Source organism: Panicum virgatum, chromosome 1K (assembly GCF_016808335.1).
Source record: "Panicum virgatum strain AP13 chromosome 1K, P.virgatum_v5, whole genome shotgun sequence".
NCBI classification, from domain to species: domain Eukaryota; kingdom Viridiplantae; phylum Streptophyta; class Magnoliopsida; order Poales; family Poaceae; genus Panicum; species Panicum virgatum.
This window is the reverse complement of record NC_053136.1, coordinates 2592538-2731104: the sequence shown is the minus strand read 5'-3', so window position 1 is coordinate 2731104 and position 138567 is coordinate 2592538. Positions and strand designations below refer to the sequence as shown.

Genomic DNA, 138567 nt, shown 5'->3' with positions numbered 1-138567 from the left:
CGACCGCGCCTGTCGCAATGGCGCGCCACCCATCATCGCCTCTCTAGCTCCTTCTGCCTTCCCTCCTCCCAACCCATCTCCCATCGGGGCGAGGCTGAGTCGGGCGAAACCCTAGCCCCTCTCACCTTGCCAGGGCGCGCGGGGAGGGGGGGATAAGGGCGCCGTGGAGGCGGTGGAGGGATTCGGTGGAGAAGGGGGCAGTTGGGCGCACGAGGGGCTCCTGGACTAGGCACAGCGACGTACTAGCTTCTCCAGGACACTTGCCGCGCAGGGGAGCTCCGGTGAAGGGGAGAGGGTTATCGGGCTTGCCCAATAAGAGATAGACTATTGGAGATGCAAGATTAAAGCGGTTATATTAGCTGGGTTTATGTACGCTACCTTTGTGGCCATGTCAAGAACCTATCCCGGCTGTAGAGATGCCTGTCGAGGCTGCCTTGGGCCACCAGCTCGTAGACCAGCATGAGACCGTGGCGACTGTCGCACCAGCCCAACAGCTGCACAAGGTTGCGGTGCTTCAGCCGGCTTATGATCCTCACCTCAGCCTCGAACTCCCTCCTCCCCTGCGCTGACGACTCCGACGAGAACATCTTTATCGCCACGCCACGTTCTTGCCCGGCAACGGCGAGCCGGCCCAGGTAGACGCTCCCGAAGCCGCCACGACCGAGCTTCTTCTCCTCGGCGAAATTGTCGGTGGTGCTGGCCAGCTCGCCGTACGTGTATCGCCTGGGGCCACCAGCGGCCACCCCTCTTTCGAGCTCCGCTCTGTCAAACTGTTCTTCCGAGTCGCTGCTACCACCTTCTTCTTGGCGTCGCCGCCGCACAAGGAAGTAGGTCCCGGCGGCGGCGCACAGCGACAGGAATAGGATCGGCACGAGAACGGACAAAAGTATTCGCAATTTCTTGGGAAGCTGCTTGGAGGTTGCTGTCGTCGTCGTTGCCGTGCTCTCCTTCGGTGCGAGCGTTGAACTGAACGACCAGGTCAGCACCCGGTGCAGCTCGGCGGACAGGCCTGTGGACGCCGAGAAGCCCACGGCGACTTCCTCTGGCAGGTAGCTGCTCAGATCGATGGTCGCGTTGACATGGTACCAACTGCCGTTGATCTGTAGATCCGCAGCTAACAGTTTGGACCCGTTGTGGTAACTGACCGTGGCGGTCATGTCGATATTGGACGTCAGGTTCCCCGCCGGAGATGACGTGCTGGTGGACGCCATGGAGACGATGGAGGAGTTGTCGATGCCCATATGGTCGCCGTTGATGTCAGCAGGCAGACCGTTGGACCAGGTGTCGAACTCGACGGCGACGAACACGAACCGGCTGTCCCCGGTCCAGTTGCTGCCCGCGAGAAGGCCGAGGTTCCCGCCGCCGCTCCCCGGCGGGATCTCGGTTGCCGACGCGTAGGGCGTGAGGAAGAAGGCCATCCCGTCTCCGGTGTTGGGCTGCCTCGGGTCCGGCGTGATCCTGAAAGTGAAGGACGTGGTAAAGCTTGCCAGCAGCATGGCACCGCCACCGCCGGCACGCCAGAGTGGCACCGGCTTGGCGTACGTGGCCCGGCCGATGTTGTCGATGGTGCCCCGATCGATGTCGTTCCCTGTCAGCTCAAGCATGCCATTTGCGATGTACGCTTTCGTGCAGTTGATCTGGACGCCGCAGGCAGACGTCGGCTCCGAGAAGTTGAGGTGGAAGGAGAGCGATGAAGCGCGAGGTACGTGGGTGGAGAAGAAGAAGAAGAAGCAGATCACGAGGAGTGATGGACTCATGAGAGGGATCTTTGTAATTCCTATTCGCGATGGCCACTTTGGCACGCCTGCAGGTTAGCTCGGGAGATTATATACAAGCATAGTTGGAATCGAGGAAGATTGGGGATTTATTACAAGCCGATACCAAAGCACCAGGTAGCTTCCACACGGTGAATCGGAGAAAGAAGAAGCTGATGGATGATGATGCCTCTGCACATGATTGACTCAGCCCTGAGGGCAGGTGATGACGATGGGACGACTGGAGAACGAAACTAACTTACCGGCGAAGGTTCAGTAAAGTGGTTCACATTTTCCCACCTTGACTTGATCAAAACACTTTTTCTTTGCCTATCAGTGTCTCCAATGTGGTTTTCGGCAGCGCCCAGTGCACCAAGATATCAATAGCTCAATAGTGCAGTCCTTAGGCTGACCGCACCGCTGCCACGCTAACCCAATCGGTAAAGGGATGGGGCCCACCGGTGCCAACAAATAATGGATACAGGTCGGCGGTGGACAACTGCTGCCGTGCGGAGACCTCTATCTGTATCTTGAAACCATAGATGAGCAAACGGGCCGCCCGGCCCGGCCCGGCCCGGGCTCGGGCCAGGCCCGGCTCGATCGTGCCGGGCCAAGTTTGGCCCGTCGTGCCACCGTGCCGGGCTGCCCCGGGCTTCGTGCTTGGCCGACGGCCCAGGCCCGACCCATGGGCCTATTTTCGTGCCGGCCCGGCCCAAATGGCTCGACCAAAATGGCGTGCCGGGCTGGCCCAAATAGCCCATAAACATATGAAGATATCAATTTCACAAATGTTTAAAGAATCGTATAAGCTAAATATTATTTCTCAAATATTATTAAGTTCATAAATATTAAAAAAACACATAAGTTACACCTATAAGTTAACTTATTGACAAATGACAAATTATAAGTTCATATATAAATATATAATTATAGTTATATATAAGCTAACGGGCCTCTACCGTGCCTTCCACTAATTGCGGGCCGTGCCGTGCCACCCGACGGGCCTGCCTAGCGGCCCAAGCCCGGCCCGGGACCCGTGCCGTGCCTAGCCCGAGCCCGGTGTCTTCGGGCCCGTGCCGTGCTTGGGCCGTGCCGGGTCGCCCGTGCTTGGGCCGGGCTACCGGGCCTCGGGCCTTCTGCTCATCTATGCTTGAAACCAACCACCGCCGGGTACGCCAGCGCCTTCCTCGCTGTCCTCTTCGTCGGCCTCCTCGCCGTCCTCCTTGCACTGGGGCAATCAGCGCGGCAGGGCGGGGTCCACAGCGGAGGCGGTGGTGCAGCGGAGCGGGCAATGGAGGAGGAGGCGGGCGCGGGAGAGAGCGGAGGCGGAGGCGCCACCGAGAGTGAAGGCGGCCGGGGACGTGGAGGTCGAGGCGGAGCGCGAATAGCGGGGTCGCCGAGGTTGCCGAGGTCGGCGGGGATGGCGGATCGGAGGCGCCGGGTGGGTGTGAAGGCGTCGAGGTGGAGCTGTGGAGGCGGATAGCGTTGGTCCATGCAGCCTGTGCCTGTGGAGGTTCCCTGTAGGGACCTGAAGTCCTGAACGGTAGAAGTGGTCATACAGATGTGCGGTGCGGGTGGTTTCCCTAGGTGCGCGGTGCAGTCAGCCTTAGCTTGTACAAAGACGTACACACAACAGATAGGATCACAATCACAAGTGAATTTAACTGCTATCAAAACAAATAAACTGAAAATTGATGTTTCATACATTACTACAGATATGGCTATCCATGCCAGCTCATCACTGCCGGTTATCTAATTCTGATAGTGATGAAGGTATCACTGCCGGTTATTAACAAGAACCGGCAGTGAATAACCGATAGTGATAGTTAATGTTTTTATCACCGGGCAGTGATGCATCATCACTGCCAGTTCTTAACAATAACTAGCAGTGATCTATCACTGCCGGTTATTAACATAAACCGACAGTGATAGATGACTATTCATTGCCGGTTATTGTTAGTAACCGGCAGTGATGTGTTGAATGAGACATTTCAAACCCACAAATTTTTTGAATCTTTAAAATGATCTTGGATGAAAAAAATAGTCTATATAGAAGTTGTAGATCTCGACCAGATCTACAACTTTGTAGTTGGCAAGATTTTCGTTTGAGATCATTTTGGTAATGATATTTGCATTTCAAATTTCAAAACTTTGAAATGACATCTGATGAAAAAAATAAGCTATACAAAAGTTGTAGATCTCAACCAGATCTACAACTTTGTAGTTGAAAAGTTTTTAATTTATGGTTGTTATGGCTATGAAATGGGTCATATATGATATTTGAAAGTTATGTTAAAAGGAACCTATCTCACCTCTAGTCATAAGTGAAGTTGCAGCCTGGTGGCGGGGAGGGGTCATGCGAGACCTCAGGTCATGGGTTCTTTACGCAAGTGCTAGTCATATATGATATTTGAAAGTGCGGTGGGGGTCTCCAAAGTAATTCCAAATCTTTTTTTTTCTTTTTTTTTATTTCTATTGACACTGTTTTTTGACACGTGTCAAGAAGGGTGATTTTAATGAAGAGAAGGTGGCTGATTTGGAAGAAGCCGAAAGATGCACAGTACTAGAATCAGCTGATGGAGTCCGTCCGATGGACCAGGAGAATATACTTGGAAGATGCTGATCCGCTAGCCCTAGTGCTCGGCCGATGGAGAGTTGCCGATGAAGTCAGGAAAGGAGAAGAGGACCCGAACTCTACGAAAATCTTGATGATTCAGTTGTAATATTTAAAGTAGTTTATCTTTAGAGAGTCCTTTCATTTTAGTCAAGTAATGTTTACCGTGACCGGCTAGGACTCGATAGCGCTAGGCTATATATATCAGTTGTAAGGGACCGGAAAAACTTGATACACATCCAAACAACAATAATTTACAATTCCTTAGCACTTTTTCGGTGACTTAGCCTTTTTTTTCTTTTTTTGACGAGTTCTTTCAAGTTGACCAAGGACGTATCACATTCGAGTGGCTTGGTTTGCTGGTGAGTTTTTGTTTTACCGAGTATATTTGAGCTTTAGCTACCGGACGCATCGCTATGGTTTCGTTCAAATCTATTCAAAAGTTATCGAGTTTATCTAGGCTTTGACTTCCGGGCGTATCGCTGTCGTCTCGTCTAGATTTATTTATCAATTATCGATATCGGCTAGATTTGTATGTTTTCCTATGCTTTTTGGCCATTATCAGATCGGCTTTAGGTTTTGCAGTAACAACTTTGTTATCTCAAGAGCCGGTTTAGATTTGTTCTTAGTTTATATCATCTGAGTTACACATTCGTAGCTTAGATCTTGTTGTAAACGCGTAATCGGCTATCTCAAGCCGGTTTTGTCGTTTAGTGCATCGGCTGATTCTGCTGACGCGCTTGTTCACTATGCGCTTGCATTTATAATCTTTTCGCCGTCTTCTGTATTGGCAAAGACTGCCGATACACCAGTGTGAGAGACATTCGGAATCCCAGCCGATACGCCCTCGAATTTGACTATATTTTCTCCCTTGTCAATTTCAGATCAAATTGTCTGGCACGCTTGGTTGACTTTCCGGAACTTGGCGAACACTTGCCCTCTGATTCCAGTGTGTTGATTTTTGCGTCAACACATCTTTTGGCACGCCCAGTGGGACCGGAAGCTTCAACATGGTGGACATTACTGATAAATCTGTGGTCAGTGAAGAAAACCAGATTCCTGTTCCTGAAGACAAGCTCAAAGAAGAACAAAAGAAGGAATATGAAGAGCTGGTGGAGAAGTTTAAACGTGAATACTTCAAGTCATACAGCGTCACCAGATCTGGCGAGGTGATCAAGAAATTTGATCTTCCATCTTTCCAGCCATTGACAGAGACTCAACATGAAAACAAGATGATAGATGCAGTTGGCCAAGCTGTAGGACAGGCTTTCATCAAAAGTGCAACAGTCATGGGCAACACGGTGCACAACGCAGTGGTCAAGACTTTTGCTGAAGGCACGTTTTCCGGGTGTATGGGTCCTTGCTATATACAGCCAGATCAGATGCAATATGTCCCCTTGGAAGTGTCTATGGCAGCAGCTCTGTCGGCTCAAAATAGCCAGGCAGGAACGAGCAACAGTCAGGTGCCACCACAGACTACTGCTATAGCATCTGCGGCTACAACAGTCCCTGTCTACACGACCACTTCGCCTATTCCTACAACTATACAGGGTGGATCTGCATCTGGATTCCTCAAAAGATGGGATCCAACGACTGGGTATGGTATGCATCCATATTTCTTTACCACACCAGTCAAAGGACAGTTTACTGCATCGGCTTCTCAGCCGATGATTTCTCAGCCTGATCCATCGGCCACCCAGCTGATGGGTACTCAGCAGGATGCATCAGCACCACCGCCGATGGTCCCACAGTAGCGTCTTGCTATCCTGCTTCAGCCCCAGTCTCCTTCAGAAGTATTGATTTCACAATCTCCTCACCAGAAGGGAGTTTATTGGGTTTTCCACAATCAGGCAACTGGATAGATACGTTGTGCCAGTATACCGTACATGAAATCTACTGATCAACAGTCGGCTAGTCCATCAGTTTCACAGCCGATGATGACTCAACAGACACTCAATCGGGTGCCCTAGCAAGCACAACAGATGCAATCGGCTGGTCAGCCGATGCTGCATACGCCACAATAGCTTGCAATGATGGCCAACGTAGCGAACATGGCTTCTCCTCAGCAGATGCTAGCAGTTGATCAGCAAGTTGATTGGAGTTCAAAAATAACTGAAGTGATGAGGGAGCAGTTTGGCTTTAGACCAAAGCAACAGTCTGTTATGTACAAGACTCCCTATCCTCCGGCTTCTAATCAGATTCCTCTCGCACACAAGTACAAGATGCCTGATTTCACAAAGTTCTCAGGGCAGGGGGAAGTTTCTACAATGGAACATGTGAACAGGTTCCTTCTACAATTGAGAGAAGCGGGCAACCATGATGCACTCAGAGTCTGGTTGTTCTCCTATGCGCTTGCATTTAATATCTTTTCACCGTATTCTGTATCAGCAAATTCTGCCGATACGCCAGTGTGAGAGACATTCGGAATCCCAGCCGATACGCTCTCGAATTTGACTATATTTTCTCCCTTGTCAATTTTAGGTCAAATTGACTGGCACGTTTAGTTGACTTTTTAGAGCTTGGCGAACACTTACCCTCAGATTACAGTGTGTTGATTTTTGCGTCAACAATTTCAATTAGTGTCGTCGAAAGTTTTGAAATGGCAATGATAAGATATCACTGCCGGTTTCCTAACTGGCAGTGATAGGACCTCCTATCACTGTCTAAAACCCTGTGCCGGGTCAAGAACCGGCAGTGATGGGGGTTATGACCCGGCAGTGATGAGTGAATCTGGTGTAGTGATATGTTTTCCTTTGAATGTCCATCCCTGTACTACCCAATTGAATAGCAACGCACACTCCAAATCATCCGCGTAATAATCTTGTTCATAGAAGTATATCACCACCTTGTAACACTTTGTGGTGAATGAAGCGGCATAGGTGACGTATGACATTACAGACATACGTTTCTTGCAATATTTCACTTTGGTGTTGGACTTTCTTAAGGTGTCAAAAAATGTGCATGTGTATTTGTGAGAATTATCTATAAAGTCTTGGACCGTTGTATAATTTCTTCTATTTCGCTGTGTTAAAGATGGAAGTTACTTATATATATGGGCTGCATGAAATATGTTAATCCATTACGCACCATTGTATAATTTCTTCTGTTTCGATGTAACCCTTCATATCCATGTTGGCCGAGTCGTGGATTACCACTCTACTGTCCTTCAGGAAAATTACAAAGCAAAGAAAGTGGTCGCTACATTGGTACAAAATATCTTTGAGGATTAGAACATAAGTGTGTTTTAGAATGTTGCAATAAGGCACCACCTCTCGCTGCTCCTCCACCTTCTCCTCTCCACACCTGCAACCCCTCCACGATATCCACCCTACCTCCTGCCACTCCTCCTCCTCCCGCCGCCAGGGGCGGAGCCACCACTAGGGCGAGCAAGGGCGGCCGCCCTAGGTCCCTGTGGGCGAACTCCACATCATACAGGTAGTCCGCAGCTCCGGCGAGGTCCCATGGCGGAGCGGCGGCGCCCTCCGACGGAGAAGAACGGCTTTCGTCCGTCAGCCTGAGATTGGGGGCGACCTGGCGAGCGTGGGCCGCTGGCCTGGTGCCTGGTGGGCTGCAGCTTGCGCCCTACGGCCCAAAAAAACGCGGGCGTCCTCTTCCAACACCCACCCGCATCGAGCCGCCGCCGCTCAGCGCCTGAACCCCGCGCCCTCCGCTCCTCCCGGCTCCCCCCCTCCACCGCTCGGCGCTCGCGCCCCCGTGCCCCGGTCGCCGCCCCCGGGCCCCGGCCGCAGCCCCCGGTCGCCCGCCGCCGCGGGGATCTGCCTGCAGGGGCGCAGCCGCGCAGGGCAGCAGGGCCAGGCCGCGCCCTCCGCTCCTCCCCGGCTCCCCCCTCCACCGCTCGGCGCTCGCGCCCCCGGGCCCCGGCCGCCGCCCCCGGTCGCCCGCCGCCGCGGCCCGCGGGGATCTGCCTGCAGGGGCGCAGCCGCGCAGGGCAGCAGGGCCAGGCCGCGCCCTCCGCTCCTCCCCGGCTCCCCCCTCCACCGCTCGGCGCTCGCGCCCCCGGGCCCCGGCCGCAGCCCCCGGTCGCCCGCCGCCGCGGGGATCTGCCTGCAGGGGCGCAGGGCAGCAGGGCTAGGGCAGCAGCCCGCCTCCGGCCGGCCTTTCCCCGCCCGCGCAGAGCAGCCGACAGCAGATTCAGGAAGGAGCAGCGGCAAGCCGGCAACGCAGGTGAGCAATCCTTGATTCACTTCAAATTGATTGGTTGTTAGATTGCATAGTTGATTGAGCTTGAGATTGCTTTAGCAATTTTAATTGCAAGGGAAAATACTGGATCAAGTCATGTTTTATGCCTTTTTCAAGCTGATGATAGAGGACTGCTTGCTGCTGTTCGTTAAATCTTCATTTTTTAGTTTACAATATCATGTGACATGTGTAGGCTAACAGTAGAGAAAATATGTGTCTAATCACAGTTTCTAGCATGGTTATATTGATGACGTGAATATCATGTGACTCCATTTGTCTATTGAAACATCTATTATTGATACTTCCATTATTAAAAGGTAACATCTTGATTCTTGTTGGTTGTTCTACCATTTTTGCTCAAAACATGCAAGCTATCGTTAGTAGCAAAAATTTTAGAGTATGAGTCCGCCCTAGGTGAATTCTCGGGCTGGCTTCGCCACTGCCCGCCGCTGCCCATCCTCATCGGCACAGTGGCCTTGTGGGCGTGCGGCAAGTCACAGTGGCCCAATGTGGTTGGTGTTCGCGTCTCAGCGTAGCCAGTGCGAGCGGCTCAGCACGGCTGAAAGCAGCCCCGCGCGGCGGCTAGTGCTGGCAGGTGGGCGCAGGTGGTGGCGCAGCAGCCAGCGCTAGTACACAAGCAGTGGCTACATATATTTTTTATTTTTTATTCAACAATAGAACCAGTTTTCAAACAGGTAGTGGTAGCTTTGGACCTCTAGAACCACATGCGTTCTACAGGTAGTAGTGTTGGGTCGACGATGGGCTGCTATCCTCGGTCGTGTAGATCCTTACCTTTTGGTGGAATCTGTCTAGCTCACTGAAGTCTTACACTTCACATGTTCCTATTTTCAGTAAGCTAACTAGAACATTGCGTGGCATTGCCGCGCAGAAATATGCCCTCCAGTTCAGGTTTATTTTAAAAAATTGAACTGCAAAAAGTCCGGGGGAATTTTCGTAAAATTGGTAGACTGCGTGGGTTATTTGGTAAATTTGGCGTCGACGGAGTACCGGTCGATTACTGAAAAGTTCAAGGGGTTTTTCATAAAATTGATGGACTTCAGAATCATTTTAACAAAGTCCAGGGTTTTTTTTTATAAAATTCACGGAGTACTACATGATTACTAAAAGTTCAGGGTTTTTTTGTAAAGTAAGGCTCCACAAAGTCCGAGGAGTTTTCCATTAAATTGATGGACTCCGTGTTCATTTTAATAAAGCTCGGGGGTTTTGTTTTTTTTTTGTAAAATTTACGTCCCTATCTATTTTTGGCCGTCGGATCGCGATCCGACGGCCGATGTTTTCCGGCCTACGTGGCCCATCTCCCTGGCCAGGACCACGACGCGGTTTCAGTATTGAAAGATATTACTTTCAATCAATTGTAAGGTGCCCTTGATAGTGAGACGTTTGTGGTGGTAAGTCTATATATATTAGTAACACATACCAGTTCACAAATAATGACTCATGTATTCTTAAAAAATATCACTATGTAAAAAACACCCTAAGGTGACGCGTCACCTTTGTGCATTGTTGCTGCGCGTCACCACTATTGCACGGGTGACACGCGAAGATGATGCACGTCACTTTTGACCCCTTGAAGGTCTCCCTAAAACGTTGCCCATCACCTTTGCTATGACATAGGTGACGGGCAACATCAAATCCCCATATAGGTGACGGGCTTTGATGTTACCCGTCAGCTTTGACTTGACGGGCAACATCAAGGCACATCATCTTTGTGACTTTTTATAATAATTGAACACACAATTTTTGAAAAAATTAAATGGTCTTTATTAAAAAATAGTCTATACAAAAGTCTTATATCTCAACTAGATGTACAACTTTGTAGTTAAAACTGTTTTCAGTTGAGGTTGTTTTGGCACCAAATACATAGTTTAAGTTTTGAATTTCAAAATTTCAAAATGTTCAAATGACCTCAGATGGGAAAAAGGTATATATAAAAGTTGTAGTTCCTAGTCAGATCTATAACTTTGTAGTTGAAAAAGATTCTATAACTTTGTAGATGAAAATATTTTCATTTGAGATCATTATAGCAGTAAAATGAGTTACATAAGACATTTGAAAATGATGATAAAGGGAAAATATCTTATTACTAGTCACATGTGATGGTGTAGCCTAGTAGTGGCTGGGGGGGTTACACCCGAGGCTAAGGTTGTGGGTTCGAATCCTGGAAATGGTGTGAAAAATCGCACGCACGCATATACACGCGACTTGCGACACGATTGAGGTGGGAAAAAAGAAAAAATTTAAAAAATTTATTCACACTGAAAATATTTTTTAACACACAAATGAATGATGCCGTCGCTTTTGAGTAGTCATTAGTAATGCTGTATAAGTGACGGACGCGATGGCGCGATGCCTGTCGCCTTAGCGTAATGATGCCCGTTTCTATAGAGCGTTTTTTTTTTGCAATGTGTATAATGGTAATTTGAAATGAGTTTTGTTCGTTTCATATACACATGCAAACAGATAAGTATATATCAACTATATAAACAAAGGTGTTTTGAAGTTAACAACAAATGAAACACAGTTAATTATAAGAATGATCCAAGCAAAGAGATGACGTGCCACAAATGGATAGGGATCATGGCTGGACCAGCTCTTAGCAATGCCATTGTACCTAAACAAGGATTAATCAACACTCTTTGGCACACGAACTGAACTAATTTAATTTCTACCCAATTTTACAATTTTATAATATCATAATTTGTACCTAATTTCATAATAACACCATATCATTAAGGTACTGAGCAACTGACTGACATTGCACGTATGACTCTCATAACTTTCACATTTATAGTTGAAATCAGATGCAAGCCCTTTGCATCATCATCATCATCATCATCATTATTATGTGCAACACATCCAAGAAGCAGAATAACACATATATCGCCAATAATAATTAAATAGACCTTCCAAGATATAGTAATATCACAAAATGCGCAGGCGGACTGGTTATTAATTACAGGACATCCAACATGTGCAGCTATAGATACTACTACATGATTAGTAATAGATAAATCTTTCCATGATATATCTGTAACATAGAGGATTGGTGTCCCTTCATGCTCTTGTTGAATTGCACTTAGACTAATCTCAATGAAGGTTTCATTTTCATCAAATCAGATGGCACTTAAGGAAATTCGATAATCTGGTAATAGATTTATGGAGAGAGATAGATGAGAGATGTTTTATCTAGACAAAAATACAAAATTAGGTGCCAATTGTTTCCAAAACATGGAAATTGTTCCGGAGTACTAGTATTGGTCACAAAAATTTCATTTCATCTAGCTAGCGATTCCCCCAATCACGTGTCATGCGCAAATGCAATCAACCTATGAAACAATAAAATAACACTATTTATTGCAATGGACTGTTTAATGATATGTGAAAGCAAAAAAAATATAACTCATACTAGGATACACATTTGTCTATTTGTGTAATCTATTAATGCACAACTGCTAACACGCACCTATGGACAGTGATGCAACTACTATTAATTAGTGGGAATCCTAAACAATGCATCAACATATCTAGGTAAACATGCATGCTAGAATTAATAATCCTCCAATTCAATATTCCATGACATGCATGCAGCACTATACTTTGAAGCAGTTTATTGAACAAAAGTATGTCGATGAGTTGATCGATCATTATAAATAGATTGCTATAGTAGTCCGATCCCTAACTCTAATATAGAATCCATATAGCTAATCCTAATGGAAAAACAATGGCAGCACAGCCGATGGCCTCCATCATCCCTGTAGTCATGCTCTTCTTTGTTGCTGTTGCCACCATCCATGTAGATGGTGGCAATAGCAGCGAGAATGATGGTACTGGCAAGGGAAACATCATTCTCAAGTCCGAGGTCAAGGGAGACCTAGTGATGGATGCCTGCAAGAACCTGTCGAGAGACATGTTCCTCCGCAACTCCAAAATACACTTTGATGAGGAGACCTGCATATCGGTGCTACGTTCAGACAACCGGAGCAAAGTAGCGAAGGACCATGGTGATCTGGTCCTTGTGGCCTTAGATCTTCTTGACCGACGAAGCAACGAGGTGGCATTGAAAGTGGACAGCATCCTTGGTGGTCTCAAGGTTCGCAACTGGACGGAGCGTGTATTACGCTTCAGCTCCGCTGATTATGGTCCGCACGCTCCCTGTGTGCCGTGACATTTTTGCAGAGTTGAAGCCATTGGGAAAGCACGTTGGGTATTTTAGCAAGCTGAATACAACGGATTGCGTTGATAGTTCGGGCCAGGCAGCCAACCACTGCTACCAGTGGCTGGTGAAGAAGAATTACAATCAGATGGAGGAATTTCAAAACATTGTCATGCACAACAATCTCACCTGGGGCCTCATGGAGATAGCATTAGATTATCAGGATAATTTGAAGTGGTAGATCGATTGATTTGTTCATCATCAATTCGTAATCAGCCACTAACTAGTGGAATGCATCAACAATTTTATATAATAACAAGATTTAATATATCCACACATCACTGATATCCACACATCACTGTTGTCTACTAGGTTGCTGATGCTATTGATGCTGTAGTATTACCCGGTATGATGGCTCTCTACTGAGACTTGTCACTGATGAGTCCCTATCAACAATGCATACTAGGCCGAATTTAATCTGCCATACTTTCGCTATTGTGTGATGATAATGAAAGATATATGGTTCAATTAATCAAGATTATTAATTACCATCTCAACCTTCCCACCGATAGCAGGCTAAGTAAAACCAACCCAACTAAGGAATACATGGGAATAATCTAGTCAACTCCTATATATATATATATATGGATTCAAATTGACACAAACATGCAATTTTGTAAAACATTCAAATAAATAAAAATAAATTAGGAGCAATATGTCCAAGGACACTTGCCATCAACAGCATCAGCTTCAGGAAACTCACATTCTTCTTCCTAGAGAGCCATGAATTGATCCTTGACTACTGGTGGCAACCAACCAAACAACACATACATGACGCACAATTAGACACATAAAAAATAAACAAACAAGTAAAAAACCATACTGAAGAACTAAATAGAACCTCCGTGGAGCTAGGACTCCTCAAGACGATCGCGTGGATATAAAATTTACCGAAAACGGAGCTATGATTCAAAAGATATGGATGAAACAAGATAGAAGACCTAATACAGAAATAACTGATGCTTCCACGGGCTAGCTTGCAAGATCTCCGATACTCAAAGAATAGTAGTAAAAAAACATATAACTTCAGGGGCTAAAATGTAAAACATCTTTGCAAGAATTATAACTAAAAAATAAAAAATATTATGACATCATGCTGACATCAGCACTGCTAGAGCTCTCAGCTCCCTGGAGACTGCGAGCAATGGCGGTAGCGACGACTGGCTTCGCTCGAGGCAGCAGGGCTTTGTGTGCAGCTACGGTCAGTGGTGCGGCCGCTCAGCGGCTGGCATGTTGTCGCATCATGCGGAGGCGCGATGCGCGGGCCCGGATGTGCTGCCAGGACATGGACACAACGATTTTCAAATGCATTGTCAAATGCATTTTCCAAACAAGAACACCTAATGCACTCTAATCCGCATGAACGCAACATTCATTTTTTGGTTTAGAAAATATATTTTTTTGGAACAAGGAGTTTGAACTTTGAATTTTAAACTACAAGTCGGTATATCTGCGCAACACACATGCGGAGCGTATCTTCAGTTTGGTTTGTTCTCGTACTTTCGTTACCCGTAGCTTGTTCTTTTGTTCTGCAAAAAGCAGAATTGTGCAGAATAGTGCGCATTTAAATGTCACCATCTTGTTGAGCTATTAATTGTTCCAGCACTTAGGTATGTAGTAGACCTCACATTCACCTGGAAATTGGCCATGCTGCACAAATCCTCATGTAGACATGTTTTTCAACATTTTTTTAGCAGCATCTGAAACACAATACATTGCAAATGGGCCCACCTGTCAGTGGGAGAGGAGTGGGCTTCGGTGATATCTCTAATCCTAGCCAGCCTGCTTTGATGGTCAGATTGATAATTTCGACCTATAAGAGGCTGACTCAGATTAAGGTGTGGTCTCTATGAAATTGCTAGCATTGCTCCTACACCGGGCACTACTAATGTGCCGGTTGCCATACCGGCAGTGGCCAAACGTAGTGATGCCTCAAGGCATTGCTACCGGGCACTAATGAGCTTAAATTAAATCATTATGAACACCCGAAATCGAATAATTCTAAACGAACTAAACCAAAAGTGAAAAAAAAAGAATGGTCATTCTGCTAACCTCGAAGCACTTTAGAGTAAGAAATTGAAAGATTTGTGAATAAAATTGGCAAGCTGGAAACTTTGTTTGTAATTACGCTTCGTATCTTTTTTTCTTTGGGCATGTGGCCTTGTAATTAAGTACTCTTATAAAAAATTGAAAATTGCAGTAGGGGCGTTCCCTACTGTCGAAGTCAAACAGCCCCCCCCCCCCCCCCCCCCCCCCCCCCCGAAATTGCCTAGAACAAAGCTGGCAGTGAAGAGGACAAGAATTTAGCAGACAATAGAAACAAATTAAAACAGTACACCAATCATTGAAAACAGATATAAAAGACTTAAAAACTAGTTCTACATGTTACAATGATCAAAACGGTGCTAAAAACGCCTACGACAGACTTAAAACGGTGAACATACGCTAAAAACGGTTGTGTAGGGACTTATTTGCGAGAAAAACTACTAAAACGCGTTAAACAGAAAGAAAATAGGGGCTAAGACGTAATTTTATATAAAACACGAGAGCTAATGCGCAAAAGCACCAGCCATGAACGGCAGGTTCTATAAAGGTAAAGCTTAGGGTGTTTTCTACAAAAACAAGGACTAAATAAAAATACTTTCGGACGGTGTTTTCTGTTAAATGGTCAAGGTTGACCAGCAGCTTGGGTCCTGACTGGGGCTAAATTGGTTCTGTGTTGTTGGATGACAATCGGACGGTGCTCAGACATCGGGGCGAGCGTTGGAGCGGTGGCGGATCGCCGGCAAGCGGCGGAGGGACGCCGAAGCAGTGCCGAATCGGCGATCCCATGCACTAAAAATTGCACGGGTGGGTGCTATAGCACCAGCGCGCAGTGGGGAAACCGATTAGGCACCTTTGGGTGCCGAAGGGAGGCCGAAGGCGGTGGTCGATAACGACCGGCGGCGGCGCTCCGATGAGCATGGGGAAGCTCATCCCGGCACGGAATCGGGGCAAAACGGAGGGGATTCGGACCGTGGGTCAACAGGGAAGTTAAGACAGTGGTTCGGGAGATCGACGGTGATGGTTCGGGAGATCGACGGCGGCACAGGGAGCTCGAGTGGCGGCGGCGGCGCAGAGAGCTCGAGCGGTGGCGGTGGAGCACTTGCGTGTGCAGCGCGGGGCTAGGGCGAAAAAGCAAAAGGCAGCAGCTAGCGTGCGGGGCTTCACGGGAAGAGAAAAAACAGGCACGGGACCGAGACAGCCACGCCTCGGCGTGCGAGCCGTGGGCCCTGGCAATAGCCGAGTCCGAGCTACGCTCGGCTTGGAGCGGGAGGAGGGGGATGACGGGTGGGTCCTGCCCGTCAGTGAAAGAAAGGGGAAAGAAAAAGAAAAGGGCGTCGGCTAGGTTGGTCTCAGCCAGAAAGAGAAGAAAGGAGAGAGAAATGAGATCGGGCCGGCGGGGACGAAATGGCCAGCGGCCCAAGTAGAAAAGAAAAGGTTGAAAAAGGGGAAGAAAAAGGAAAAGAAAAGAAAAAGGTATTTCCATTGCCTAGAAAATAAGATAAAATCGTAGAAATTAGAAATAAAACTCAAAAAAATTCAGAAAATTTCTGAGAGCTTTATTAGAAACTTGAGCACAATGATACAAAAATAAAATATACACTAGCATGAATGCAACAAATCAAATTAGATCCTATTGTGAGTTTTAAATATTGCAAAACTAATCCTTTTTGAGCCCTGATAGGTATGAAAATAAACTAGACTCTTTTAAAGCAAATTTTAGGGTGTTACAGAACACAAGCAAATACCAACAAAAACAAGTAAAGAGCACAAGAGGAGACATCAATTTGTTTCTCGAAGTTCACACCCAAAGGTGCTACGTCTCCATCGAGGAAGAGTTAAAGAGATGGCGCTCAAGAACCCCTATGCTCCTCACCCAAGAGCGAGACCAACACTCAAGCTCGAGGTCACTTACTGTGAGTTCCTCCGAGAGGAATGACGATTACAAACTTCTTGTGGTGCTCACAATCACAGCCAAGCACTCACAAGCACACCTAGCCATCTAGGAGCTCAAAGCTCCAAGAGTAACAAACTTGAATCCACCGGCTTGACGAAATCCTAGTGCTCAACGGATGGAATGGATGCTCACTAGGATGAATCTTTGCTCTTGCACTACTCTCACTTGAATCCCTCAAGGGAATCACTCAAGAATGAAAGAGAGGGAGTGAGAGAGCTCTTTCTTGGCTTGTGGGAGTGTTCAGCTCTAAATGGCAAGAGAGAGAGAGAGAGAGAGAGAGAGACTGAAGGGGTATTAGGGGTATTTATACCCACACACACAGAGAAACTAGCCGTTGGCTAGGGTTACCCGGATACTCCGGTTACAAACCCGGATACTTCGGACTACAAAGTCCGAACATTCCAGGCTGCAACCCGGACAATCCGAGATATGCAGGATATCACTCACAACTTCAGCTAGAGATGGTATTTGTAGCTCACAAGTATTTGTTTAGGTTATCTTGAGCACTAGTACCATGTCAACACCTGCAGATCAAGTCTCTCTTGATAGTACGGCGTTCCTATACTCAAATTTAAAATAAAATTCTAATCCTTGAGTAAAATCTAAACACTGTTTTTCATTTCCTTTTTGAGGGGACATGCTTCACCATATGTTTCATTTTTCAACTTAAGAACCTGCACACAAGCTAGATCACAAGATTAAATGTATACATGTTTTGTCATTAAATACCAAAACCCACTTAGTGGCCTAGATATCTTTCAATGTCGATCCTGAAGCATTGACATCGTTTGTAGTGTTGTACATTGGCTGTTAAAATAGCAATGTATACTTGTGAGAAAATTAGAGAGTATGCATAAATCATGGATGCCATGCTTCATGGTGAAATATAGAATACTCTAAAAACTAGATATTTGTATGATTAGATAAGTACGAGGAAAATTCTAGGGTTGGATATTTTAATAAGAAGTATGTAAAAGATAGATACATGGCGACACCATATGAGCCAATGAGTCCTACATATATATGGTCACTCCCCTCCCCCAAGCCATGCCAAGTAGAAATCATTTGGAGATGGCATAGGTAGCCACCATGAAGAGTTGAGTGACATGCCATTGGATGCATGAATGTAGTGTGGTAGGGTAGCCACATACAAAGTGTAAGAGCTGTTGTGTTGTATCAAGTTTTGTTGTGAGTTGAGAAGCTGAGTTCCTTGTAGAGAGTTGGTCTCCCGTGATGATGTCAGTGTAAAGGTTCTTGAAGTAGTGTGGGTATATAAGATCCACAGAAGAAATGGTAGCACACTACTTGCATACTTGTGATAAGATTCTATAATTAGAGAGTATGCATAAACCATGATTGTCATGCTTTATGGTAAAATGTGGAATACTCCAGATGTTTGTATGGTTAGATAAGTATGAGGAAAATTTTAGTGTTAGATATTTTGTTAAAAAGTGTGTAGAAGATGCACACATGGCATAACTGTCAAAGTGACCGATGATTACGTTCTGTATCGGATAGCGTTAGTTAGCTTGTTTGAGTTAGTTAGCCTCTAACTCTTTCTTTGTTGCACTCTCATTCCACGATTCGTTTTGTCGGAAATCATTGTTACACGGATGAGATGCCCCGAATTGTATATATGGACACTGAATGTGATCAATACAACTGAGCATTGCATCCCAAACTCCTTCAATAACGACTATATATACAAGACAACTACTATAGAGCTTTGTGATACATCCTTATCTTCTCTGGGGTTGCTAAAACAAAGTTGTCATGTTTACTATAAAACTATGTCAAACATAATAGAGATTGAACTATCTATTATCTGAATAATGACTATATCAACCAAACAACTACAATAGAGCTTTGTGGTGCATCCTTATTTCTGCGGGGTTGCTAAAGCAAAGCTCCCATGAGCATATTTACTCCACCAGATATCCCAACATGTGTCATACATGTCCTCAAACACAACCTAGATCATATAAACCAAGAAAAATATAGAAAAGTCACACTTGTTCTTATTGCATGTTAGCAAAATTTTCTTGACATACAGTAAAACATAGAATAAATAAAGAATACTAACCTCTCCTTTCTTGACATTCACAATCAAAATCTTCCTATTATTTGTGCGTTCTAGCACAACATCTTCATCAAACGGAGATCATGAAAGTGCAACAATCCTTTGGTATCTTTTTAAATTTGTTCCATGAGCCTGTCTATGCTGTTACGCATATCCCACACCCACTGTTCGCGTATACGGCCGTTTAGCTCAAGTACACTACAGTGGCTTACCGTATCCGTTTAATCAGCCATTTGTCCCATTTAATCAGTGTTTGGTCCATTTAAATGGCTCTTTAGCCCAACATAAATATCTAAACAGTAGGTGACCATTTAGTCAGTGTAGGCCACACTTGAGAACAAAGTTTAATAAGAAAATGGACCTTGATAAGAATAAGAAATGGGTTAACAACTCATAGGAAATAGGGATACAAGTTCAGCTCTAGGGCCAGTTGGGTTTCCAGCAGGGTTTTATAAAGAATTTCATAATCAAATTGACGATACAATGTTATAGATGTTCAACAAAATGCAGAGGAGAGCTCAATTTTAACAAAATGTAGTGCTTACTTGGGAGCTGCTATTCGCTAGGGGTGGTTCTGAACCAGGATAATTATGCAGCTGAAGCATGGTGGTGAGATCCTCAAAATATTTTGCCAGCTTTTAGTAGTTAATCTCAATCAGAAACTATGAAAACCAGTTCCAGCCAGCAAAAAATGGTTGTCCAGAATAATGGAATGAATAAATCATTTCAAACATCGATGCTAACATCTTCTTCTACCTCTAGAACTCCTCGTTTCACCAAAACTGAGTACCGTTACTACAAGGATGCAAACAGAGATAGTGAGAACTTACTGGGCACGAGTTGCAGAAAAGCAAGTTAACCATGGAGGAAGAGCTATTGGTGTTGGGTTGTAGAGGCTCCTCCTGGTAGAAATAATTGTCAATGGCGAGAGCAGCAAATCACCATCACTGTCACCATCCTTCGATCTGTAGTTTAGCTTGTTGCTACAAGACAACAGTGGTGAGAACGGGGGGAAGGTTTGCACAACAAGAAGGAAGAAGTGAAGCTGTTGGGTAACGGAAACGCTACGCTAGCACGAATTGATAATTTTACCACATTCACCAAGGATCTCATGTAAGCAGATGATCATAGATCATTACTCATCGACGAGCAGTGCAGCGTAAGTAGAGTTGGAGTAGCTCGCCCCAACTTTGTCGTGCGTTGGTGAAGAGGAAGCATATCACAGCCTATGGTTCCTCCTTCTTGTCCTGCCGATCAGCACTGCGGCAATGCAGTAGCGCCTCCTCAAGAGTCCAGACTGCGCGCTCGGCTAGGGTTTCCTGGTGAGATGGAGAGGCTGCGACGGCTTAGTGTTTATGGCGCGAGAGCTCTCTTTTGCCCTTAGCCCTGGCCCTCATTATATAGACCCTACTAATAGGCCGTCACGCCAGAAGCCCATTAGGGTTCTAATCTTTCTCGATTATCACGCCAGAAGCCCACCGGCCTTCAGGTTGCACATTATCACGCCCACCAATCATGCACGTGCACCACATATTCAGCCTTTCCACATCTCTAAAATAATATGCCTTTGATTGAACGTGTACAAAACTCAATTTGCATGCAGATCCTTCTCCTGGTCGCGCACACAAGCTTCTTCCCTTTAGATTATCTTTCTTTATTCTGATCAGCTCTGCCTCCACGTGACCAGCTGTTAGATATATAGAGTTTGTATTGTGCTTGTATTGTGTTTCTAGTAACCCAAGCCTATATGGCCTATATAATAAAAGGTCACCTCTCTTCCCAAGGTGTGTGGTGTTTGCCAATTCTCGACATGGTATGACGAGTCCAGGCCCTCTCCCTGCCCTGCCGTGCGCCCCCCCCCCCCCTCCCATCTGCTGCCCTAGCCATCGTCCAGGGGCCTCCTCCCCATCGGCGCCACACCTCCCCTGTGCCCTAACCCTAGGGCGCCTTCATCCTCTTACTGCGCCCTCTCTTGGGCACCCACCACACCAGCCGCCGCCCTTGCTGCATGCTTCAGATTGCATCTGCAATCTTGTCAACCACCTCTGCGACATCAGTAGCCTCTTCTCCCTCCTCTGGCGCCCCAGACATGCCCTCCTCTATAGATGCAATGGCCGGTGCCCTCTTCCTCCACCCCTACGCCACAATCTCTGTCACGTCCCATGTCCCCATCAAGCTGGAACTGCATAGCTCCAGCTACGGGAAGTGGTCGGCTTTCTTCAAGGCAATGTGCGGCAAGTTCGGGCTCCTTCACCACATCAACGGCTCCATTCCTCATCGCCGCACTGATGCTGCTTGGGAGCAGATTGATTGTTGCGTCCGCACGTGGCTCTAGGGCTCCGTATCTCAAGATGTCATTGACTTCGCCATGGCTGAAGATCAGACGGCGTGGGAGCTTTGGGTTGCCATCTCCAACAAGTTTCAGGCCAACCAGGCTCCCCACGCCATCTTCCTGAGTGAGGACTTCCACTCCATAACTCAGGGCGATCTGTCTGTCATGGAGTTTGGCAAGAAGATGGAGCTGGCCACCGACGCCCTACGTGAGGTTGGTAATCCTGTGGCCAAACCCACATTGGTGCCGAACTTGCTGCGTGGCATCCACCCCAAATTCAGCAACACCAAGGACATCGTCGCTGGCACCAAGAACATCACCTTTGATGAAGCCCTAAATCAGTTTGCCCTCAAGGAGCTGCGCTTGGCCAATGAGGCCAAGGTTCTGTCTTCCTCCACCTTGGTCGCCTCCAGCACAGGCTGCGGATCCTCCTGTCGCTCCTCTTCCACCGCTGGCCAGCAGCAAAGCAGCAGCAACAGCAGCGCTGGCGCAAGAAAAAGGGCGTGAAGGGCGGCTCCAACTCTGGCGGTGCCCAACAGCAGCAGTAGCAGCAGACCCGCGGCCACACTCCTAATGGCATGTGGTTCTGCTTCTCACCATGGGGTGCTCCCAGTGGCCAGTAGGGTGGCTCCTCTATAGGCGGCATGGGCATGGGCTGGCGCGGTCAAGGCTTGCTGGGATCAGCCCCGCAGCAAGCCTACATTTGGTTCGCCCCCCTGCATCACTCCATGATGTACCAGCAGCCGTACCAGCAGCAACCCGCACAATCATGGGACCAGGCGGGTTTGATTGTGGCTTTGCAGCAGCTACAGCTGCAGGGATCTTCTCCATGGGTGATGGACTCTGGCACCTCCACCCACATGCACTCCTTGGATGGTATACTTCTCTCTCGATTACCTGCTTCTCATGTTTCTATTTCGGTAGGCACTGGTTCACATATTCCCGTAACATCTAGTGGTCATTTTGTCCTACCCACCGCTGCATCAAATTTTGCCCTTAATAATGTTCTCATTGTTCCTTCTATCGTTCGCAATCTCCTATCTGTTCGTCAATTCACCCGTGACAACAGCTGCTCGGTAGAATTTGATGCCTTTGATTTTTCTGTGAAGGACCTCAGGACGCAGCGCGTGATTCTTCGCTGCAATAGCGATGGTGACCTATACACCATATCCTCTGCTACACCTAGCACCGCCCAAGCCCTTCTTGCTTTATCGTCGTCGCTATGGCATCAGCATCTTGGTCACCCGGGGTATTGTGCATTTTCCTACTAACCATGCGACAGGTTCGACGCATCTGAGTTCTAAACCTACAGCGGTAGCTCCATCCTCAATGGATGTTGAGCGTCCGCCCTCAGCTCCAGCGGCAGCTCCATCCTCCATGGATGTTGAGCACCCGCTCCCTGCTACTAGATCGGGCGGGCATGGTCTCGTGCCCCCGTCCGGACCTGCTTCGACTACGGGCGGGCTTCCACCTGTTGGCGCCCCTGTGCAGGTTGCACACGAGCCTGCAGGACCTTCGGCTGCAGCTCCTGCTGCAGCACCAGCGCCTGCAAGGCCTGCTGATGCACCAGCGCCTGCAGGGCCTGCTACTCGGGCTGGTCATTTCGGCACTGTCTACAGCCATCGTCTTGTCAACGGTCCCCTTCTGTTCGACGGCACGGTGTTACAGCAACTGGACTTCAGCCGCCTGCGCCTTCTCCTCGGCCGATGCGCGGCCCTTCACCACCACCTACTCTACGACAGTTGACTCGGCTTCAGTCTAGTACCATACAGCCTGTCAATTATCAGAACTTGTCTGCTGATCATGTCGTTGCCTCCCCTGTTCTGAGCAATTACCGTTGTGCGCTTGCTGATCCTAATTGGCGAGCTGCTATGGCAGATGAGTTTCAGGCCTTGATTTACAATGGTACTTGGCATCTTGTTTCTCGGTCTCCTGGTGCTAATGTCGTGATAGGAAAGTGGATTTTCAAACATAAGTATCATTCTGATGGTTCTCTTGCTCGTCACAAAGCTCGTTGGGTGGTTCGAGGATTTTCTCAGCATCATGGCATTGACTATGATGAAACTTTCAGTCCGGTTGTTAAACCAGGAATAATCCGTACAATTTTGAGTATTGCAGCCTCTCATCATTGGCCGATTCATCAGCTGGATGTCAAGAATGCTTTTCTTCATGGTCATCTTGATGAGACAGACTACTGCCAGCAGCCTCCAAGTTTTGTTAATCCAACCCTTCCTGATCATGTTTGCCTTCTGCAGAAGTCACTTTATGGCCTGAAGCAGGCTCCTCGTGCTTGGTACCAACAGTTTGCCACATACATCAAACAGATTGGATTTGTTGCCTCGGTTTCTGACATGTCGTAGTTCGTCTACAAGGATGGCGCCCACATTGCCTATTTGTTACTGTACATGGATGATATTGTGTTGACTGCCTCGTCCACCCGTCTGCTTCACGACATTATTGGTTGTCTTCATACTGAGTTTGCTATGACATATCTTGGGGCTCTTCTGTTGGGGATCGCCCCCTTGCGAAGGTGGCGAGACCCGAAGGTCTGCCGAAGGTTTTGATGCTCACTAACGATTAGAATCACCTTTTCCCTTTTCCTTTGGTGAAGAACAGGGACGCAGACCAATCCCAGAATCCGAAGATTCTGAGGACTGATCGGAGCCGTCCTCCCGAAGGATATAACAAGAATCTTCGAGACACGGCGGATGGCTCGGAAGCGAACACTGAGGGCGACGCCACACGAAGCCTACCGAAGGTGCTTACCGAAGGTTGCCAAGAGTCACGAAACATGTGATCCGGGTAGGAGTGTACAAGTTGAACTGTCTTACCTAGTGGAATTACCAAATACCCCTGATGTAATCTCTTAACCTCCGGGAAAACCGGAGGGGCATTCTTGGAATGTTGTAATAAGGTTGGGGGTATAAATACCCCCTCCCACCCAACATTGTACGGGGTTGAACACTTTAAGAATTACTGTGAAGTTTCGATTGTGCAAACTATTCCATTGTGTTCCTCATTGCTTTGAACCTTCGTTCTACTTTTTCTGTCTGGTGATCAAGCTCTAGATCCCAACAGACGCCCACCCGTGTTCTTAGCTCGAAAACTACCCTACGATGGCTCCACCAAAGAGGAAAACCACCAACCCAGGCGCCTCAAACGCCCAAGATCTCAACCTTCATGAAGTCCCCATTGGACAATCCCCACTAACCGAACCAACAGTCGCACAGTTGGCTAAGCAGGAGAAGCACGCACAAGCACAGCATGCTCTCCAAGCAAAAAAAACAGCAGTAGCAAACAAAAAGGCAGCAGCTGCGTCACAATCACAAAAAGAAGCAGCAGCAGCAGCAACAACAACAACAACCGAAGTTGAAGCACAGAACAACCTCTCCCAGCACGAAGATGACCAGCTTGAGCAAAACATGCACGATGAACTCAATCTTGAGCTTCGAGCACTAGAAATGAAGAAAGCTCACCTGGCCAATCAACTTGCAACCTAGAAAAGAGCAGCGGAACAAGCCCAAAAACTAGCCATAGCCAAACATAGAGTCACAGAAATACAAGCAGAAATCCAGAAAACGCAGGAAGAAGTCGAGCAACTGCAAGAGTCACAAAGCACACACGCAGCAGCTGAAACATCCAAACACCACGAAGGTCAAGACCTTCGCTAGACAAACCACATCCATCAAGATCAACAATTCCAACCAAACCCTTCATTCGACCCAACATCGTTGCTGTCAATCGCCTTGCCACTCACATCCTGGCCATACGGCTACAAACCAATCCAACTGCCAAAGTACGACGGATCAGTCGACCCCTCACAGTTCATAATGACTCACGAAGCTACAATTGCCTCAGCTGGCGGAGATGATCCTATCATGGCAAAGTCCTTCGTCATGGCGTGCGAAGGCCCAGTTGCAAACTGGTACTCGTACATCCAACCTCTCTCAATTCAAAGCTGGGTGCAACTCAAAGAAAGACTCAAACAAGACTTTCAAGTTTTCAAAAGGTTAACCATCAACACCTTGCAGCAATTTAGTTGCATACAAATGGACAGAGAACCACTACCCGAGTACCTTCGGAGATTTGTGCAGAAAAAAACACAAACTCCAAACTTCTCTGAAAAAGATGCAATAGCAAAATTCATCGAAGGTCTCCTCCCAAGACAATTGGCATCTCACCTCGACAGAGAACCACCAACAAGTCTGTCAGAATTATATGCAGAGGTAGAAAAATACGCATAGTCCGAAGCGGACCACAAACGCAGAGTGGAACAAAGAAAGCTGATGAGGCAGCAGCAGAATTGGTAGCAAAGCAACCAAGCCAACCCAAATCAACATCAATACATACTTCTTGTGGAACCTTCGCAAGACACGGATCAGCAAGAAGAGTTCGATCCACCCACACAACCTTCGAAGGAGCAAGATAACAACTCCAAAGAACACAACCAAAGAAGCAGGTCCAATAGGGGCCGGGGAAAGGGGAGAGGTCGAGGTCGTGGACCTCCGGAAGGTCCGCAAAAACTATACTGCCACTTCCATGGGGTAGATGCTGGCCATAGGACCAATTAGTGTCCTGAGAAGAAAACGACGCTTGAGAGAATGGAGGCTGAAAAGAAAGCCAAACTTGTGGGGCACACTAGCTGGCCTATTCAGCAAACACAACAATTACAAACTCCACAACCAACTTTTAACCCCCCCCCCATTTCCAGCCTTTGCCAACCTTCAGCTACAACCCTTACCCAATCAACTGGCAACCTCCGCAGCAAAGCCACACAAGGCTGCCTCCCACGCCCACAACCCAAGCAACCCAAGAAGAGCTGCCACCACCTCCGCCAGGTCCCCCACTCAAACAAGACAACCAAACCACACAAAATACCCAACCTGCATCACTCCCAACCTTTGGCATGATAATGCCAATATAAGGGGATCATCTCTAGAATTTGAGAACAAAAGGCAAAGAAGAGACTATTTTCGACAGGTCCACACCATCTTGGTGGACGGACCCGTCAAGGAAATACAATGGTCTCACTTGCCTATAGTTTTCTCCGAAGAAGATGTAGACCTGCTCAGCTTTCCCCACACAGATGCATTAGTCATCGATGCCAACATACAAGGCTGGACCATCGGAAAAATAATGGTCGATACGGGAAGCTCCGCAGACATCATCTTCTCAAGCACCTTCGATCGCATGAATATAGACCGTAACCTCCTACAACCAGCAGATGTCCCGCTCATCGGCTTCGGAGGCAAATGGGTCAACGCCTTAGGAAAGATAACTCTCCCTGTATCCTTCGGGGACCTCTCAAACCCAAGGACAGAGCACGTCACTTTCGACGTTGTAGAAATGAACTACCCCTACAATGCAATCTTCGGTCGTGGCCTCATTAACAAATTCGAGGCAATCGCCCATTAGCTCTACTTGTGCATGAAGATGCCTGCAAGTAAAGGAGTAATCACTGTTCGAGGCAACCAACAATTGGCTAGAGATATCGAATGTGGTGTCACTCCCGGACAAAGGAATGTCCATTTGGTCGAAACTGACAAAAAACCCCCACCACTCAAAAAGCCAAAGAGAGACAAAGAGGACACATTCCAGCAAGAGTGTCAAGTGAAGAAAGTAATACTCGACAAGCACCTTCCAGATAGGCAAGTAACAATCAATGCAGCTCTCGAACCAGAGAAAGAACATGAACTACTGGAGTTCTTAAACAAAAAACAAAGATGTCTTCGCTTGGTCAGCAAGTGACCTTCGCGGCATAAGCCGAGACATCATAGAACACAGGTTGGATATTGATCCGAAGATAAAGCCTAAAAAGCAGAGACTTCGCAAGATGTCTGATGAAAAAGTCGCAGCAGTAAAAGCAGAAGTCCAGAGGCTTCTCGATGCGAAAGTCATAAGAGAAGTAAAATATCCTACTTGGCTGGCCAACACTGTGCCAGTAAAAAGGAAAAATGGCAAATGGAGAATGTGCATAGACTTCACCGACCTGAACAAGGCCTGTCCGAAGGATGACTTCCCCCTACCAAGAATCGACAAAGTCGTTGATGATGCAGTCAATAGCTAACTGATGTTACTCCTAGACTGCTTCTTCGGATATCATCAAATCTGGATGAAGAGAGAAGACGAAGAAAAAACGAGCTTCATAACCCCTTTCGGAACATATTGTTTCGTTAGGATGCCCGAAGGTTTAAAAAAATGCCGGACAGTCATTCTCGAGAATGTCCTCAACTGTTTTAGGCCCTCAACTAAGAAGAAACGTGTTGGCCTATGTCGATGACATAGTGGTAACAAGTGCTGAAAGAAAAAACCATGTGGCAGACTTGGCAGAAACCTTCGCCAACCTTCTGAAGGCGAACCTAAGTCTAAATTCGGAAAAATGTGTCTCTGGAGTAGACAAAGGCAAAGTTCTTGGATGCCTTGTATCAACAAAAGGCATAGAGGCGAACCCAAATAAAGTTAAAGCACTCCGAAACATGAAAGAGCCACAGTCCGTAAGGGACGTGCAAAAGCTAACTGGTAGAATAGCAGCATTGAATAGATTCATCCCTCGTTCAGCAGACCGAAGCTTACCGTTCTTCAAAACTCTCCGAAGCTCCAGCAAGTTTGAGTGGGGAGAAGAACAGAAGAAAGCATTTAGGGAATTGAAAAAACTACTTGGAAAACTTGACCAAGATGACCTCACCCAACCCCGAAGAAACTCTCTTACTGGACACATCCGCCTCTCAAACAGATGTCAGCGCAGCCCTAGTGGTGGGAAGAATAGTCGAAGGTCGGCAAAAGCAGTTGCCTGTATACTTCGCCTCAGAGGCATTGTCTTGCTCCAAATTATTCTACTCCAAGTTAGAGAAAATTGGTTATGCCGTTGTCATGGCATCAAGAAAGCTGAGACATTACTTCGAAGCTTACAAGATTGTGGCAATCACTGACCAACTGTTGCATGACCTTTTCCACAACAGAAAAGGGTCAGCAGGTCAGCAGGAATAAGCAAATGGGCTTCAAACCAGCAACACGGACCTTCGAAAAAGGTCCTGACAACCACCCCCTGGTCAATGGCCAAACCTTCGCGGCCAAATATTCTTCAATCAGGTCGCGGCCGCTCACCACCCGCACCGCAGAAGCAAACGCAGAGCAGCACTCCTTGTAGCCAGGCGTGGTCCTACGGAAGTCAGCCTTGGTCACATGTTTAAACTCTTCAATCCTCAATCCAAGAGGATAAAAAATCTCTCCCGAAGAATCTTCACTTGGAAAGCCTATCTTCGCATAAAACCAATACTGCTCCCAATCATCCTCCCATTTGTTCTTTTGGCAGTAGGATAATTCCATCTTCTCAATCCCCTGAGTCTTGTTTGTCCGCCTCGGATGAAAAGAGCAACAAGCACTTTGGGCAGAATACACTTGCGGATCTTCATCAAAAGAAACCCTCCGACCTTGTGGATGCATCTCATAAAGCCTGCAGAAAGCATCCACGCTCACTGGGCCCTCGAAGGTCTTAACCGCCCAAAAGAACTTCGACAATTGCACGATCGCGTTGGGTGTCATGTGGTGCATCCGAAGACCAAAGCGAGCTAGGATCTTCGAAAAAGCAGGATCCAGCGGGAGTCGCAATCCAGTAGCAAAGAAATCTCGAAAAACAACACACTCTCCGTCATGCGGATCCGGTGTTATTTCATCCTCGGGAGCACGGTAGACCCCGGGACCAAAATATCCCTTCTGCTCATAACTTTCAACCAAGTCTTGGGTCGCCCATGACTGACCAAAAATGAGAGTAGGAGGAGGCTTCTCGCGGGAACCCATCAACTCCGAGGGGTCAGCGTCCATGTTCCACAAATCTTCCTCCCCCTTGCTCAACAACCTCCTTTCCTCCTCCGAAGGTTCAATATCTTCAGATCCAATAGGCCTGGCAGTAACCTTCAATCGGGCCATTCCTGAACAGACCAACCAGTCAGTATCGCCCAAAAAAAACTTACAAAGAGTCAGCAGAGCACTCCACAAATGCCTTTCTTTAGCTCACTTCAGTGCCTCAAAGGATGGGACGAAAGAAGTCGCTTTCACGCCTCGAAGGATGGAGCGAATCGAAAAGTGCCGCATGTCGAAATAGACAAGCTGGCGAAGGTTTGCAAAATTGTGAGCGTGAAAGTGACTTCCTCCCTCGCCCCTTTTTATAGGGGGGTAACTTCGCACTGTTCACCCAACGGTAAAATCGAGGAGAAGTCAGAACGACGACGAATCAAGCCACGACGCGTGTCACGAAACACCTTTGGTTCACGCCCACCTCCGACCTTCGGGGAGACCCTTTCGCATGAGTGTCTTGTCTGATCTTCTTTCTTCGAGGGTTCAGCCAGTTGAAGTCGGGCCTCGCCCACGAGGGGCTACTGTTGGGGATGCTCACTAATGATCAGAATCACCTTTTCCCTTTTCCTTTGGTGAAAAACAGGGACGCATACCAATCCCAGAATTCGAAGATTCCGGGGACTGATCGGAGCCGCCCTCCCGAAGGATATAACAAGAACCTTCGGGATGCAGCGGACGGCTCGGTAGCGAACACTGAGGGTGACGCCACACGTAGCCTACCGAAGGTGCTTACCGAAGGTTGCCACGAGTCACGAAACATGTGATCTAGGTAGGAGTGTACAAGTTGAACTGTCTTACCTAGTGGCATTACCAAATACCCCTGAAATAATCTCTTAACCTCCGGGAAAACCGGAGGGGCATTCTTGGAATGTTGTAATAAGGTTGGGGGTATAAATACCCCCTCCCACCCAACATTATACGGGGTTAAACACTTTAAGAATTACTGTGCAGTTTCGATTGTGCAAACTATTCCATTGTGTTCCTCGTTGCTTTGAACCTTCGTTCTACTTTTTCTGTCTGGTGATCAAGCCCTAGATCCAAACATCTTCATCACTTCTTGGGGATATCAGTTACCCGTTCTTCAGATGGCATGTTCCTATCTCAGCGTCAGTGTGCTTTGGATCTCCTTCAGCAAGCTGGTATGAGTGAGTGTCACTCTACGACGACGCCAATGGACACCAAGGCAATACTCTCGGCTACAGATGGTGCACCAGTTGCTGATCCCTCTGAGTACAGGAGTTTGGCTGGAGCCTTACGGTATCTCACTCTTACTCGTCCTGATCTTGCATATGTTGTTCAGCAAGTTTGTCTATTTATGCATGATCCTCGCGAACCTCATCTAGCGCTTGTGAAGCGTATCCTACGGTATGTGAAGGGCACGCTGTCTTCTGGCCTTCACATCGGCACTGGACCGGTCGATTCGCTTACAGCCTACACAGATGCAGATTGGGCTGGCTGTCCTAACTCCAGGCGATCTACTTCAGGATACTCTATTTTTCTTGGTGACACTCTGGTTTAATGGTCATCCAAGAGACAGACTAAAGTATCTCGTTCTAGTGCTGAGGCTGAGTACATGGCTGTTGCACATGCTGTGGCTGAGTGTTGCTGGCTGCGACAGTTACTTCAGGAGCTTCATATACCCCTCTCGAAGGCTACGCTCGTCTATTGTGACAATGTCAATGCTGTTTATATGACAGCGAACCTTGTTCATCATTGATGAACAAAGCACATTGAGATTGACATTCACTTTGTCCACGAGAAGGTGGCTCTGGGACAAGTTTGGGTTCTTCATGTGCTATCTTCACATCAGTTTGCTGACATCATGATTAAGGGTCTTCCTTTACAGTTGTTTACTGATTTTAGGTCTAGTCTTGGAGTCCGTCAGGCTACCCCTGCGACTGTGGGCGGATGTTAGATATATAGAGTTTGTATTGTGCTTGTATTGTGTTTCTTGTAACCCAAGCCTATACGTCCTATATAATGAAAGGTCAACCCCCCCCCCCCCCCTCCCAGAGTGTGTGGTGTTTGCCAATTCTCAACACCAGCCATGTGCTGCCCTTTAATACTGTTGGGATCTGCACCGACACTAAGGTGATCGAGTTGCGGTACCCCGCTTGTGGGTAAAGTTGCACACCTCTGTAGAGTTAAAATCTATTCGAATAGTTGTGCCCACGGTACTGGGCGAGTTACGGTGTGGTCACATAACTACTGTTTATTGTGGGATGGGTTGGCGTGAGTTGTTTTGGAAATGTATCCGGCAGTTGTGCCGTGTGCTACGGCGGATGAGGAGTCCGGTAGCAGCTTAAAACTTGGATCCTGTGTGGATCAACCCCTCATGTTACTCGGTACATGAAAACTGGTTTTGGAAAATGCTTTCATTCAAATGAACCACTGCATAAAATATTGCTTTCCGCAAAACAAACCCTAGCCTTATCCTTGATTTACCTTGTGCATTATATTCTGTTTATACCCCCTCTGTGGGTGTGGTTGGACTTGCTGAGTACGTTTGTACTCACCCCATTCTAAATTTTTACAGAGGAAGACCCAGACTTCGTTCCCGAGGACGTCGAGTAGGGTACCGTCCTGCACCCAGCCTTGCCTGTGGATTAGGGTCACCCGCAGGAGATACCGCATGGCGCAAGACTCTGATGACCCCTTTTTTTATAATTAATATCGTTGTGTGGGTGTGGGTTGTAATCCTCGCGATAGTGGCGCTTCTCTGCTCACTACCGCGTAGAGTTGTACGGTGATGAACCATCTGATGTAATAAATGTGTCATCAGCCTCCTGGGACTGATGTTTGTATCACATTTAGATCTTCTCTTATGAGGGGACGCTTCAAATACCAGGTGGAATCCATACCAGGCAATAACTCTCCACACGTGTGCATGCTTCTGGCTCTATCGGCAGCTGCCAATGCATATCGGCTTCCACGTTGATACTTTATCTAAATACGCTAACAGCCGATTGCTTCAAAATTCAGAGTATATCAAATTTACCAAAATTTGGTGTCAACAGGACAATATCCTTTCCACGCATAATTGCCTCTTGGGCATATCACCAACAGAATTATCGCAAGCTTTACTCACACTGTATGCCCACTTCCCATGCATAATTGCCTCTTGGGCATGTCACCAACAGAATTGTCGCAAGCTTTACTCACACTGCATGCCCACGGTGTCTAGATTGTCAGTGGTGTTGAAGTATGGAAGCTTATCCTTGTTGTTGAAGTAATCCTGGATGATGTTGAGGCTAGAGGTCGAGGAGGGCTCCCAATTGTTGTAGGAATGGAAAACGGTGGTGATGAGATTTCCCGGTATCCATCGCAGAAGCATTGTGCTTCTTCCCCGGCGAGCTCCGGCGGCCGGACTTTGGGTTGCCGACGGGGTTGCGAGTTAGGGGAGGGGGAGAGGGTGGCTGGTGGGCGGAGCAGCCATCGGCAAGGTCACCAGCGGCCGGGGTGGCAGTACTAAAAAACATTAACAGTAACCTTTAAAATTTGTCTCGAAGGTGGACACAATTTTTAACCGTATCGGTGAACCGAGACGGTCATTTTTTATTAATTGAAACGGTTGCAATAAACCACCTCGCAAAATTGATTAACCGAGGCGGGCACTTTTAAAATAATCACCACGGTTAATGTCTATTCACCGAGGCAGGCAATGGAACTCAACCGGCTTAATAGATTAGGCTCAGTCCGTTAGCCCGAAAAGCAAAATTTTGCAGAAACCCTAACTTTATCTTCTTTTTTTTCAACACTCCCACTCCTCCATATAGCAACCAGGCGGCGGCCACCTCCTCCTCCTTCACTCCCTCCGAGCGGAGGTCGGCGGCGGCGGCCCCGAGCGGTGGTGGTGGCGGGCGGCGGCGGCCCCGAGCGGTGGTGGTGGCGGGCGGCGGCGGCCCGAACACGACCTGAACTTCGGCACTGTGTACACATGATACTACAGACACCGCACCAGCCCTGGACTCAACACAGCCGCCGCCGCGTAACAACACGCACACGCAGACACACCCGGCGCGACGCGATGCAGCACGACACACACGCCAGGAACAAACCATGGCGTGTTTATTCCTAACAAGGAACACGTGGCCTCTACAGGTCGGGACCTGGACAGGAGACAAAATGGAGCCAGTGACGGGACCCTGCTGACCGACTCGAGCACCACGATGACGGCACCGCGTGCGGCGGTGCGAAAGACGGTGTGAAAGGGGTCGTCACAAGACCCGGGCACCGAGCCCGCAGCCAGGAAGGGAAGGTCGGCGGAGGAGCCGAACGCGAGCGCCAACACCGCCATGGATGCTGATGACACCACCTCCGCCATGCCCCTCGCTTCCTGAAGCGGTGGCCTGCGCCGCCTTCCTCTCCGGTGGGGGTGGGGGGTTGTTCAAATCGAGATGGGGGAAACGAAACGAGGTCGGCGGCTGTTGCCAGCTGGTTCGTTCGTGGCGCCGTCACACGAGTGGTTCGTGGGTTTGGGTTGGTCCTCTTTCGAGGGATGGTAGAATGGGCAGGACTTCTCTCTCGCTCGCAAAAATGGGCCTGCCCCGTAGTTCCACCGGTACTCCTAGGAATGGATCATCATCCAAAATCCATCTAACAATATCCAATTAACATCCAGTTGATATCACATTAACATCCAATCCAATCCTAGTATGTAGTCCCCACCATCCAATCCTATCCAATCCAAACTCATGAACATCCACATACATCCAACCACATCCAAATCCCTAATTCCCTACCTCTGCCCAGTCGGAGGGGCGAGCCGCCTGCGGCCTGGCGGCGCGGAAGGGCGAGCGCCGGCGCGGAACACTAGCAGCGGCGACGGCGTGAGGCGCAGGCACGTGGCGCGCGCAGGTGCAAGGCGCGGCGCGGGCGCGTCGCAGCGTGGCCTGCCTCCTTGGCCTTTTGTAGCGCTGCCACCAGCCTCGCGAGGCACGAGCCGGCATCGTCGCCGACGCTCTTCCGCGTCAGGTGCTCGCCGACGTCGACGGGCACCATGTTCACCTCCTCGAGCAATGCCCTGGCGACACCGAACAGCTCGTGGCCATCGGCGTCCTCGCCGTCAAGGTGCATCCTGGCAAGGAACCGGAACGCGACGTCGAGATGACGCGCACGGTCAAGGGCGCCTTCTCCGACCCCACCAAGCTCAATACTAACGGCGGTGTCGCGCTGCCGAGGGTGAAGGCCAAGATCCGCTCGTCGGAGCGGGCGCGCAGCCGGAGCTGGCGGTGGGAGCAGGAAGCCGAGGGTAGCGCTGGCCTGCGCTGCTGCGGGGCTGGGGGCTAGCCGGCGGTCGGTGAAGGCCTGCGGCCTGCAGGCTGCCGTGTGGAGCAGGATGGGGAGCTGGTAGGCGAGCGGTGGCGCGGGGACATGAGAGGGCAGGCAAGCGGTGCGCAGGAACAGGGGCGGCGGCGGCTGCAACGGGGAGTGCGCCGCGCAGAGCAGGACGGGGAGCGGGCAGGCGAGCGGTGGCGCGGGGACGTGGGCGGCGGCGATGGTGGCTGGGATGGGGAAGGCGCCGCGCAGGCACGACGGGGAGCGTGCAGCCGGATTTGCGCCGGCTGCCGTGGCGCCGGCGGCCATGGCATCGCCGCTACCGAGCTGGCGGTCCAGTGCCCACGCTGGTGCGTGGAGGCAAGCTGCCGTGGCCATTGCGTACAGTTCGCCTGTTCTCTTCGTCTAATAATCCAATAAAATTTGGATTACCCCCTATTTTTTATCCAACAGAATCTAATCCTATTAGATCTTAAGCAAATGGATATCCATATCCAACTACATCCAAATCCAGCAAAATCCAAATGCCAAAGTCCAATTGAATTTGGATTTAGTCCAATCCATTCCCAGGAGTAGGACCACCGGCCCGCATGTGCTTTTTTTTTTTGACTCGCCCGCAGGCTCTTGGTCAGGGAGGAACTCGATGATGCTCATCCGGTGCAGCGCGAGCCTCACAGCTACAACAGCGTCGCGAGCCACACTTCTTATATATCTTCCGATAGATTTTTTGTTAGCTATCTTTCAATGTTTGAGATCAATGCAGAAGTAAACAAACGGACGAGATGAAAGCGCTTGGGGCAGCTGGTTCCGCGCAAGGCTGGTTTGCGAAGGGGAGCAGGACAGGTGTCCACGTTTGGTTGGCTGCTGTGGAGGGTGGTTGGAAGGATTTCATTTGGACGTGAAACTATGATTTTATTTTTCTTCCAAACTATAAGTGCGTTTTGGATTTTGTTTGAACCATGATGTTACTTAAATTTTATACAACGAAACAAGATTCAATATGAATATATTTTATTTTAATAAAAGTTAAAACATTCAAAATGCATTAATTCAACATTTTGGTATACATGTTGAACTTTTTTTAGATACTATCGCAACATTTCCCATAAAATGTTGAAGTAGTTTATTAAAATTGTTGAACTACATTTGAATAAATGTTGAGTATAGAGTACACCTATTATCTCCTTTTTTTGCGAGTAAAGAGAGCCTTTATTGATTTTCAGTTATAGCAGCATTACAATCTTTAAGCACCAGGTGCTTGATACAATCTGGGACATCTGCTAACCACACCGCGGACGAATTAACTCGCCGAGCGTGGTGACTCAACTCGTGTGCTACTGTATTTTGGCAGCTCTTTACATGTTTCAACTTGAAATCCTCTAGATTTGATTACTACTCCCTTTGCATCAACCATCCATGGTGCTAATCTTGATCGGTCTCTTTCCTCTGACATCAGGCTTTTTATACATGTCTTGTTATCTGATTCCATGGTAATTTTGCCATGACACCATTGCGAAACTAGTCGTAATCCTTCACAGCACGCTGCAAATTCTGCCTCCTCAACGGAGAAACAGTCAAAAAGAATACGCCATGCCGAGGCCACAACGTGACCTTGGTGATTCCGTACCACCGCACCCGTGCTTGCTTGTCCTGTTGCCTCTATGAAACTTGCACCAACATTTAATTTCACCTATTATCTCCTTTGTACGATATGTGACCAAGTTTGTTGTTGCGTGTTCTCCTCTGCTAACAGTTGTGGTCCTGCATGCAACTCACAAGATTCAAAATCCAATCTTTGCATTGTTCCTGTCCACTGAACCAATCTGCACGCGGCTGGGCGAATTGGACTTCTTCTGCTCCCGCTTGCTGCTGCCTGTCTTATTTACTGAGCGCGGAAGGAATGGATGGGCTGCTATTGGATTATAGATGAAGGAGTTAACTATCTACCAGAAGATAACAGCCGAGCACGATCCTCACAGGCACAGCCATCCAATCCAACCACTGATCCTTGAAGCCCCGCCTTTGATAGTTCATTCTCCCTAATCTGAATCTTGCTGCCGCGCAGCCATCTAACGATGTCCTGAAAGCCTGAACCCAATTGGTTCCTTCAGAACCATATAGTTTCACTCCACAAGTTAGTCAGCTTGTACAAGTACAAAAGATGTCAACGATGAATGTCATCATCTCCATTTCACCAATCAGCCAACCTATGCACAGCCACTCTTTAGCCTTTACCCCCGGTCCCCTGTTCTGTTCACTCCTCACCACCACAGCAAAAAACTCTTAAAAACTACTGTATGCTGCTTCCACCCCCATGTACATACATCACCAACCTATACGCTGTAAAAATAAAGTAAAACGCTTGCACGGCGCCACTCCCCTCTATTCTTTCCTCGGAGAGGGCACCCGCGTAAGAATCGCACAAAGAAGCCGGTCCATCCGCCATTATTCCCTAGCGGCTTTGCCTTTTTCCTGGATGGACTACTCGCAATGGAGGCCAAGGAGACGGCAGGGATGCTGGCTTGTGCCCTAGCAGCCTCTCACGAACGAGCCCGGGAACCACTTGGCGAGCAGGTGGTGCTTCAGCTTGATCACCAGCCTGAACACCACGTAGCACGGCACCTGCATCACTGCAACCGCCAGGTACCTGCGTATACCAATTGGTAGGGAATTAGTACAGTATGGTTACAATTTGCTGACTTGCAAAAGTTTGTGTGGAATTTGGTCTTTTGTTATGAGGTACTGTATGTAGCATTACCACAAAGGTGCCAAATTAGATGACAGGTCGAGGAATGGGTAAGGCCACCTGCCAAAGTCACATAGTGTTGAATTAGTATAGTAATAATCTAATATGAAACAGAAATGCAAGTAGTAGTACTTTGCTCATGAAATGGAAGCTGGGAAGCTTTACCAAATTGGAGTTGCTGCATGGACGATCCATTGAAAAATGACGTAAAGCGCTGTATAAAGGAAGAAGTATGCGATCCGGAACCAAGGGAAGCTCTGTCAAACCACATAAATTTGAAAGTTGATCAGTAAAACTACGTGAAGAGCAGTTCAATGAGGTAGTGTCCTTGAGTGACCATGTAGTTAAGTAGTCACTCAATGTGCTTACCAAGCTATTCAGGGCTGCCTCACCGAGCAGGAAAACAGCATTAACTGAATGCATTCCTATCAACAGCTGCGACAAGAGAAACCAGCGAACAATTAGCACCCTTTTTTGTGAGAATGTGAGAGGCCATGTTAAGGAAGAAAGGAGACACGTGTACTTACGAAGTTCAGATTGTAGTCCTTGACGGTGAGGAATGGGAAAATGATGAACCAAAACACACAGTCTGTCAGCATCACAGCACCTGCATTTGTCTGTCGATAAATAGTAAACAAGTTACGGTACTGCTGTAAAGATCGCAAAGAGTTCTAAGACATGATCAATTTATGAACTGGATGGTAAAGTGCAGCCAATAGTATAGTCCAGTACTAATAGGGCTCGTTCTGAAGCTACTGCTCCTAGGTCATCATCCTTGCAGTTATCTATTAATTAATTCTTATCACAAAGCAAAAGGTGAGATTCCCACACTGTCCTATGCCAGCCTAGGTAGACATTCAGTCACGATTGTTGATACTTGATTCAGTTTAGGCCTAGCAAATCAATCCAAAAGAAACAGGTTGCCTTTATTCCTGATGCCACGATCAAAAGAGTCAGCCCTACACTTCAGAAAGTTGGGCAAATGCGACTCAGCTCTTCAAGCAAGAAAGGAAATATGAGGTGTTCAACGTGCGGAGATGTATTTTGAACTCTTGGGCTTGGAACATTTGTAAGTTGGCTCACATAGGAGCAGCTACAGGCCATGGAGGTGTGACCAGACAAAGATGCTAGTGTGTGGGAGCATCTGATCTTCAGAAACAGAATCCAATCCATGAGCACATACACTAATAATGCTTTAGTCGTTAGTGCATCATGGTAACTACCCGGCACTAATAATTGCACCTGAAAAGCAAAAACTAGACCTCCTCCATGTATGCAACACCAAATCAGCAAATGTCAGTGCAGAATGAAGATGCCCCTCTCCAATAAGAAACATGAAAAGGTTCTCAAGTGGATAATATTTCAAACAATTTGGTGGTGTGGAGGCCTCTCTTACCTGATAGATGATCTGGAGCAGGTAACCCCAGAACCCAGCAATCTCTCTAGCACCATCATGTTCTTGAAAGCTCGGTTTAGCAGCCGCACCCCGGGCAATGTAAGCGGTTCCAAGCTCCATGTCTGCTGTCGCCACGGCGACATTCTCATCGGTGAACTTGCTGCAGCCGTAGATGGACAGGGCTGTGCCAAGCTGAAACAATTCACAGACCAATTATTTTTCAGACAAAAGGTTGATTAGAAGTCATTGGAATGCATCATTAGCTTGAGGAATTCGGCGGAGATAAATTATTTGGCTGTGATTGTGGAAAGAGAAAGGGCCTACCCCGAAGTAAATCGTCACCAGAATGAAGGTCCACCTGCATGACAGACAGTTCAACAACCATTAGAAGGATCTGGGGGACAAGTGCTACTTGTAAGAGCAGAGTTACAAAGCAGAAACACTGAAACAGCTACTAGGTCTTTCAGAAAAATTTGGTGCTACCAACCAGTCACAATCTCAGAGTTTTTTCTTTAAAAAAAGTAACAAAGGCTACACTAGTGATTTGTAAAAGAAAACAGTATCCAAAAGGAAGGTATTTATTTACAATCAAAAATCTATATAAAAAATGTTCAGGTTCAGTGGAACAGAGCGTCTGAAGGCCATTTTGTTGGAGTGGGTATTCTTACAGTACTATCCATTCATTTATGAAGCATGGAGAAGCTTCAAGCTTGACCACACAAACAGAGTCGCAAAACCCACCCTCTGCGGTGCTTATGGAGTTATGGTTAGTTGCTAATATTAAACTGAAAAAGATTTCTTTTTCTTAAATGTGCTTCACACGATCACTGCGTTCGGCAGGCTGGAGCTGGAATGGTGTGAGAGAAAAATACTGTTGGGCTGACTGGAGCTGGAGCTGGTGGCTGGAGTGGTATGAAAGGAAATTACTGTAACGCTGGAGGCTACAAGACTAGCCGAACACAATGGATATCTACAATGAGGCTCTTTTCCAATTAATAAAGTAAAGCAAAACAGTACGTCACCCAGAAAAAAAAAAGACTCTCAAAATGTTCCCCAGGGTCAAAAAATGTGCTGGTGAAGGGAAGAAACACCAACAGATAGTGGGTCGCTTCCTGTGTAAGCCACCAAGCCATTTGTTGCTAGCCATCAATTGCGTACAGTAGTATCACAGAGAATGCAGTGAAACTGATTGATGGTTCCATTATTGTTTTCAATAAACACGTTCAATTGATCAATTCTTTCTACTGATTGCACCAAAAAAGAACAACAAAAAAGATCGGAGACAAAGCACCCTTTATTCCCTGAAAACACAAAGTATTACAAGAGGAGAGAACAAATGCCAAAACTTGCTGACCAATTGCTAATTCAAACACCAAAGAAAAAGACTTGATCAGTGGCATGGCAGCTGGCAATACACTCCCTTGTTTTTTATTTTTACCAAACAAGTTTAAATTAGAAAAAACTTTATCCAACTTTGCATCTAATCCACACCAACAAAACAATCCAATCAGAAAAAGGCAATGGGGAGTGAAAGAAACAGGACGTGGTAACAAGCGATTGACTTACTGAGTGTAGTAGTAGAAGATGTTGCCGCCATCGGAGATGACAATGACGACGAGCAGGCTGAGGAGGACGAAGAAGGAGATGAGCCTGTACGCCAGCAGCCACGCCGGGTGGATGTCCCGGAGGCAGGGCCGCCACGCCTCGTCGTCGTACAGCACCCCGGGCCGCCTCCCCTTCCCGCCCCCCGCCTCGCCGCCCGCGGACGAGGAAGGCGGGGACGCGCCGCCGGGGCGCCGGTCGGCGCCGGTGCCCTCGTGGCGCCAGATGAGGTAGGCGGCGACGGACATGCAGCCGAGCACCCAGAGCGCGCACAGCCCCACCCGCCAGTGCAGCCAGTAGCGCAGGTCCGTAGTGTCCGCCGTGGCCATGGGCTCGTACGACCGCGCCGACGACGAGCCGCCCCCGCCTGGTGTGAAGAAACGCATGCCCCGAGCGTTAGCTTAGCTTCGCTAGCCTAGGATCGCTCTCCCTCCACTCTGCTCTGCTCTGCTCCGATTCCCTTTTAGACCAGCAGCAGCAACCAATTGGGGCATGAACCGTGCCACGAACGGACAAGCTCCGGCGCTCCCGGCACCGCCGCAAGCAGACCAATCGCTCGTCGGAGCAATGCGCGCGCGCACAGAGACGGCGAGACACACTCCAACGAAACAGGGAACAGTGGAGCCTTTTGTCCTAGGCGGCGAGCGCTGCGGCTGTCAGATTCTTGTAGCTAAAGAGAAGAAGAAGGCAATGCGAGCGCGAAGCTGACAGCCAACCAACGCCGGCGACCGGAGGCACACACTGATTGCATGCAGCGAAGGCAAGGGGAGGAGGAGGAGGAGTGCATTGATGGGCAACGAACAAGCGGCAGCCCGGAAGATGCCAAGCCCCGCGTCACAAGCTGCGCGGTGCCCTCCGTCCCGCCGCTACCCGCGGGGCCTGCCAATCTCTCGCGTCACAAGGCAAGCAACCCAGCCGCGACAGAAACGAACAAACGAGGCGAGCACGCCTGCCGGCCTGCCTGTCTGTACGCTAGCAGGAGGCTGTGCTCACCATTCAGAGCTCGGAGAGGTAGGATGGTGTTACGGCGGGGAGGATGAGGAGGGACGGCGGCTAGGCTGGAAGGGCGGCAATGGGACGGCGAGGAGGGGATTAAAGAGGGGGTGGGGGAGGGAAGATGCTTGCACGCAGCAGTGGGGAATGGAAAGCTACAAAAGCGAGGTGGGGTGGGGAATTGGATGCTTTGCTTCTTCCACCTTTGGAGGGAAAATCTCTCTCGTTGTTCTCTCATCCCAATCTCTGCGGGTTTATATACATGCCACACACACACACATGGGGGATGGGGACACACACACAATGTCATCCTCACTCGTTTATCTACTGTGGAATTAGAATCTCCCTTGCCACATCAAACCATCTTCTCTCTCTCTCTATCTCGCTCTCTGATTTGCATGGATGATGACTTGGTTGCTTACAGAGTTAGAGAGAGAGTGTGTTGGTTTGGGGAAGGGGTAAAACAAGGAGGGGTGTGGCTTGTGACAGGGGCCATGCCATTGGAGACTATGCAATTGCCATAGTGGGACAGGCAGTACAGCTACGCGGCAGTACAGTGTGCAGAGCAAGGTAGCTTTTGGATTGACCAGGGTCAGCCGGGCTGGACCGGCTGTGGCTGGGTCCTGCCTGCCTCTGCCTGGATCTCTTTCCTTTGAATGGAACCGAGGCTGCTTTTTCCTATGCTGCTGCCGTGGAGTCCTGGATCGGCCACACCAACACGATGCCAGGCAAGCCCGCGCACCGACAGTCTCTGAGATTTCAGTTTTCATGCACACGCAAAAGAATAGGGGGGGGGGGGGGGGGGGGGGGGGGGGGGGGGGGGGGGGGGGGGGGCGGTTTTACTTTTTCAAACCCTGGTTCAGCGAAATTCAAGGAACCAGCAATGGGAAGGGGACAGAAGTTAGTACTGCATCGGGCAGCTAGGGGGAAAAGAGAACTTTTCTTTTACTTTGCTTGACTGAAATGTGAACCAGCCTTGACTCGTTGACTGCTCTAGGACTAACCTGGACTCCTTCGCTATGATTTTATTTTTCATAAAAACTTCAGAGAAGCCTGTATTGGTAGTTAGTTTGAGTTCATCAATTCAACAAAACTCCCTTGTCAAAATGCATCTCCCTCCTTTTTTTTTAATGAAGCTTAGCTGTTCTCTTTGTAACCGATGCAACAGGGACCCGCTTTTACAGTTTTGTGAGGAATCTTGGCTGGGTTTAGCAGAACACGAAACCTTGCCGGCCAGGGCTTGGAATATGCCTAAACCCTGCAGATAAGGGCCCTGTTTAGTTCCCACCCCGTAAACACAAAAAAGCCGTAAACGCAAAAAAGTGTAAAAGAATCTTGCTAATTTGAAGTACTAAATAAAGTTTATTTACAAAACTTTTTGTATGGTTGGGCTGTAAATCGCGAGATGAATCTAATGAGACTACTTAATCCATGATTTTACAACAGTGATGCTACAGTAACCATCCACTAATTATTGATTAATCATGGATTAATTAGCATCATTAGATTCGTCTCGCGATTTACAACTCATCTGTGCAAAAAGTTTTACAAATAGACTTCATTTAGTACTTCAAATTACCTATATTCCTTTGAAATTTTTTTGCATTTACACCCCATCGGATCTAAACAGGGCCAAGGTCACCGCCAAGGTATCACCGTCCCATGTCTTCTATCTAGGTTTACAACCTACTCTACTCCTCTAGCGGCAAAGAGAACAGAACATGCTAATTATATACATATATATATATATATATATATATGTAAAGATACATAAAAGGGCCATGCAATGCAAGCATGATACTACCGTTTGACAAATCTCTACATGAGTACAAACTAGCGAGCATTATCAGCCTAGGCTTAATCATGCCGTTTTTGACGAGGTGTTTTTTAGCGTATATAATTCATAACCTAGTGACTTAGACTTGAGCATATATGGGTAGATGCATGCAGACATGGAGATCGGAGCGGAGAGGGCAGTTGCCACGGCGACGGCCGTGTGATCAAGTGCCCAATGACTGGCTTGTCCCTGTTGTCATCTTCCCTGCGCTGCTTTACTTGCAGGCACAGAGCTTAGCTGCCATGTCCAGCTCTCATCCATCCATGTCCATCTCACCACAAGCAGCTGCTGCTGCTGCTGCATGCAAGAACAGGAGGAGAAAGCAGGCTGCTCGTCGTCGGCCGGTCGCTGCTGCATGATGGCTCTCTCTCCGGCAGCTGGCAGGTGACCCGGATCATGGACCTTTGAATTGGGTGTGACAAGATTGCCAAACAGCTGCATGGGTGTACTGGCTGGCTGGTTGGGGTAATTAGGTAATTGACCTAGGGGTTGGGTTAAACAGGTGTGTTGTTATTAAACTATAATTGGTGGGGTTGATTAGGAAGGGGTAGGGTCCATGCATATATGATGGTAATGATGAGCGACACAGGCCGATCTTTGTAGGGCAACGTGTTTGATTAAGGGCTGGGGGATTCTCTGCGGCTGATCGATTGCTTTATGATGGATCCCAATGTGTGTTTCATGATGCTAGTCCATATATATAAGGTTGAGATAAACTAACACACACTCGGAGGGCTAAGCTACTAGTGGAAAAGCGGAAAAGAGAGAACGAGCACGTCACACTCACAGCTCTCTGTCTGATGTGTGTTTTCTTGACCCAAAACGACTATTCTGGAAGTGTTAAAATAACGCAAAAAAGCGGGAAAATCCTCAAGTTTCATTAGTGTCTGCATTCAGCTAGTAAGCTCCCCAATGCAAGCACATCAAAACGTTTCAGCGCGGGGTTGAACACTCAAGACCTCGTGAGCTGATGATCAGCCCTTCTTAGCTAGAAAAGGCAGGCGATCCGTTGGCGCGCAGAGAATCCCTCCCTGGTCACATACCATGAGGTCGGAAAGGCCCGTGTCTGCTTGCAAATCCTAACTAATTTTTGCAGGGGCATACACTAATCATAAAGGAAGAAATGTATCACAGCAGCATCAGCAGCAGCATGCAGAAGGTCAGACATCACTCTCGGCAAATAAAGATCAAAGCAAAAAAAAATTCTGATCTGAGGAAACAAATTAAAGGGATTGACGACGCAAAAGAGAAAGGCAAAAGGAATGCAAATTAAAAGCCGCAGCTCCCCTGCTGCTCCGTCAGCAGCGTCATCCAGCTTGCCATCGCACATGACCTACATACTCCCAGGGAACTTAGTATGCTAACTAAAGTGCTAGCTACCTGGCACTTAGTATGAACTGATGTATCAAACCATATAAGCTCTGAACTCTGAAGAATTAAGGTGTCGTCTGAAAAATATTTTCAGGGAAATGGAAGCAGGGAAGCCATGCAATAAGCATGCAGCTTGCAGCACAAGGTGGTGAAAGCCAGTGTGAAAGGTTGGCCTAGCTTACGTGAGAAAGCGTGTCACTGTCACACCCACACATCGGACCACTACCACTAAAGTTCAGTAGTTAGTTAGTTCCAAGGTTAGTTTTATATTCGTGGCGCAAATTACCTGACCGACGCAATTTTACTTTCCCCGCCGGACCTTGCTTTTCAAATTACCAAGAACGTGTGTAGTATTCATGTCGTGAGGATATGATTTTGACTCTGTCGGTTGATCAAGCAAACCTAGTACAGTGTTGCCGGACCTACTGTTAGGCGAGCAGAGGAAATTGAATGAGAACGACAGGCTGATTGATACTACTCTGATGCATGCCCTCTTCTGATCTGTGATCTCTGCAAGGCGTCGTGGTGAGCCGAGGTCTGCACGCATGCAATTACTAATCGGCAGGGTTCTCGCCCGTGCCTGCATGGCACGGGAACGGGGCGGGCGCATGCGCATGCGCATCAATGGAGAGGATCAGGGCGGGGCCGATCGAATTGAATGCTCGGCGCGCTGCTCGCCGCCGGCGCATGCAGTGCGCAGCCGGGGACAGTGGCGGCGCAGTGCGTCACGGAGAAGGCGTGACCCCTTGCTCGCTGCCGTGCCCTTGCCAGGGCGCTGCCGCTACTGCTCCCTCGCGCGGGGCTGCGCCTGCGTCGTCGGCTCCTTTCTCGTCGCCGGGAGCGCGCAGTGGCGGAGAGCGCGTGGAGGTGGAGCGGGCGGGGGCATGCAGACCGCAGACAGCAGCGGCGTCGGCGTCGCTTTCGCGGCAGCAGGAGTCGCTGTCCGGACGCGTCCAGTGAGTGGGGGCTCTGTTGTTCTGCGCGCTGCGTTGCATGGGGCGACGTGCGGAGTGGGGATCCATCGCTAGCTCTCATCCATGCATCCTTCTTCCAGGGACCCCACGTCCCCACCTGACCCCACCCCACTTGAGCGTACGGCATGGCTTGGATTACCAGCCGCTAATAACTAGATGGCCGTTGGCCAAGCACCGGAGGATCACGTGCTCCTTCTCTGCTCTCCGAGATGGATCCTCGCTCCTCCATCCGCCTTCTCCCTAGCTTACTCCCGGGCAGGGTTTACGTTATCACTGATACATGGTTTATCAGTGCCCTCCGGTATCGATAATCGATTGAAAATCGGTGAAATATCGCTAAAATCGACTGATAAGGAAGATCAAATTCAAATATCGATAATCAATGATTTATCATTGATAATCGATGCAAATCGGTCGATTTATCGAAAATTCGGCTGAGAAATATATTTAGCAGATGGAAAATAGAAATTTTTATAGTATTTTTATTTGGTTTGTTATGTATGGTATTTTATAAGGTAAATTATACATACATACGTAGCTTACGATAGAATTGCATTAGAAATAAACATGTACATATATTTTGGACATAAATTGAATAAACTATAGATACATATTACATATATCCATGTTATGTATAATTATGCAAACCACACAAATAGACATACACCAAATGAAATTGCACATAAATACAAAAAAGTACATAGTCCATACAAACCACATTGTCCATATTAGCATAAATTGACACAAGTTTTATGCAAATTGGTAACAGACTCATATGGCCACATCCATAATTCATACAGAAAGACACTTAAAACATCCATTTTTCATAAATAACACTTTTTATATAATAATTATGTAAACCAATTAGACATTTAGACATAGTTTTTTTTAGTATAAGCATACATATTATAGTCAACATTGAAGCCTATTGTATCCTAACCGATTTAACAACAAGTCAACATTGAAGTCTTTCTTCCCACCACTAATATTTAACACTAGTCTACATTGCAAATTATCAGTATAACCATCCATTTGTAGCATAATATACAACAATATAGTAAATACCCCATGCATATTTGGTCAAGTTGGTGAAAGGAAATAGAAAATCAACCAAAATTGTTGAATATCAACTGATTTGCATTGATTATCGATGGATTTGCATCAATTATCAGGCTTTAGTATTGGAAACATTTTTTTGTCTAAGCAAACGGTGGTTGTTTTTAATATGTGACATCATTCTAGACTACAGAGAGGCTCTAGTTTTTTATAGAATTTTTTCCACACTAGTTATAAATTTTTTTGAATTTTTGAAATTTGGATTGAAATTCATCGAAAAATCAATTGATAACGTTTATCAGTCAACATCGATAACGGTAAATTTCACCGATAATCGCGATTATCGAGCGATTTTGTATTCCATGCTCCCGGGTGGGCATTACGAACAGGCCCTGAGTACCAGATGATGGACAGCTAACTGAAGAGGCGATTCAGGTTCAGATTCGTATTCAATCGTGCATGCATGCTGGGAGGATGCAGAAGAAGCTTCATCATCCATCCTATCCCGTGCGTTCAAGGGCAAGGGCCGACGACGACGATTGCACGCTGGCTCGTCTTTCACTCCTGTCTTCCAGAGCCCCCAGACGGCCGCGCCTGCTGGTCACGGCCGCAGGTAAACGACCGAGCTAGCACTAGCAGAGTCCGATCCGCACGCCACACCAACATGGGGGACAAACATACATGCTGTGCACAGTAGACCTGGGCAAACGTCGGGTCGGGTCGGGTCGGGTTCGGATCGGGTCAAGACCGAGTCACGGGTCGCATATGACGGCCCGCGCCCGACCCGTACCTATCACCGGGTCGGGTCGGGTTGGCCCGTGCACCCTGCGCGGGCGTGTCGGGTCGGGTTTTTTTCGGGTTGGGTCAGATTTTTTGGCCTTTGGGTCGGGTTTTTCGGGTTGGGTCGGGTTTTGGGTCAAAAATCACGGCCCGTGCCCGGCCCGTTGATTGTTGCGGGTCAAAAAATACGGCCCACGCCCACCCGCCACGTAGCTCGGGTCGGGTCGGGTCAGGTTTTTTTCGGGCGGATTGGGTCGGGTTGTTCGGGTCGGGTGACTCATGCCCAGGTCTAGTGCACAGTAGCAGGACCAGCCAATGCAAGCGAAGAGGTCCAAGGCTCAGTACTAGCCTTCGGCCGATCGATCTGGACGCTGCAGTGCCTTGCTGCTGCATATTCGCCCAATAGTTTCGTGCTAGGAAGCAGGCACCCCTCGTCTATTATTCCGCCGCCCCATGTACTGCAGTATCGCACCATCATCACAAGGGCAAAAAAAAAACTGCCCGGTCCACTAGAAACGGACGAACATGTGACTGTCGTGTGACAACGATAACAATCCGTCCATCAATCCATCCATGGATTGATGGATAGGCCACCACCACGTAACGTACCAGCGACCGTGCCGCGGATCATGGACGGGACGCTTTGTCACCTTGCGCCCCCCGTCCCCGTGCACCACCGACGCAATGAGCAAGGTAGCTATGGCTTGCTTGCCCCCCGTCGTCGTTACGGCTGCCCCCCGTGAACTTTCTGCGCTGTGGGTTAAGGTTAATCGATCGTGGCCGTCACGGGAGAGCAGGACAGGAAACGAACAAGCAGCGATGTGCGGATGGATGCTGCTGCCGGCATCCATCCATTCCATCTGTCAGCCGTGCAAGACCCAAGGGGGGAAAGCAACGTATCCTAGCTCAGGGCCGGGCCGGGGCCGGGCCGGGGCCCATGCATCGCGGTGGCGTGTTCATCGGACGGTCCAACCAAAGAGACGATGCTTGTTTGTGTATTGGTTCACGTAACCCAGCGGCCGGCCGGATTGATTACACGGGCTGTGATCGGTGATGATGAGCACGTGATGGAACAGGGCCCGTTGAGCGCCGGCAGCTAATAATTTAGTAATAATAATCCTGATGAAATCATGGAGTGTGCTAGTTTGGTGTGAGGTGCGCCTCTGCTGACGATCGACGACCGCCATGGCATGCATGATGAACCGAAACAACTGTGTTCTGGTGATGAGCGAGTTATTGATTACTTTTTTTTTCTAAAAAAACACATTAATTAATTTGACGATAACTGATACTGAGATCAATATATATGAGCGAGTTCGTCGTTGTTCTCGGTGAGTGCTCCTGTGAGATGGAGTCCACCACAAGGAAGGGAGAATTCGGAAGAACTACCTCGGATCACAAGCTACGCTCGCATCGTTAATTAGTTCTCGCTTTATCAAAACCCGCTATTGGTCGTCCGTCCTTTCCTTTGGATGCCTGCTGCGCCTATGCATGTGCCACTCTTCTACAGCATGCAAAAGCGGAGGATGGATGGATCTAGCCTTCTGAAATGCGATTACATATGTATCCTTTCATTTGTCTGACGAGGAGCCACGGCAGACACACACACACACAGACATGCCTCTGTCCTGATGGTCAAGCAAGCAAAGCTGGGAATGTTAGGATAAACTACGGAGTACTAGTACCGTCTCCCGCCTTTCTAGGAGGATCATATCTATCATGCTTTTGATCGCTATAAGCACCACCCTTGATCGGGCGTTTGGCGGCGAAAACGTGATTACCTCATACGATCCCCCATCCCGACCACGCACTTACTAGTGCACACATTACTGTGTGTGTGTAGAGAGAGAGAGAGAGGAGGATCTAGCGTCGTGCAACGCGATCATCCTTCATTTGGTTTGCCGGGGAGTCACGGGAAAGCCACCGCCTACCCTTCCCTTGAGACAGGTCACTATTCTGAGAGCAATTATTATAAGAGGCTGCAAGAAAACTAAATACTAAGGTGAAGGAGAGAGAAGAGGAGAGAGAGGAGAGGTGGGTTGCAAGCTTGCAGCCAGTTTAGGCACAAGAACCAAGAAAATTTGTGAGAGAGACATGTGGACCTTATATTAATAATGAAGGACTAAACTACTATACTAGTTGGCTGAGAGGTGAGCTATAAGAATCCTTATAGCCAACAGTTGGTTGAATTATTAACCTTGCTCTGATGGTCGAGGAAAGCTGAGAAATATTATTACTAGGACAAGGGAGTAGTATAATCCCCTGTTACCGTCTTTCTAGATGGATCCTGGCTGCTTTCGATCACTATAATCACGGCCCTCCGTTTCAGACGAAATGCGCATCGATTGCCCTTGATCCGATCCCCATCCCGAGCACAGACTCGATAAACAGCGGCATCATGGGTCAAAATGTATGCTAGTTTTTACCTCGGTGACAAAAGAAGAGACTGCTCGCTTAGATTACTATGGCGATCGTTCATCAGTAAATACAGTGCAAAAAGTTGCATGATACGGGCTCGCGACTTGCCGGCAACCCATGATCGATGCCATCCTATATTCCTCAGCGCCAAAGATGATAGAGAAAATTCTATGTATGCCACCGAAAAATGTAACTCATTTTATTTGTGTCATTAAAAATTAGCACATCCCCTCAATATTATTGTTTTAAATTTTTATCCCCTTTATGCCATTGCTATCAAAAAACACTAATGGATGGACATTTTTTCATCCCTTATGTGCCATCATTTTTAATTTTTACATCCCCTATATGACATTGTCGTCACTGAGTTTTTGACGGTAATGACATAGAGAGGATGGAAAATTAAAACAAAATATTGAAGTGATGTTCTAATTTTTAATGACATATAAGAGATAAATTACATTTTTCAATGGTATACGTGAAATTTTCTAAAGATGATGCATCCCAAATTTCGCAGGTCGCAGCGGCCTGGCCTGCGGTTGCAGTTCGTCCGCCGTGAGGTACAGGCCTTGTTTGGTTAGGGGTGGCTCTTTTAACCACTAATTAGAGGTATTAAATAAATTTTAATTATAAAATAATTTCCATAATTATGATACTATAGGCTAATAAGTCATTTGACCGCATGATTAGAGAATGATTATGGTCGGTTATTGTAGCATCACTATAGTCAATTATGATGGAACTTGACTCATTAGATTCATCTCGAAAAGTTACATCTATCTATAAAATTTTATAAATAAACTTCGTTTAGTACTACATGCATACCTTCATCTTTTTTAAAAAAAATTCAGAGTACTGCCACTTTGGAGCGCGACTGCGCGAGGGGGGTTGACGAAGCCCGAGAAAGTGACAGCACTGTACTTGGAAGCCTTCTCTTGCCCCGTTGTTGAAAAAGGTAGGGGAGGGAGCACGGGCACGAGGGAGGCGAGCCGATCGATGAATGAACAGGGAGAGAAGCTGCACCGCACTCCACTGCATTCCATTTCGGCATTTCCTTCCATCCAGCCGGGATTCGGCGAGAGAGAGGATTGTTTCGAAAAGTAGAGAGAGAGAGGATTGTCCGAGCTGGCAATGGCATGCATGGATGCGTGGCACATGTGGCAGCTGCCATGGCGTCTCCCTAGAGATTCTCCGCGCGCTTAAGTTATTTATGCATGGGCTATGTTTCATACTGGTGATTAAGTAGCCCAACGAGTGATTAAGTAGGGGTAAGTTTTCCCTTTCTACTCTTATTAAATAAATCTGGGGCTATGTTTCATATGATTACACACGAATGGTCGACTGGTTAGCACATCGAGTCTGGCGCTGGGGCCAATACGGTGCGGGTTCGAACTCCCGCAGCACACATTTTTTGCTGGTCTGTTTCAGTTTTGCATGGGCTTGCATGCATGGCGTCGCGCACGCGGACGCTGGGTACTTTTTTTTTTTTGCCTGGGCGCGCGGCGCAAAGAAGTCCGGCACGAGCTTGACTCCGGGACGAGCGAGACGCCGGCACAAAGGAGCCTTGCACTAGCGACGCGGCGACGAAGTCTGGCGCGAGGTCCGACGCGAGAGGAAGGTCCTCTGCGGCGTCCATCTGCACGGAGCCAAGCGCGGCGTCCATGTGCACGGAGCGGCGAGGCGATGAAGGAATGAAGGCGAGGCAATGAAGGAAGCCAGCATGCAGCGTTATTTACTCAGCGCGTGAGACGGGGGCAGTTACGAGGCGATGCGAGGAAGATACGGCCAGTTACGACGCGAGGCGTGCGACGGGGCAGTTACGGCGCGGCGCAATTAAGGAGGGGAAAAGACGTCCAAACTCCCCACGAGCGCGCAGAACGACTTCTATTCTGCTCTGGCATGCAACGCGCAGAACGACCTCTAATATTGATACGGAGGGAGTAATAGACTTTTTGTAAAACTGTGCATTCTCCTCTCTCTCTAATATGATTCGGCAGCCCTCCTGCCCATTATTCAAAAGAAAAAAGAGATTCTCCGCGCTCGGAAGAGACAAAACGCGGCTATCCACGCGACTGCCGTGCGTGCCCAAGCCCAAGGCCCCAAGCGCATGGAGCAAAGGAGGAACGAAAAACTGGACCAATGCAAGCTTCGCAAAGAAAGACGCGTGCTGCACCGGCACTGCTGTGGGTGCGCGCGCGTCGGGCACGGTCTGGGTGCGCGTGCGTGGGAGACGGTGCAGCGAGCGAGCCAGGCAGCACCACCACATTAAGTTGTCTGAAGTTGCGATCTCATCTCTTGTTAGCCGGCGTCTTTTGCAATCTAGAGCTTTGATCCAGTAGCAGCCGGCTGAGGGTCATGGGAGGCTATTTGAAAAAACTTCTGAAATTGTTCTTTTCAAAGTCTTTGTTGAGCGTGACCTTGTCCTTCCCACTTGCGACCAGTATATAGTATGTATATACTATTCTCTTTTTACGTCAACCAAAAAAAGTATATATTCTCTCTATCTTTGTTGTTGTTCAGTGTGTATTCTTCCCCTGGTGGCTGACTGTTTTGAGTGAGTACCTTGGGCTTTCAACTCGTTTGTAAGGTAGCACACGTTGCCTAGCGGGGTCGTACGTAGATACCATTCACTCCACGGGCCGGATGAATCTCTGGGAATCAGAGCACATCCGAATGACCATATGGGATGGGGCGCTAGACTAGACTATACGACTAAAAAGAGACTGCTCCAGTAGTGCTGCGTTGCTTTTGCCTCGTAATCAGCTACAGTCGTATCATCCGTGCCCCCCCCCCCCACCCCAACAATTTCCGATCCGTACGGGATCATTCAGGTCGTAATAATCGGGCCCTTTTGGCGACCTCGCGGCTAGTATTATTACTCCAAGCAAGTTTCGACCAATGCAAGACGTACCGGAAAAAGGTAGCATCATCAGCTGCTGCAAGATGGGGTGGGCATAGAGCTCGCGCGCGCATTCACACTTCACACTCTCTCTCGCTTGACGTGTCATCCACGTTAATTAGCAGCGGCGCCACGGCCATCCACCTTTACAACGTGACATCCGACGTGTCTGCCATGCATGCTGTACTCCCACCGTCCAACGCCGTTGCTTGGCCGCAGCCGCGTGCGGTGCGGGACACGGCGAGCGTCGACGCTGCCTAGCTGCCTGCCACGGTGCCACCCACTGCGCGCAGTCATCTTTTTCCTCGTCCGACCGAGATGCATGGTGCTACTGGCTCAAGGGCAGTTTTTTTTACCCTCACCTTTTAAAGTAGATACCATGTGGTTAATACAATTGCAGAGGAGGTTAGTAGCCATACACTTGTATTGCTATCTGTATTTTATCGCGTGGTACTACTGCCTGCTTTTTCTTGTCACCATGTGCTTAACACCATCGTTGAGGGTTTAATTAAGGTTTTTGGCAACGAATACTCATCCCATACCCTAAAAAGGCCCAATTGCAGTGATAGCTTGGGCTCACGCGCAGGCCCATCTGTGAGGGGGTCTGTCAACTTAGTGGGCTTACTTTTACCTGATTGCCTGGATGGCAAGCCTCCTCAAACCAGCTAGCTAGGCTCGTCGTATGAAGGAAGAAAAGCCTGATGGAGATTGAGCCCGGCCACAGCATATAAGCAGTTTTCTTTTTACCTAAAAAAGGCTACATGCACAACGCCACTACCCGACCAGGCAAACCACTAAGCACTCATCAGTATGTCATCACTCATCAGTCAGAAACGAACCGGCTGGTCAAGCCATGACGACCTTTACTTGACCCGGCCTGACCGACCTGGTTTGAAATGGCCATGACACGTTTAACCATCACTTCGAAAATTCCGGGGAAAAAAAGAAAAGGAAACTAACAATCCGCATGCATGCGAGCCTCAGCAATCAAATCACAAATCCCCGAAACTTGAAACGATCGATAAAGATCGCAAGCACGTACATACTAGCGCAGGAGATTGCAAAGATCCAACCGAACTGATCGAGAACAGACAGCACACGCATCGATTTTTTCAGTCAAATAATTGAAACTGCAAAAGGGGACGGATCGGAGGAGCAGTGCATGCGCAGACGTACCTGCAGGCAGTATCTCGGACTTCATACTGATCACCCCCCGCCAACCTCCCTCTGGTTGCGCCGCCCGACGAGATCCACCAGCTGCCCTGTCGTCGATCGAGAATACGACCCCCGGCCCGTTGGAGGGAAGCAGCTTGATCAACCTGAGGAGTTCATCTGATGATCTACGAGGATCCACGAATCAATGAACCGAAACAGACGATGATGAACTGATGGTTACCGGTGGTGATGGTCCGGTCAGGTGACAAGCGCCCAACCTTGACGACGGCGATCGAGAGCTAGGGACGATGACGGCGACGACGACAACCTCGTAGCAAGCAGCTATATCAATATCATCAGGCGGCCGGTTGAGGATGAGAGGGCCGAGCTAGTGGGGGGCAGCTAGCAAGGGGAGCCACACCATGACCATGTCACCACAACCTTGTGAGCTAGCTAGCGTCCGCCGCAAGCTGCCCGGCCGTATAGCAATATAGGCATCGCCACACTAGCAGTACCAGTCCACTCCCTCCTACTGCCGCTGCCAGTCGCCGCGTGCCGCAGCGCGCTTCGCGTGAGCCCCGGCCGCCTCCGCCGGCCCGCAGCGCATGCAGATCGAGTTCCGTGTGCTCCGGCAACCTAGCCACACGGGAACCGCGTTCTCTCGCGGCGTTTTTCCGGCTGCTCTGGTTTAGTATTTCCCTAGCTAGCTACAGCTACCGAGCTACGTACTGTGCTAGCTCTAGCTGCTGTACATGCCAGGGCGCGCGGCACCGCCCTTGCTCTTTCCCATCCCGGTTCCTCTGCTGAAATTCGGCTAGCCTGAAGAGACGGACCAGGCGGTTGCAGCTTGGATTAAGGAAGCAATGCGAGCCTCGCGGTGAAACCGCTGGCGGCCCTGCATCCGGCGGCTGCCTGCTTCTGTTACTGCTGCAATGGCGCCGGATGCCGCATGCAAAAAAAAAAACGCGTTCCTTGCTCACTGCCTGTTCACCTCTAGCTCAGGAAAGTCGTGCATCTTCCAGTTCCTGCTCACATGGATCGTTCCGTCGATGGAGAGGAAAGCAGCTCGGTAGTTTTCAAAAAAAGAAAAAGGAAGGCAGCTCGGATAGCGCGGGGCCCAAATACATCCGGAGATCAAGCACAGCCCGTGTGGACGGACCCGCCGGGCCGAAGGGGCCCGGTTTCTTTGGCAGTGGGCCAGCCCAGCAACCGGCCGAAACAGAAATTCGTTGCGGCGGGCCCGGTGTGACGTGGCTCGGGGGCGGGCGTGGCAACCGCTTGGAGAGGGGCGCTCCTCCTCACCCCTACTCCTCGCCGGCTCGCCCTGCCCCCCATTAAACTTTGGCCTTGTTTGGTTCATGCTTGGATCCATCCCACAGCTCAAACCAAACACATCTCGTGCTAGAATCCTAGCGTCCTGCAGACTGGGCCCGCCCGCATAAGGCCTCGCGTACACGAGCCGACAACCCGAGCCGCACGCCCACCCCCCGCTTAGGTACATATAGCAAATATCTGATGCTTCTGCTAGAAGCTTCTGCCCAGCGCGACCTAGCATGGCCTAGCGCGCTAGAAAATGAGCGCATTCCAAACAAGGCCTTTTGCTTGCGCTCGCCGCAATTAAAAACAGGCAATAAATCACGGAATTCCCAACGCTCCCTCCCTCCCTCTCTCTCTCGCGCGCGCGCGCGCCGCGGCGGCGGAGTCCCCAATCCAAATCCCCCATCCCATCCGCCCCGCGCCGGCACCGGGCACATCGGCGGCGGCGGCGGCGAATCCGCTCCGGTGCGTCGGCTCCTTCCCGTCTCCCCCGACCCAATCCCGCCGCCTCCGCCCGCGGCGGCCCCCAAATCGCATTGCGGATTCGCGGCTCCTCATATTTTTTTTTTCTTGCGCGCGTTCTTCGATCAGATCGTCGCGATCGGATCGGCGCGGGTTCGGTTCCACTTGAGCGGCGCGGATTCGCCCCCGATCCGAGGGCGGCGGCGGCGTCTCGGGGGATAATCTGCCGCGGCCTCCTCCTGGTACGGGGAGATTTTTTTTGGTTGTTGTGACAATAAATCCGTGGCTGCCTGCCTCGGTACCTGCGTGCGTGGCGATTGGAGGTTTGGGATTTCTGCGATTTACATCCACAGCACGTTCGTTCGTCGCAGGAGAGGAGCGGAATGGACGGGGAGGCGTTCCGGATGGGTGGCCACCTGGGCGCTTCGCACCCCTCTGGCGCCATGGAGGATCCGATTCAGAGCCAGAACCAGTTCTTGTTTAATGCCAAGTCCGCGCCGCTGCAGCTGCAGCTGTTCGGAAGCCCCGCGGGTAAGATGGATAACGCGTCTGCTTACTCGTCGTTGCGTGATTTTTCCCGAGTCGAACCATATCTATTTACTAGCAGATTTGATAGTGGAGGCTATGAGCCATTTCTTTACTAGCAGATTTGTTAGCAGAGGCTATGATGATTTAATTTGGGTTGTGGCTAGGACCAGAACAAATTTGTGGGTAACTTGTATTTGCCTGGATGGAGCCAATGTTGGTGCACTAGTTCTACAGTTCCTTAAAAAGTTTGTTACAAGAATGCTTGGGCCATCAACATTTGCAAGCACTATTTTCCATCATACCCACTTTTCATTCAGTTATATCAGTACCATCTAGTAATGTCTGTAATGCAAGTACGATTTCATCTCACACAAGTGTTGATGAGAGCCATTTTGACAACTTTAACAATAAAACACCCCCTGCTTGCTTGTAGTCATCATTTTCATTGTGGCGCTATCTTGCTTTAGCATAGACCCACACATTACCATCTATAGCTCCAATGAAACTGGATAACTGAACTATGTCTTCCTACCATGTCAATTAACTTCCGTTCATTTTTTCCTGACTGAAACAAAAATTCATTTACCTTTGTTTTTTTTGTCAATGCAGTCCCGGCGGTTGGTCCTTCTGGCTATATTAATTACATCGGAAACAACCACTTTTCTGTTATGAACCAAGCAAGGAACACAAACATTGATACAGGGAATGAGAAGCAGCTGAAGCTTCAGATGTCCTTGAACAACTATCATCAACAGGATGCTGATCAATTGGCACATTTTGGCAACCCAAGTGCTGTGTCAACTGGTTTAAGGCTGTCCTATGAGGACGATGAGCACAATTCGTCTATCACATCTGGTAGTGGTAGCATGTCCTCGTTGCCTACCACGACATCTCTTGTTGATGATCTTATGGCTGAAATCGACAAAGAAAACAAAGAGATTAGCTATTACTTAAAATTTCAGGTAATATTCAATGCAATTTCATTCGTATTCAAATCCTAGATGTGGTGTTTAACTGTTTATGGGACAGTAAGGATAAAATGAACCAAGTAGTTGTTTAACAATTTTTTTCCCTGGTCATTCCGTCATGGAAACACTGTCTGTGCAGTTCCATGTTGGAATGGTTGAGCTAACCAGATATCCTGTTATAATTTCAGCGAAGGCTGTAGGTAGAGCATTGGTATACATTGTTATATGCTCGTCTCTCTATGTTAAAGTCTAATGTGATATATCACTTACTTCTAACTGTTCAGAGTAACTTGGCTTTTGAACCATTAACATTTCTGATTGTGTTTGGATCAACTGATCTCTGCTGGTAACACACTCTCACTTTGTGTCTCCTTTTCCCCCACAGGCTGAGCAAATCGGCAAGCAGATGAAGGAGGTGAACCAGCGGCGGATGATATCTTTCCTGGCAAATCTCGAACGAGCAGTAGGAAAGAAGCTGAGGGAGAAGGAACTGGAGGCGGAGGCCATGAACAGGAAGAGTAAGGAACTCAATGAGCAGATAAGGCAAGTCGCCCTGGAAGTCCAGTCGTGGCAGTCAGCTGCTCTGTACAACCAGTCGGTTGCCAACAGCCTCAAGAGCAGGCTGATGGAAGTGGTGGCACAAAACACCAACCTGACAAGGGAAGGCTCTGGCGACAGCGAGGAGGATAACGCAGCCTCCAGCCAGAACCTCAACGCTGGAGCACCCGGGGGCTTCTTTCAGTCCAGCCTCCTCGGAGACCGGAGCACGAAGGCAACTGTCGGGCTGGGGGCCTGCAGGTGGTGCCGCGGGAAGGAGGCGTCGGTGCTGGTGATGCCATGCCGCCACCTCTGCCTGTGCGTAGATTGCGAGAGGGTCTCCGATGTGTGCCCCGTGTGCCGGTTCCCCAAGAGCGGCAGCGTCGAGATCAACATGTCCTGACAAGAATCCTATGTACGTCAAAGCGCACTGGACAAGCAATATACACAGTAACTAGATGGTAAGCGTGTTCAGTGGTGTACATGTTAGCATGGTTTTTTTTCCCCCTCTCTCTTGAGAAGTTCTGGACTCGGTCCAGGTGTAAGGTCACTTCACCTGCTTGGGGTTTCAGAAGGTAAAAATCTTCAGGTTTGCATCTTGCAATCCGTGTGCGTTCTACACTGCATCCCCTTCTATTCTCTGGTTTTGCAGATAGCATTTTTGGTTAGGCCTTGCTAGCAACAGCAATAGCAATATATCCGAAATGGATCAATGATGCCATGTTTCCTTAGGTTTTGCGTCCTTTAGGAGACTAGGAATGAGTTTGATGTTGCGCCACTGACTGGGTAGTCCTTGTTTCCGTTGTTTCCGTCGGATTGCAGTTGCAGCAGTATCGGCGTTCCGACCCGTGGGGCCTGAATCTCAACTAGTAAATTAGTAAATGCTGCGTGTTTCCTCGTCCCAGATGATGATGCAAGAGGCAATCACAGTAACGCACGGTTTTATCCTGGTTCCGGCCGCGGGGCCGTACGTCCAGCAAAGGGGGTGTGCGAGGGCACTGTATTATCTTGCACCCGAAGTGCTCGTAGTAGGGGATACAAGCGAGGCGAGAGAGGGAGAGAAGCTCCCAAGTCTCTGCTAGAGGTGGAGTTGGTTGAGATGAGTGCTCAGTCGTGCTGAGAGTCCTCTGAGGGGGAGTTCAGAGAACTTACTTCCAACCTTTGATTGGAGAGAGTCGATCAGCCTGCGCAAAAGGAAGCCCACCCTCTCCTTTTATAGTTGTAAGGAGGGGCGGCGTACAGGAGTGTAGGGGCGCGGAAGTCGTCGTTTTCCCCCGAATTGCGGGTATAGTGGTCGAACACTGTAGAAAGTGTACTGTGGGAAGGCGGCGCGCGTCACTGTCGTCCTGGGCTCCGTCCTTGGCCCTGCGAAGATTGTGCCCGTCGTCCCGCAGAGTCCCAGCGGTAGTAATGGCGTGGGACGGTCCCGGACCCCCTGGTCGGGGTGCGAGCGTGCGCACTAGAAGGTCCGGGGGCGCGTGGAAGTCCCGGACCCCACAAGAGAGAGGTCCGGGGCCCTGCCCACGCATGCAGAGTGCCCCTCCCGGAAGGGCACGTGACATCGCCAGACCCCTTCCCCAGGGGGAGGTGTGTTCGAATGGTTGATGTCGGCGTGACAGTAACGGGGGCGGCGCCAACTTGTCTTGTACCGCGTTGAATGCTCCACAGGGCTGCTACAGCGGCTGGGGTGGCAGAGCGGTGACTGGGGTCAGTGGACGGGACGCCGGTCACATCCACTGCGGGAGTGGCAGTCTGACGCCGCCCGTCCTTTGAGCCGTGGCGGAGTAGCTGGCCTTTAATGCCTTTGTACGGCGGTCGGTTGGGCGGCGGGGCCATTTGTCCCTTGTGCCGAGAGATGGCCTCGAGCGAGGCGGAGATTGGCCACCCGCTCGAGGGCAGGTCCGCTGTCCTCGAGCGAGGCGGAAACGCGATTGCGCGGTCGAGGGTCCCGAGGGGAGCCCTCGAGCGAGGCGGAGATGAGTGACCCGCCCGAGGGTAGATCCGCTACCCTCGAGCGGGGCGGAGTTTGTTCGGTGGGCCTGAGAGGGGCCCTCGAGCGAGGCGGAGATTGGCCACCTGCCCGAGGGGGATGTGGCTGGGCCACATGCTGGACTTCTTTGAGTCCTTTCCTTTCCTCTGAGGGAGAAATAGGCCGTGGGCCTTCGTGGGCCCAGTTGCCTTAACATATGTTTGTGTTTTTGAAAGTGGTTTTAGTACCTCAATTAGGGTGTCCCTAATTGTGGCACCCGACAGTAGCCCCCGAGGCTTTGGTCGAGTCAAGGGATTCGGCCAAAGGGTATTTCGGCGATTTCTCCTTCGATGTGATCGGAGACTGCCGTGCCCCCGCCAGGCGCGCCTGGGCGCCGGCCCCGCGGATGTGACAACTCGTCAGACGGGGTAGTGCGCCTGCGGGCAGGGTGCTCGAGGCGCGTGCCCTTTTGTTTGTTTGTTTGAAGGACGAAACGTGTCCGTGTGATGAGGGGGGGCCAGGGCGACGGCGGCACCCGCTGCTTGGCAGCTGGTGCTTTCACCGAGCTGTCCCGCGCGCAGGGCCTTGGCCCTGGCATTCCTGGTTGCTTTGTGGCGCGCCGTTCGAGGGCGGTCGGCCTGAGCCGTCGCTGCGCCGCTCAGCGTCCAGGAGCCCAGCTCCGCTTTATTTCGTTTGGTCGTGTCTCGGCGCGGGGGCCGAGGATATCTTTTGCTCGTGGTGTGCTGTGTCGTCACGGGCGATACAAGCCACCGCTCTTCGACAGGCTTGAAGCTTTACGCCCGGCGCAGCTATAAATAGGGATCGTGGGGTTCCCTTTCCTCTCCAACCTCCCAGCTCTTTCTTTCGGCATTGCCCAATTCTTGTAATGTTTCCTTTGCCTTTTTGTGACCGCCCCCCAGATGGGGTGGCCTGGCTTTTTTAGGCTTTTGGCGCTAGAAGAATGTTTGCGAGCGGTTGGGGAAGACCGGAGTGGGCGTGCGCACCATCCCTCAGCTTCAGTGGGATCAGCAGAAGAGTATTGGGCCCGTGGGGTCCTGCTCCTGCGATGTCCCCTGGCCTGAAGGGGGATGGAGACGCCTGACCGGGGCGCTGGCGCCAGGTTCGGCGGCTGTTTTTCGCATCGTCCCCCCCGGCGACAAGGTTGCTCTCGGGGAGACGGTGCGGAGGGCGCTGTCCGCCAGCTTGACCCCCCGCGCGGTCTTCGGTGGAGGAGACGCTAGAAGGCTTGCGAGGAGAGCGTCCCGCTGGACCCGTGAGGTCTGGGGGCCGCTTCTCGCATCCCTAGCAGCCCCGCCGCTGCGTCAGCTAGGGGCTTGGTGCCTTTCTTCGTCGCTCGCTCCTCCCCAAGACAGGGAAAATTGCCACATAGGTGGCAAGGTGTTTGTATCTTTCGATGGCTTCGCGCCGGTGACCCTTTGTAATCTTTACTTGCATTGAGCAATAAAGTCCCCTTTCTCCTCTGCGGGGAGGATTACCGAGGGTATAGGGGTGTACATAGAGTTACGACCCTCGAATATGTGTGAAGTCTCCTTCGCGGGGGCGCGTCAATGCACCCGCGGGTGTAGCCCCCGAGGCCTTGGAGGAGCGTTTGTGCTCGTCCAAGGGCTACAAACGTCGTCCCACTGGGTAGCTTTACTGGGATGGCCGTCCAGCGTCTTTTCAGCCGGCATCGGCACTTTTTCAGCCGGCCTCGGCACTCTTAGTGCTGGTTCGGCGATCTGGCGTTCAGCTTTAGCCGTTAGGGGGACGTACGCTAATAGCGGTGGGTTCGGTTTACGCGCGGAGCTTCATAAGTGATGGTTATCGATTTATTCGAGGGTGTGGTTTTGAACCGTGGTGTGCGAGGAGCCCCCAAGCCTAGGCCCGTGTGAAGGCGTTCAGGGGAAACCCTCGACTTCAATTTCGACCCTCGTCGCCCTTCCGCAGGGAGGAGGGGTGAAGCGCACCATGCTACCCATGCCCGGGCCACGAGCTATGGCTGCTTCAGTGAGCTATTAGCGGGTTGTTCAAGTGGACGTCCGTGCCCCGTTCGATAGGGGTCAGCTCGTGGTCCATAGACACGTCTCATAAAGCGCTCGCGAGGGTTCGCTTGGCGGGGCTCGAACCCATTCGGTAGGGTTCGAGGGCTCGATGCTCTCCCTCGATGGGATCCCCCTTCTAGGCACCCTCGACTGGCCTTGAACACTGCGTAGGATGTCTCGAACTCCGCGTTCGAGGGTAGCTTGTACGGCACATCCCTGCAGTCCCTGACTCTGGTGATCTGGGGCGCCTGTCGAACCCCCTGAAGGGCCAGGCTTCGATCCCCTGATCAGTAAGGCCTCGAAATGCGATTCCTTCGAGGGTAAAGAGACCCCTGAAGGAATATTCCGTCTTGGTTTGAAATGACGCAGAGTCGCAAGTCGTGCGCGCGGGTCTTCCGCTAGTGGTGGGTGAACGTGGCCCGATTCGTGCGGTGCGGCGTGGGCGCGCCTTTTCAGGCGTCGGCCTCGGGCAGACGGAGCGGCGTGGGCGGCGGCTGACGGATGGAATAACACAACAGTCGCGTCGCGCCCGCCGGTTACCGTGCCGCATTTATCGCCGCGTGCGCGCGTGGGGAACTCCGCGGTCGTGGGGCCCACCCGTCAGTGATAGCAAAATCTACCGCATTGAATGCGGTAGATTTGGGCCGTGGCTGTGGGTGCGCCCCACGTGGTACATAAATATGGAGAAGAAGGGGATGTTTTGGGTTCACCTGGCCATTTGCCTTCATCCTGTTTCGCCTTCTCCGCCTCCGTCGCCTCCTGAACCCATAGCCTAGTGCGAGAAGGAGAAAAGGAGAAAGAGAAAGAGAGGGGAAGAGACTTAGCCATTTCGGAGCCTTCCTTTTTCCATCCCCCTCGACTCTCGGAGATGTCGGATATCCAGGAGCCCTTGCCATGGGGGAAGTCCTCCGCCACCGTCGCGGTGCTGGAGCAGCTGGTCGCCGATCGGCTGCTGCCGCGGAACCCCGACGCGGGGGCGCCGGCGTGGATTTCCCCGCGCCCGGACGAGTCTGAGCCGGAGCCCCCGCAGGGCTATGTTGTGAGCTTCGTGCGCCTCCACGAACGGGGCTTCGGCGTCCCCGCCAGCAAGTTTATGAGGGCGCTGTGCGAGTACTACGGAGTGGAGCTGCACAATTTCAGCCCCAACTCCATCTCGCAGGCGGCGGTCTTCGTCGCCGTCTGCGAGGGGTACCTCGGCATCGACGTCCACTGGGATCTCTGGATCCACCTGTTCCGCGGCGAGCTCTTCGTCGAGAACGCGCGGAACCAGCCAAGGCGGTTCGCGCGCGCCGGTGGCTTGACGTTCCACGTCCGCCCGAACCGGCGGAACCTTTACATCACAAGCAAGATGACGACAAACAACTCCGGGTGGAGCCGAGGGTGGTTCTACCTTCGAAACTTCAGCGGCGCGCTCCCGGCGTTTACTAACAAGGTTCTTCGGGAGCGTCCGGCGAAGTGGGACTGGGGGGTGTCGCCCCCAGCCCAACAAGCCAGGCTCGAGGGCCTTACCGATGCGCTGGCGCGTTTGGCGAGGAAGGGATTGACAGCGGCGGACGTCATCGCGAACTTTCACCGGCAGAGGGTGATCCCTCTTGTGGAGAGGGCCCTGCCGATTTACCGGCTCATCCCCGGGAGCAAGGTCGAGGGCTCGAGGACGTGGAGCAAGCTTCTCTCCCACACCATCGCCGCCCGAAGGGCGAAGTATGCGGTGGCGGAGTTTCCCCAAGATCCCGCGGATCTTTGGAGGATCAAGATGCGTCCCGAGCCGGGGTATATTTTCCTGGTGAGTTTTGGCTTCGAACTCGTCGTGCATCGTGTAGTTCCCCTTTCCTGACCCCATCTGTGTGTATTGTACAGGGTTTGAGATGCGGCACCTCGAGGCCTCCGGTCTCAGAACAGCGCCTGATCAATCGCCTCCACGCGGAGAAGATGAAGAGGCGGAAGGACGCGGTGGAGGCCAAGGCCGAGAGGAAGAGGAAAAGGAAGGCGGCGCACGACAAGGCGCGCCAGCTCGCTCGGGCGGAGGGGAAGCCGCGACCCGCCACACCTGAGTCCTCGGAGGAGGACGACTCGGAGGAGGCCTCGGATGCCGAGGACCGCGCGCCGAGGGGGGACGGGGAGGGCGCGAGCCCCCTACCGTTCTACCTGTGGGACGAGGAAGAGGGAGCAACCGTGGCGCCAGATGAGCCGAGGGCCGTAGCAGGGTCATCGGCGAATCCCACCCTCGAGGGTGCGGTACGGGGGTCATCCTCGCCGGCGACCGGCGAGGGGTCGCCTGCGCCCCAGGTGCTGATCCGCGGCCACGAGGCCGCGACGGGAGAGGAGTCGTCCGCGCTGGCAGCCTCGAGCCATCGGGCTGACACGAGGGGGGCGCCCCCGGGGCAGTCTTCGAGGGATAGCCCGATGCCCCAGGCTCGAAAGAGCGCCACGAGGAAGAGGAGCATGAGTGCTCGATCTGGGTAAGCATTTTGGATTTCGTTTTTTGTTATGTACTTGGTAAATTTCTCGATCCCGCTCAACTCGTGCCTCTTGACTTCCAGCCCCGGGGCCGTTCCCAAGGATGCAGTGCGGCTTGCCCCGGCCAAGGCTCTCAAGACCGGGGCTCGCAGCACTCCGCACACGGCGCCGCAGCCCCCGCCCGCCTTGGATCTCGAGGCGGCGGCCGCTAGGCTACGGGAGGCAGTGGCCCGAGGGGCCCAGGCGGCGCAGCAAGCCCGGGAGAAGGAGGGTGACGCTGGTCAGAGTGACGCCGGCCACCGTGGCCCCGAGGCGGCTGCTCAAGCGGCCGACGCCGAGGAGACCGGCCAGGGCGGTGCCGGTGGCGCCGCCCAAGCGGTCATTGATGTTGAGGCCGGTCAGGGCGACGCAGATATCGCCGCCCGGCCGGACATAGGAGGAGAAACTGGCGGGGGCGCGCAGGAGCACCCTGCCGGCCAAACTGCGGAGGAGACCCCCGTCTTCGAGCCTTCGAGGGCCGAGGGCGAGGGTCTCGCAGAAGAAATGGCGCAAGAGGCGCCAGCGGTAGAAGGAGCCCCCATCTCGGAGCCCACCGAGGCCCGAGACGAGGGTACCGCCGCGATAGTGCCCGTGCCCACGGCGCAGGGGGGCGCAACGGCGGTGGTGGAGCTGCCAGATAGCAGCGAGGAGTACGGGGACTCGATGGATATCGACCCCGCTGCTGCGGCGAGCGCCGCCGCACATATTGCCGAGTTCGCGTCGGCCAGCGCGGGCGTGCTCGAAGCGGGGGCGTCGGAGGGGAGCCACCTCGGGGTTATCGTCCCGTCCGGTGTCCCCTCAGAGTTCCTTCGCAAGGAGCAGGAGGAGGAGGAGGCCTGGAACAAGCAGATGGGCGTTGGGCGCGAGATCTTGCAGGCCCTCGACCGCGCTTATCAGCTTCATCAGAACGCGGATTACCAGGTCAGCCAGGTAAATATTTCCCCCCGAAAATTGCTCGGATTCGGTTTTAGCTTTTACGCGTCCTCACCCACACCCTCCCCCTTTGCAGCAGCTGAGGGAAATCTCGCGCCAAAAGAGCGTCGAGATGAACCGGCTGTACTCCCAGATGAGCCAGCTCGGGCAACACAACGCCGAGCTGGTGCTCAAAAACATCGACGCCAACACCAAAATGGCCGATCTGGGAGCGCGTCAGCAGGCGCTGGAGGAGGAGCTGGCGCGGGTTGCTGGTGAGCGGGATGTCCAGAGGGCGGCAGCGGAGGAGAAGGCCCAGGAGGCCGAGGCACAAGCTGCCGAGCTGCAGCGCCTTCGGACGGCGCTCGAGGAGAGAGCTCGGGAGGCGGAGGCGCAGAGCGCCGAGCTGCAACGCCTCGGCGCCACTCTTGAGCAGCAGAAAGCCGAGCTCCTCCACAAAGAGGTGGCCGTGGTTGCGCTCGCCGGGACCCTCCAGGAACAGGGTGTGGCCCTCGAAGAGAGGGAGGTGGCCCTCCAGAACATGGGGGCTAGCCTTAAGGAAAAGGAAGCCTCCATTTCCTCGCTCGAGGAGGCCGCCCGTACCCAGAGGGAGGAGGCGCAAAAGAACATGGCGGGTGAGTACCTTCGATTTTCCGTCGTTTTGCTTTCTTTCGTGGCTAATGTTGATTTCCTTTGCTCAGAGCTGAGGCAAAAGGTGGCGGATGAGACCGCGGCGAAGGAAGCGGTCCACACCGCGCTCACGGCGGTACAGATGGAGTTTGCTGAGCTGGAGCAGACCGCCGTGAGCCACTCAAGAGCTCGAGGGGGAGGGCGCCGTCTCGGGCAGTTCGGTGATCAGCCGCCTGCGCGCGCTAGGCGGCCGGATTGCCGAACACGCCAAGAGTACCTTCCGCCTCGGTGTCCTGCGGGCTCTCGCCGTGGCCTCGACGCATTACCTCATGGATCTCCAGAGGGTGTCGTCGGGGTACGTCGTTCCTGATGATGCGGATGCGGACGCCGCGTCGGTCATCATGGATGAAGCTGACGCAGCCGCAGTGGAATTCGCCACCGTCCTCGCCGAGAAGCTCGAGGCAGACATCCCTCCCATCGCTGAATTCGACGCCCCTGAAGACCCGCAGGGGGGGATGGATGCCTGTAGGAAAGTTGGGCCTCGAAGCCCATTGTAAATAGATTAGTGTTTATCATAGTCGCGCCTTGTAATCACACTTTATGAATATAAGAGATTTGTTTTTGTAATTTGAATGTGTGGCCCGTCGAGGCCTTGTGTGTTCGAGCCTGTGTTTCTTTACTTTACTTCCGTGTTCTTCGTATGCGACTTAGATAAACATCTGCGAGGAAGTTCGCGTTCATAAGCAACGTAGGCGTAGGGTGGTGAGGGGGGTGCCGTATCCCGGAGGCGTAGGCGGCCCCACGACTCGGCCAGCCCCGTACCGTAGTTGCTTACGCCTCGCATCTGTTTTTTCCAAGGATACGAGAAGCTTAGGGTCGAGACAGAGATATTTCGAAAAAACATTGGCGACTTTTTGGGGACGTTCGGGGGTTCCCCCCGTAGTAGCCCCCGAGGGAGGCTCGGTTTTGCCGAGGGTAAAGCCGAGCATACCTCGATGTTCGTGCGCGCCCGAGCCCTCGAGGGTCGGGAATGTTCCCAAAAAGCAATAAGTAAAGCGTACTTCCTTATTATTTCGGGAAATTGAAAATGCGAGTACGAACAATATACAAATAGCTTGAAATGCTAAGGACAGAAATGACGTAGCTGTTGTATATTCCAAGCGTTGGTGAGGACTTCGCCTTTTTCGTTGGCCAGCTTGTACGTGCCGGGCTTGAGCACCTTGGCGATTATGTACGGTCCTTCCCATGGAGGTGAGAGCTTGTGGCGGCCCCTGTTGTCTTGTCGAAGCCTTAGCACCAAGTCCCCTTCGTTGAGGTCTCGGCGCCGGACCCTCTGCGCTTGATACCTTCGCAAGGACTGCTGGTAGCGCGCAGAGTGGAGGAGCGCCATGTCTCGAGCCTCGTCCACTTGGTCCAGCGAGTCTTCGCGAGCTCGCTGGTTTCGTTGCTCTTGATATGCCTTGAGCCTCGGCGATCCGTACTCCAAGTCAGTGGGGAGGATAGCCTCGGCACCATGGACCAGGAAGAACGGAGAAAAGCCCGTGGCTCTGCTCGGGGTCGTCCTCAGGCTCCAGATGACCGAGGGTAGCTCCGTGAGCCACCTCCGGCCGAACTTGTTCAGCTTGTTGAAGATTCTTGGCTTTAGTCCTTGGAGGATCATGCCGTTGGCATGCTCCACTTGCCCGTTCGTCTGTGGGTGTGCCACAGCCGACCAGTCCACACATATGTGGAAGCTGTCACAGAACGCCAAGAACTTCTTGCCTGTGAACTGGGTGCCGTTGTCGGTGATGATCGAGTTCGGGACCCCGAACCTGAAGACGATGTCGGTGAAGAATTGGACTGCTTGCTCGGATTTGATCTTGCCGATGGGTCGAGCCTCGATCCATTTGGAGAACTTGTCGACCGCCACCAGCAAGTGGGTGAAGCCCCCGGGCGCCTTCTTCAGCGGACCGACGAGGTCCAGCCCCCACACGGCGAACGGCCACGTGATGGGGATGGTCTGCAGAGCATGGGCCGGAAGATGTGTTTTTCGAGCATAGAACTGGCAACCCTCGCAGGTCCGCACGACGTCGGTGGCGTCGGCGACCGCGGTGGGCCAGTAAAATCCTTGCCGAAACGCGTTGCCCACGAGGGTACGTGGCGCGGCGTGATGGCCGCAGATGCCAGCGTGGATGTCGCGGATCAGCTCCTTGCCCTCGGGGAGGGGGATGCATCGCTGCAAGACGCCCGAGGGACTGCGCTTGTGTAGCTCATTGTCGATTAGAGCGAAGGACTTGGCCCTCCTGGCGAGGCGCCGTGCCTGAGCACGGTTCGAGGGTAAGATCCCTCGAATCATCCAGTCAAGGTACTGGACGCGCCAGTCTCGCGAGGTGGGGGCCTCGTCGACTTCCATTGCTTCGGCCTCGTCCGCGGAGGTGGTCCCAAAGTCAATGTCCATGGGCTCGACCCCGTCCGCCGGGGGGTTCCCGCCGGGGGACCCGGTGGACGAGGGGCCCGGCTCCGGCGGGTCCTTGAATTCGGCGGAGGGCTTGGCGATGTCGCGGGCGAAGATATTCGGGGGGACAGTGGTCCGCCCCGAGGCTATCTTGGCCAGTTCGTCGGCATCCTCGTTGTACTTGCGCGGGACATGATTGAGCTCGAGACCGTCGAATTTGTCTTCGAGGCGGCGCACCGCGTTGCAGTATGCCTCCATCTTCGGGTCGTGACAGCTGGACTCTTTCATTACTTGGTCGACGACAAGCTGAGAGTCACCGCGCGCGTCGAGGCGTTTGACGCCGAGCTCGATGGCGATGCGGAGGCCACCGAGGAGGGCCTCATACTCCGCCATATTGTTCGAAGCAGGGAAATGCAAGCGGATCACGTACCGTATGTGTTCTCCGAGGGGTGAGATGAATAGGAGGCCGGCACCGGCGCCAGTTTTCATCACCGACCCGTCGAAGTACATAATCCAGCATTCGCCCTGGATTTGTGCTGGGGGTAGCTGAGTGTCCGTCCACTCAGCCACGAAGTCAGCCAAGATTTGGGACTTGATCGCTCTGCGGGGGGCGTAGGCGAGGGTCTCTCCCATCAGCTCCACAGACCATTTGGCAATTCTACCCTCGGCTTCCCGGTTGCGGGCTATCTCTCCCAAGGGGAAAGACGAGACAACGGTGACGGGGTGAGCCTCGAAGTAGTGGCGCAACTTGCGTCGAGCTAGCACTACTGTGTAGAGCAGCTTCTGAATCTGCGGATAGCGTGTCTTGGTTTCGGACAACACCTCGCTGATATAGTACACCGGCCGCTGGACGGGCAGAGCCTGACCCTCCTCTTGTCTTTCAACCACGATCACCGTGCTGACCATTTGGGTCGTCGCAGCTACGTACAGATAGAGGGGCTCGCCGTCCGTAGGTGGCGTAAGAATGGGAGCATGAGTGAGCGATGCCTTCAGCCTTTCGAGGGCTTCTTGAGCTTCGGGGGTCCACGTGAAGTGCTCGGTTTTCCTCAAGAGTCGATACAGGGGTAAGCCTTTCTCACCGAGACGCGAGATGAAACGGCTAAGGGACGCTAGGCATCCCATGACCCTCTGTACCCCCTTCAAGTCTCGGATCGGTCCCATCCGAGTGATGGCCGAGACTTTGTCAGGGTTGGGTTCGATGCCCCGCTGGGAGACGATGAAACCCAAGAGCATGCCTCGAGGCACCCCGAATACGCACTTCTCGGGGTTAAGTTTTACCCCTTTGGCCCGTAGGCAATCGAATGCGATCCTGAGATCGGCAACCAGGTCGTCCGCCTTCCTGGATTTTACAACGATGTCATCGACATATGCCTCTACGCTCCGCCCGAGATGGTCTCCGAAAACGTGGAGCATACACCGTTGATAGGTAGCTCCGGCGTTTCTGAGGCCAAAGGGCATCGTAACGTAGCAGTACATGCCAAAAGGTGTGATAAAAGAAGTCGCGAGCTGGTCGGACTCTTTCATCTTGATTTGGTGGTAACCGGAGTAAGCATCAAGAAAGGATAAGAGCTCACATCCCGCAGTAGTATCTACAATCTGATCAATTCGTGGCAAGGGAAAGGGAACCTTCGGACATGTCTTATTTAGACTAGTGTAGTCCACACACATCCTCCAGTTTCCACTCTTTTTCTTCACTAATACTGGATTAGCTAGCCACTCGGGATGGAATACCTCTTTGATGAATCCGGCCGCCAGAAGTTTCTGCAACTCCTCGCCGATCGCCCGGCGCTTGAGCTCGTTGAAGCGTCTTAGGCGCTGCTTCACCGGCTTGGAGTTGGGTCGGACATCAAGAGAGTGCTCGGCGACCTCCCTCGGTATGCCAGGCATGTCCGAGGGGCTCCACGCAAAGATATCTGCGTTGGCGCGGAGGAAATCGACGAGCACCACTTCCTATTTGTCGTCGAGGGTGGCGCTGATCTGCAACACCTTGTCATCGGAGTGGCTTGGGTCGAGGGGTACTTTCTTGATACCCTCGGCGGGCTCGAAGCTTCCGGCGTGTCGGTGCGTGGAGTCTAAGGCCTCGCTCGCCATTTTGTCGAGGGTGGCTGCGAGGGCCTCGTCCTCCGCTTGAGCTTCCGCACGCTCAACGCACTCGACGTCGCACTCGTAGGCGTGCTCGAACGAAGAGCCGATGGTGATGACGCCCTTCGGACCCGGCATTTTGAGCTTGAGATAGGTGTAGTTGGGGACAGCCATAAACTTGGCGTAGCAAGGACGACCAAGGATGGCATGATAGGACCCTCGAAATCCCACCACCTCGAAAGTAAGAACCTCCTTGCGGAAGTTGGCAGCTGTGCCGAAGCATACAGGCAGATCGATCTGGCCGAGGGGTTGGACTCGCTTCCCCGGCGCAACGCCATGGAATGGCGACTTGCTGGGGCGAAGCTTGTCCAGTCCGATCCCCATGAGCTCCAAGGTAGGGGCGTACATGATGTTGAGGCTGCTGCCTCCGTCCATGAGCACCTTGGAGAAGCGAGTGTTGCCGATGATGGGATCGACAACGAGCGGATACCGTCCCGGATGCGGGACGTAGTCGGGGTGGTCCTCGCGGCCAAAGGCGATGGTATCCTTCGACCAGTCGAGGTAGGATGGCGTGGCTTTGGTAACGGAAAAGACTTCGCGGCGCTCACGCTTGCGCTGCCGAGAAGTCATATTCGTCGTTGTTCCTCCAAAGATGAAGAAGGCGTTCTCCACTGGGGGGAACTCGTCATCTCCACCTTTGTCACCAGCATCCTTCTTCTTGTCCTCGTTGCGATGCGCGACGCGGTTGTAGTATTTCTTGAGCATCTCGCACTGCTCGAGGGTATGGTTGACCGGGCCCTTGTGGTAAGGACACGGCTTCTTAAGCATGTCGTCGAACTGGCCACCACCGCCTCGAGGGGGGCCTCGAGGTCCCTTGCGGTCTGGGGTAGCTGCAAAGGCCTCCTCGGAGTCCCCTGCCTGTCTTGACCCGCGCTGGCTTGGTGGGACCGGCTTCTTTCCCTTCTTCCCCCGCTTCAGTTTCTTGGCGGGGGCATTGGGTTTGACGCTGCCGCCCTCCGCGGGCGCATCGTCTTTGGCTTGCTCGATTTGTCGTCGAAGATGGCACCAACCGCTTCCTCGCCGGCGGCGTAGTTGGTGGCAGCGTCGAACAACTCATTGGTGTTAACGGGTCGGCTTCTCGCAAGCTCATGCACCAAGTTCCTGCACGTCGTACCCTCGAGGAAAGCGTTAATGACCTCGACGTGGGTGACGCTGGGGAGCTCGGTGCACTGCTTGGAGAAGCGTCGCACGTAGTCACGCAGGGACTCGCGGGGCTTTTGGCGACACCCTTTGAGGTCCCAAGAGTTCCCAGGGCGAACATACGTGCCCTGGAAATTGCCCACGAAGATGTGGACCAAATCGACCCAGTTGTGGATCTGATCCGCAGGCAGGTGCTCGAGCCACGTTCGTGTGGCGTCAGCAAGATGGAGAGGAAGGTTGCGGATGATGGCCGCGTCTTCCGTCGCACCGCCTAGCTGGCATGCTAGGCGGTAGTCGTTAAGCCAAACTGCAGGATCAGTCTCGCCCGAGTATTTGACGAGGGTGTTGGGTTGTCGGAAGCGCGGGGGAAAAGGCGCGGTTCGAATCTCCCGGCTGAACACCCGGGTGCCCGGAGGCTCTGGTGACTCACCCCTGTCGTGCTCGGGGTCGAAGCATCCACCCCGTCGAGGGGTGTACCTCCTGCCGTTGATGACGTTGCGGGCGTCGCCGTCGCCAGCGTGCCCGCGAGTGTCACGGATTCGCTCCCTTACGGGAACTCTCCCGATGCGCTCGTGCACCGAGGGTGTCCTCGCGCCGGGCGCTACGGCTGCTTTGCCCTTCGCCGCTGGGGGTGTGTGCACGGAGACCTCATGGTCCTGGTGCGCAGTCCCATCACACTGCTCCGGGGCCTTCGAGCGCATGCGAGACGCAGAACTCTCGGCCTGCTGCACGGCAGCTTGCTCGATGAGCTCCTGTGCCTCGCGGCGCAGGTTGCGGCCCGAAGGTGTCGATGGCTCGGGCATAGCTTGGAGTAGGTAAGCCGCAGCGACGAGCTTCTCGCCCGCCGTCTTCAGTTCCGGAGATTTGTCGACGTTGTCGTCGGCCAGGATGCGCTCCCGGGCAACACGTCCCGCCGCCTGGGCGTGTGCACCAGGCACGGCACGCTGCTGCTCGAGTGCGGCGCGTAGCTCCTGGGTTTGTTGACGCTGCTCGTCGAGCTTGGCTTGAAGCTCTTTGAGCTGCGCCAGCTGGGCCTGTCGCGCCGCCGAGCTTGACGAGGAAGGCGCTGCAGGCGGGTTCGCTGGTTGCTTTGCCCGCGCGTCCGCCCCGGCTTCCTCGTCGTTGCCTGGGGCGTTGTCATTTTGCTCGTCCGCAAGGTCCACCATGAAGCACTCCCGGGAAGGATCGAAATCCCCCTCGCTGGAGTCTTCGGAGCAGGTGAGGCAATAGGCCGTCGCCAGCTGGAACGCGCGGAGAGCGTCGGGGTCGCGGGCCCCGGAGTAGTCCTCGGCCTCCTCGGCTACGAAGTTGGTCATGAAGAAGTCGATGTCGTCGGCGATCGAGCTCGCCGTCTCGGGGTAGGATTCGTCAGGAGATGACGCGATGGGGCTGCGAATCGATCGAAGATGATAACTCGGCAGATCCCCACGCTCGATGAAGTCAGCGACGGTTGACGAGGCGTGGGCGGCAGCGTTGCGCATCCCGAAGGGGAAGGGCGACGCCGAAGTCGAGTCCCCCCTGGGAGGCACTAGTGTTGCCGCAGGCGATGGTGCCGGCGCAGATGACGCCGAGGCACGCGATGGCGAAACGGTTGCCCCATTGGTCGTGATGCTGAGTTGCGACACGCTATCCTCGACCCACGTGGGGGAGCTGTGGCGTGCCGCACGACGCCGCTCCGCGCGTGCTTGTCGCGAACGCTGACCCGAGCGCCTGTTGCACCGGGCTGGCAAAGTCGGAGTGATGAGGTTGCGTTCGGAGGAGAGGAGCTGCATGAGGTAACCGTTGCCGGTTGTCCTGAACTCGAGACTCCCGAACGAGATCGCGCGTCCCGCTGGAAACGGATCCGAAACACCCATAGGGTATGGGTTCGATCTGCTCGCCATTCCTGGAGATCAAGTGGGAAAAAGAGAGAAAAAGTCACGCAGCGCCCCTACCTGGCGCGCCAACTGTCGGCGTTCCGACCCGTGGGGCCTGAATCCCAACTAGTAAATGCTGCGTGTTTCCTCGTCCCAGATGATGATGCAAGAGGCAATCACAGTAACGCACGGTTTTATCCTGGTTCCGGCCGCGGGGCCGTACGTCCAGCAAAGGGGGTGTGCGAGGGCACTGTATTATCTTGCACCCGAAGTGCTCGTAGTAGGGGATACAAGCGAGGCGAGAGAGGGAGAGAAGCTCCCAAGTCTCTGCTAGAGGTGGAGTTGGTTGAGATGAGTGCTCAGTCGTGCTGAGAGTCCTCTGAGGGGGAGTTCAGAGAACTTACTTCCAACCTTTGATTGGAGAGAGTCGATCAGCCTGCGCAAAAGGAAGCCCACCCTCTCCTTTTATAGTTGTAAGGAGGGGCGGCGTACAGGAGTGTAGGGGCGCGGAAGTCGTCGTTTTCCCCCGAATTGCGGGTATAGTGGTCGAACACTGTAGAAAGTGTACTGTGGGAAGGCGGCGCGCGTCACTGTCGTCCTGGGCTCCGTCCTTGGCCCTGCGAAGATTGTGCCCGTCGTCCCGCAGAGTCCCAGCGGTAGTAATGGCGTGGGACGGTCCCGGACCCCCTGGTCGGGGTGCGAGCGTGCGCACTAGAAGGTCCGGGGGCGCGTGGAAGTCCCGGACCCCACAAGAGAGAGGTCCGGGGCCCTGCCCACGCATGCAGAGTGCCCCTCCCGGAAGGGCACGTGACATCGCCAGACCCCTTCCCCAGGGGGAGGTGTGTTCGAATGGTTGATGTCGGCGTGACAGTAACGGGGGCGGCGCCAACTTGTCTTGTACCGCGTTGAATGCTCCACAGGGCTGCTACAGCGGCTGGGGTGGCAGAGCGGTGACTGGGGTCAGTGGACGGGACGCCGGTCACATCCACTGCGGGAGTGGCAGTCTGACGCCGCCCGTCCTTTGAGCCGTGGCGGAGTAGCTGGCCTTTAATGCCTTTGTACGGCGGTCGGTTGGGCGGCGGGGCCATTTGTCCCTTGTGCCGAGAGATGGCCTCGAGCGAGGCGGAGATTGGCCACCCGCTCGAGGGCAGGTCCGCTGTCCTCGAGCGAGGCGGAAACGCGATTGCGCGGTCGAGGGTCCCGAGGGGAGCCCTCGAGCGAGGCGGAGATGAGTGACCCGCCCGAGGGTAGATCCGCTACCCTCGAGCGGGGCGGAGTTTGTTCGGTGGGCCTGAGAGGGACCCTCGAGCGAGGCGGAGATTGGCCACCTGCCCGAGGGGGATGTGGCTGGGCCACATGCTGGACTTCTTTGAGTCCTTTCCTTTCCTCTGAGGGAGAAATAGGCCGTGGGCCTTCGTGGGCCCAGTTGCCTTAATATATGTTTGTGTTTTTGAAAGTGGTTTTAGTACCTCAATTAGGGTGTCCCTAATTGTGGCACCCGACAAGCAGGAAGGAACAATGTGTGTGGAGCATGAGCAAGCTCAGCACCGCAAGCAATGCAATGTGGCCGCTGGCGGGGGCAGGCACAACCAGCCAGGGTTCCCTGTGCGAACGGAAAGGTGTGCATCTCAAGGTAGCACCTGGCCTGCACCGGCATCTGGACGGTGATGCGTAGGCTCGCCGTCGCTGTATCTGAACCATCCAGGCCCTGCTGCCATAACAGAGAGCCAGCATCCTGAACCAATGCAATGTGGTTTGAATCCAGCCTGAATAGGCGAAATTTTGTGTGAATCTAGTTTGATTTCTGTCTCCCATTTTTGAAGAAAAGTTGACCGGAAGGTGATTTTTGATCTCGCACGAAAGTCATTGGTTATCCTTCATGTTTTATCCTTTGCGGTTCTTGAATATGGGGACAATCGAAGAGCCGTGGCGATCGATGGCGAGGATCCACCTGGAGCCGTGTCAGTGGAGCCCCATGGTGGATCCGCAATGATGAACAGAACATGTCGCTCCGCTCGGTGCCGCCACCTGCTGCTTCGGAGCATCGGTAGTACTAGCGGGCTTTCACTTTTTTCGGTTCGTGGGATCCCTGGAACAATACGCATGCCGTAGGCCATCACCATTCATGAAAAGCCAAACCGAAACTGCCCCGGACGAGGACGACCTTGTGCCAAACGGCCATTCGCACATGCATACTCGGTTCCAACGGAAGTCGCCAATTACTGGAATAACATATATACATATAAATATATATAATAAATCCGTGAGGATGCCGTCAATTTAATTTACCAGTAGACATCACAGCGCCAAAATTATCCAACGTGACATGGCCTTCACGTCTTAGAATGTTTTTTTTTCGGAAGGACGGCAAGAGATTTGCCGAATTTTTATTGGAAAGAAAAATACTTTTCATTCCGACTACTTCATGTCTTAAAATGTGAGCATGCAGTTTTTGAAAAGAAGAAGAAGCAAAATGTCAGTATGCACACTCTGAACGTCCGAACAATATGACTCAAGCAGAGAAGTTGGCCGTTTCTCGCTGCTGGGCCTATCCAAGCCCCTACCACTATTAGCATTGCCTTGCAAGGAATTACGTTTTGCAAATAAGTGGATTGGTAGAAATGGACGACGCAAAATGATGAGAAAATGCCAAGGGAAATGAGGGGGGGCCTTCTTCTCTTTTGTTTTTTCTTTTCCAGAGGATGAGTAAAGCATAAACCACACCTTCCTCTGTCGCACGCACATTTTATCATTCACTTGCACTTCAAGTCCTCCCGCTCGTCCTCTTTCTTCCTCCCACTCGATCGATCGCCTCCCCCCGGCCGCGCACAGCTAATCAGCTCCCTCCCCGGCTCTCTGCTATAAACCGCCACACGCTCGCGAGGCGAGAGATCATACGCGTGCGCGTGCGCCATTAGACACCCTCCTGCCTGCGTGAGCCGCTGCTGCAGAAGCTATAGGATCAACCACGGGGCGCGCAATGGGGGCAGGGACGAGAGGCGGCATGCGGGCGACGCTGCTCTTGGTGCTGCTGCTGGTGGGCTTGTCGTTCCTCGCCGTGGCGAGGGCGGCGGCGGGCGGCGGCGTCGACGGTGGCGTTGGCGGAGCAGGAGGTGAGGACGGGGAGAGGTTCCTGAGGCTGTGGGCAGACGGTGGTGGAGAAGCTGACCAGGAGGAGGATTTCTTCAAGTGGGATGAAGAGGAAGACGACGACGATGAGGCGGAGGAGAGCCACATCATGGTGTGGGGGAAGGGGGCCGAGCGGGCGGCGACGTGCAGGAACGTGGTGAACGTCGACACCTTCAGCGCGGCGGGGGACGGCGACGCCGACGACACCGAGGTGAGCTCGCCGATCGCCGTCTCCGCTGCGCCGCGCAGCTGCTAATCATCTCTGCTAATCGTTGCGTCTGACGCGCTTCCATCACGCTTGCGTGCGTGAGAATGGTGAAGCTCGGTGACACTCCACAGTGACAAAACTTTTCAGAAGCGTTTCCGGTTGATTTCACTTTTGCTTCCATCTTTTTTGACCCCAAAACTTCAACGCGCATACTATAAAAATTTCATTTTTGGGGGCAGGAATCCTTTATCATTGAGAATGCCACCAACTGGCATACAAGTTGGAATTGATCATGAGTCATAATAATTCAGAGGAAAAAAAAGAGATTGGATTATCTAGCAATCCATGTACATTTGCTTACAAGTCTCATAAATTTCTTCGAGAAAGGAGATCATGAGGTGTATCCATTTTCGTGATGTGTATTCCAATGATGAGGCCTAGATGGGTTCATAAGTATGTCTTGTACGATGCTAGCTAGTGCGTCCAGGACATGTGTCATCACCTATAACTAAAAGCTGAGGCCAAGGTTGAACAAACACGCAACCCTTTCTTCTTCTGTAACAAGCCCAAATCTGTAGCTTCTTAGCTTACTTAATCTGCCCGAATGATATTACGAGTCAAACAAAATTTGCGGCGCTAGATCAGTTGCTTTCAGGATCAGTAAAAATATAACGTTGCTCTCTTCTTCTGTCCGAATTGGTTTACATATGCGTTGATTTTAGTTTCATATTTGTCTGAAATTCTGAATGATTTTAAATTTCCTCTCACAAACTGACCAGTCAAACAAAAGAAAATTAGACGCGTGGTAGATCGATCTGTTGTTTTACTTGGAAACGTAGGATTATACTATGACATGTTACTGTCAGTGACAGTGGCATGAAGGATAGATAGCATCCAGACGTTACGATTTCAGGAGGCACACACTTTGTATGTGATGATGACCTTGCCAATCAAGAACGGGGGGATCTGATGGCGACGACTCCAGATGCTCCCCCCCCCCCCCCCCCCCCCCCCCCGGGCGGCATCTTCGGCGGTTGGTTAGCTTCATCACTCGATGACCCCATCCTTCGCCCGCGTGCAGCGTGCAGATCGCGCCGGGAGATTCAGTGCGTCAAGAAACGGGGATGTGATCTGCATCTGCTAGCTGCACGTCTTGTGTCTCCACCCGATCGATTTTGATCACTTGCATTTCTTCCTCGTTTTTTTTCTGAATCTTTTTGTGTGCAAAGTTTTTCTTTTCTGAATAATTTACGAGCGCTGAACATGCATCGCGTCCACGAACGGGTTCGATCGAACGTCGTTGGTCAGTTAGTTTGTGAAAGAGTTTGCACCGCAATGTACAATTGTATTGATCTCATCACGTGTACATATACAAGAGCCGAGCAACTGCCGGCGAGCGCGACGCGCGGGCGTGGCGAGCGAGACGCGGCGCTGGGCATCGTGGGCGCGCTCCAAGCGGGCGCACGACCAACGGACTAGCTGCTAAGCGAGCTAGAGCAACTGCAAGCAAGCGGCCTAGACAAGCGCAGCACTAGCCACTTTGACACCCCCCGCAGTTGGAGCATCCCGGACAATGCTTAAACTGGACCGAAAACCCTCAAAGAGCACAGACGGCAGGCCCTTGGTCATGATGTCAGCGAGCTGATGTTTGTGTAGGAACGTGTGGAACACGGACATCGCCCACAGCAACCTTCTCACGGACAAAATGCACATCCAGCTCGACGTGTTTTGTGCGACCACGATGAACCGGGTTCTCAGATAGGTAGCAGGCGGAGACATTGTCACAGTAGACAATGGTGGCCTTGTCCACGGGAACACTGAGCTCGGTGAGGAGATGTCGCAGCCAGCAGCATTCGGCGGTGACATTGGCGACGCCACGGTACTCCGCTTTGGCGCTTGAGCGAGACACGACCACCTGGCGTTTGGAGGACTAGGAGATGAGTGAATCGCCAAGGAACACGCAGAAGCCCGATGTAGAACGGCGTGTGTTGGGGCAGCCGGCCCAATCGGCGTCGGAGTAGGCGACGAGCGACGGTGAGGTAGAACGCCGGAGCTGCAGACCCATGTCCATGGTGCCATGGACGTACCGGAGCACGCGCTTGACGAAGGACCAGTGGACGTCCTTGGGAGCGTGCATGTGGAGGCACGCTTGTTGGACGGCATAGGTGATGTCGGGGCACGTGAGCGTCAGGTATTGAAGAGCGCCGACGATGCTGCGGTAGAATGTTGGATCGTCGAGCGCACGGCCGTCGTTGCCGGACATCTTGGCCTTGGTGTCCACGGGTGTGGAGGCAGGTTTACAATCCTGCATGCCGGCGCGTTCCAGGATGTCGGCGGCGTACTGCGCCTGGGAGAGGAGGAAGCACGTGTCGGTGCGCCGCACCTGGATGCCGAGGAAGAAGTGCAGCGGCCCGAGGTCCTTCATGGCGAACTGAAGACGAAGCTGGCCGACGACGTGTTGCAGGAGGCGCGTGGACGATGTGGAGAGGACAATGTCGTCGACGTAGAGGAGGTGTGCCTCGTCGTGGCCGCGCCGGTACACGAACAACGAGCTGTCAGCCTTGGACGGTGTGAAGCCCAGCTGGTGAAGATGCGTGGCGAAGCGCTGAAACCAGGCTCGCGGTGCTGGCTTCAGCCCATAAAGGGACTTGCGAAGGAGGCAGACAGCATCGGGTCGAGCCGGGTCGACAAAGCCGGCTGGCTGTTGGCAGTAGACCCGTTCTGTGAGATCGCCGTGGAGGAACGCGTTCTTCACATCGAGCTGGTGTACTGGCCGATTGCGTGCAGCAGCAAGATGCTAGACAGTGCGGATGGTGGCCGGTTTGACGACGGGGGAGAAAGTCTAATCAAAATCAAGACCGGGACGCTGAGAGAACCCACGAACGACCCAGCGAGCTTTGCGGCGTTCCAGCATGCCGTCGGCGTGGAACTTGTTTTTGAAGATCCATTTGCCGGTGATCACATTGGCATGGCTAGGCCGCGGGACGAGCTGCCAGGTGCCGTTGGACAGCAGGGCGTCGTATTCATCCTGCATTGCTGCGTGCCAAGCCGGATCTTTCAGAGCGGAGTGAACAGATCGAGGCACGGAGTCAGCGGTGGCAAGATGAGCATATTTGGGGTTGGGTTGGACGATGCCAGCTTTGCGTTGTGTGATCATAGGGTGGCCTGCAGGGGCAGTGGTAGGGGGTGGCGATGCGGTGGGGAACGCAGGAGGCGTGTCAGCTGTGGGAGGGGAAGTTGGTGAGTTGTGGATGGGTGATGCTGGAGCTGGTGCAGTTAGGGCATCCGGCTCAGGAGCACCGGCAGGCTGGTGAGCATGATGATCACCTGGCGAGATGGCCGCGGGAGACGGGCCGGCGCGGCGCGGCGCTGACATGGGAATTTGTTCGACCAGAACCTGGGGTGGGGGAGGGGATGAAGTCATGGACGATGGGGGCTGGCGGAAGGGAAAGACGTGTTCATCGAACACGACGTGACGCGAGGTGAGAACGCGGCGAGTCGAGGGATCAAAGCACCGATAGCCCTTGGTGTTGTCCGGGTAACCGATGAACACGCAAGGCACAGAACGTGGTGCGAGTTTGTGTGGAGCCGTCGCGTTGGTGTCGGGGAAGCATCGACAGCCGAAAACACGAAGATGATCGTATTCCGGGTGCTGGCCGAACGGGAGAAGAAAGGGGGAAGCATGAACACGTAGTGTGCAAGGTCTTCGGTTGACGAGATAAGTGGCTGTGTTCAGCGCATCAGGCCAGAAGGATAGGGCATGGCAGCGTGCAGAAGCATGGTGCGGACGCAATCGTTGAGGGTGCGAAGAATGCGTTCCGCACGGCCGTTTTGCTGTGACGTGTAGGGGCAGGTTAGACGGAAGACAATGCCACGTTCGGCTAGAAAGGTGTGAAACGTGGTGTTGTCAAATTCCTTGCCATTGTCGGTTTGGAAAGCAAGAATGGGCTTGCCGAACTGTGTCTGCACGAAGGCGTGGAAGGTCGAGAGGGTAGACACAACATCAGACTTGCGGCATAGCGGGAACGTCCACACATAGTGGGAGAAGTCGTCAAGAATGACAAGGTAGTACTGAAACCCAGAGTTGCTAATCACCGGTGATGTCCAAACATCGCAATGAAGCAAACAGAAAGGATATGGTGAAATGTGACTAGAGTCTTTAAAAGGTAGCCGAACATGTTTTCCTAACCGACAAGAGGTACATGTGTGGGGGTGGAAGGGAGAACATTTGAAATCAAATGAGTCTAGGATCCTGGAGAGTGCTGGCGCCCCTGGGTGTCCAAGCCTGGCATGCCAGAGATCGATGGAGATGTGGAGACCGCGGTGGAGGGGCGCAGACTGCTTCAGGGGGTAGAGATCGCCGCTACTGTCACTGCGGAAGAGAACCGCCCGGGTACGAAGATCCTTGACAGAGAAACCAAGCGGATCAAATTCGACAGAAATGTTATTGTCACGAGTGAGTTTGCGGACAGAGATGAGATTGTGAATAAGAGGAGAGGAAATGAGGACATCACGGAGATGAAGTGGGGAGGTGGGGGTGGAGATTGTGGTGTAACCGGTGCACTGGACAGGAATGGATGCACCGTTGCCAACTATGATGCGAGAAGAACAGGGAGACGTGGAGGAGAGCATACCAGCGTCGCCGGCCATGTGCGTGGAGGCGCCGGTGTCGAGAACCCAGTCCTGAGCGCTGGGTGGCGAGGACTGGAGGGTGAGGCCATTGAGCACCTGGTAGAGCGCCGGAGGAAGAGAGCCGGCCGGAGAATGCTGGGCCGTGAGAGACTGCTGCGGAGCAGCCCCTGGACGAGACCCGAGGACGCCAGCAGCCGGCGCACCAGGAGGAAGATGACCGAGGGGCCAGGCCTGGACGACACCAGTCCAGGGATTCACCCAGGACGGCACGGTGCCGCCGTGCGGCGCCGTAGGGTTGGGGGTAGGAGTGTTGGACACACCGCCAGTGCGGGTGGATTGCTTCTTGCGCTTGCGGGAGCGTTCCCTGCCGCTGGTGGCGGTTGTGTTGTTGGAGGCCGGAGGAGTCGCTGCTGATCCCGTGGCAGGTACATTGCCAGATGTGTTGGAGGAGCGGGACGCGGCAAGAAGAGCGGTGGAGGTGACCTTGCGAGCGCGATCGGCGATCCAGATCTCCTCCTGGTGGAGAAAGGAGCGGGCTTGAAGAAACCGCATGCCGGACGCCGAGATTGTTGGCGCGCAGTGGGCGAGCTTGTCGCTGAGGCCGCCAAGGAGGGTGATGACGAGTTCCTGGTCGGTGAGAGGGGAGCCAAGGTCGCGCAAGATGTCCGCCTGGCGCTTGATCTGAACACAGTAGTCGACGACGTTCATGTCGCCCTGGCTGAGGGCGTGGAGTTGTTGGCGGGCCTGCGATGTACGCTGGACCGTGTTGTCGAGGAACTGGGTGGCGATGGCAGACCAGACGGAGTGGGCGGTGTCGTCGGGCTGGATCACGGCGGAGAGCAGATCGTCGAAGAGGGTGGCGTAGATCCAGGAAACGACACATGTGTCGATCTGGGTCCACTCCGGGTCGAAGACCTGCAGCTGCACGTCGACGGAGCCATCGACATGATCTAGAAGACCGAACTTCTTGAGGGTGTTGGTGAAGAACGTGCGCCAGGTGCCGTAGTTGGCAGCAACGAGATCAAGAACGACCGGAACATGGGACTTGATGCTGATGAGTTGGGCGGTGGAGGCGTTGATGGCGACGGCGCCCATGGCGAAGGGGTTGGAGGAGCCAGAGGAAGAAGAAGGGCTCACCATCGGGTGGGAGGTTGCGGAAGCGAGGAGTTAGGAACGGAGGTAAGCTGATACCATGAAAGAGTTTGCACCGCAATGTACAATTGTATTGATCTCATCACATGTACATATACAAGAGCCGAGCAATTGCAGGCGAGCGCGACGCGCGGGCGTGGCGAGCGAGACGCGGCGCTGGGCATCGTGGGCACGCTCCAAGCGGGCGCACGACCAGCGGACTAGCTGCTAAGCGAGCTAGAGCAACTCAAGCAAAGCGGCCTAGACAAGCGCAGCACTAGCCACTTTGACAGTTCGTGCTGATGGTGATGGCAAGATTCTTCATGGTGACTGCGGCTTTGGTGTTGTCAGGCCTTCTCGAGCGCGTGGAAGACGGCGTGCTCACTGGACAACGCGGTGTTCTTGGTGCCCGCCGGCCGCCGCTACAAGGTCGGCGCGATCACCTTCATGGGGCCGTGCAAGGCCAGGATGATCATCCAGGTGATGAGGCGATGACCAATAATAATGTGTTGTGTTTGAACTTGAGAAGGCATTGCGCGCGGATACAGTGGAGAATTGATTCGTTGGCTTGCAGATCCAGGGGACGATCGTGGCGCCGGAGGAGCCGTCGGAGTGGGACCCCCGGAGCCCGCGGCTGTGGCTGCTCTTCTCGGGGCTCGCCGGCGCCCGCATCCAGGGCGGCGGCGTCATCGACGGCTCCGGCTCCAAGTGGTGGGCCAACTCCTGCAAGGTCAACAAGTCCAACGTACGTGCAGTGCCTCACTCATCCGATCATCCGACCGTGGCAAATTGTTCAGAACCTGCCAGATCAATCTCCATTGCTGCTTCGATCATGTCGTCCCTGACGTACGCCTGACTGATCCGCCGCCATTTCTTTCTTTCAGCCGTGCAGGCCTGCTCCCACGGCCGTGACGATCGACTCGTCCCGGGGCGTGCGGGTGAAGGGCCTGCGCGTGCAGAACGCGCAGCAGATGCACCTGACGGTGTACCGGTCCCGGAACGTGCGCCTCGCCGGGGTTCGCATCGAGGCGCCCGAGGACAGCCCCAACACCGACGGCATCCACGTCGCCGAGTCCACCGCCGTCTCCATCCAGAGCTGCCGCATCGGCACCGGCGACGACTGCATCTCCATCGTCAACGCCAGCTTCAACATCCGCATGAAGAACATCGACTGCGGCCCGGGCCACGGCATCAGGTGAGCCGACTCGATGTTTTGTTCATGTCCATGGCTGTCTGTCTTAAGCAGCGACGACTTGCTCATGCTGATGCCCGGCCATGGCGGCGGCGGCAGCATCGGGAGCCTGGGGAAGGACGGGGCGTTCGCGGCGGTGGAGAACGTGGCGCTGGACACGGCGCGGATCAGCCGGGCGCAGAACGGGGTGCGGATCAAGACGTGGCAGGGCGGCGCCGGCTACGTCCGGAACGTGCGCTTCTCCAACGTGGCCGTCGACGGCGTGGACCACCCCATCGTCATCGACCAGTTCTACTGCGACGCCGCCCGGGGCTCCTGCTGCCGGAATAGCACCACCTCCGGCGTGCAGGTCACCAACGTGGCCTACCTCAACATCAGGGGCACCTCCCGGCGCGCCGAGGCGATCCGGTTCGCCTGCAGCGACGCCGCGCCCTGCACCGGCATCGTGCTCCGCGACATCGACCTGCGCCGCAGCGACGGCGACGGCGGCGAGGTGCAGACCGTCTGCAACTGCGCCATCGGCTTCGACTACGGCCGCGTCAGCCCCGCTGCCGACTGCCTCCGCAGCAGCACCTGCGGCGGCTCGCTCGACCACCGCCCCGACGACGACGACGATGGCGACGGCGGCAAGGGGAAGGCCGTGGCCCTGACGATTCCGGCGCCCATCCTGCACACCGAGCTGTGACGAGCAACTAGCTCGGACATGCTCGCCGGTCATGGCTCATCAGTGATCATCCTTCGCTGCTAATGCTTGCTGCGATCGATCAACCTACTAAGCATGCACTTTTGACACTGCAGTTTGTTAATTACTACTAATTAGTGGCAGTAACCATGCATGCCGTAATTTTCATTTCTTGTTTTACCGCGTGCTGTACAAAAATTAGAGCACACTACACACACACTCTGATGCTTAATTCTACCGCGCCACCAGATTAGCAGCCACGCCGGCGCGGGACGGTAAACCAAGCACCGTCCAGGGGCCCGGGGGTGGACGGTAAACGAAATACCGTCCACCCCTGGGTGTTTCTGGCCGTCGGATCCCTTTCCTCCGGCCAGGATCGGCGCAGGCAGATCAGGAGGGGAACGGTTTGGCGGCCCGGCCCAGGTGACCCCGCTCGGCCCAGAATAGGATCTGGCCTGCCAGTCACTCCGGCCCGCTGGTTCCACACCGGGCCCGCAGCGGCGGGCCCCGGCCTGAACGGACGGCAGGGATCTCCCCACCGACGTGGGCGCACGGCTCTTCGGCGATCGGACGGCCACGAGCGGCCGTCGCCTGCCTCCAATATTTTTTCTTTTTTTCTGTGGCCGTGGCACGTGCTCCGAAACGTTTCGGTCGGCCTATCCCCGTGTGGCCGCCGCCGCCTCGGCGACGTGCGGCTTCTTCCTCCCTTCCCACCCCTCCCATTCCGCGCCCCGTGACGTCACCAGCCACCAGCCGCCTCTCTCTGCCCCCCACCAGACCGCGCGTCCCGAGGCGGAGGAGGGGAGGGGAGGGCAATGGCGGTGGTGGGCGTCCTCGCGCTGCAGGGCTCCTACAACGAGCACCTGGCCGGTACGGAATCCGATTTGCTCTGTTCGACGGGCAGCTTGTGGATGGTCGTGTCGTTGATTCCGCTGGTCTCTGTGTGTATGTGCGCAGCGCTGCGGAGGATCGGGGTGAGGGGCGTGGAGGTGCGGAAGCCGGAGCAGCTCCTCGGCCTCGACTCGCTCATCATCCCCGGCGGCGAGAGCACCACCATGGCCAAGCTCGCCAACTACCACAACCTGGTGGGTGGGTCCGTCCCCTTCTGCTCGCCTCCTTGTCTCTTTCGTCTTTGTGATTGATTGCTTCGTCGGTAACATCGCTCGTGACTTGGTTGATTGGCGAAATCCAAGGATTGGTTGATGTTTATGAGTTGGGTGTGTGTGCTGATGTGCTTCTGCCTTGGTTAGAAAGCTGATGACAGAGTTGGAAATGAATCATGGTTCTGCAGTGTTTGATACTTTGATGGATGATGGAGATTGGACAGAAAAGCACAATTTCAGAATATGATTGTTGAGTGTATGATGTTCTGGGTGCAATTTATTTTAGTACGAGTTATAGTTTGCATTTTTTTTTAAAAAAAAATTGATTCGCACAATGCTGAGTTGGTCTGGCTAGGTTAATTACTGCTATCTCACAATGGATGCAAGTTTTTCCGAATTTCTCAGGGAAATAGTGGGTCCTTGTATTGGTCAAAGGATACAATTGGAAAAGCAAAAGGAAATAAAGAGAGACTAGTGTCATGATCCCCCCCCCCTCTTTTTCATTATTTTCTGATTTACTTTAAAATTTCCTGAATAGAAAGTGTGGGTATCCTTTTGCCCCCACCTTCTGTGTGAGGAACAGGGGGTTGTAGCATACTAGCATTGTGGGCCAATGCTGATTGCCTCCCATTATGGATTTTTTTTCTGCTTTTGGCTTCTCAGTCAGCAGATAGTTTCATGTGCTGGTGGCCACTTCATGTTCCCATGAGATAATTTCCCAGTAAATAGTTTTAGTGGAGAGTGCCACTTCCTTTATTGCATTTGCATTTCATGAACTTCATGCCTGAGATTATATATTTAATACCTGCATATTTGCTTGTAGCTTGCAAAACTCACTTCCATCTGCTTTGCAGTTTCCAGCACTTCGAGAGTTTGTCAGTGGTGGAAAGCCTGTCTGGGGAACCTGTGCTGGGCTTATCTTTCTTGCAAACAAAGCAGTAGGTGTGTGGGTCACCAATTTATAATTGCTCTGTTTTTTTAGAAACCAGTTAATAGAATGTCATGACAATTTAATATCGTTACTTGCAGGACAAAAAACAGGGGGCCAGGAACTTGTCGGAGGACTAGATTGTACTGTCCACCGTAACTTTTTTGGGAGTCAGGTGAATTTGGTGGGCAAGTTGTCTGTTTGATGGACAGATTTATTGAGTTGTGCATGCTGAAAGGTTTTTAAATAAATACAAATGTGAACATCATGTTTGATTGTAGACTGTTTATCTTGCAGCTCCAAAGCTTTGAGACAGAGCTTTCTGTGCCGAAGCTTGCTGAGAAGGAAGGAGGGAATGATACATGCCGTGGTGTTTTTATACGGGCACCTGCTATATTGGAAGTAGGTTCAGATGTTGAAATATTGGCTGATTGCCCTGTTCCTGCCAACAGACCAAGCATTGTAATATCATCTGGGGAGGGTGCTGAGGTTTGCATATTGCTTTCTTGACTATAATAGTGCAATGGTCTGCAAATTTTGAGTTCTGGTGTCTTTCAAGTAGACTGGCTTTTTAGGATGAGTGCTCATTATTTCTCCTCATGTTCATAGTTGCCTTTAGTCCTTGAATGAACAGTGAAGATGGCAGTATTTGGGAAAACAATTACAAGATTGTGATCCAATCCGATGTGGGGATAGCTTACTGATTCTACATGTAGCCTTCTTGTGTAGTCCTCCTAAGTTCTAGACATATGAGTTGGTTTTGAGGCCTGAGATGATTATTCTCACTCATCGCAACCCAAATATTCAGAAAATTGGACTAATGAGTACTGTTATCACTTTTGTCTCTGTTTGTCACTTTAGGTCTTTAGGACATTACTGGTCTGCTAAGCATCCATTAAATGGACCTTCCAGCCACAGTGGCATTTTCTTGTTCATTTGCTTTCGTGCCTGCATAATATGTCTTTCATCTGTTTGTACCTTTTGGGCTCTGGCTAAGTCCTTTTTATTTTCTTATTGAAACAAAGTTACTTGTGTTGGCAGTGTTGCAGTTTTTAATTCTGTATTCTGAATGAGGTCAGCTTATCTCAACTGACCGGCAATGCATTTGGCAGGAAGAAGTGTATTCGAAAGATCGGGTAATTGTTGCGGTACGACAAGGGAACATTCTAGCAACTGCCTTTCACCCAGAATTGACATCAGATTCCCGATGGTAAATACCTTCCTTCCATTACGTATCATCCATTTGGCTAGTGCTTTAACGCTCTTAGATGCTGACTCTGAACTCATGTGCTATGCTCCCTGTTGATAGGCATCGCTTCTTCTTGGACATGGATAAAGAATCCCAGGCAAAGGCCTTGGCCGCACTATCATTATCATCATCTTCAAGAGACACAGAACACCTGCCAAAGAATAAGCCGCTTGCTTTGCCCATTTTTGAGTAACACTAGAAAGAAATAAGGTCAAAGGATTGAAGATAGGAAGAGGAAGAAACTGACCATATTTTTATCACTTGGCTGGCTATAAAAGAAGAAACAGCTGGGCACCTGCTATGCTAAGTGGAAATGTGTAACCTCTGCTACCAATTGTAACGACCAAAATAATGACAGTGTGTTGGACGCAATTCTTCAGATAAAAGCAAATGTTGTTGAAATTGTAAACTTGCTGTGCAAAGAAGCTGCTCCACATTCATTGACGTCTCTCCCCTTTTTTTTTCCTCCCTCACTCTCACTAGGTGGCTGGCAAATTGAATGCAATTTTTTTTGCCGAAAAGAAACTGATACCAGAACAAATAAGTGAGGGGTGAAATGCTCGCGCAAGCAATTCAAACAGGTATTACTGAATCCTTTAAATGTAACAAGAGGACGTTATTATATTGTAAAAATTGCGTTGAAAAGTGGAACGTCCCGTTTAAATTCGCGATAAAAGCCATAAACCCTCCTGATTTGCTGCTGCTCAGTGCTTACCGAGTTATGTGTACCACCGCCGCCCACGGAATGCAGGGACCCGTTTGTAAACCAAATCATTGCGAATGAAAAGAAGCACATGGGCTTAGATGCAAAAGGTGCCCGGCTTTCCTCCCGGCTCCCTCCACCAGTCCGTCCCCACTCCGGGCCCCCAATACAAAACGCTCGAGAGTCCGTAACCCTAAACCCCCAAACCCTCCTCGCCTCCTCCGTCCATCCATCCATCCAAATCCTCGGGGCGAGCGAGCGCGGAGAGAGAGGGATTCGCAACGAGATGGCGGCGGTGGCTAGGGTTTTCCGCGGGTCCCGGTTCGTCATGTCCCCGGCGCCGGGCGCGGCTGCGGCGGCGGGGGCGAAGAAGGCGGCGGCGCCACAGGTCACCAAGGCGGACGCGACGGCGGCGAAGGAGAAGCGCGGGATCTTGAAGCCGGTGCCGGTCTCCGAGGAGATGCGCAGGTTCGCCGGCGGCAAGCCCGAGGTCGCCCGCTCCGAGGCCGTCAAGCTCATCTGGGCCCACATCAAGGCCAACGGCCTCCAGGTATGATTTTCGCCTTAAACGGCGTTGTGATGGCTGCTAATCTGGTTGTCCTTGCTTCTAGTTTCCTGATGTGCTGGATGTTGTTGCGTTGTATTGGCTGGATTTGAATTGTAGGGTGAAGAAAATCAATTTTGGTGTGGTTAAGTTAGGGTTTGGTTGGGCTAACGATTCCGTTGGCAAGTTAGTGTTTCGGAGAGGGAAATCCATTGGACGTAGTGGTGATGTCGTATTTGGTACGGGTAGGTGCTTGGTAAAGGTTGTCATTTTTTTTTACCCCTTTTGCTTTTGGATCCAAGTGTGCGTGAGAATGCCAAAAGTTTCAGGTCAACCTTTCTATTTCAGAAGCTATGGTGATCTCAGCAGTACCTAGTTGGGGTGGGGGCAGTTGTAGGCCCTATTGTGCCTCCTTATGTTATCAATAAGCAAGTCTCCAGTTCTTGTTTGTAGTGATCTAGTCAGTCCTCTATAATTCATGATTCTTTTGTAGAATCACCCATTTTAACTTCATACTGTTATTATGTCGCCTACTTTAACAATGTTATTGGGGATGTATTTTTACGTGTTTTGAACCTTTGACAAAGAATGGATCAGGGTGCATTGCTGTTCATTTTTTTCCAGTTCAGTTTTGATTCAACATTTCATCTATACATGAAAAGTTAAGCAACGGAGCATATGTTTTTGACAAATTTTTAGTGGTGTTGTAAAATTAGCAGCTGGGCACATACATGATAGTTTTGTTGAGCTGTGTTGCAGGGCCACAATGTTCTCACAATCTTGCCGCTGCTGTATTATTATGTAGCAGGTCCCGTGCATTTTTTATGTTCTGATGGTAGCGTTATAATGTGCACCGCAGATTTTGTTTCACTGAATATAATATTTAGCTGTGGTGACATGACCTGCTTTCCTGTATTAAGGCATGATGATTTTGCTCAGCACTTGTATTGCCGCAGAATAAGTCTATTTAAAGTATGGTCTGTGAATCATTTTTCGCTGCTATATAATTATTAGTTTGCAGAGTACTCTGTAGCTTGTTTACACTGTCTGCTTCATTATACCAATGTTCTATAGATGTTTGCTTCAAACAGTCTGTCTTGTACTGAAAATTTGTTTTTTCACTGATTTGCAGAACCCGGCGAAAAAAACAGAGATCAACTGTGATGCCACACTCAAAAGCTTGTTTGGTGGGAGGGACAAGATTGGGATGCTGGAGATCTCGAAACTACTGAACCCTCACTTCCTGAAGAACTAACAGAAGCAGCAGATGGCGCCAATGATGGTGCTTTCGTCTAAGACTTTATTGGATGGCCTCTTTTGTGATCCATGTTAAGTCCAGCTCCCCACTAGGTAGTTGAGCCAAAGTTGTGTCATGGTGTCAAGACTTCAGACTTTGTGTTCAGCAGTTGGGTTTGGGGTGTGATGCATGTAAAAAGGATTCCCAGTGTTATTGCTGCTCTTGTGATCCTGTGAGGGCACCTTCATGCAAATTGATGTGGGAAATGTTAGTCTGCTGATGGCACATCTTAGTCGCATGTTTACGCCCGCCTTATTGCAGTTAAATGATTTGTGATCAAGCATTGTGGCCACAGTTTGCAGTTCGTTTTACATGCATGTTAACCCTGATGTCAGTGACCATGTCTCATGTCATCATAAAACAGAGGGCCTGTGCTGATATATCTTTGTTGACTTATCATCGCTGCATTAACATACAAGATGCGGATGGATGATGTTTCGAGATTTGTCGTGTTTAAAAAACTACAGGTTTCCCTTTGGATAGTTTTTGTTAGCAAAAATGGTGCAAGTTTCAAGGATTAAAGGAGCCTCGTACATAATACATAGAGATATGGTTTACAGTAAGAAATTCCTGTTTTCCGTTGTATTTGAACAAAAATTGTGTGACGGAACAAAAAACACTATTGCCCAGGATTGTGTTACTATCAGGCCAAATTGCCAATGAACGACACTACACAAGATGCCCTGATGGTATGTCAACGTTGATAACACTTCCAGTTTCTGGACGGGTAGCTAGAAGTCAGCTCAGTTAAGAAGGTGGGGCACCCACTGCTTCAGGATTGCTGGGGAGCCATACCAGGGCCTCTGTTCATCATCAGCACCTACAGGCGAGTGGTACACGCCGTCAAAGCTTATGTTCAGTGCACCCTCCAGATGCGCAGCCATTTCAGGAACAACACCATCGCCCCACACATCCGCACGGCCACAAACCTAATAGAGAATTTGATGCCAGATGCATTTGTTTCACAAGATTGTACTTGTATCTCAGCTGATCAATAAAATCCTCCCTTACCTGTTTGTATCCTTGTCCAACGAATCGGGTTCTCCATGTGGCACTTGATGGGGTAGATTTATCATTGGTACTGATAATAACAGCCTCACCTCCTTCTGAAGTAGTGTCCACTGCTAGGACCTCATCTGAAGCAACTGTAGAGTCCCCCAGAAGAGGAGCACCTTGGATGTACCTGCCGATACAGTCTGAGATGGCATGGTATATGAAAGTATCTGGATACAGGACATGGGCGTCATGCTGGAGTGCTGAATCAATTGAAATATCAAAAAGGAGAAAATTATATGCTCTGTGGGACTATACTTTCACTACTTCAGGATAAACTTGACAGTTTAGTCAACCTAAGGTCTACTAACTTAACTTGAGCTTAAAAGCTCTTTCTTTGGTGAAGTTGGACCCTGACAGCACACACATTTCAGAACATCATACTGTGTTCGTTTTAGCAATTTTGCATCCTCAGCAAAATAAATTGTTACGCAAACCACAAACCACAACAAAGTTCAATAACAAGATCAATGTGGAGGCAGTAAAGAAGATCCTGAAATCCTAGCCTGAAAGGAAGGTACCTTCCAGCAATGCACACATATCTCAGTTCTGGTGTATAAACTGCTGGAGCACAATTCTTCTCGATGTAGTTCAATAATCCTCTAGTCTGATCAATTACCCCAGGTACACCTTTCGGAGGAGGCCTGATGCACATAGAAAACAAGGCACAAGGGGATTGGATCAAACAAGTATGTTCTTCATTTCATTTCGGCACTATTATTTTTTTTTGTGCATTTTGGTCATCACACCAATAGCCAGTTCTAATTTCCAATGGTTACATATTCATGTAAAGTTAGATTCTCGGTAAGGCCGAACGGGTAGAAACGGATAAAACACAATTCTGATACATTCAATATACGCATACTGTCTAACTAGCATTACATCATGAAGTACTAAGCCGACTTTCATCAATTTCATGCCCACGGTAAGAACCACATTTTTTTTTCTAAATGTAACAATAAAAACTAAACCATTAATCTTAGACTACTTCAATTCTAGCATGAATAGAAAAAAGAAAAGATGTCCACCATCAGACTGCTAGAACAAGCACCCAGACAGCATCATAAAAAGAAACCATACAAGTGAGGGGTGCCAAGGGTGAGCAGTAAACTTATGTCAGAAGCATCAAACTCTTCCATGTACACGCGTGCGAGCCAGCCCCCGGCTGAATGCCCTATCAATGATATCTTTCCACCTGCAAGTGTCAAACAGTACAGAACTAAGACAAGCCTTCTTACATTCACAGGATCGACATTTTTATTCATGTCGCTCAGCGGCTTGATACTTGCATCAACAACTAAAATTCAGTATGTAACTCATTTCGAATCATTTCACGGACTTCATAGCAAACACTAAATACCAAAACTTTCATTCAGACAGACATAAGCAGCAAGTAAAGCTCATCACATCCTAATTTATTTATTTTATTACAAATAATTACAAACAACTAAGGAATCATCAGCATTTATAGATTATTCCTTCCTGCACTGGGAAGACAAACCTGGAGCACATAGTTCCCTCGCCTCAGACACCGCTTCGTCCACTCTCTTCAGGTACCTGCGATGCAAGCACGGTGTTCGGTGAAACGCCTCATCGATGGCTCGATGATTCCGAGCGAGCATCGCGTTCGTGCTCGACGGAACGCGCCAGCCACCGCTTACCAGTCGAGGACGGGGCGCGGGCGGAGCGTTCCCCGCCAGTAGTTGGCGTCGGCGAGCCCCGCGGCGTTGCGGAGCCAGTCGGGGCGCGTCACCCGCGCCACGACGGCCGCCGGCAGGCCGTGGTCGTCCCGCAGCGCCGCGGCGAGCCGCGCGTAGTCGCCCGTGTTGTTCCCGAGCCCCTGCGCCACTACGACGACACACGCCGCGCGTCACGCACACGGGCAACGCGAGGTGAGGAAAGGGGAGGAGAAGGAGGGGGCGCAACTGGGAGGATGACGGACGGCCGCGGGGGCGTGGCAGTGCCGCCGGCGTTGGCGTTGGCGGCGGCGGCGCGAAGCCCCGGAGGCGAGATGAGCGGGAGCATGTCGCCGCCGTCCCTGTGCGTGCGATGCCTGCCGAGTGGGGGTGGGGAGTGGCTCGCCGTGGCGCGGCGTGCGCCTCTCGAAGCGAAGCCGCGCTCGGACTCGCTCACTCGCAGCGCGGTGGCTGCACGTCTCCATTCCTACATGTCAGTCGGTGCTGTGGAACGCCTGCGTTAGTAGCCGTTGGATCCTGAGATCGATGGCTTGCACTAAACTAAGGAGCTCTGGTTCAAACAAAATTTTTTCTTCTGATTTCTAGTTTCTGATAAGGAAAAATGGAGAAACGATTTAAGCATGGATTCACAATTTCTAGTTTCTGATTATTATAGTTATAGTTACCTCTTTAATTATTTTTTTTGCAACATTGTAATTGCAAGTACCATTGGTTATTTGGTGCACATTCATAGTCAGCACGTCACACTCTTCCTACTCCAGTGAACACATACCACCACAATCTGGTTCTGTCTAGTTGGCACGTCGCGACCGAATACAAAACACCAAACTTTGGCCCGGAGCCTGCGGCGCCTGGCAACTTGCGGCGCCGACGGAGCATCATCCTATCCGAAGCGGCGATCCAACGCCGGCGGCGTGTCGCCGGATTCACCGCTCGACCATCGGCGCCCGCCACAAAACTGAGCCGCGACGAGATCCCATCTCCTCCACAGCTTTCCGGCCGGTCGACCCCGTCCCCGTCCGTCCACCATCCATGGCGACTGGCGATTTGGCATGGCCCGAGCTGAACAGTTCTACAGCTACTCTGCTCACCTCACAAGTCGCCAGCAGCCGATGGGGGTCACCTCGTTGGCGCTCGCGCTCCCGGGTTCATCGAACCTGGACGCCTTCCCGGCTCGCGGCCACGCCGATAAATACGCGTCGCCTTCGCCTCCGTTGCTCATCGTCATCGACCAGGTCATAAGCGCAGCTCAGAAGCGAGGTTTCCATCTCGGCAATGGCGCCGTCCGTCTCCACCGGCGCTGCGACGCCGTCCCGTAGGAAGGGCGCGGCTGCGGGCGTGGAGGAGGCCGAGCTCCTGCGGGGGCGGAACGCGGAGCTGGAGCGGGAGGTGGCGGCGCTGCGCGCGGAGCTGGGCGCGGCGCGGCGGCGCGCGGAGACGGCCGAGGAGGCCGAGGAGCGGCTGTGCGTGCAGCTGGGCGAGGCCGAGGCAGAGGCCGTCGAGATCGCGCGCGCGTACCAGGGCCGCGTCGAGGAGCTCGACAGGGAGCTCGCCGCCGCGCGCGCGGCCAGGTCATCCTAGCTGGCAGCCGCAGCTGCCACCAAGCGCGTCTCGCGACGCCATTGATTGGCTTCTCTTGAATTCTTTAGCAAACGAGCAGAGCAGATAGCAGAGGAAGTAGAACGAAATCAGATGTAGAGTTGAGTAAAAAATGTAGAAATCAAACGGGATTGGATTCTACTTCTTCCGAGTGATGAGCATCTATACAAATGGCACACGATCAGGTGTTCTCGCGAAGGGGCTTCATCAAATCGAGCCATGTACAGTATCTTCGATGTTGCATTAAATTCCTTTGGGTTGCGAATAATGGAATTCATCAAGCTCGTCGCGTCGATTTGGAAATGGGGGCTTGGCCCATGGTTCCTTTCAGCGTGTCCCCATTTCCAGGCAGGCCAAGATGTCGGCCCAGCCAAGTGCCCTGTCAACAAGTGTTTCTCCTGTCATTTGCATGGCTAATCGCCCTCGTCTCCGCCGAACCTCTCCTTTGTCAGCGGCCAAACTTCTTTTTGTCAACAAATAGCAGGAGAAAGCTCTTCAAAAAAAAAAGCAGGAGAAAAAGGGTAACAAGGTGAAATCGGACAATAAATAAATAAAGAGAAATGAATTTGTTTTATTTTTCTATTGATCTGTTATTAGTGGGGTTGATCTTGGTTAAACGCATGCGAGGAAGGATCCATCAGCTTTACACGTTTGGATGATGCACAGTAAACGTGTCAACCATAATACCAGAAAGCACTCGGCTGATCGAAGAGTTTCACGTTTCCACCTACACAAAAATTAAAAGGGTCGAAAAGACAGTTGGAGACGAACATGACACGTGCTTGCTTGCACACGATTACAGTTTACAAAGCGGGCGCCTTTCTTTTTTCACGTGCCCGATCCCTCACGAACGCTGACACATCATCTCATCACTGTCTTTCCGATTGACGCATTGTAGGAGCACAAATATAAAAGCAAGTCGACGCCACCTTTCCTCTTGTTGCTACACATATATATGCATAAAAGCAGATCCAGTGCCAGATTATAATTTTGGTTAAGACTCATAAAAGAATACTAATTTGGCCTTGCCGACGAACACGTATGTACGTACTAGATGCTGTCGCGAATCATGCAAAGGCACACACTTTTTGTCGAAAAAAATAAATACCTAAAATATCTTCTTCTTTTTTGCCTGCTGGATGCGTCCAAGCCATCCAGTTGAAGCCACTTCCTTTTCCTCTTTTTTTTTTTTCTTTTTCCGCTTCGTTCATGTGAGGGCCAGCACACGAGCCCGCAAAATGGCAGAGGGCATCACATTCATTTCACACCCCCGTCTTTATTCTTGGCCCATCGGTCGTGCCGTGCGATCGTGTGATCGCGTTGCGTGTGCCCACAAGGGATTCCTGTGCCTGCCCATGTGAGCAAAGATTCTCACCACGGCTCTCTAATAAACACCTCACAATTTTTTTTTGGCACCATGGGTCCGGAAAAAAAGATCTGTGCAACTTTTGCTTAAAGATATGAGCATCTTGTTGACTGTTCTATTGATGCTTGCACACTTCAGGGCTCTCGAGAATTTCAGGTTTTTGTTACTAATGGCATGTGCTGGACGAGAGGTGAAAACTTTTAAGCGTGATAGTTGAATTAAGGGGGGATATGGGACAGTGAAATGATGGATAGTGGAGAAACTGATGGAGAGCTTCTAGAAGACCCTCTTGGACGTTTTATTCTCATGTCTCTTCCTTGGTTAAAGAATTCCCATTCAAGTTAGGCCTAGCAGTAGGACCTCTCAAGGAAAAAAAAGTTTATGGATAGTGGAGAAACTGATGTAGAATTTCATTATCATATTATGTTTGCTCCTGAACAGATTGCCAATCCTTACAACTCTTTAGTATGCAATATAAAACTTTAAAACCTACACAAAAACAACAAACACAACCATTAGATATTGTTTATGCTGTAGAATAGGTCCATCTCATCTGGATCATCATTTACTCGTTCCTTACCAACATAACCTGGATTATAATTGTTGCTATGTCCTAAATCTTATCCGCTAGACTTACCAGTTACGAACATCGTATATAACCAGTCTTCACAAAGCTATCGTCACCATTAATTATTATTGATGATCCCTTATGTGTGTCAAGAGCAAAGTAAGTTGATGAAGAAAATACATATAATTTTTTGTTGACCTTTTGATTTGGTCTTGGTGTTCCTTTTCTTTTAATACATTGGAAGGCAAGGATTGCTTCTGCAAACGATTGCATCCCTGTTTTCAAGTAGATACCATAATCTTCTTCAACGACTCATAGTTAACACTCTTATTCATTCGTTAGATATACAGTAGAATGGTCACTCTCCATTTTTTTTAAAAAAAGGTTGCTTCCCAGGCAACACTTGACATATCTACTTACAATTATCATACTCCCTCCGTTCCAAATTATTAGTCATTCCAAGAATCTTGGAGAGTCAAAGTTTTTCAAGTTTGACCAAATTTATTTTCCCAAATTTATAGGACAAGATAATAACATTTATGATACCAATTAAGTATCATTAGATTCTTTGTTAGCTATATTTTTATAGTGCACCTATTTGATGTCATAAATCTTTATATTTCTCTCTATAATTTTGGTCAAACTTTAATATGGTTTGACTCTCCAAGATTCTTGAAATTACTTATAATTTGGAACGGATGGAGTATGTAAATTCTATAGCACGAACTAGGGCTACAACTAGGACAATAGTTTTGGCTCTGCCATATGCCATTACCTGCCTTCACATTCACAGCTGTTGATGACCATATTACCCGGATCTAGAGCCAAAATTGATGAAAGAAACACATACCTCTTATCATTGGTAAGGTGATTTGGTCATGGTATCCTTTTCCTTGTAAGGAATGAAGAAGCCGAGGTTGTGCAACCTATGCTGATAATTGCACCCTACACTCATCGATATATCTACTTTGCATTTGCCATTTACCTGTTCTACTCTAGAAAGCCCTCCTCTCTCAAGGAGTATCTGATAATCGGTCGTTGTGTACAATTGTACAAGCACATTCAACCTTATTGTCAACAAGACTAAAAAAATATCGCCACCAACACACAAGCAAACATCAAGTTCATTTTTCATCAACCATCATATATACTCTACTCCCTCCATCCTACAAAAAATAGAATTCTCGCTTCCCAAGAGATCAAACAATTTCAATTTAACCAAATTTGTAAAAAATTACTAACATTTATATCTTCAAATATATTTAGTATGAAAAATATATTATATGCTTAATCTAATGATATTTATTTTATTACAGAAATATTAATACTATTTTATTTAAATTTAATCGAATTTAAAATTATTAACTTATTAGGAAAGCGAAAGTTATATTTCTTTTTAGGATGGAGGGAGCAGTAAAGTTGATACAGAATAGTAGAGGGAAAAAACACAGTAGAGAAGAGAAAGGATGGATCCACCCACCATAAAAAGAAGGAATCAGAAAAGCTGGGGAAGCAAAACTACCAAAGCCCTAAAAAAGCAAGGCCGGCGGCCCTCTTTCCCTAAAGCCGGCGGGGAGGAGCGGCACATGCTCTCGCTGCGCACCCGGGCCCACCTCCCCCCGCACCCTAATATGCTCGCCGCGAGCCCCCGCCCGCTCCCCAACTATAAAATCCCCGCCCGCTCCTCTCCCCGGTCTCCACCAGACCACCACACCCACCCACTCGCCGAGCAGTCGCCGTGCCTGCCACGACGCCTCCTCCTCCCCACGCGCTCGACCGAGCGAGCAATTCGGCAAGCTCCTCGCCTCGCGTGTCCTTCGACGCCGCGCCGCCTCGGGCTCGCTTGGTGCAGATCGGGACCCGACGCCCGCGCCGCCGGGACGGATCCCGCCTTGCACCAAGTGAATCGGAGCCGGCACAGCGATAACTGCTCGGCCCCCTGCCGCGCCGCCGCCGCCGCCCGCGCTACCTGATTACCGAGTCGTTCGTTTAGCCCGCCTGTTGCCTGCGTTTCTAGGATCGGCGGTGGTTGTTGGTTGCTGTGATTCTCTGTGTCGCCGTGGAGGTTGATAGCAGGGTGCCGTGCGGATCTCTGCCCAGGTTCAGCAATCAATCCGGATCTGGATCTGGCGCTTAATTTTGGTAGTATGATCGATTGATTGGATGATCCGTTCTAATAAGCAGGACCCATCCGTTTAGTAGATTACTTATTATCTGTTTATCACCGCAATTTTATGTCCATAACTCTAGTACTCGACTGCAATTTCTCATGGCACAGGGGAGGCTTTGATTTCTTGCGTGAGGTGTATAATTGGATCGCGGAGATGCCATGTCTAGATGGTCTCAGCTTGATTGGGCTGCATAGGGATTAATTGAACTAGTTGTTTTTTAATATCTGATCCCTTTTACTGCTAGGGATGCGCTGTGAGCCCTGTAAGGTAGAAATTATGGCGCAGCAAGCATTTAAGTGCTCGCGTATGCTTTATTGAGCTCATTCGCTGTAATATGCAGAGTGGCCTTTGTGACACATGCTAATTCCGGAAACTATGATACCTGACAATATGTTTCTGCCTAGCTTTATTCATGCCAAAGTTCAGTTGAGTTGATTGATTCTCATATGTATTGCCATTGTTGTTAGTGGTTGTGTGTACGCCAGATCCATGAGGCTTGTATAGGAGTTAACCTGAGTATATGCATATCGCCCAAATAAGCCTAACCGGGTCAAATGGGCTACTAGTTTTGGGTTTGCTCTGTCTGAATGTTTAAAATCTAACCCACAAGACCAGACTTGGCCAACATGGTTTAATTTGGCGGGATAGATACGGAGAGTGAAGCTCAAATGCAATAAGAAGAAAAAAACAGTTTCTTTACTTTGAAAAAAATGAAACTAGTCCCAACTGTACGAGTATAGGAAGTGGAACAAGTAATGGAAGCTTAACGGTTTTTTATTGTTACTTTGTGGATATCTGATTACATAGTAATTATCTCATTTACTTGTTTGGCTGGCTTACTTTGCTTGATTTGTTGTAACCTATTAATGGAATCTAGTTACAAATTACAATTCTGACACAGCCAATTGTTCAACCCCATTGAAAGAGACCTAAAGAGTAAAGCTGGGTGCGCCAAATAAGCTGAGCCTGGCAAGGCTAGTTTGAAATTAATTCCAATTCCTAAACTAGGGTTATTATTAGCTATAGATGCTTAACAGCTCAACGACAAACTACTTTCATGGTTTATAACTTTATTGCATCAGTGATGATTGAAATATTAGCCGACATGCTGCATAATTGTACCTTTCCCCATTATTCTGAATTCAGTTGGAAGGTTACTCTCTTCTTTTTGTAGATTATTCATGGTTTCATTTGACGTTGCAACTTCATTCTGGTGGACATTGCAGAACGTTCCATTCTTCAAAAAAGTTTCAATTTTACTCGCGATGAACAATTGAAAGCAGCTACAATGAGATAGTTTGAGGTTCGGGGTCATTTGATTCTTGATGGTTAATGCATATGTAATGTAATTCGGTATCAATTTCTATAGATGGGAAAATATATGAGTTGATTTTTTCTGGATGGATGTTGTGATCTGCTTTGTTTAAATGGTATATCTAAAATAAATTTCTGATAAATGGATAAGTTTCAGGATTTGGTGGAACTGTAGTTCCATTGATTGGTCTAGTTGTGTAGGTAGCTTCCTAGACCTTTTTCTATAAACCATCGGTACCAACCAACTTTCCCTGTTACATACGACTTCCTATGAGGTGATGTCTAGAGGATCCTTTTTGGATGAACCCTAGAGCCTAGAATCATGGTGAAATTGTTGCATGCATCTGTACTAATTAGCACCATGAAAGCTAATGTTTACAGGAAAAAAGCTGTTTCTCAGGCAAACGGGAAATATGATTTGTTTCTATTATTAGCTGGAAACTCCACCCAGTTTCCAGCCTCCTGAACCAGTCAGTTTTGATATGTGGATTTTCCAAATCTAATTTCCTCTTTGATTTTAAGTTACTGGGGCAATCCGGTTGGCAATCTGACTCGTTTCAGTTTGTGCCTGAGAACTGCTCCTAATTTCCAGCCCCAAACTAGTCTAGGAGTAGTTTGGTATCTGAGATATCAAATATCATATATTTTTCTCTACCAAGATTTAAAGTTTGATGCAGACATTAGAAATAACTTTTAGGTGTTTTTGGGTATTGGGGTAGGGTATTAGGGGTACCATTATTCTCATGGTTTGGCTGAAAAAGCGGGGCTGACCTGACCAGCCAGTTACTACATTCTTTTAACCTGGCAGCATCATGCTTAGGATTTAAGCTAAGACTCATATAATTGAGATTCCAGTTGTCGGATCCATATCGTTACAGAAATAATGACGTGCTATTTCTACTGAAACAGATCCATATAGTGGGAGCATGTTAGAACTCTTTTATCTTCCGAGGACAAATATTTTTAACTGCTATAGGTGTTCAAACATCTTTTTTTTTTGAAGAAATGTGTCGAAACATCTTGTCCATGAACTTAGCAAACACAACTCTCATCATGATTTTGAGCATACTACTATATATATATGTTGATGTTGTAGTGCCCAAGTGGGCATTGGGTTCTTTTTTTTTTTTACCTTTGAAAAGAGGGAGTCAGTGATTAGGTGTCCAGGAATATATGCTCGGCGATCAAGATTCTTTTTCCGTCAGGAAGAGGGTGGAAGAGACAAAGTAGCCGATTGGCACTAGGTGGTCGACTGGTCGTCCATGGCTGGCATTTGAACTTGTTCTAGGAAAAGGGGATTCCCTCCATCTTTGAGCTGGACCTGATGAGTGAGCTGGAGTAATTTTTAGTGGTTGGAATATTCCGCTAAAGCCAGGACAGCCGCCCAGGAGAACATGTTCTGAAAAGCTGTCGAGGAATATTAATATCCGAGCCTGACACCGCCTGGATTGACTTGAATGAATGAGCAGAAGCAGAACATGGTGGAATTCCAGCTCCGGGTAGATTGTACATTGGTACCCTGGTCCAGCTTGGTGGTGATAAAAAGTTTCACTGTTTTACAGTCTTTATATGTTCCCAGATTATGATGGTCAATATTTTGTTTCATCCTGCCATTCCTTTTAGTTATGATTGTAGAGATCTTGCTTCATCTTGCTGTAATTTTCAGTTCATGATGAACACACTGCGAATGAATTTACTTTCTCCAGTAGGAGCTAGCTCAACATAAAGTAGTTATTTTTCATGTGGCGCTGGGGACATGCATGGCACAACTTGCGCAAATGGGTCAGCACTCAGCACCCACAGATTTTGAGTCTCTTCAACATGGATTTGTCTTCTCCTTCATGCTAATGAATTCCAATTCAAATTTAGTTCTCTGTTCCTCATTGTTTCAGAATCAATGAAATGAATGAGTCAGTGGAATTCTGAAATCGTTTTGATAAGCTGTGGTTACAGTTGAACCATGATCCTGCTGGGCACTGTACAAAGCCGCAGCTCAGCCAGCGGGAAGGGAAGGAATACATGACAAACTTGACAAGGACGCGGTACTTGATGGGAAATCTGTACGCAGCTGCGACTGCGATCAAACATGGTGGGCTCTGGTGCTCAGTGTTGATCGAGCTGGTGTCCTTCGGCCTCCAGCGCATGAAAAGCCTGGGCTGCTGCTCGTGCTCATCAGGCCTGGTCCCCTGCCTCCCATGCAAAAGCTTTCAACTCAGCCGCTCCCCTTTCATTCGAATCTGTGGACTCCATGGGAAATTATCTTTCAGAGATGTTGCGGCTTCCCTCTAGATTACTGTGCCCCTTCTGTTTCATCCTGTGCAGGTGTCGCCTCTGTCTTGGCCTGTGCAGCTGTCTAGATTGTCAAGTTAAATGGAATGAAAAAAAACTCGTTGGTTTGTGTACAAATGTTTACTTTGCCGGCTTCAAAATTTGATGGATTTTAAAGATTGAATTGGTGTGCTGTCGTTATCTTTGGTAGAAAATTTGGGGCTCTGATGGAGCAGCTGGTGCTCAAGTAAAATATCTTCAGATTCGCAGACCTGATTCACGTTCTGCATCCGCTAAGCGTAACACGCTTCACTTGATGGGTAGTTGTGGTGAGTGAGACGACAAATGCATACAGCATCTGGACTTTGGCTTGGCTGTTCTCTCCCAGACGTCGAGCTGAACCAGTTCAACAACAATTCATCATGCCACATGTCACTGAGACATCAACGTGCGCGTACAAATTTATACGGTCGCATTGCATATACGTGTAAGATACTGCCACGGTACTCGTAGATGTTTACCATAAAGTGCTGGAAAATAAAGTGTCCAAATACTTCAGCAAATGCTGAAAAGCTGCCACAGCGTTCTTGAGAATTGAAAAGCACAAAGGTGCGGCACCGTGCTCTGAACTTGCAGGGCGCATACCTGCCGCCCACGACCATCCGATGCAGTGTTTATGGGTCCAGGCGTCCAGCAGTCAGCGGCTCCATGGGGCACAAAGATTGGGCTGGATGAAGAGGATAAGTGGCAGGGGCCATCGTGCCTACCATCTGGCATCAGACAAGTCATAGGTCTTCAGTACACTAAGTGGTTCAGCTAGCTTCAACAAGCAAATCTGCTCGGTCACTGGTTCAGCTTCTTGATTTACTTTTGCATTTGATACCAAGATCACTGAGTGAGGCAATGGTGACATATGTAATAATGTTGCCAAACTCCCATGTTCCTCCATAACTATTACAGCATGCGCTATGCTATCTTTTCATAGAGGCTATAAAAGGTCTGCGACAGCACCTGCTCAGTTTGACCAGTAAACAACGCCTAAATGGCTGACGTGCAGGCATCAACTGGAATAGAACCTAGGTGTTAATAGTAAGGCAGTGAATCTGAATATCCACCATTCACTTGAAATGTGTCTGGCTGAAATCCGAAACCACCTCCTCTGTTTCGCTATTGAGCCAGCTATGTTGCCAAGGGAAATTCAATCTTCTCCGTTCTGGGGAGCCTCGCCTGTGGATAAAATCATCTACACAGTTATGGACTCATAACCTTCTATGTCTTCAATATATATTTTACATCTTAGCCATAGCTTGCACAAGTCATGAATGGTCATTAATAGGTAAGAACTATGTTAAAGACAATACTATGACAACGATAAGTAATGAAGTGAAAAAACTGATACTAACCGTGCATACACTTGACAAATGTACGAAGTTCTGGATAGCAAGCGTCTCTCTGCAAAAGGAATGGAGGCTGCTGACGATATGCAAAGAACGATGCATGGTGGCGATCAGGATCATTCCTAGGCTTCGCCGTGTCAAGGATTTGAGAGTACATGTCACCATCAAGACATGGAAGTGTACTCTCTATACATAGAGGCAGCCCATGATCCCATGCTGCATTCATCACCTGCACAAATTTTGTGTGCACTGAAATTAGCCCAGCAAACTTACGAAACTTACCTACAGAGGCATTTAGTTAGAGCATCTTACCTGCCAGGTTAAACCTTCCGGATCCGCAAATGCTTCATCATTCTCTTGAACTGTAAACTCTGCCCCATAACAAACAAGCTTAAGAATTATAGAATGCTTCTTGAGCATTTTCAGAACCGGAGAATATCCATCTCTGTTTGTTGGATTGTAGAATCCCGCTGTAAGCTCTGCAGCATGGCTTGCAGTTCTGTACCACCAATAGATAGATGGAATCTGATGAAAGAGGTTTGCCTTGTTATGGAACAGCCAAACAGTAAAATAAATGTTGCAAAATGTGTGCAACGACTTCTGGACTTATCAGGCCAGTAAATTATACAGTGTAAGTATATATTGTATTATTGCGATAACAGGCAAAGCATCAGGTAAATGCATGCTAATATGAATTTCACAAGCAGATTAATAGATTCAGTTTCTTTTGAGCCTGTGAACCAGTTTCATGTGACAGCCTCCTTCAATCTAATGATTGGTATTCTGATTAACTCCTGAAGATAGTACTTGCAAACTTGCACAGAAAATCATCCCAATCATTTTTTTTACAGAATCTCAGTTAGAACTTAGAGATTACTAGTGAGTACCATATTACTGTACAACAATTGTGACATATAACCGAATGAAATCCAGGGTGTAGGCGTGAGTCTCTATTACTCAAGTTAGACTTGAACTGAGTAACCTATCAACCATATTCTAGACACTCAGCTGCTTTAGACACTTGAGCAGTGTGGTTCAATACAGAACAATCTAGAAATTCTGCTATATTTCTGCATTGTATTGGGGTCATGACACTAACAAACATCTCATACAGGAAATTTTACCAAAGGGGACATCGCTCTGTTGGGAAATCAACAAGAGACGAATGGCATTCTAGAATCAAAACAATAACTCTACAAATTAACATTACATACCTTCACAACTATTTCTGCTCCATCAAATGCAAGAGCAGCAAGCGAGAGAACCTGATCCACGTGATTGATGAGGATTGCAGAATACCAGTTTAGGAAAAAACGTCCATAGTAGCTGTCATAATCACCTCCATCACAAAAAAAGCCAGTTTCATGTGGTCTTGAATTATAATAGCCAGCATTATCAGGTCCACGTGCCCAAAATAAATGACCACGTGACAATGCTGATTGGCGTAAATTCTTTTGCATGTACCTGTCATAACACTGTCAACAATGAAAATCGATAAGGAAATGCAGCCAATGTATCCCAAAGAAAATATTTATATGCATTGCACCATTATACATCAGAGATGCAGTTAACACTGGATTGGAATAGTAATCCAAGAGTAAAATTCAAGTCATACACTGGGCAGTAGAACCTAATTAATAAATCAGACAGACAGAGACAGGATGTTGCATAGTGACCAAATCTATTGCAGCCTTTTGAAAACCTGTTTTGGAGTGCAAAATGTTTTTTTACAGGTTTTAACATATTTCTTGTGAGGTATGCCTCTTTATCCTAATGCAAGAACTGCAAATCCCTTGTAAAATGTCAGCAGCTTAAGTACCCCATGCTCACCATGGTGATGCACTACAGACCGTGTTGGCATTTAATAATTACCACGACAAACATAGTGAATTATATAGGATTTATTCAAGAAAAATATGAGGTTCATACTTCTTATGTCCACTTCATAGAATGAACCAGTTAGAAAGGGGAAAAGATGGAATTGGCAGATTTGTCCTGAAAGAACACCCTTGCAAAATCGAATTTGGTATTTAAGTGCACATAAATACCTGAAACTCACCAATACCAGGATATTTCCAGCCCATTCTTTCTGGGAATGAAGGATATCTTAGCTCCCCTGAAGCACCCAATCCAATTTCAATAGCAGAAATAAGACCCTCTTCGGATAGGTTTCTGAATTCCATATGGAAGCTCCTCATAAAATCAAAATACACCTGCAGATAATCTCATTAAGCCTCGATATACTAGTTTTTCCTTCACTTAGTATGGCATAAACAAGAAAGATGGGTAGAAGGTAGGTACTGCAGGTTAGAAAGATGGGAAAATGATGTACTAACCAACGAAATGTAAGAAGAATGGCTATCCTAGTTCTTGTAAAATGATAAAGAGAAAAATGATGAAGAGAGAAGAAAATTTACCAAGGATGACCCAATACCTCAATGCCAGTTCTCCCTCGAAGGACTCGTTCTTTGTCAATCCCCCAGGAAAGGCATTCTGTGTTTCTTCTCCCTTCGCGATCCGTGAAAAATATATCCTGGTTCTCTTTTGCAATTTCCATGATCCACTTTGGGAGAGAGATTAACATATCACCAGATCCAGTCTCTCCAGATCCATGAAATGACAACACGACCTTAAGACATTTGCCAAAGAACACTCATTAGCCAATGTAAACAGGTCTCCTAAAAAGGAGTAGTGGGAAAGTTTACAAATCATTCTTTTGGAAGGATGTAAAATATTTTGTTGCATTCGGTGGTTAATATAAAATACATCTGTTAGAGTATATTAGGCAACTTTGGATATGGTTAGTTTAGGATTGATTGTAATCCCGGGATAACCTTCCTTATCTCTAAGAGAGGCTACTTGCCCTCCAAGCCATGTACTCCTACATATTTTCCCTAGGGGCTCAATGCAATACATCCCACGCATTATACCCAATTACAACATCATATAAACTAGAGGTCTATTTCTTTAACGTCATAGACATTAGAAGTCTATGAATCAAAGTTCCTTAAGTTTCCATAATTTGTTTAGAATTTGTCCTCCTATAGGAGTTAGGACATCAATCATAGACTGAAATAATACAACTAATCATCTTTAACATATTGTATATTGTATCCAGAACTCCATATCAATGCCTTATAAAATCAGTACTAATAATGCACGGTAGATTTAGACAGGTATGCCTAACCTGAACTTTCAGCTTGAACTCTTTAATTATACCAAAAAGGTCCCTGTAGCCAGACCACTCGTACTTGCGAGGAATCCAGGCTTCCACGATCCCCCACCAACAGTCAACAACAACCCCATCCACGTTCAAAGACTTCAGGTGCCTTAGTTCAGCACGTACGCCCTCTGGGTCTACCAATTGACAGTGGCTATTGATAATGCCCATCTGCAGGAAACAGTAAAAGCAAGAACTTGGTGCTGGGTCACAACTATGGAAATATTGAGAACATATATCTGACAGAAATAATCCTGGTGCTGGCCTTCTCAGTTATCGTGATTTATTTTAAAAGCCTATAAGCTTAGAAAGGATGGAATTACATAATAATAGCAAGACTACTTAATGATAGATAATAAGTGAACAAACTGACACCATCATATCAGACATCAAATCAAGAAGTTTGCTGGGAACTTACAGGCAGAGAGGCATAAACTGGTATATACGGAGTTTTTGTGTAATCACCTGCCAACATTGCCGACGATCTCAGTAACTGCAAGAGATTCAACAGTCAGAGAAACATTGCTAGTTTAGCATAGTCTCTAAAATTGGTAAGGTACTACTGAAATCGTCATATGATGTGACTAGAACACAATTGCCAAATGGAACTAGAACATTGTGAGCTATAATATGGCTGTGACAGTAGTTGATACTCGTAAATGAAAGGAATACATAGACCGCAAGTCATTACAGAGAACAATACAATAGGCCCTGAGTTCCTATCAGCAAGATGACGTGCAGAATTATGTTATCAATTTATGTCAAATCAAATATTGTTTTTGTGTGAGATACAGAAATGCGAGGCGTCCATGAGTAAAAATATTTTGCTCACTTGCTTGAGCAACACAAAAGAGAGGCAGAGCATGATGGACATATTGCAGTAATAACAAGTATTTTGTGGAAGCATATGAGCATATCAGCATAATGGGCTTATTCCCATACAAGATGGAGCTCACCTGATTATTGTCCATACAATTGAGAGAATTGACCGAACTGGAATTCCCAAAGTTCTCGGTTTTAATGCTTCGCTCTGCCACAACTGAGTCTAGTGACGATGGTGACAGACAATCATCTGTTTGTAGTGACGATGGTGTTCCAATGGCGTAACTGTTCAGGGCGTTGATGAAAGCTGGCGCATCCCCAGAAGCAACTTGAAACATTCCCTGATACACAAATAACACCAACAACAATCCGTCAGGACAGCAATACTAAAGCTCCAGCGAAACTTATACATTGGCATAATTCCAGTTGATTCCAAGCAGGTACTGCAGTGCTAAAATTAGCATGCGGGGACTGCAGTATCTAGTAATTAAGAAGAACAAAGGAAACTAAATTGCAAGCCTCCTAAGCAGTATGCAACATATGCAAAAGCAGAGAACTGGGAGAGGGTGCACGGACCAACTGTGGAGGAGGAGGCAGGGGTGGTTGGTTCGAGGAGCGGAAGGTGGTTCCATCGGGGTGCACGGTCCATCCGGCGGCGCGGGCGAGGGCGGCGAGGACGTCGTTCATGTCGGCGCGGGCGGGGAGCGGGAAGTTGCCGTGCTGCCGCAGCCCGGCCAGCATGCGGCTCGTGATGGCGCGCCGGTGCCGCTCCCGCAGCTTCGTCCGCTCCTTCTCCCGCTCCCGCTCCCGCTCGCCCCGTCTCCGCGGCGGCCCCGCCGCCCCGGCCGACGGCGCGGGCCCCGAGGCGAAGCCGCGCGGCCGGCGCTGCGGCGGCGGGGACGGCTCCTCTTCCCCCAGCGGCGGGTGCGGGTCCGGGAGCTTCATGCTCATGGATCGCTGCCACCCCGCCGGCGCCGATCTGCGGCCGCGAGCTAGTGGCGCCGCATGCCCGCAGCTGCTGGTGCGGGCGCTCCTGGAGTGGGCTTCCTCTGCGGTTTGACCACGACTGGACTGGACCCATTTGCCACGTGTCCACTCGATCCTGGCCGTTGATACTTGATCAGACGGTGCGCGTCGTAGCTGTCAGAGAACTGTCCATCCCCTTCCTCTCTGGGCAGGGGCCTCTACGACTAGTCTACTACCCCCTGCCTCTTCCAGGCTGGTGCTTCTGAAACATGCTAAGAACCTTCCAGAATCTTCCGCGTCTGCGCCGCGGTTCACTATACCTCCGCCGTTTCCACTCTAGCGCGCCGACGCCACTGCCGCCGCGGCTGCGTCATGACGGCGACATCGTCCGGTGGAACTCGGCCATCACCGCGCACCTACGCGCCGGCAGGGTGGGCGCGGCGTACCGGGTGTTCGACGAAATGCCCGAGCGGAACGTGTTCACGTGGAACTGCATGATCTCGGGCCTCGTCAGGAACCGGATGCTCGCCGACGCTCGCCGGGTGTTCGACGCGATGCCGTTCAGGAACTCCGTCTCGTGGGCCGCGCTGCTCACCGGCTACGCGCGGTGCGGGAGGGTCGCCGAAGCCAGGGAGCTGTTCGACCGGATGCCGGACCGGAACGTGGTCTCATGGAACGCGATGATTTCGGGCTACGTGCGGAACGGGTTGGTCGACAGGGCGCGGGAGCTGTTCGACATGATGCAGGTGAGGAATGACGTGTCGTGGTTGACGATGATCTCCGGGTATATGAAGAGGAAGCGTGTCCGTGAAGCGAGGGAGCTCTTTGACCTCGTGCCTTCACCATCGATTTCAGTATGCAATGCATTGCTGTCAGGTTATGCTGAACATGGTTACCTGAAAGATGCAGAGGAGCTGTTTGGTCGTATGCAGAGACGAAACCTTGTTTCTTGGAATGTCATGATCACAGGCTATACGCAGGCTAGGATGATGGAGGTTGCGCAGAGTCTCTTTGATGAGATGCCTGAAAAGGACACTGTATCTTGGACAGCCATTGTGCGTGGGTATTTAAAGAATGGTGATGTTGATGCCGCATGGAGGCTGTTCCAGGACATGCCTGACCGTGATATCCTTGCTTGGAACACAATGATGGGTGGCTTCGTGATGAGTGAGAGGTTGGATGATGCATTGAGATTGTTCGCTGACATGCCTGATAGAGATCTGGTATCATGGAATACAATCATGCAAGGATATGTCCAACAAGGAGACATGGATAGTGCAAATACCTGGTTTAGGAGAATGCCAGAGAAAGATGAGACATCATGGAACACTTTGATCTCTGGGTACAAAGATGAAGGAGCACTAAGTCTGCTGTTGGAAATGACCCGAGGAGGATACAGACCGGACCAATCTACTTGGAGTGTGGTTATTTCTATCTGTGCTTCTCTTGTTGCCCTTGGATATGGAAGAATGGTGCACGTTTGTGCAATCAAATCTGGCTTTGAGCATGATGCTTTGGTGACGAGCTCATTAATATCTATGTACTCCAAGTGTGGGCTAATTATTGAAGCTTCCCAAGTTTTTGAGATGATTATGCAACGGGATACCGTGACATGGAATGCCATGATTGCAACATATGCTTACCACGGTCTAGCTGCCGAAGCTCTGAAACTCTTTGACAGGATGACCAAAGATGGATTTAGCCCAGATCATTCAACTTTTCTGAGTGTGTTGTCTGCTTGTGCACACAAAGGGTATCTATATGAAGGCTGCCACTATTTTAGAAGTATGCAACAGGATTGGAACTTGATTCCAAGATCTGATCACTATTCATGCATGGTTGATCTCTTAGGAAGATCAGGTTTTGTACACCAGGCTTATGATTTTACAAGAAAAGTCCCTTCCAACCTTCAAATAAATGCATGGGAGACTCTGTTTAGTGCATGCAATGCTCATGGGAATATCCAGCTTGGGGAACTCATAGCAAAAAATGTTCTTCAGTCTAGACCTACTGATGGAGGAATGTATACCCTCTTGTCAAACATATATGCTGCAAAAGAGATGTGGAGCAGTGCTGCCAGTGTTAGAGGTCTCATGAAAGAGCGGGGGTTGAAGAAGGAGACTGGGTGTAGTTGGATTGAGCTGAAGGGGGATGTTGTTTCCTTTTCATCAAATGATAATGCACATCCTTTGATTGAGCAGATATGCCACGAAGTTGATGATCTTTCTGTTTTGATAGAAGAGGCAAGTTAAATGACAACATCCTTTGATATGGTTATCAAAAGGAATTCAGATGGTTTCTTTGAGACCATTCAAAACCACATGCCTTCAAACACTGATATATGGTAGTGTTAAGGGTATAAGTGTCATTGTACTAGTCTAGGGTTTGGGGTCTCCTCTTGTATATATAGCCCTCTGGGCATATCTCAATACAAGCATACAGTTCAGTCTCTTCTTCCCCTCTTCCATTAGTAATATGGTAACAGAGCTCTAGGTTGAGATCCGGCCACCACCCTTCTCGTCGCCGCTGCGCTGCCCCTGGGAGCTTCGCCTTGCTCCTGGGGGCGGCAACCCTCAAGCCCCAAACCCATTTCCCCATTAAGTTTGAGTCACAGCAGCAGCAGCACTTACCCATTTTTTTTCTCCGTCAGGTGTCATCTGCGCCCCGCCGTCGTCGATGCGCTCGCGGGAGGGGAGCAGCAGCCCCTGCTCGTCTGGATCCGCTGCCATCGTCGCGCGCCGCCGCCTGTCTGACCGCCGTTCCGGCTCTCCACTGCCCATCCGCGCCATCATACTCATCTCCGCCGGTCGCGGAGCTGGCCGTCTGCCCGTCGCAACGGCCTCCGCCGTCGTGGATCCGCCCGTTGCGGAGCCGCCGGCCGCCTGTCCACCTCCCGTCGCGGCCTCCTGCGCCGCCTGTCGTGGACCGTCCTCCCGTCGTGGCTTAGCAGCAGCAAGATCTTCACCGCCGTCGGATCCGCGCCGTCGTCCTCCACCGCCGCCCGTCGTGGCCTCCCTCCGCCCGCGCGCGTCTGCGCGCCTCCATTCGCTGCCGCCTGCGCGTTCGCCCGACCACGGCCGTCCGCCGGGCGTCGGCTGCCTGTCGTCGTCGGTCCTCCTCTTGCCGCCCGTCGGGGCTCCTCCTGGCGCCGCCGGCCACGGCCATCTGCGGCCGGCCGTCCGCCCGTCGCGGATCAGCTCGTCCCCGCTTGTCGCCTGCCGCCCGTGGCAGCACGTCCTCTGCACCGCCTGCCCATCCATCCGCATCGTCGCGCAGCGCCCGTCCGCGCTGCCCGGGCGCGTCCGTGCGGCCTCCTCCTCCGTCTGCTGGCCGCCGTTGCGGCCTCCTCTCGTCCCGTCGCGCGGCCGCTCGTCGCCTCATCTTCATCAACCGCCGCTCGTCAGCCGTCATCCGTGCCACCACCCCACCCTCCTGCCTGGCTGCCTGCTTGCGAGGGCAAGCTTTTGCTCCCGCTGTTGTCATGCTGGGCCTCATTTTGGGTTGTTGCCTGCTGGAGGCCCGGTTGAGGAGGGTGCCCAACTTTAGTGCTGCACGTTTTGCTGCTGCTCTGTTCATGTATCCATGTCTTGCTTGCAGCATGCCAGCATTGCATCCTTCTGCTAGTATCTACTGCCTATCTGCATCAGTTCATTGCTGCTCTATTTTGCTCGTTGCTTGCTGCTGCTTCTATCCGTAGTATATTGTCATATATTTCTGCTGTTTTGAGGCAAAGTGCCTTTTGCTTCTGCTATATAGCATCTGTCTTGCTGCCAGTATCTTCTACTCAAGTTTCATGTTTCATGTTCTGCTATATGCATCTCAGTCAGTGTCACATTCCACCATTATCAATCCAAGTCCACATATTTCTCCAGTTCGTCAAAGCCGTGCGTGTCCACAATTTCATTGTCAGATCAGCCAATATCTTCTTTTTAATTTTTTTATGGTTAGTTGAATTCCGTTGATTTAGCTAATCATTGTCATCGTTGTTGGTGCGGCAATGCCCTCTTGGTCCCTTTCGGAGCCGTTTTGCTCCACGTTATGATCAATGGCCGTTTATTTGTCGTCATCACCTTCCTGTCTCGCCACTTGCCGTCTTGCAGTGGTGCTTTCTATCTTTGGCTGGTTTGACACATCCCACTATTCTTTTCGAGTTCAAGTCTCCAAAGCAAGGCTCGTGTTTGAGGAGTCGACGTACTGGTTTGTGAAGACTCGGGCTATTTGCTGAAGTACGGTTGTGTTGGCAATACCCTCTTGTGGAGGAGCATTTTCTACATCGACAAGTTCAAGTGTTGCACGCTTTGATGACATCTTTGATTTTGGACTTTGGATGTATCATTTTCATGTTTATGTTTGAGTCTAGTGCTTAGTATCAACTCTCCAAATGCTACGACATTGCATTCACGTTGCATTTGAGAGGGGGTGTTAAGGCTATAAGTGTCATTGTACTAGTTTAGGGTTTGGTGTCTCCTCTTGTATATATAGCCCTTTGGGCATATCTCAATACAAGCATACAGTTCAGTCTCTTCTTCCCCTCTTCCATTAGTAATAGGTAGAAGCCATGAATGTCCTAATTGAAAGTCTTTGGGAAGATTACATGGTCCTAATTCTGTGGAGATTCCTTCAAGATCACAATTACAGAATTCAAAACAGTATCATGGTAACTTCCTTTGGAACCTGATGGGTGTCCATGGTTGAGAGAGTTAGTCAAGGTGAGGTACTGGACCCTCAAACCAGATCCTTTCATTAAAATCGATCCTATGGGCAGGTGGAACTCAGAATTTGTAATTGATATTTTCTCTGAATGTCCCTGATCTGAAAGGTGTTTTTCCAGCAAAATTGGGCATACAAGTGAATGTTCTTAGAGCAACGGCAAAATGCTTCATCCTCAAATCACTCCGATTATGCTAGTGTTCAGTGGTCTTGTATTTGGAAGATGCAGGCGCTAAATAAATTCAAAATGTTCTTGTGGAGGTCAACCCAGAACAGTTTACTTTTGAGGTGCAATGTCAAAAGGAGTGGTGTTAAGCTAGACACAATTTGCCTGACCTGCTGGATGATGGATGAAGATGGGGCTTGTTCCTTCTTCAAATGCAAAGCAATAAGGGCTTGCTCGTGACCTATGTTGCCCGGATACGCGGATACGGATACCGGTACGCGATACGGGGATACTCCGATACGCCATTTTTCCAAAAACAAGGATACGGGAATACGCCAATATATATAAAAAATATAAATAAATAAAAGTTTCAGAAACTAGAATGTGAGAAAATAGAAGTTCCAAGGACTATAATGCGTCATAAACTCATATATTCATATGTTCTATAATTATTAGAAAATATAAGGGGCAAAGGAAAAAAGAACCAACCTTATCTTACCTGTTCGTCTGTTCCACGAATGGATGTCGGTCGTCTTCTTCTCGGCTCCTCCTCTCCCTCTCCTGAGGCCGCGGCTCATCCTCTCCCTCTCTAGCGGCGGCGCGGGCCGTCCAGAGGCGCGCTCCGGCGGCCGTGGCGGCCCGCCAGCGGCGAGCTCCAGCAGCGCACCACCACCCTAAATAGTGCTTTAACAGATGTGCGGGCCTCTGTCTGGACAGGCCGCGCAGCCGCTGGAGCAGTAGGAGGCACGGACGGGTGGCGGGCGGAGGTGATGGCAAGGGAGCGACGAGCGATGGGGAAGGAGCAGGAGGAGGCACGGGCGGGTGCCCGGGCGGCGGTGACGGCAAGGGAGCGATGAGCAGCGAGGAAGGAGTAGGAGGAGGCGTGGGCGGGTGGCCGAGCGGCGGTGACAGCAAGGGAGCCGTGCGAGGCTGCTGCGGGCCTGCGGCTGCGCGAGTGGGGTTGAGGGTGGCACAGCTGAACGGAGGACCTTTATACAAAGTGATTGAGTGGTGTTGTTAGGGTTTGAAGGTATCGGACAGGTATCCACAGGTATCCCACGAGTATCCGATTTATTTTTATTATTTGAAAATACCTAAATAGTCTGATACTTACGGGATACGTATCCGGGAGTATCCGTGGAGTACGGGTATCCGATACGGTATCCGATACCGGTACGTGAGTTTTGCGAAGTATCCGCGTATCATAGCTCATGGCTTCTGCAGTTAGAAGAGCTGAGGTGCCAGTTAATGCAGTTCATATCAGCTAAGGAAGCTGTGCCGATTTAATGGGACAGGAAGCAGAAAAGCCAGTTTACAGTCTTGATTTTAATGTTGATGTAGTTGCCAAGGCAAGAAATAAAATGGACTCCAGAGAAAGAATGTGAGTATGGATGAAATTTGCATGTTGGTGATTAATGGAATTGATTTTCCATCTTTTAAAAAGGATATCACAACTCAATTTTCTATTCAGCTAGTATTTTTTTATGAGAACCTGCTATGTGCATAAATACTATAATTATATCCTAATGTAATTACGATTTTGAAATATGCAGGGTAGGGGAAAAGTCTGCTTATGAACCTAGAGCAGAATGTTCACACAAACAGACAAGATGGTCCCCACCAAAGCAACTGGAGACCACACAATAAGGCCTCACAAACAGATTGCTATCCATTTTCTCTTCAATATTTGCTCACCTTCTCTCTCTCTCTCTCTCTCTCTCTCTCTCTCTCTCTCTCCACCCCAGTCCCCACGCACATATCCATCCACCCCAGGCTTCAATGGCCATGGCAACCAGTTATAGCTCCATGGCTAACCTTCCATTTATCTCCAAAACTCCCTTTCCCAATAAACAAGTACACTCTCCCAAACAATATATATATCTTTTGTTCTTTGCTTCCTCTTTGTTTTTGGCCTTTCTTATTATTTTTCTTTGTTTCTCAAAGGTCTCTAATTGGATGCCTACTACAATCAGCAATGGCGATGGCACTGGTGGTATGTTCAGCATGGCAAGAAGAAATTCAAGAATCGGGTTCCAAGTTCATGCTGTCACTGGAGACCAGGGCTCTCGCAATGTGTCTGATGTAAAGTTCCCAAGTGATTATCCAGAACTTCTGATGCAGGTAATTGGTGGGATAACTCAATTCCTGAAAGTCGCTAGCTTTATGGGGTGTGATTGATCCTGTGACACACTGCCAGTTTTGCATGTCTATCTTAGTTGCTTTGCAAGTTTGGAGAACTCAACGAGGGACAGGGTCCCCAATAACTCTTCATTTATAATTTGTATCTCAAGTATGTGAGCTTCACTTTTCAAACAAGGCAAGTTATTTGATAGCAATTTCTTTTAAATAAACTACTGATACTATTTAACTATGAAATGACAAACTTTTATGGGATGTGTTTTGTCCATGGGCCAGGTACATGCAGTAGGTTAAGGTAGGAATAAGTCAAATGAAGGTACGCTTCACCTAGTTGTGAAAGCGATGAGGTGTTTTTAGGAAATTAGAGAGAGAGATAAAGTAGGATTCCGTAATAGTCAAGGTTAGTTTCTTAGATGTGAAGTCAATCCTCCCTGTATATAAATGGACCCATGATCAGAGTCTACTGGCAATTGGGAGAAATCCAGCGTTGATGAGAGTGATCCCGCCCTTATCCTGGTCTCATAGCCTGTACATTATTATTTGGTATCACATAGCCACCGTTCCTGCTGCTGTCTGCTGCTGCTCGCGATAACTTTCCAATGCCACTGTTTTGCCTGTACCTCTGCATTTAGCTGTGCCTTTTAGATGATAGCAATCATTTGTACTTTAGGACGTGCTTATTTTGAGAAGAAACTAGATAATTGGATGTCTAACGGGATATACCTGTAGTGATTTCAGGCTAAAGAAGCTGCTGAATCAGCTCTTAAGGATGGAAAGCAGCTACTGGTCAGCTTCCATCTGATCGTTGAATTGGATTATTTCTTTTTTGTGTATCAACTATCAAGATACTCTGACATGACATGCTACAGGAAATCGAGTTCCCTACAGCTGGACTACAAAGTGTGCCAGGTTCGAGATCGATGACCTTTTGTATACCTGCTCTGCCAGATTCTGAACATAAATTGTTTTTAGACTTGTGCACATGAACTAAAAAAATATTGAAGAGGGATGCCCTTCACTTATTACACATTGCAAAAGATACCTCATTCATGAGAGGTGATATCATTCAGTTTGAAAGGTATAATGGTAAAAATAAATTATGGACAGGTGCCTAGAAGCTCTATGATGGCTTTACATTTAAAAAGTATGAAACTCGAAAATGACATATTTTGATTTGAGGGAGTACCTTGGTTTACTTCAGGTGGAAATGCTCTAGCTTGTTTCTATTCTTGCTTTTAGGTGATGGCGAAGGAGGAAATGAGATGACTGGAAGCATGCTTCTCATTAGAGAATTTTGTGATCGCTTTGTACCTGCAGAGAAAGCTACTAGAACCAGAGTAGTATGTCCTTATCTGGATCTTCTAGTCATTAATGTGTATATTTGTGAATGATTGCTGCATCATTTAGGAATGCTGAAATAGCAAAAAGGCAGAGTTATTATGGTTTGCCTTTGTCAAATTTATGAGAGATAGCACAAGTAGATGTACTAGTTACGGCCTGCCTTTATCAACTGAAAACTCCTGGTTGACTCTATTGTTCCTATCTCACGTGTTTCAGTTCTTTCCTGAGGCAAATGAGGTTACTTTTGCAAGAGAATCAGCCTTTGAAGGATGTTCACTGAAGCTAGATTATCTAACAAAACCATCCTTATTTGAAGATTTTGGTTTTACAACAAAAGTGAAAATGGCAGACCGTGTCAAACCAGAAGATGAGTCATTCCTTGTGGCTTATCCTTACTTCAATGTCAATGGTTTGCCTTCTCTCTTTTGCTTAAGTTTGGGATATCCCCTCCATCAGTGATCTATCAAACTTGGGCTTACCTCTTTAGTAATATGGTGGTTTACAGAAATGCTTGTGGTTGAAGAGCTTTACAAGGAAGCAGTTGTTGGGACCAACCGGAAATTGATAATATTCAATGGAGAACTAGACCGAATAAGAAGTGGATGTATCCTTATTCTGTATATATGAAGATTGTCTTACGCATTAGTTAATGGTTTCTGTCTATGTTACCATGTTGTTCTACATTGTCCATTATGGGAACATCTTGCATTGAGAAGCACCTTTCTCAATAGAAGACATCTTGGGCTGACTACACTTACAAATATATGCTTGTCAACTCTAATTCCTTGACTACCAAAGACTACCCGTCATTCTTCTACCCGAAACTTGCAGAGCTTTCCAAAACATTTCTCCCGAAACTGGACACAGTTTACTATATTCACAATTTCAAGGGAGTCAAAGGGGGAACGCTTTTCAGGTTTGCATTCTAATCATATGCCTGGTACAATTAGTTCACCTCAAATCTAGCACCACATGCATTTATTTACATGAGCAAGGTTAGCATAGACTCCTACCCAGAATTTTGTAGATATCATTTCCGGATTAGTCAAAATTGTTAAAATGAAATGCTAACTATTGTATCCTCAAAACTTCACTATGAAAGGTCTCACCTGTCACACTTCACAGAGGATCCAAACTTTAATGCTAACTGTAATTGAGACTTAAGCAAAAAAAAAAAAAACTGACCTTGCTATATGATTTGGTGATGGCACAAAGACTGCATGTCTTTTTGTAAACCAAGATTAGACATCTCACCATTGTGCCAAACAATATTATCATGGCAGGTGCTACCCTGGACCTTGGAAGGTCCTGAGGAAAGCAACGTCTGGCAGCTACATCTGCTTGCATCAACAAGAGGAAATGCCTTCGTTGAAGGAAGTGGCCCTCGACATCCTTCCTTCTGTATAGCTAGGATCTGTCACAGAGTTACGTGTCAACAATAATGTTTACAAAAAGAAGTCGTGCACCTATCTGGACAATGCTTCCTGGCTGCTTTTTCTTTGGTTCGATATAGGAAGGTAGAAAAGATACCAAAACGCTCAAATCTACATTTTTCAAGGGCTTTGGTTTAGACTTCTGCTGTTCTGCACTAAGAGAGTGGAACGTGATTACTTCTAAGCTGAACATTGCCGCTATCGAATGATGCCCATTGAGCATTGTGTTTTATCTAGGGAGATCGAGAACTACTGAACACATCATGTTTTCATTTGTGTTTGCGACTTTGCATGAACGGATATGATGAATTTATTGTGCCATCGGCCAAATTCCAAATCTTAATTTATTTTCTTATTTATCGAGATGGTTTTGGGCCATTTTAGAACACGGGAGGAGCAGTGACAAGGTGACTGAATGGTTTGATTTAGCTGCTGTTTGTAGAACCCTTAGGCTTTGAACCGGTGTGATGTGCAGGCTATAGGCTGAAAGCTCAATAAACGGACGAGGTTTCCCTGTTGGCCCGGTTTCTCTTGTCGCCACTATAAGTTTGTTTTTGAGGTGGTCCAACTCCTGCAGTAGGTTGTGTTCTTACGAACACTCCATTCAACTTGTAACCCTGGTGACCCTTTGCTCTGTGTATTGTCCTTTGCCACAGAGAGCTTGTGCTGTTCTCTGGAAACACGAGGTCACACTTTTGACCTTTGCACCTGCAGAAAACAAAGAACCTGATGATGGGACACAAGGGCTTTAAACATTGAGCCCTCATTTGCAAGTTGCAACCACCCCCTAAGCCTGTTTGCATGATACTACTCTACAAGCGAAAGCCGGAGTAGCAAGAGACCATATTTCTCCAGGGCATAGCCTTATAGACCCATGCCCAAGCTCGAATGAAGAGAGATGGAGATTGGAGAGTGAGATGATCACTGATCGAAGCGGATCCAAGCAAGAAGGTTGGGGAGAAATTAGTTCTGCCGCGTATCTGTAGGTCTTGAAGCACTAGTCATCTCCTATTTATTAAAGCAATAATCTAACTTATTTTGCAATTCTTTCCATCTGATGTAGAAGTAGGGAAGAAAACCATGTTCATTCTTGTAGGAACTTGCCGCCTGCCAGTGCCAGCTGATAGATCAGCACATCTGCATTAAGGTAGCATCGCTGAACACCAAGGCCACATGCATTTGGGACGTCACCTAGCAGCTCAGACCATCCTGATCCTTTTCTTCTGTTTTGTTTTTGTTTTTGTTTTTGTTTTTCTTTTGAGACGGTATTTCTTGCGGCACTTGATCGAATCATCCTCGTGATCCTGTGCTGGTAGCTTTGAAGAATCCTTTCCAGGAAGCTGAGTGCGACGGTCGACAAAGGACGTGTGCGCCTGCCGAGATCCTGATGGCTCCTAAGCCCATGCATCTCTAAGCATGACACTGCACACCAAGGTGGGTAGGAAAACTTAGGGCAGCAATGCAAGCAAGGTTTCAACTTGCAACGCAAATCGATCGAGCAAAACTTATATATGAGGGGTTATATATGTAGGTAGGGGCTGTGGCAGGGAGATCAATATGTACATGACCTTAGGACAGGTCGATGGCAATTGAAGTCGCTGTCCTGCAGACAGTGAACTTGAAGCCTGAGTTCTTGCATGACAATAGTGCCAACATGTGCGCCCTGCTGCATGCCAAACTCTGTATTGAGAGTGTGTTCCTACCAACATCACCAAGTGATCCTTTTGTTTTCGATCTTTTTCTGGTTTGGCACATTTTTTTTCGTACTTGAATCGGTGGACGTCTTAAGACAAATTTTTGAATAAGATGAGTGATCAAATTTGGAATAAAAAAAGTCAAACAATCTATAATTTGAAATGGAGGGAGTACTATCTATATATGTCTTGGTCACAATCTAAGCTGTAGTCTCATAGGGCGTGATTGGATGCTTGGGTTAGCTCTAGCCTGGACTCGATGTATGCATGACCAGCCCAAGCTCTAGTCTATAGAGTGTAGAGAACGTTTCCACTGGACTGGGAGGATTGGCCACATTTTGAAGTCCAGTTTGGTGTTACGTAGTGATGAGCAGTCTAGGGGATCGAACTATTGATTGGAACAAGTTTCCACTGAATTCTTTTATCTGGTGAGAGCTACAGGTAACAGAATCATCCTCACTGGTCCTTACCGCCAGTGGGCTCAGGCTATGACAAAAAAGATTGCTTGGTCAAGATCTCAAGAATAAGAAGTATCCGTGGAAAGCACTACTGAAGAACAGTGCAAAAGATGAGTTCTTGATGCCTGGCTGTCTGCTGAGCTCTTTATATCAACACGGACTGTATCGCAGGTCTACTGCAAAACCAGCATCGTCAGAGCTTCCAGTCTAATCATGGCAACTTCCGGAACAGATTCTACAGTTGTTCTTGCATGGTCACGAAAGGAGCTCAGATGTGTTCTAGGCACCGCCCTTGCGTTTCTTGCATTGTGGGATACAGTGTTTAAATAGCGGGCTAAAGCATTTAACGGTTGGTGTTTGTATAGGCTAAGAAAAGCTTTAGCGATTTATAACCTAGCTAACCGATTTAGTGATTGTGTAAATGCAATGTGTGGATAAATTGACGGCTCTAACCAACTCTATATGAGAACTCAATTCTTTATTTACCTTAAATTAATATAAATAACACAAGACCGTTGCACTCTTTATGTAGCTATCATACCATGACACTACTAAACTACATGGCAACCATGCCATCTCCTACTTAAGATCTCTTATGACATGATATGGCAAGAGGGGAGGGAAGCACCCCTATTTGTAGGACTCCATGGCTCATATGGTTTTGCCATGTGTTTATCTTCTACACACTTCTTTATAAAATATCTAATTTTAGAATTTTCTTCATAATTATCTAACCATACAAATATCTAATTTTAAGAGTATTCCATATTTTACCATGAAGCATGGTAACCATGATTCAAATATACTCTCTAATCTTCTAGAAAGTTCTCATAATTATACATTTCTACTTCAACACCATGCATAAATCTATGAGTAATTTTGCATATAAACATGAAATCAAGAAAATTTCATATACTGAAGTACTACTGGGCTTCATTCTCTTGTTACAACATTGAAGAAATACTAAATTTTGTAAATGACGAAGCTCAATATTAAACTAACAATAAATAGAGATTAATTATATGATTTATCTAGCTAAATAAACCTTAATTTAGCAGCTATAGCGGGATATAGCCGGCTATTAGCGGATTTATCCTTTCAAAGCTAAGAGATAAATATTTTAGCTTTTTCTTCTTTCAAAAGCTATAACAAGCTATAGTGGTAGCTAAAGCTGGATATTTAGAACTTTGGTGGGATAACATTCTAAAGCTAGCAGGTGTAACTTATACTTGATATATGCATCATACTGCCTACAAACTCCTGATGACTCATAATCTTAAGCTCGGAGGCGGAGAAATGAAGACTGAGCTGAGAGCTGAAACATATTCAGATAGGGTATGTTGGAAAGAAACGCTCTATCGGCCAATGTAGCTTTCTATCCTAGCAAGTTATAGCCGGGACTGGCTTTTGGGTAGGTCAAAAACAATAAATTGCCATGTCCTTTCAGTTATTCAGATCCAAGAACTTGCAGTATGCCAAACTCTCAGCTTTATTTGTGAAAGCGTAATTGCTGCAAATATCAATACATGTGGTCGACCTACAATGAGCTAAGAAGATTGGAACCAATTGGTATCTCTGTCTGCTGTCGAGCTGCTCTGTTATGACCTCTAAAAAAATAGTAAAGTTTTTCTTTCTCTTCTAAAAATATATCTGCAGTAGAGGACAGGAGCCTATTCGAGTCGACCCTTGGCCTGTAGGCTCGAGCTCGAGCTAGCCTGTAGGCTCGAGCCGAGCTCAGATCTCGGGCTAGCCTGTAGGCTCGGCGGGATCTCGGGCTCAGATCGACCTCGGCTCGAGGTTTCAGGCTCGCTCGACCTCGTCTCGGCTCATTGACAGTCCCTCCGCCTCAGGGCTAACGGCTCAGCGCCTCAGCCTTTCCCTTCTCTCTCTGACTCTCTCCTGCCCTGTTCTTCCTTGTTCCTTCCCTGGCGGCGGCGACGATCGGGGGAGTGGCGGCGCCATTCGTCACGTCTTCACCCAGCCCTTCGCCGGCGACGAGCATCCACCAGGTGTGCCCGCCCCTTCGCTTTCCTTCTGCTGCGCGAGACGGAGCATCCCAAACCCTAACAAAACTATTTGTATTCGGATCCGATCCAGTTACAGTAGATTACCTACTAGCTTCGATTTTGTTTGCAAAAACTATCGGGTGTACATGTGTACACGCATGTCCTATGTTGGGTCCGCCCCTGATCTTAGGGTATGGGGGAGGGCCGCCGAACTGTGTGAATTTTCTGTCAAATGTCTCAATGTTTAGTGCTGCAATGGCAAGCGGTTTGATCTGCACCACGCATGGTGGGGAGTCTATTGTAAATACTATACCACTATGTACCGTCTGCAAGTCCCTACCTACTACTGCAGCTGATCATAGAGGATTGTTGGGAAATGTAACACCCAACTCCGAGTTGTTGGTCAAATGTGAATACAACACCTTATAATTTTTTTTCATTCATATATGTATGCACCTTATGATCTCAGCTTTAGTGGACAAGAAAACTGAAGAAGGCTCTTTGTTTTCCACAGCGAGACAAGGTAGCTATGTGATGCGCTTAGGGTTAAGATCTAGTGCTTGTGGAAATTGAAGTTTTCTAATATGCTGCTACTGAACACTACAGGCATAAAACTTAGTAGTATTACTGAAGAATCTTTGTTTTCCATAGTGACACATTGTAGCTATGTGATGCGCTTAGGATTAAGATCTAGTGCGTATGAAAATTTAAGCACTCTATTTGTTCAAAAAAAAAAATTTAAGCACTCTAATATGCTGCTACCGTCTACCGAGAACTACAGACATAAACTTAGTAGTATTACTAGTGTATAGAAATTGTAGATTGTGTCATTGAAGTACTTATAATCCTACATTGATGATGAGCTTAGACACACTGAGAAAAAATTTGCGGCAGTCATGGCATTAATAACATGTCAGCGATAAATTTGCAAACTTGTATTTAAAGTAACACCAAATGAATGGAAATTACTACACTATAGTTATGGGTAAAAATTATGGTTTTATGAATACTATTTTGGTATTTAATAGTTTGCCCCAAAGCAAAAGTGTAGTAATTGTGCCTGCCACAGTGATGTAGTGTTGATTCTATTTTCAGTAAGGAAGCATTACCTTTTTTTCACAGGATAGCTTGGTTTGTTGCCCAGAAACTCTCCTCTGCTGTGAGCCCTCTTAATGTCAAGTCCTAATGTTCCTTCCTCGGATGAATGCTCTGATCCATCTCATGTGTGGGGTCAATAGTTTTGTTTTTCTCTCACAAAGTTTTTGTTGGGTTCAAATGAATGTCCCAACCCTCATATTAAGTCTTACCCTGATACGAGTTATGTATTAGGATTGAAATTTGCAAGTATGTTGCATGTTCTTATCAATAGTTGATTTTGTGCAAATCTCTGCAATGATACTGGGTTTCAGTGTTTCAATCATGTCTCCAAAGTTGACTGCTGTAAATATACTTACGAGTTGCATCCTTCGATTTTATCTCGATCCTGCATTTCGATATTTTGGGTTGTGGTTAGTATCGAGATTGACTAGGTTCTAGTAATTTGCTGAAATATGTTACTTGGTTTATTTTTTTTATCTCAACGATCAAGTTTATTAGGATCAATTGGTTTTGATGTTCTCCAATTTAGTTGAATCATTAGTTAATCTTTCTACATTGAGCTTTACAAAATTTTGTATTCAGATTTTTTTACCAAACTGTAATGTTTTGTTATGTTAATGCATGGTTATTGGTTGATGTGCAGCAAGCCAGCAATGGAGAAGTATAACAGCAACACTCGATTTGGACCCTTGAGAGACGCGCCACTTGCTCTCCGTGGTAAGCAGTCCCGGAGATCTGCACTTATTTTTTTATTTGCTTCTGGCTTAGTTTCGAGTTATTGACAACACCATATGCTTGTTAGGAGATAGTGGCAGGCTGAAAGCACACTAGGACCTTTCCAAGTATATTGTCATTTTGGATATTTAGTATTTACTAATATGAGTTGAAAATGACATACAAAGTGTTTATAGTCTGCCAGCTAGAGCTTAATTCAAGGGAATGTCAGTAATGTCCATAGGTCATGAGTCATATTGCATCATTATATCTGGTAGGTAAAAGTTGCTCATGGTTCGTCATGAATTTTGTGGGACCTGGAAGCAAAAGATCCATACCTCGTGGCTTCAACCATTTCAATTATGTCTCTTCAATTTATTTGGATATAGTGCATCTTTTTTTTTTGTAAATTATGTGCATCTTTATATGTGCTTTTAGTAGAATGCAGTCAGATTTCCCTCCTTTTATCTGGTTATGCTTATGCTCAGTAGAAGTATGCAGTTTATTCCACAATTAGCCATTCTAAATTTATTGCATTAATCTTTCAGGTGCTCTTGGTAGCTCAAGCTCAAATCTGGAGCAAGCCAGGGGCTACACATCTTCGCCTCTAGCAGCCCTGCGACCAAATATGTCTCCAACTGGAAGCCGAACCCTGCACACAAGCCGCCCCCTGTCATCTCCTGTTGCGAACCGCCCATTGTCGCCCCACCTCCCGCTGAAGAAGCCACAGTTTAGCGCTACATTCTCAATCTCGCACCGTATTTTCGGTGTCGCATTGGGAGTTGCCATCATATCCGTCCCTCTTGCCACCAAGTTCAGCCTGATGTTTGGTGTTTGAGAGTGAACTGCTGCATTGGCGAGAAACGTTGTTTCCCATTCCTGTGACTGTTTCATCGTCTGGGTTATCTTCAAACTCGACTGTGGGTTTGGTTGGAATAACACCTTTGTCATGCTTGCAAACTTCGCTAATAAATAAGACTATCAAATGATCAGTGTAGAGATCACATTCTGAATGTACATGGTTATGAGGTTCTGCAAATTTGGTCAGAACATTGATTTCTATGCACGTGAATTCTTGGTTTTGAATGGAGGTCATGAAATTCGAGTTCTTGAATGTTATGGCCCTGCCAGTTCCTCGGATTGTAGGTTATCTACAAAGTACAAACATAGTGGAAAGAGTGTTGCTACATGTACCCAAGGCTCCTCGAGCTACTAGATTGTATTACCTACCACCTTCTTCTCACTTTCCCTTCCCCTGTAGCCTTCTTGAACTCATGTTCCCCTCGTGTACCTTTGTCTCTCAACAAGTTGGTAGAGATTTGTGACGATCCATTCCGCGAAATATCGCTAGGCTTCAGCTTCAGTACCTACTCGTGTTCTCCTCGTGTACTTTTGTTTCACGCCTCGTGACTGTACAGCTCTGTGACGATCCATTCCGCCGAATATGACTGGGCTTCCAGATTAAGCTTGCCCATTTCCTACCCATTCTTCAGAAAACAGTTTCTCTGGTACCAACTGCACCTGCATGGATCAAAGAGAGTATCTCATGAAACACACAGAGCCTACCGACCATTCATGTGGATATATGCCACAACAGATCAGCTACTTTCAAGTGGCATTACGCTTGTTGGCATGATCAAACAAGAAGCTAAGCAGCAGGAGTCGTAGACTCGTATAGTAACTTACATTGTGACTTCTTTTTCTAGCGCTACAGATTCCTGACGCCTCCCTAGCCTAAGCGCTCAGGCGCATAGAGACGGAGATGAACTGAGAACTGAGACATATTCAAGTGTGTGATGGAAAGAAATTGTTGAAGGAAGCAAGTCAAACTTCTACACTCTTCTCCACAATTCAAGGATAAGATATTTTTCATGGAGTTCTCTAGAATATCTAAATAAAATAAATCAAAGATATTTCTAGGACTAGATATTTTCATGGAAGAGTGTAGAACTTAGATCAAGGGCTATGATTTTAACACATGTCAATAATCCAATGGTCTTGTAACCCTATAAATAGAGACCCCCTCCCTTGCCGTGCTATTCATCCAAGAGCATGGTAGAGCAAGGTAGATAACTAGATGAGAGCATGAGAGGGTGAGTGCTAGGTAGCCACTAAAGAGTGTTTTGTGTAATACTATTGTGTTGTAATAAAAAGTGTTTTGTAAGTGTTAGTCTCCCAGTTTCTAAGTACTTAGTGTATAAGTTGTGATCTATTGTAGGTTGGCTCTGCCACTCAGGATCACAAAGGGTCTGGGCTTTATCGTAGGAAGGCTCTGCCTCCCAGAAGCTAGCTTCAAGGCGGCTCTGCCATCGAAAGAACTTTATACACTAAGTAGCTAGAAATTGAAAAGGCCAACCGACTCTAGAGTGAGTTGGCGTGTGTTTTATGTGTAGGTCCTCAGCTTAGTGGGTATTAGGGCCACCTCGTTTTTCCAACATAAATGTTCTATCGTCTACCTCTTGAAGCATCAAACTTCTCCTATAAATAATACTCTCCTTCCGTCCATAAATATATTGGCAGCAGAGCTCAACATGTCCACAGGACTGCTATATTTATGGATCGGAATGAGCACTATTAATTTGTTGGGTACACCGAACGAGCGAGCATTCATTGCTGTTACAGGACTTTTTTTTGAGAGAAGTATGTTACAGGACTTGAGTAGCGTAACTTCCATGATGTAGTAGATGTCCCATTCGAACCAACATCGTTGACAATATAGCTGTAGTGTTATCGTTGATCATGTCCATCTATCATCATTTTGTTTATTCTTAAGAACAAGAACGGTACAACTATATGTTAGCTAATGCACGATACTTCCTCTGTCCCAAATTACTAGTCGTTTTGGTTTTGCAAGATAAGTAGATTTTGTTGCGCACCTAGTAGACATAAGAAAAATCAATAAAAGAAAAATAACAACTAAATATTCTGAAATGTTTCCTGCTGTAGTAAGTAGATTTAGATTACTTCCTCCTCGTCAGTGTTCGCTCCATATCTCCTTTTTGGTGTCTTTCTCATCATGAATTCTAGAGAGGAGGAAGACAGTTCGCTTTAATTTGTTGATAGAGTAATCTCAATTCTGAAAGAAGCAGTAGAGTGCTGCAAGGAGGTTGAGGCGCACGCACAACTGCACGGTACATGCATAACGCCTCCTCTGCTTCGTCCGTGGCTCGCCGGAGAGCCGCTGCGCGTGGCGCATCCCCGACAGTCGCGCGGAGGAGCACGCGTGTAGCTAAGTAGCGCACAGAGAGGCATCACGGAGCTGGCCGTTCAGTAGATGCTGTGTGCGAGGTGGATGCTGGGCGGGGCGCGGGCGATTGGTGGTGGCGCTCACACCTCGCCGCGCAGCGCCGCGGCGACGCAGCGAGCAGTGGCAATCGCAAGCACGAAATTAAACCTAGCGACAAAACGCGCGCGTGCAGCAGATGCACGCCGTTCACGGAGGATGAGCAAGCCAGCGCCGGCGCCGCCGTCATGCCGGCCGCGTGTGCCAGCCGACGTTCCTGCCTAATTATGGGGGCGGACGGTATCTGATTCACCGTCTGGGGCCGGAGTGATTTGGGACCGTAGGATGCTTCCTGTGCGGCCGAGATCGAACCTAGCTGGGGCGCGAGCGTTGGTTTGGGCCACGAGAAGTGGAGGCCCAATTCCCGGAGCCCATTAGCTCATTGAGGCCCGTAGCCTTCTAGTGTGCGGCGTTGGCGTCGCCTGTCGCCTTAGGGCTCGGCAGCCGCCATGGCAGGGCTGAGCTCGCAGCGAGGAGGGAGGCGGCCGGCAAGGAGGCCGAGACCATCAGCTCATACGTGTGCATGCCCTTCTCGTATGTTACATGACTTGCTTAGCTTCCACGATAGTATATTCATTCAGTTCATCATTAGCCTCCAGACGGAGTTACCATCAGTCCATCATTATTATATTTATTCTTAGAACAAGAAGGTTGTAGCTATATCTTAGTAAATGCACGATAGTATTTACAAGTTGTTCACATAACATTCTATTTAGCTTGAATGACTCAAGCTCTCAAAAATCAACAAAAAAAGAAACGACACCTAAACATTCTGAAATGTTTCCTGCAGTAGCAAGCAGATTTAGATTTATTATTACTTCCTTTCGTCAGTGTTCACCCCATGTCTCCTTTTTTGGTGTCTTTCACATCATGAATTTTAGAGTCATCTCAATTTTGAAAGGAGCGGTAGAGTATGCTGCAAGGAGTGTGTGCTGAGAAGTACATGCATGCCAAAGCTGCTTAAAAAATACACTCCAATGCGCATGGAGATCCTGAACTCATGTCTAGTGTTTTGTCTGGGACTCGTAAACTCCTATGTACTATCCTGCTCATTTGCTCAGTAGTCAGAAACTTGCGAACCTCGATCGTTGCGCATGCAATCTATGATACCCGGTGCAGCAGGCTGTGATAGCGCTTCGTAGAAGCTGCCAGGCTCTCTTGGTTCTGCACAGATTCCTGGCAACTCCCATGCCCAAGCTCAAAAGCAGAAATGGAGAATGAGCTGAGTTGAGTTGAGTTGAGCTGAAACTGAATTCTGTCATTCCCATGTAGCTTATTCTAAGGCATCGGGCTTCTCTTATTTATAGCTAGGCCTTGCCATTGAAAGCTTAGTTTTTTTTACTTCATGGGTCCTTTTCTTTTGTCTTTATTACTAATAAGTTCTTGCAATTGATTAGCACATGAAGCATGCTAGGGGCACTGAATCTCAGCTGAGGTACCAACAGCAGCGACCTACCATGAGCTAATGCTATGCCAATCACTCGGAGCACTAAGTGTCATTTTCCATTGCTAGTAAGTTATTTAGATTTTTTTTTGGAAAGTTGGGTCTACTCTTAATTCTTCCATCTTGTTTTGAGAAATTACTCTTCTTCCACTGAGTTCTGAAGATTTGATTCTTCAAATCAACAAGCAATCCAGAATAATGGCAAGGATTCCCACTGTTGCTGCTGCAGAGTGCAACATAATGTACTCTATGATGGGCTGGGTACGCCTCAAAGCTCATAATCTGATTACTTTTACAGATATGCATAAGAGCTGTGTATGTTTGTATTAAGAAAAAAGAAATTTTGGTCTAGTTACATGCGGTTTGATGGCGGTGTCAAAAACTCATAACCTGATGATAGATCATATTTCACATTTGTATATTTCTAGATACTACTTGAGATTTATTTTTGGAGTGTTCTATATATGTCCTTTATGTTTAGTTGTTTTTTTATGTCAAGGATCAGCACCCTGCCGATTTGTGCCGTGTAATCCCTTGCGCTGAACCGGTGATTATCTTTGAGCTCCCCAATTGTACTTAGCCACTTGCTGTCATTAGAAAAGATGGCTATAGGAGCGGCCATTGCACATGCAGAAAATTAAATGATTGCTGAAACACTGAACTTAAACGTGACACCTTCTTCTGACCACGTCAGAACATAAAAAAGCAGGTACTATAGCATAGACCCCCCAAATTTCAGACGGCTCCCAACCCTAAACTCAGAGGCCGAGAGACCAAGAATGAGCTGATGAATACTGGAAGTCCGAAACTGATTGAAGCAGGCAGTGTGGGAAGAAATGAGGTCAGCCTAACAAGCTCTGAGCTCTCTTCTCGGCGATGTAGAACTGAAGTATGAAGAGCTTTTTCGGTTCAAAAAAAAAGTATGAAGAGCTTAGATGAGCAGACACCAATTGCAAAACTGTGGGGGCAGAGTTTACAACACCCTACGTAAGAGGAAAGATGGGCCAAATTGTAGGAGCATTGGTGAAACTGACTCCTCCAATTTTACTGCATGCTGAGTTCCTGATACCTCCTAGGCCAGATGTGCCCTTCGATAGTACCATTACTGTTTGTGACACTACACCTGCATGTATATGTGCACTTACTACATACACTCAGCATGTGAGATCATGATATGGTTTGTCTGTATGTATACTTGCATTGGGTCCTGAATGTTCAGAACTGAAATCGACTTGAGTTGTGAGCACACAATAAATGCATCCATCTCTGCCGCATATACAGGGGCAGCACGGCTAGATCAACATGTGCGCAGTCCTGCTACTGTGCTACTCTTTCTGTTCCAAATTATAAGTCATTTCAAGAATTTTGGAGAGTCAAGCCATCTCAAAGTTTGACCAAAATTATAGAGAGAAATATAAAAATTTATGACATCAAATATATGCACTATGAAAATATAGCTAACAAAGAATCTAATAATATTTAATTAGTATCATAAATGTTATTATTTTGTTATATAAATTTGGTCAAATTTGAAAAACTTTGACTCTCCAAGATTTTTAGAATGACTTATAATTTGGAACGGAGGGAGCAGTACATTTGTGGACGGAAGGAGTACTACAATTTGTTTTGAGTTTGTTGAATGCACATGCTAAAATAACTAGTTGAAAGACTTGCTTATTAACTGAAATAACTAGTTGAATGCACAGGAGAAAATAAGAAAACGACAGTGGAACATTGTGAGGTCTTGGAACGAATGGCACCTACTCCACCAAATCTGCATACAAGCTGTTCTTCTAGGGTGGCATCAAGTTCGAGCCCTGGCAACGGTTGTAGAGATCCTGGGCACCGCTCCGTCACAAACTCTTCATGTGGTTCGCGATGTACAAGTACAACGGGGGTTGCTGGACGGCCGACCGTTTTCGCGACAAGCTAAGGGCCAACTTTTTTTTTTCATCTGAGCTTGAGCGTACGAGTGACCGACTCAATTGTTGGAAAAATAGACAACTGTAAGTTTAAATTCCGAACTAGATTTATCATGACGAGAATTAAACCTAGCATGCATGACTCTAACATACTAGACAGTACGTATATCATAAATATGATATCATAAAACATGATTATGAAACAGATCTGATCACAAAATACGTACTGTGCGGGAGCCGCCGGAAAGACAAAAGGAGCAGACGAGACGAAGACAGTCCTTCGAACGTAGCGCAGCAACCGGCGTTGCAGACGACGGTACGCCGTAGCTCCTGACTTGGACGGAGGACGAGCCGCGGCAAAGAAGATGAGCAGTCGCGTTTAGCGGTTCCCAAAAACCTTATTCACCCTCTCCCGGTGCAGGATCACAAGAGCGAGCGGTTCCGAAGACCTGCTCTCCCGTTCGCCGGTGCACGCCGGCGCTCGGGATGGAGAAGACTACGGTGGCGGCGCAGCAATGAGAGAAGGCAAAATCCTAACTCAGATTAGATCTTCTTATGAATTCTCAAACTTCTTATGAATTCCCAAACTTTATGGACTCCACGTATAACGATCTATGGTGCACTTTTTTCATGAGGGAGGTGATCCGTATTTAAAGGGAGAAAAACCCTCTACACCATCGTCCATTAGCAATACGGGACTAATAGATGGTGTACCTCCTCTTAGCGCTAATGGGCCTTTGAGATTTTGCCAAGCCCATAAATCTAACAATCCCCCACCAGATCTCAAATACTCATTTATAGATTTTGCCTGTTTCTCACTACTGTTTGATATACCAGTGTTTTAGTGAGGACTGTTAAGTTGAACTCTCACCTAGAGCTCTAAGCTACACTTATCCACAACTTGAACAATAGACTATGCCTTGAATTGCAAGTTTGGTGCGAACAAGTTTCACTCAAAGTCATAACCAGTACATGGCTGCCAGTAGCCTTCTCCGCGGGTGGAGCATATACGTCGTACTCCCTGGTCTCTTCACGAGTTTACTAGAGACCACCCAAATCTCACAGACTGCGACGTTAGACAGTCAGACTCATATAGGTGTGTTCTTTCAAGAATGCTCTGTAGGACAGCACCTTTGCTTATTAGAGCCAACAGAAACACATTAAAGCAAATAGCCAACCTGACTTACAGCAACTAAGAGTATTGCATCTTTTCTTATAGAGGGTTTAACCATTACTCTCCTCAGTTCACCATCAGCTTGTTCTCCCCAAGTCCTAATTCACGGAATCTCCGATCACATAAGTTGGGTTACCACTGTGGCAACTTATACGGGTCTCATACCCATCTCCCTTAATGCACTATCACATTCTGTGATAATCCTTTTGTAAAGGGATCTGCCAGGTTTTTGTCTGTTTGAATATAAGTCACACTTATCACTCCGAAGTTTCTCAACTTCCTGACAGACTTCAGTCGTCTTTTAACATGTCTTGATGACTTTGCATTATCATTAGCACTGTTCCATTTGACTATCACCGTTTGATTGTCACAGTTCATAAGGATGGCCGGCACTGGTTTCTCAACCACAGGCAAATCCATCAAGAGCTCACGCAGCCACTCTGCCTCAACAGTGGCTGTGTCCAAAGCAGTAAGTTCTGTTTCCATGATTGACCGCGTCAAAAATGGTCGGTTTGCAAGACCTCCATGATATCGCATCACCTCCAAGGGTAAACACATACCCACTCGTGGCATATAGCTCATCAGCGTCAGATATCCAGTTTGAATCACTATATCCCTCAAGCACAGCAGGTTGCCCAGAATAGTGAATCACATAACTCATAGTACCTGCTAGATAGCACATAACCCTTTCAAGTGCATGCCAATGATCAGTACTCGGGTTTGACATGAACCTGCTCAATTTGCTCACAACAAAAGATATGTCGGGTCTCGTTGCGCTAGCTAAGTACATGAGTGAACCAATAATCTGTGAATATCTCAGTTGATCTTTGGCAATTTTTCTGTTCTTTCTCAACATCACACTAGGGTCATAAGGTGTTGGAGAAGAATTGCTGTCGATATAGTCAAAACGGCTCAAGACCTTTTCCACATAATGGGATTGTGAAAGAGTAATCCCATTCTCAACCTTAATAAGCTTGATGTTAAGGATAACATCAGCTTCTGCTAGATCCTTTGTATCAAAGCTCTTTGAAAGAAAGGACTTGACCTCATTGATCACATCAATGTTTGTGCCAAAGATCAGTATGTCGTCCACATATAAGCATAATATCACTCCTCCACCCCCACCATAGCGATAGTACACACATCTGTCAGCCTCATTAATGACAAAGCCCGTAGAAGTTAAAGTTCTGTCGAACTTCTCATGCCATTGCTTAGGTGCTTGTTTCAACCCATACAAAGACTTCAAAAGCTTACACACCTTGTTTTCTTGACCTTTCATTACAAATCCATCAGGCTGATCCATGTAGATCTCCTCATCCAACTCTCCATTTAGGAAAGCTGTCTTAACATCCATCTGATGAATGATAAAACCATATGAGGCAGCCAAGAAAATTAATGCTCGAATAGTGGTCAATCTAGCGACAGGTGAATAAGTATCAAAGAAGTATTCACCTTCCTTTGTGTGTACCATTTAGCAACAAGCCGAGCCTTGTACTTGTTAATAGTACCGTCAGGCTTAAGCTTCTTCTTGAATATCCACTTACATCCTACTGGCTTGCAACCATAGGGTCGTTCAGTGAGCTCCCATGTTCCATTAGAAAGAATTGAGTCCATCTCACTTTGGACTGCTTCTTTCCAATCATCTGCATCTGAAGATGCATATGCCTCTGCAATGGACGTGGGAGTATTGTCCACAAGGTACACAGTGAAATAGTCACCAAAGAATTTTACAATCCTTTGTCTCTCGCTCCTTCTAGGAGCTTCACTGTCATCCTTCTCTAGGACATGCTCATGTTCATCGGATTGTTCAGAAGACTCGATAGGTACTGCAGGTTGAGGAGTTATCTCTGTCGAAAATCTAGAATTGCTATGCATATCTTTCATAGGAAAAATATTCTCAAAAAATGTTGCGTCACGAGATTCCATAATACTATCAACATGCACATCTGGTATCTCAGATTTAACCACTAAGAATCTATAAGCAATGCTCCTCCGAGCATATCCTAGAAAGACACAATCCACTGTCTTAGGTCCCAACTTGCGCTTCTTTGGAATAGGCACATTAACTTTCGCTAAGCGCCCCCACGTGCGCAGATAAGAAAGTGATTGTTTTCTCCTATTCCACATCTCATATGGAGTTTGATCTTGATTCTTGTTTAGAACTTTATTCAATACATGACACGAAGTCAATACAGCCTCCCCCCACCATGCCTTAGAAAGACCAGCTGTGTCTAACATGGAGTTAACGAAGTCAGTCACCGTGCGGTTTTTCCTCGGCAATCCCGTTTGATTCGGGAGAATAGGGAGGCGTGCTCTCATGAATAATTCCATGCTCCTCACAGAATTCATCAAATATTTTGGGAAAATACTCGCCACCATGATCTGACCTTAGACGCTTGATCTTTCTCTCTAGTTGATTCTCAACTTCAGCTTTATAGATTTTAAAGTAGTCTAACGCTTCGTCCTCAGTTCGCAACAAATAAACATAGCAAAATCTAGTCGCATTGTCAATTAATGTCATGAAGTATCTTTTCCCACCTTTTGTCAACACACCATTCATCTCACATAGATCAGAATATATGAGTTTTAGAGGTGCCAAGTGTCTCTCCTCAGTAGTTGTGACACCTTCGGTGATTATCACTGTTTAAACCTGCAATTAATGGGAAATGACAAGTTTTAGAGGTGCCATGAGTGCTCGCCTGCACGCCCGCCCGCTGACCTTCCCCTCCCCCGTCCCGTCGAGCCTGCGGCGCTCTGCTCCGTCGACGAGCACGCCGCAAGCGACGAACGCTCGACGACGCGCCGCGACGCCACCGTGGCGCCCAAACGAGCCAGCCATGCACCTGCCGTCCGCTGACCGCGGCTGGCCATCAATGCCGCGCGCCACCGGCCCCCAAACCTCCTCCCTCTCCTCCCTTGGTTCGCTTTAAATGGCCCGAACCCCCCCCCGTGTGCGCCTGAGCTCGCCGCCGTCCGCTGACCGGCTGCCACCCACGTTCCTCCCCTGCCCGAGCTCCTTTCCCCATTCTTTTGCTCCCAGCAGCACCATCACCCCTCCACTCTTCCCTCGCGCGCACCAGAAGGTCACCTGAGCTCCTGCCACCGCCCAGAACACCCCCCCCCCGCCGGCGCCATGGCCGTCGTTCCTCCGTAGGCCACCGCGGAGCCCCCTCCTCCGCCCCTCCTCGACCCAAATAGATCCCCAAAATAGCTTCCTCATGGCGCCGTGAAGCTCCCAGACCTGCTCGCCTCCGCCCCGGACCGCCGGAGCGGCGCCGCCGCAGCTCGCCACCGCCGGCGAGCCACTGCTCCGCCGCCGACCCCGCTCCAGGCCGCCCCCGACCTCGACAAGCCCACCTCCGAGTAGCTCTCGCCTTCCTCTTGCCTTTCCCCCACCTCCCCTAGCCGCCGGCGAGCTCCCTCACCGGGAAACGCCGCCACCGCCGCCTCCCCTGTTCCAGCTCTGGCCAGAGGCTTATGTGCGAGCCCCCAAATCTTTCCAGGGGCCTAGATGCAAGTTTCCGTTTCCTTTTTCTTTTGTTTTGAAAAACAGCAAACTTGTAAATTCGTTTAAAAATCGTAGAAAAATCAGAAAAATACAAACTCAACTGTTCTAGAATCTTTGCAAAGAGAATTAAATTAAGATTGTTACCATCACCACAACTCACGCATATGCATTCGTGTAGATTTGACTACTCTCGCCGACGGTACGTACGAGCTGGTGCCGGAGTCCGAGAGTGAGCAGCGTGAAGCTCAAGTTAACCTAACTGAAATCACTGAAGACCTGAACCAGAGTTTAGAAGAGCCCAAGGCTAGCTCCGCTCAGGAAGGCAAGCCCCGGAGCATGTCCTACCTATTTTAAATTTATGCAACTGCTTATATTCCTATTTATTTGTGCATTTAAGTTGTAGGAATTGTTTGGAACCTTAGTTGCATGATCCTAGGTACCTATGCTTGAACACTAGTATGTGTAGGCCGCTAGTTGGCTATGCTAATGGTTCGGTAGAAGTCGAGTGATTTCCTGTCACTCGCGAGCTCATAGGAGTTGAATGCTTACTACACACTGCAATATAAGGTTTACGGGCGGGGTTGTTGTACTTGTGATACCCCGTCTGTTTAGTGAAAATGGATAAGGCCGCGGTGTGTGGTAGTGGTGGTTAAGCTTTTGAACGTACTAACCACATGCCAAGAATATGGTAATCGGTAAGCTTAAGTACCTGATGGAACCGGCCGTGGAACATACTCCCCACTGTCTGGTCCTTGGTCACGCACGGGTGCAGGGCACCCTAGGGCGGTGGGCCTGTTTCATGCCCGGGGAAAAAGGGGAAAAGTCGTGTGGGTGATTTTCATTCCCATGCGTGTGTTTAGGTCTGCCTGGCCAGGTTAACAAATTTGATTCGAATCGTCCGTCTCTCACGGATATTGAGACTGCTTAACCCTTTTGCCACATAGAGTAAGAAGTGGAACATTGATTATGAGGAATATGGTTGAATGATGAAAAGTAATTGTCTTTCACCATGCATGCTATTGGATAGATGCTAATGTAGAATGGTTAATCAAACTAGAACTTGAAAGCTAAAATTGGAAAATAAGGACTTACTCTTTATTGCTTTTTCGGCAAAAACAAACCCTCAAGCCAAAAGCCTTGCATGTCTAATTAGAGGGTTAAATATATCCTAGTCGGGTAAGCCTTGCTGAGTATTAGAATACTCAGCCTTGCTTGTGGCTCCACTTTGTTTTCAGGTGATACGTTTGAAGATCAGATAGCGAGTTTGACCTGGCCGTGTGTTTTACCTCCTGGTTGGTCGGTGGAGTGGGATACGACTCCGGCTAACGATGACAATGCCGAGTGATGTCATGTACGAGCTTCATCATGACATCTTATATCGTCGTTTAGTACTCGCTTTATTACCGCTACAGTGAACTCTGAACTACATTCAATTTGAACTTCAAGTACCTTTCTGAGATTTCGAACTTGGTTTGTAATAATTAAGTTAAGACTCTATAATGTAATGTATCTGTGAAATGTTGTACTCTCTGGACTCACCTTCGTGTGGGTTGCATGTAAGCTTTGGGTTCGATCGACGCTCAGGTGGATTCTTCGGGACTTTACCCGACAGCCCTGCCGGATTACTCCGTTTGAAGTGCGTGTTAGCCGGGATTACCTTTAAGGTGATGATTAGCGCACTTGAGCCGGATTAATTTGGGCGGTACTGCCACAGCTGGTATCAGAGCCGAACAAAGCGCACACCCGAGAGTGCGACTAGATTTCAAAATTTTTACTTAAAACTTAGCCACACGGTCGCGTTTGGAAAATACGTTGGTTCGTTAAGGATCGTGTATAGTACGTAAAGCCCTAGGGAAAATTATGAGAGTTACTAGGTGGCTGTCTAACTTATGGTTTATTTATGACTGACTTCCAGCACATTTCTTTCTGTACTTTAAATTCAGTACTTTACATTATGTAACGATGCACCTACGCTAAGGTAAGACGGTAAGGATCCTCAGTCAGCTGAGGGAGTCTGACCTTCCCATCGGTGATGCGAACCGAACGCTGCCCTCAAGCAGTGGCTTACTTGAGGTGCTGCCAATATACCAACTATTAGTTGACTATATTGGGAGTAAAGTATTCTCAGTCAGCTGAGGGAGTCTGACCTTCCCGTCGGTGATGCGAACCGAACGCTGCGCTCAAGCAGTGGCCTACTTGAGCTGCTGCCAATATACCGACCATCGGTCGATTATATTGGGAGTAAAAGAAACCGTGAATATGTCGCCTCGGTAGCGTATGAGCACTGTCCATGCAGTGTTGGACGCATGGATGCCACTTCTATAGTGAGCGGTAATGTATAGGGACGCTTTCATATGTACTGGCATGAAAGGTTCAATGAATATATATCTGTCAATTTTCTGCAGGTATACTAATCACGATTACGTAAGTTAAGAACGGTTAGAACTCGGCTATATATATATATATATATATATATATATATATATATATATATATATATATATATATATATATATATATATATATATATATATATATATGGAGAGACGTAAATTGTGCCATGCCACCGGTGCTAACCCCGTAAGTCCAAAGCTATTTTGCAATTGTTTTCCTTGGGAGGACGATTAGGTCATGCATGCATCATGCTCATAAAATTGAAAGCCAATGAAAATAGATGTGGGTTAGTCGGGAATGTTAAGGTTTGCACGTGAGCACGATTCATCTTCTCTCGATTAAGGTCTATCTAGAAATCTATCATTTTCTGCTATATCCTGGAAGATGAATTTATTTGACATAGTAGATGACTTTATCTGTAGAAGTGCCTATGGATAATTTTGCTCCAAAACTTGTCTAATAGCCGCTGTTTAAATTTGAGAATTTTTCTACTAGTATACAGTGGGGTACACTAGAAACTTTGACACCCTGTTTTTCTGTCAGCTTTGAGCACCTGGGTTGCACGAATTTTTTTGGCCTTCCTAGAGATGTTTTCTGCAGATGTGTTCTACACAAAACTTGTGCCAAATTTAGTCACCGAGCTTTTGTAAAAAATTGGTAATTTTAGGCTTAGTAGTTTGTCCTCAGCATTGATTTTACTAGCTCTCTGGTCCCTGAAAATTCTGGGCAGACAGCAAAGGAAAACTATAAGGATAAGACCTTCTTAGGCTATGATCTAGCTCTTGAGTTGACTAGAAAAGTTGTGCCTAAGAACCTTAGGAATGTTCCTGTAAATGTTG

General features: G+C 49.1%; 14 protein-coding genes across 19 annotated transcripts in view; 9 read left to right on the top strand and 5 right to left on the bottom strand.

Moving 5' to 3' along the window:
• LOC120712418 (L-type lectin-domain containing receptor kinase IX.1-like) overlaps positions 1-2274 on the bottom strand; it is a 3530-nt gene extending 1256 nt beyond the window's left edge. Inside the window, exons 1-2 of one of the 2 annotated variants that reach the window (XM_039998230.1) lie at positions 1882-2274; positions 379-1804 (exon numbers count right to left, since the gene is read on the bottom strand). In XM_039998230.1, coding sequence (XP_039854164.1) covers positions 379-1804; positions 1882-1954 — 1499 coding nt within the window. In that variant the 5' untranslated portion in view covers positions 1955-2274. Of the gene's footprint in view, positions 1-378 lie in introns of both variants that reach the window. The other variant, XM_039998299.1, reaches the window with a different exon arrangement.
• Positions 2275-33649: 31375 nt separating this feature from the next.
• On the bottom strand, positions 33650-34745 carry LOC120650950. The gene has a single exon (XM_039928263.1). The coding sequence runs from the start codon at positions 34721-34723 to the stop codon at positions 33881-33883; it is 843 nt and encodes a 280-aa protein (XP_039784197.1). The 5' UTR covers positions 34724-34745; the 3' UTR covers positions 33650-33880.
• Positions 34746-36434: 1689 nt separating this feature from the next.
• LOC120712333 lies at positions 36435-41452 on the bottom strand. The gene is made up of 8 exons (XM_039998123.1): positions 40054-41452; positions 38812-38845; positions 38488-38679; positions 37619-37708; positions 37461-37526; positions 37257-37348; positions 37104-37151; positions 36435-36992 (listed from the first exon to the last, which is right to left on the bottom strand). The coding sequence occupies exons 1-8, from the start codon at positions 40473-40475 to the stop codon at positions 36875-36877; spliced, it is 1062 nt and encodes a 353-aa protein (XP_039854057.1). The 5' UTR covers positions 40476-41452; the 3' UTR covers positions 36435-36874.
• A 13722-nt stretch (positions 41453-55174) lies between these two features.
• On the top strand, positions 55175-58097 carry LOC120712150 (BOI-related E3 ubiquitin-protein ligase 1-like). Of its 3 annotated transcripts, XM_039998027.1 has the most exons (5): positions 55181-55354; positions 55481-55593; positions 55723-55882; positions 56489-56841; positions 57233-58097. In XM_039998027.1, the coding sequence occupies exons 3-5, from the start codon at positions 55735-55737 to the stop codon at positions 57785-57787; spliced, it is 1056 nt and encodes a 351-aa protein (XP_039853961.1). In that variant the 5' UTR covers positions 55181-55354; positions 55481-55593; positions 55723-55734; the 3' UTR covers positions 57788-58097. The 3 variants fall into 3 exon arrangements, with proteins under 3 accessions (XP_039853899.1, XP_039853961.1, XP_039853830.1); XM_039997965.1 differs by having other exon boundaries at positions 55175-55593; XM_039997896.1 differs by lacking the exon at positions 55481-55593 and having other exon boundaries at positions 55233-55354.
• A 17397-nt stretch (positions 58098-75494) lies between these two features.
• On the top strand, positions 75495-84212 carry LOC120712067 (probable polygalacturonase At1g80170). The gene is made up of 5 exons (XM_039997802.1): positions 75495-76345; positions 82457-82585; positions 82680-82850; positions 82990-83300; positions 83397-84212. Exons 1-5 carry the CDS (start codon positions 75986-75988, stop codon positions 83980-83982), a joined length of 1557 nt encoding a protein of 518 aa, XP_039853736.1. The 5' UTR covers positions 75495-75985; the 3' UTR covers positions 83983-84212.
• Positions 84213-84606: 394 nt separating this feature from the next.
• On the top strand, positions 84607-87703 carry LOC120711832 (probable pyridoxal 5'-phosphate synthase subunit PDX2). The gene is made up of 7 exons (XM_039997523.1): positions 84607-84849; positions 84937-85064; positions 85937-86024; positions 86112-86185; positions 86308-86499; positions 87123-87220; positions 87320-87703. The coding sequence occupies exons 1-7, from the start codon at positions 84795-84797 to the stop codon at positions 87450-87452; spliced, it is 768 nt and encodes a 255-aa protein (XP_039853457.1). The 5' UTR covers positions 84607-84794; the 3' UTR covers positions 87453-87703.
• Positions 87704-88099: 396 nt separating this feature from the next.
• On the top strand, positions 88100-90137 carry LOC120711913 (protein TRI1-like). The gene is made up of 2 exons (XM_039997620.1): positions 88100-88512; positions 89639-90137. Exons 1-2 carry the CDS (start codon positions 88249-88251, stop codon positions 89759-89761), a joined length of 387 nt encoding a protein of 128 aa, XP_039853554.1. The 5' UTR covers positions 88100-88248; the 3' UTR covers positions 89762-90137.
• Positions 90138-90311: 174 nt separating this feature from the next.
• On the bottom strand, positions 90312-93020 carry LOC120711758. The gene is made up of 7 exons (XM_039997423.1): positions 92783-93020; positions 92518-92696; positions 92358-92413; positions 91937-92051; positions 91378-91500; positions 90815-90986; positions 90312-90732 (listed from the first exon to the last, which is right to left on the bottom strand). The coding sequence occupies exons 1-7, from the start codon at positions 92879-92881 to the stop codon at positions 90547-90549; spliced, it is 930 nt and encodes a 309-aa protein (XP_039853357.1). The 5' UTR covers positions 92882-93020; the 3' UTR covers positions 90312-90546.
• A 733-nt stretch (positions 93021-93753) lies between these two features.
• On the top strand, positions 93754-94433 carry LOC120712001 (protein RESPONSE TO LOW SULFUR 3-like). The gene has a single exon (XM_039997716.1). It carries the CDS (start codon positions 93829-93831, stop codon positions 94132-94134), a length of 306 nt encoding a protein of 101 aa, XP_039853650.1. The 5' UTR covers positions 93754-93828; the 3' UTR covers positions 94135-94433.
• Positions 94434-101491: 7058 nt separating this feature from the next.
• On the bottom strand, positions 101492-108318 carry LOC120711587 (beta-amylase 8-like). Of its 2 annotated transcripts, none has more exons than XR_005690399.1 (10): positions 107855-108318; positions 107413-107619; positions 106875-106949; positions 106424-106627; positions 105671-105865; positions 105285-105449; positions 104451-104711; positions 103549-103735; positions 103243-103465; positions 101492-103066 (listed from the first exon to the last, which is right to left on the bottom strand). XR_005690399.1 is itself a non-coding variant. In XM_039997206.1 (10 exons), the coding sequence occupies exons 1-10, from the start codon at positions 108227-108229 to the stop codon at positions 103038-103040; spliced, it is 1947 nt and encodes a 648-aa protein (XP_039853140.1). In that variant the 5' UTR covers positions 108230-108310; the 3' UTR covers positions 101492-103037. The 2 variants fall into 2 exon arrangements, 1 of the variants encoding a protein (XP_039853140.1); XM_039997206.1 differs by having other exon boundaries at positions 103549-103761; positions 107855-108310.
• A 117-nt stretch (positions 108319-108435) lies between these two features.
• LOC120711504 (pentatricopeptide repeat-containing protein At4g02750-like) lies at positions 108436-110695 on the top strand. Its single transcript, XM_039997096.1, has one exon. It carries the CDS (start codon positions 108514-108516, stop codon positions 110494-110496), a length of 1983 nt encoding a protein of 660 aa, XP_039853030.1. The 5' UTR covers positions 108436-108513; the 3' UTR covers positions 110497-110695.
• Positions 110696-110920: 225 nt separating this feature from the next.
• Positions 110921-111790, top strand: LOC120647786 (uncharacterized protein C10orf95-like). The gene has a single exon (XM_039924630.1). It carries the CDS (start codon positions 110921-110923, stop codon positions 111788-111790), a length of 870 nt encoding a protein of 289 aa, XP_039780564.1.
• Positions 111791-114797: 3007 nt separating this feature from the next.
• On the top strand, positions 114798-118363 carry LOC120711685 (protein LOW PSII ACCUMULATION 3, chloroplastic-like). Its single transcript, XM_039997325.1, has 9 exons — positions 114798-114974; positions 115065-115241; positions 115998-116045; positions 116129-116168; positions 116499-116599; positions 116817-117009; positions 117106-117204; positions 117399-117516; positions 117884-118363. The coding sequence occupies exons 1-9, from the start codon at positions 114900-114902 to the stop codon at positions 118005-118007; spliced, it is 975 nt and encodes a 324-aa protein (XP_039853259.1). The 5' UTR covers positions 114798-114899; the 3' UTR covers positions 118008-118363.
• Positions 118364-121979: 3616 nt separating this feature from the next.
• On the top strand, positions 121980-125089 carry LOC120711384 (succinate dehydrogenase subunit 3-1, mitochondrial-like). Of its 2 annotated transcripts, none has more exons than XM_039996912.1 (3): positions 121980-122194; positions 123933-124006; positions 124552-125089. In XM_039996912.1, exons 2-3 carry the CDS (start codon positions 123943-123945, stop codon positions 124839-124841), a joined length of 354 nt encoding a protein of 117 aa, XP_039852846.1. In that variant the 5' UTR covers positions 121980-122194; positions 123933-123942; the 3' UTR covers positions 124842-125089. The 2 variants fall into 2 exon arrangements, with proteins under 2 accessions (XP_039852846.1, XP_039852922.1); XM_039996988.1 differs by having other exon boundaries at positions 122037-122194; positions 123941-124006.
• Positions 125090-138567: the final 13478 nt, after the last annotated feature.

What these genes read in the sequence shown, in the direction of transcription:
- LOC120712067 (XM_039997802.1), top strand. Translation starts at nt 75,986, where the DNA reads ATGGGGGCAGGGACGAGAGGCGGCATGCGGGCGACGCTGCTCTTGGTG. An exon ending in GCAAGGTCAACAAGTCCAAC is followed by an intron (nt 82,851 to 82,989) that starts GTACGTGCAGTG and finishes TCTTTCTTTCAG; the next exon opens with CCGTGCAGGCCTGCTCCCAC. An exon ending in GGCCCGGGCCACGGCATCAG is followed by an intron (nt 83,301 to 83,396) that starts GTGAGCCGACTC and finishes CGGCGGCGGCAG; the next exon opens with CATCGGGAGCCTGGGGAAGG.
- LOC120711758 (XM_039997423.1), bottom strand. Translation starts at nt 92,881, where the DNA reads ATGCTCCCGCTCATCTCGCCTCCGGGGCTTCGCGCCGCCGCCGCCAAC. An exon ending in GAGGGAACTATGTGCTCCAG is followed by an intron (nt 92,052 to 92,357) that starts GTTTGTCTTCCC and finishes TGACACTTGCAG; the next exon opens with GTGGAAAGATATCATTGATA. An exon ending in TATGTGTGCATTGCTGGAAG is followed by an intron (nt 90,987 to 91,377) that starts GTACCTTCCTTT and finishes CTGTATCGGCAG; the next exon opens with GTACATCCAAGGTGCTCCTC.
- LOC120712150 (XM_039997965.1), top strand. Translation starts at nt 55,735, where the DNA reads ATGGACGGGGAGGCGTTCCGGATGGGTGGCCACCTGGGCGCTTCGCAC. An exon ending in GCTGTTCGGAAGCCCCGCGG is followed by an intron (nt 55,883 to 56,488) that starts GTAAGATGGATA and finishes TTGTCAATGCAG; the next exon opens with TCCCGGCGGTTGGTCCTTCT. An exon ending in GCTATTACTTAAAATTTCAG is followed by an intron (nt 56,842 to 57,232) that starts GTAATATTCAAT and finishes TTTCCCCCACAG; the next exon opens with GCTGAGCAAATCGGCAAGCA.
- LOC120647786 (XM_039924630.1), top strand. Translation starts at nt 110,921, where the DNA reads ATGCGCTCGCGGGAGGGGAGCAGCAGCCCCTGCTCGTCTGGATCCGCT.
- LOC120711504 (XM_039997096.1), top strand. Translation starts at nt 108,514, where the DNA reads ATGCTAAGAACCTTCCAGAATCTTCCGCGTCTGCGCCGCGGTTCACTA.
- LOC120711832 (XM_039997523.1), top strand. Translation starts at nt 84,795, where the DNA reads ATGGCGGTGGTGGGCGTCCTCGCGCTGCAGGGCTCCTACAACGAGCAC. An exon ending in CATCTGGGGAGGGTGCTGAG is followed by an intron (nt 86,500 to 87,122) that starts GTTTGCATATTG and finishes TGCATTTGGCAG; the next exon opens with GAAGAAGTGTATTCGAAAGA. An exon ending in TTGACATCAGATTCCCGATG is followed by an intron (nt 87,221 to 87,319) that starts GTAAATACCTTC and finishes CCCTGTTGATAG; the next exon opens with GCATCGCTTCTTCTTGGACA.
- LOC120711685 (XM_039997325.1), top strand. Translation starts at nt 114,900, where the DNA reads ATGGCCATGGCAACCAGTTATAGCTCCATGGCTAACCTTCCATTTATC. An exon ending in CTCCCTTTCCCAATAAACAA is followed by an intron (nt 114,975 to 115,064) that starts GTACACTCTCCC and finishes TGTTTCTCAAAG; the next exon opens with GTCTCTAATTGGATGCCTAC. An exon ending in AAGCTACTAGAACCAGAGTA is followed by an intron (nt 116,600 to 116,816) that starts GTATGTCCTTAT and finishes CACGTGTTTCAG; the next exon opens with TTCTTTCCTGAGGCAAATGA.
- LOC120712001 (XM_039997716.1), top strand. Translation starts at nt 93,829, where the DNA reads ATGGCGCCGTCCGTCTCCACCGGCGCTGCGACGCCGTCCCGTAGGAAG.
- LOC120711587 (XM_039997206.1), bottom strand. Translation starts at nt 108,229, where the DNA reads ATGAGCATGAAGCTCCCGGACCCGCACCCGCCGCTGGGGGAAGAGGAG. An exon ending in TGCCTCCTCCTCCACAGTTG is followed by an intron (nt 107,620 to 107,854) that starts GTCCGTGCACCC and finishes TTTGTGTATCAG; the next exon opens with GGAATGTTTCAAGTTGCTTC. An exon ending in ATTTGTCAAGTGTATGCACG is followed by an intron (nt 103,067 to 103,242) that starts GTTAGTATCAGT and finishes TTTTATCCACAG; the next exon opens with GCGAGGCTCCCCAGAACGGA.
- LOC120711913 (XM_039997620.1), top strand. Translation starts at nt 88,249, where the DNA reads ATGGCGGCGGTGGCTAGGGTTTTCCGCGGGTCCCGGTTCGTCATGTCC. An exon ending in TCAAGGCCAACGGCCTCCAG is followed by an intron (nt 88,513 to 89,638) that starts GTATGATTTTCG and finishes ACTGATTTGCAG; the next exon opens with AACCCGGCGAAAAAAACAGA.
- LOC120712333 (XM_039998123.1), bottom strand. Translation starts at nt 40,475, where the DNA reads ATGCGTTTCTTCACACCAGGCGGGGGCGGCTCGTCGTCGGCGCGGTCG. An exon ending in TGCTCCAGATCATCTATCAG is followed by an intron (nt 37,709 to 38,487) that starts GTAAGAGAGGCC and finishes ATTTATCGACAG; the next exon opens with ACAAATGCAGGTGCTGTGAT. An exon ending in AGGCAGCCCTGAATAGCTTG is followed by an intron (nt 37,349 to 37,460) that starts GTAAGCACATTG and finishes GTGGTTTGACAG; the next exon opens with AGCTTCCCTTGGTTCCGGAT.
- LOC120650950 (XM_039928263.1), bottom strand. Translation starts at nt 34,723, where the DNA reads ATGGCCACGGCAGCTTGCCTCCACGCACCAGCGTGGGCACTGGACCGC.
- LOC120711384 (XM_039996912.1), top strand. Translation starts at nt 123,943, where the DNA reads ATGGAGAAGTATAACAGCAACACTCGATTTGGACCCTTGAGAGACGCG. An exon ending in CGCGCCACTTGCTCTCCGTG is followed by an intron (nt 124,007 to 124,551) that starts GTAAGCAGTCCC and finishes TTAATCTTTCAG; the next exon opens with GTGCTCTTGGTAGCTCAAGC.